The 137,045-nt window shown below is 39.9% G+C and overlaps 1 protein-coding gene across 1 annotated transcript; it reads left to right on the top strand.

Annotated features, from left to right (window-relative positions):
- Positions 1-75,910: 75,910 nt before the first annotated feature.
- Tm9sf2 (transmembrane 9 superfamily member 2) lies at positions 75,911-136,217 on the top strand. The gene is made up of 17 exons (XM_047552870.1): positions 75,911-76,233; positions 88,811-88,878; positions 90,534-90,627; positions 98,045-98,172; positions 103,487-103,616; positions 104,546-104,670; positions 105,723-105,834; positions 106,952-107,031; positions 107,894-108,002; positions 114,660-114,792; positions 117,286-117,405; positions 119,805-119,862; positions 120,844-121,003; positions 123,057-123,208; positions 124,569-124,680; positions 129,784-129,955; positions 134,609-136,217. Exons 1-17 carry the CDS (start codon positions 76,063-76,065, stop codon positions 134,674-134,676), a joined length of 1,992 nt encoding a protein of 663 aa, XP_047408826.1. The 5' UTR covers positions 75,911-76,062; the 3' UTR covers positions 134,677-136,217.
- Positions 136,218-137,045: the final 828 nt, after the last annotated feature.

Below are 137,045 nucleotides of genomic sequence, written 5' to 3'. Positions count from 1 at the left end.
AGACCAAGAATGCAAGGGAATTGCCCGATGAGAGGTCTAGGCCAGGGAGACCGCTGGCGAAAATTCACAAGAAAATGCCCCAGGAAAGACTGAGTCAGCAGAGCGGCTCCTGGGGAGATCCCTGGGCTCTTCTCCATCCCCAGCCCTGAGCATGCCCACCTGCCCCGACCTGCCCTGTGGCTTTGAACCAGAAGCCCACGGCCCCCAAAGTTCAGGTAAGGTCGCTGTCACTGAGTCAGGCTTCTGCTAGGCCCAAGCTCTTGGAAGGGGAGGGCACCCTCCGCAGGGCCCTGCATGCAGCCTGGCCCAGTCACCAGAGACCAACGGTGCATGGGATGGACACCCAGTGTCTTCCTCCTAAAGTGTTCCTATTGCAAGGGTTCAACCCCAAAGAAGAATGACGGGGTTCAGGCCATGCTGCCCCACATAGGGCACGTTGGCACTGGAGGAGACACAGAGGCCAGTAACCATGCTGTACTTCCCTTGCTCTGCTGAAGCAGGCCCCAAACCTTCACCGGCAAGGTTCGTGACCCACGTCCCCATAACCAAAGACCTATTAACCAGAGAAAATAACCCTTGAGGGAAGCTCTGTCTGTGGCCAGAGTAATGGGCCAGGCTTGCCTCTGAAGACACAAGGACCCAGAGAAGAATCTGAGCAAGTAAGCTTGGCCATGTTTCCCCGAATTTGTCCCCTTAGATCATTCCTGTGTCCTCCCCTCGTGTTTCTCCAGGACCTCACCGAAGCTGAGCAGCAACACGCACCATGGCCCCCGTGTCACATGAAACTACATTAAACACATTCAAATGTTCCTTCTCTTGTCTTCTGTTGCAGGGCTTTAACCATGAACCTGGAGGCAGGTGAGGAAAGATGTTCTTTTTCTCCTTAACCCTTAGTTATTCCTGTAGTAAAGTCTTGTTTGTTTGTTTGTTAAATAGAACATACTGTCGGAGGGGAGGGAGGAATCTGTTTTCTCACCCACAAAGTTCAAGACCAATGTCTCTACAACGAAAGACATACTGACAAGAGAAAAAAAGTGGATTCCTATAGGTTTCACACCACACAGGCAGCTTCAGAAAGGAAGACCCCATGAGGCAGGTGAAAGTGTTCACGCTCAGGCGTGAGGCCATGCAGAAGGTGGCACAGAAACACGGCTGGCCAAAGCAGGTGTCTCCTAACCCTCGTGGTGACAACCAGGGGATTCAGCAATCTGTTCGTGCAGATTCCTCTTGGCCTGCATGCATTGGGTAGGACATCTGTCACGCGAGTATCTGATGACCTACTTTTAGGGGCAACTCATCAGAGCCTTGTTGAGGGCCACAATTTGGAGAGAACGGTCAGAGGAGATGAGAGAGTGACTTTCTCGTTTCTGGAATTCTCCCAGTTCCTTCAGCTTAAAATACTCAGTTTTCGGGCTGGGATGTAGCTCAGTGGCAGAGCATCTGCCTTGCGTTCACAAAGCCCTGGGTTCGACCCCCAGTTCCAAAAAAGGCAAAAAAAAAAAAAAAGAATCCCACCAAAAAAAAAAAGAAAGAAAAAAGATAAAAAAAAAAAATACTCAGTTTTGCCAATGTGCAATGTGTCATCTATTTTTTTCTGGATATCAAGTTCTGAGCCCTGACAATACTTACAGAAAGGACACAAATCATCAATCTGATGACTTTCCACAAGCCAAACACACCCATGTAACGAGCGCCCTGATCAATAAGCACCCAGAAACCTCTCCCAGGCCCTGCCCTCCCAGGTTAGCTCTACGTGAGTTTGGCCTGAACTTTATATCAACACAATCTTACAATGCAGGGTTCTTTTTTGTTTGTTTGTTGTTTTGCTGCTGTTGTTGTTTTCTTGACTCTGGCTTCTTTTTGTAGGAGAGAAAGAGTCATATTTTTCTCATCTATCATGGCATCGTGACTGACACCTCTAAAACAAAGGGTTGATTGATGAGAGGAAAGCAGCACAAACTTGCTTCTCAAAAATTCACATGATCCTCAAAGTCAGAGAAAGCTGTGTATTTCCATGCTGGTTTCGAGGAGAAACAGACAGTCGTGATCACAAGTACGATTGGGCACCGGGGCCTGTGGGATGCTGGTGAGCTGGGTGAGCCTGGGACCAGCAAGACCCGTTCAGATTCCCTCGCCTGGGGGAGCAGGCCAGCAGCCCTCTGGAATGAGGGTTTCATGAGCGGTTGGTTTTCAGGCAAGGTAGCAGGAGAATTCCTTCAGGGACAGCTGTCACACGGGGGTGGGGAGGCCTTCTTGCTTCTTTGCTTCTGAGCTGTCAAGGTACCATATTTCGGGGTATCACGTTCTAAGCCTCAACAGATACGACTTGTCCGTATTGCTAGTAACGACAGCTCTTCACTCTCGCTGGTATAAGCTCTTCCCTCCATGGGATGTACTAGCACTTATTTACTCATTCATTCTCTTTTTGACATCTGAAGTGCATCTTACCTGCAGCTGTTACAAATGTCACTTGTGAAAGTTGCTTACCCATCTTTTTATGAATGTACACACTCATTTTCACTGGGCTGTGCTCAGAGCGGGAACCGCCTGGTCATGGGGTATATTTAGGTTCAGCTTTAGTTGTTACTACCCTTACTTGCTTTGTAAAATACTAAAAAAGAGCAAGAGGAAAATTATTTTAAAACTTAATTTTTAAAAAAACTGAAAATAACATTTATAATTAATGTTTTGCCAAACAGACACTTTTCCTCCGTGGTTGCACAAGGAGATTTCTAAGAAAATAATTGGAGGAAAATGTAAATACGTGTAGTCCAGTATTTCTGAAGTCCGGAATAAGTGGATTTGAAATTTTTTATTGTGGTCAAATATACCTAACATACATTTACCATTTTAACTGGTTATTATGGGTTGGCGATCATTTTAGTGGGTTATGCTCAGCAGTGTTAAAAAAATTAAACAGAATGGAAAATGAACAGAACAGAAAAGAAAATGCAGCCTAATGGGCAGAAACGTTGCTTCGTGGAACTTCCGTTCCCGTCGACCAAGCTCTGGCTGAGGCCGCAGAACTGGGTGGAGGGCCACCCTTTAACTGAGGAGCGGGAAGCAGCCCTGGACGTCAGCGATGCTCCCCAACAGGACGAGGCTGGAGTGACGCCCGGCTTCCCGGGGTGTGTTTCCCAGCCGGTTCCACCGCCTTTGCTGTTGACCCTGTCACTCACAGCCAGATGGCCTTAGCGTCCAGGTCCCGCCCAGGCTGGTGATAAAGGGTGTCATGCTCTCTGTCCCCTGAGTGAGACCCCGGCAGAAGGAGCCAGTGTCGCAACGGGCACTTCTGAACCTCCACCGCGCCGAGCTGCGGGTGCCCCTTTTGACCCTGCTTGCCTCGGGGTCACCCAGGAATAGCACAAACCTAGAGACTTAAAAGAAGAGTGGGGGAAGGACCTGCGGTCTGACATTCTTCAGAATTGTTTTCTCTCCTGTGCGAGGAGGCTTTTCATGTGCCGGAGAGGAAGTGCTAAAAATAGAGGCCGCTGGGAGGAGCGGGACTCGGCAGGAGGAGGTGCTCTGCACACCTGCTGGCCTCTGAGTCTAGGTGGGGCTTTTCAGGGGGCAGTTCAAAAAGCAGGTCCCTGCCCCACCCCAGCTCCGCCAGAAACTTCCCCGGCCTTTTTAATTTTGTACCAGGGATTGAACCCAAGGGCGCTTAACCACTGAGCCGCACCCCAGCTCTTTTTATCTTTTATTAGGAGACCGGGCCTCGCTATTTGGAGGCTGGGGCTGGCCAGCCTAAGGGATCACAGGCACGTGCCACCGATCCAGCCCCAGCCTCTTCTTAAACCCATCACAGTCCTAAGTTCTCTGTTCTGGGACCCTGTGCCCCAGCTCCAGCCCAACCCCAAGACCCACCCCCCAAGGTAGGGCTGGGAGGAAGGGGGTCCTTCCAGACTGCGAGTTGGCTTCGGTCGCCTCCCAGAGCCAGCAGCAGGTGTGACGTGGAGGAAGCTCTCACCCTCATGCAAACCAGGGACCCCTCCTCACTGGCTTAGCTGAAGGCCCAAGCCATGCTCCCACCCACAGACCCTGCGGGCGCCTATCTCTCTTTGACCAGGAGTAACCTGGCACAACAGATGGTGGTGGGAGGGCGCTGGTCCCCAGGCCGTGTTTGCATAGCACCCCCCGATTTTACCTACAGCCTAGGTTTCTTGAGGACTGGATTTGGTGGCAAGAGGAGAAAAGGCAACAGAAGATTTTTGGGGAGGACCCAGGCTCCCCCTCTTTCCTCCAGGCCCCATTCACCACCACCTGTCACCCTCCCATCCCCCACAGTGCCACCTGTTGCCCTGTCCCCTCCCCTGCTCTCTCTCTGCTCCTCACCTGGAGGCTCCTCCAGCCCCCCAGTCTCCATTTCTTCCCTTGGCCCAGAGGGCTCGGGACCCCCCTGTCGGTCAGACCCCATGACGACGCAGTGGGCCTCTCTTCAAACACCTCTGGGTGGCGCCAGTCTGGCTTTGGTGTGCATGGTTGTCAGGTTGACCTCTTTCCCCAGTGAGCTGAGACTCTGAAGTCAGGTGGGTTTGCTCACTGCTGCAGTCCCTGGGACTCAGGAATGGTCCCTGGGACTTGGGAATGCACGAACATGACTGAGGTGCGGGTGGGGGAGAGGGAGCAGGGAAGGAAGGAAGAGGGGGAGGGAGCCAGTTAGCAGGAGTGAGCAGCTCTGTCCCCCTGGTCACTCTATGAAAGCTGGAGTCCTTCCCCTCCCCGTTCTAGCCAATCGAATTGTTTTCAGAAAAAGAGCTTTTTAAAAAAAATTCTTAGTACACATCAATTTCATTTGGGAACAGGGAAAATGTGAACATTTCAGAGTAATCTTAGTAAAGTAATATGTGGTATTGAAAAGTTTTTTCATTATCTTTTTTTGACAGTGATAAATATTTTTAAAAAGTTTTTTCATACATGTATGTAGGGTGCTAATATCTTTCTCAATCTATCATCCTTCCCACCCCACCACCCTACCCCTCCCCGTATTCCCCTCTGTACAATCCAAAGTTTCTTCATCTTCCCTACCCAACCCCTACTATGGATCACCATCCACTTATCAGAGAAAACATTCCACTTTTGTTTTTTGGGGATTGGCTTATTTCACTTAGCATGATATTCTCCATCTCCATCCATTTACCTGCAAATGCCAAAATTTCATTCGTCTTTAAGGTTGAGTAATATTTCATTGTGTATATGTAGCACATTTTCTTTATTCATCTGTTGAAGGGCATCTAGGTTGGTTCTATAGTTTTGCTATTGTGAGTTGAGCTGCTATAAACATTGATGTGGGTGTGTCACTGTAGTATGCTGAAGTTAAGTCCTTAGGGTATAAACCGAGGAGTGGGATAGCTGGGCCAAATGGTGGTTCTGTTCCAAGTTTTCTGAGGAATCTCCATACTGCTTTCCAAAGTGGTTGCACCAATCTGCAGTGGTAAAGATTTTTTTTTTCCCATTCTGTAGGCTCTCCAAATTATTGATTGTTCCCTTTGCTAAGAAGAAGCTTTTTAGTTTGAATCCATCCATCCCATTTATTAATTCTTAATTTTACTTCTTGTACTTTAGGAGTATTAGTAAGGAAGTCAGGTCCTAAGCTGACATGATGAAGATTTGAGTCTACTTTTTCTTCTATTAGGTGCAGGGTCTCTGTTTTAGTGCCTAAGTCTTTGATCCATTTTGAGTTGATTTTTGTGCAGGGTGAGAGATAGAGGTTTAATTTCATCTTGTTACATATGGACTTCTAGTTTTCCCAGCACCATTTGTTGAATAGGCTATCTTTTCTCCAATGTACATTTTTGGCACCTTTGTCTAGTATGAGTAACTGTATTTATGTGAGTTTGTCTCTTTGTCTTCTATTTTGTACCATTGGTTTACATGTCTATTTTGGTGCTAATACCATGCCTTTTTTGTTACTATTGCTCTGTAGTATAGTTTAAGTTCTGGTAGTGTGATGCCTCCTACTTCACTCTTCTTGCTAAGGATTGCCTTGGTTATTCTTATTTTTCTAAAGAATTTAATGATTGCTTTTCCCAATGAAGAATGTCATTGGGATTTTGATAGGAATTGCATTAAATCTGTATAACACTTTTGGTAATGTGATCACTTTGACAATATTAATTCTACCTGTCCAAGAGCATGGGAGATTTTTCCATCTTCTAAGGTCTTCTTCAGTTCTGTAGTTTTCATTGTAGAAATCTTTCACCTCTTTTGTTAGATTGATTCTCAAATATTTTAATTTTGTTGAGGCTACTGTGAATGGGGTAGTTTTCCTAATTTCTCTTGCAGTAGATTTGTCACTTATGTATAGAAATGCATTTGATTTATGGGTACTGATTTTTATATCCTGCTACTTTGCTGAATTCATTTATTAGTTCTAGAAGTGTTGTGGTGGAATTATTTGGATCTTCTAAATATAGAATCATGTCATCAGTAAATAGTGACAGTTTGCGTTTTTCTTTTCCTATTCATATCCCTTTAATTTCTTTTGTCTAATTGCTCTGGCTAAGTTTCAAGGACAGTGTTGAATAGAAGTGGTGAAAGAGGGCATCTCTGTCTTGTTCCAGGTCTTAGAAGGAATGCTTTCAATTTTTCTCCATTTAGAATGATGTTGGTCATGGGCTTAGCATAGATAGCTTTTACAATGTTGAGGTATGTTCCTACTATCCCTCGTTTAACTAGTGTTTTGAACATGAAGAGGTGCTGTATTTTGTCAAATGTTTTCTCTGCATCTATTGAGATAATCATATGATTCTTGTCTTTAAGTCTATTGATGTACTGTATTATGTTTATTGATTTCCATATGTGGAAACAACCTTGCATCCCAGGGATGAACCCCACTTGACTGTGGTGCACTATCTTTTTAATATGTTTTTGTATGTGATTTGCCAGAATTTTATTGAGAATTTTTGCAACTATGTTCATGAGGGGATTTTGGTCTGAAGTTTTCTTTCCTTAATGTGTCTTTGTTTGGTTTTGGTATAATGGTGATACTAGCCTTATAGAATGAGTTAGGAATGGTTCCTCCTTTTCTATTTCATGGAATAATTTGCAAAGTATTGGTGTTAATTCTTCTTTGAAGATCTTGTAGAACTCAGCTGAGAATTTGTCTGGTCCTGGGCTTTTCTTGGTTGGTAGGCTTTTGATGGCATCTTCTATTTCATTGCTTGAAATTGATCTGTTTAAATTGTGTGTCCTCCTGCATCAGTTTGGGTCAATCATATGTCTCTAGAAATTTGTGAATGTCTTGAGTTTTTCTATTTTATTTGAGTATAAATTTTCAAATTAGTTTCTAATTATCTTCTGTATTTCAGTACTATCCATCATGATATTTCCTTTTTCATCATGGATTTTAGTAATTTGAGTTTTCTCACTCTTTCTCTTTGTTAGTGTGGCTAAGGGTTTATCAATTTTATTTATTTTTCAAAGAACCAACTTTTTGTTTTGTCAATTTTTTGAATTGTTTCTTTTGTTTCAATTTCATTGATTTTAGTTCTGATTATAAGTATTTCCTATCTTCTGCTGCTTTTGGTATTGAGTTGTTCTTTTTCTAGGGCTTTTTAGATGTAATGTTAGGTCATTTATTTGTTTACTTTTTATTATTTTAATGTATGAGCTCAATGCAATGAACTTTCCTCTTAGCACTGCCTTCATAGTGTCACAGAGATTTTGATATGATGTGTCAGTGTTCTCATTTACCTCTAAGTATTTTTTTATTTCCTCCTTGATTTCTTCTTTTATCCATTCATTATTTAATAACATGCTATTTAGTCTCCAGGTGTCAGAGTAGCTTCCATTTATTATTTTATTGTTGATTTCTAGTTTCATTCTACTACGTTCCAATAGAATGAGTGGCAGAATTTCTATGTTTTTTGTATTTACTAAGGGCTGCTTTGTGGCATAATATAGTCTATTTTAGAGAAGGATACATGTGCTGCTGAGAAGAAAGTGTATTCACTCAATGATGGATGAAATATTATATATATGTCCATTAAGTCCCCCTATATGTCATTGATTGTATTATTTAACTCCATAGTTTTTTTGTTTAGTTTTTGTTTGGAAGATCTATCCAGTGGTGAGAGAGGTGTGTTAAAGTCACCCAGTATTATTGTGTTGTGGTCTATTTGATTCTTGAAATTGAGAAGGGTTTGATGTATGTAGATGTTCCATTGTTTGGAGCATATATATTTGCAATTATTATGTCTTGGTGTATGATACCCTTAAACAGTATGAAATGTCCTTCTTTATCTCTTCTGTCTAACTTTGGTTTGAAGTCCACTTTGTCTGATATGAGGATGGAAACCCCTGCTTGCTTACACAGTTCATATGAATGGTATGTTTTTTCCCAACCTTTCACCCTTAGTCTGTGAATGTCTTTTCCTAGGAGGTAAGTCTCTTGAAGACAGTATATTGTTGGGTCTTTTTCTTTTTTAATCCAGTCTGCCAGTCTATGTCTTTTGATTGCTGAGTTTAGGTCATTAACATTTAGGGATATTATGGAGATATGATTTGCATTCCCAGTCATTTTGGTTTATTTTTGGTTTTTAACTTGACTTATTTTCTCCTTTGATTGAACTTTCCTTTAATGTAGTTCCTTCCTTTGCTGGTTTTCTTTTTGTTTGTTTGTTTGTTTTTGTTTTGTTTTGTTTCCTCCTCATGGAATATTTTGCTGAGAATGTTCTATAGTGCAGGCTTTCTAGTTGTGAATTCTTTTAACTTTTGTTTAACATGGAAGGTTTTTATTTCATCTTCCAATCTGAAGTTTAATTTTGCTGGCTGCAAAATTCTCGGTTGGCATCCATTTTCTTTCAGAGCTTGATCTATGTTATTCCAGGACTTCCTGGCATTGAGGGTCTAGATTGAGAAATCAGCTGAGATCTGAAATGGTTTCCCCCATATGTAATTTTATTTTTTTCTCTTTTAGCCTTTAAAATTCTATCTTTATTCTATATGTTAGTCATTCTCATTATAATGTGCCTTGGTGTGGGTTTGCTGTAATTTTGCACATTTGGGGTCCTGTAAGCCTTCTTGTAGTTGATATTCCATTCCATTCTTTAGATTTGGGAAGTTTTCTGGTATTATTTCATTGAAAAGATTGTGCATTCCTCTGGTTTGTATCTCCACACCTTCATCTATTCCAATAAATCTTAAAATTTCTTTTCATGTTATCCCATATTTTTTGGAAATTCTGTTCATGGTTTCTTACCAACTTCTCTGTGTGATCAACTTTATTTTCAAGAGTATATATTTCGCCTTCATTGTCTGAGGTTTTGTCTTCCAAGTGGTCTAATCTGTTGGTGATACTTTCCATTGAATTTTTATTTTGGTTTATTGTTTCGTTCATTACAAGAATTTCTGCTTGATTCCTTTTTATAATCTCTGCCTCTTTATTGAAGTGGTCTTTCACTTACTATATTTTCTTTCCAATACCATCCTTTATTTTGAAGATCAATCTCTTTTACTTACTATATTTTCTTTCCAATACCATCCTTTATTTTGAAGATCAATCTATGTATTTTTTAGACTCCTCTGATATTTCTTCTACTGTGTTGTCTATGGATTCTATTGTTGGAACATCTTGGTTTGTTTGAGGCACTTTATTCCCTTTTTTTCATATTGTTTGTGTGTCTTTTCATCTAGTGCTATGGAGCTGAGTCAGTACTGATTTTGCCCTGTAGTCTTTTAGTGTCCCTGAAGGCTTCCAGTACCTCACCTTCAAGGGTGAGACCCAATATAACAGCACCCAATGCAAACAATATACTACCTTAAACCAAAGGGCTCCTATTAAGACTAAGTTTACAGTTTTGTCACAATAGACAGAAATGAAGTGTTCAATTATTGTCTAAAATATAAACAGTAAGTTTGCTAGAAAGGTTTCCATTTCAAATGATGGACAATGAGGGAAGAGAAGTAGTGTAAGTTGTGATGTTTATGAGGGAGAGGAAGAGAAGATAGAGGCAAAAATATATAGTAAGAGTGAGGGAGGAATTAATAGAGGTTGGCAATTAGTATGAGAGAAGTGAGAAAGAGAATCCAGGGAGACAGGTAGGTGAGAGAAAAAAAAATATGTACAGTTTTTTTTTAAAAAAAGCAAAAATATAAGAATATACAACAAAACCGTATACACTATTTAGACATCCCATTCCTCAATATGTTGATGTATGAAAAATATTTGGATTCAAAGATGGTAGAGGTGTGAGACAGAGGCAAAAAAAAAGAAAAAAAGAAGAGGAGGAAAGTCTCAAGGGAAAATTGAATGATTACTTCTGTTGGCTTTCAAAAATTTTCTCAGCTTTCCTTTTCCACCAATAGGCGGAGTTGTCTGAAGTTCAATGCTAACTCCAGTCCCGTTGGTGCCAGACCAGTTGGGTGGGTGAGGCAAGATAGCAAGATGCCTTCACGCCCTTTTCCAGTCTTCCCACCCATTGTAGCTGGCCCCTTCCATCCCTGCACACTTCAGGACTCACTGAGCTGGAGAGAGCTCAGATTTCTCTAATTTTTCCAACCTGTGCTCTCCCTAGGGCACTGCCCCTAGTCTCCGACTTTCCAAGACTGATCCATGCAAACCCAGCTGCAATCTGATGGACCTGGACTTCAGCTTCCCCAGGCCCTGTCTTACTGCAGTCCCAAGATCTCAATGCCCTTTCAACTTGCTAGAGAGAGCAACAGGGATGTGCTCACACAAAGGACCCACCCTGCAAAGAGGCAGCCATATGGTGGCCACTGCCCACATGGAGCAGAAAGACCTCAGATGCCACCAGACCAACAGGTACTCCAATACATCTCCAGGCCCTGGCCTGAGTCCCTAGACTGAGGTGGCCATGCCCCAAGATAGCGGCAGCCAAGCAGAAAACCTGCAGGCCCTGGCTGTTGTCCCAAAATGGCAGCAGCCATGTGTAACCAAACCTGTGGGTACTGTGACAATGGACTTCTGGGCAACAGTGGGCAGCAGGCAATCCACTGGCAGTCTGCAGGTGATCTGCAGAGGCAATCGGCCAGTGGATGTTGCGTGGTGGGTGATGGGTAGGTGAAAGGCAGGTGATGGACCAGCAAGAGGCAGGCAAACAGGAAAATGGCAGTCAAAAGGCAGGAGATATGCTGGCAGATGGCGGGTGATCGTAGTGGACAAGTGGGGTAAACATCGGAGGATCAGTGGACAGCAATGACTGCCTCAAAGAGAAACAGTATTTCCTCTGCTTGAATCCTGAGTTATGGAGTGACAAGGAATGCAGCCTACCTCCAGTCCCCCATCTTGCCATTCTCAAATTGCTTTTGAATGGAGGCAGCTTCCTTTCAGTGCCCTGGAGAACAAGTCTTAGGTTTTGCTGAAACCCCATCCAGCAAGGGAGAGAGGCCCCTGGGCAACTGTGAAGACCTGAGAGAGGAGCCACAGTCCCTTCAGGGAGAGTCCTGCCCTGCATGAGGAGCCTCTGGCAGGGTGGTCGTGCAGGGGAGGTCCAGTCCCGTGTTGATGATGGGTAGGGTGCAGAACTGCGTTGAAACCCTAGACTGGGCCCTTCTCTCAAGCAGTGTTCGATCCCACATACGAACATTCTCAAAAGAAGGAAGAAGCCTAATTCTACTTGGCCTGGTATACTAATTGAGGTATAATTTGCATACTGTTGGCATGTACTGAAAGCTCTCAGAAACCACTCGGGATGTGGGAACTCATGCAAGAGATTTTATTAAGTGGACAGGCAGAGTGTCTGCCTGCAAGGTGAGAGAGACAGAGAGAGAGAAAATGAGAGAGAGAGAGAGAGAGAGAAAGAATGGCGGTGGAGCTATTCTTAAGTAGTGGAATTTTGAGGGCTAATAACAATGGCCCAATGACTGACTAGGAAGTTCCTGGGCTAACAATCTGGACCAATGACTAGGAAGTTCCCGGGTTAACAATCTGGGTGTAAAATGGTGTGGGAGGCAGAAGACTGGCAACAGTAAAATGGCAGATCTGAAGCCAATGTTACTTCCCTTTTTGTTTTTATAGATACTGGGGGTGGGACAATGGTTTTCTTTTGTAGCTTCTTCCTGCTGGGGTGAAGAGTCTCATTTCTGTAAAATAAGGGAATTAGGGAGGGCTTTAGGTGGGATCAGAGTTTTTGGAACCGGAGGTGTCAATAGTGAATCACAGGTCTCAGCTTTGGGTACCAGGGGCTGGTAGTCTTGAAGGAGAAGTGGTTGATTGGCCAATTGGTTGGTGAACTTGTGTGTGTCTGCCAGCTCCTGAACTCGTGTATCTGATCTTGTAGGAACTTCTGTAGGCAATTTAGCAGGTATGGTCCTGTTTAGGAAGGTCTGTCTCTTGATAGTTATCAGGCACTCCTGCCTAAGACTCTCTTTTGTAGCCTCCAATCTTACTTATTCTTAAGGCTAACACAAAATGTAGGTATTAAGTTCCAATAAAGGAAATATTGTCTTTCCTTTTAAACCCAGTTATGGCTGTATTTTGGTTATAAATGTTTTTGCTAGGTGTTCAAGATCAAGCTGGTCAAATTGACCTTGTTCCCATCTGCTGTTAAAGGTCAGCTGAGTTCCCATAGGGGTTACTCGTGGACAACATGAGAGCAGCTTCTTAGCTCCTTTAGAGCAGCTTCTTAGCTCCTTTAGTGCCATTTGCTAGGTAGGGTCTCCTTGATGAGGTAGCTTCCTTTAGAAACATCAGGGATGTATCCCTTTTCTAATGACCCTCCTCTGCAGCAGGTGCACTGATTGGCTTCTTATCCTCTAGTGGTCTCATTAATGTGGCCCAGAGTTGCAAAACTCCTTAGAGAAAAGTGCTCCCATTTCCTGGGTTCAGGCTGACTCAGAGGGCAAGAGCCAAATACTGGTTTTCTTGACCCTTTTGCGTTAATCTTGATTTAAACTTGATCTTAAACATCTAGCAAGTCAGTTTCACCAGTCATAAGGTAAGAGTACTGGGCTTTAACTCTAATGTTTATGACTTTACAGTCATTTACTCCCTTTTATTTACTTGGGGGTCTATATTATCTGTCCTATAGGTGATGACTTATTATCTCAAATTAATTTAAGTTGTTTATTTTTGAAGTAGTACCTCTGCAAAACATTAATCAGGCAACAGTTATAGAGTTTACAAGGAAAATACAAAATGGAATTAACAACAGTAAAACATTTAGTTTGTGTAATAGCTATCTTGAATTTTGACTGAGTTAAACATTATATCCCCTGTTTGAGATCACAGTAACTTTACAAGAAAAACAATCTTTTGACTATAACTTTAAATAAGTTGAAGTCTGGCTTATTTTGGAGCCATTTTGACATGTAGCAGGGTGGGAGGCAGAGCCTTATCTCAGGTAAGGTGGAGCTCTTCACAAATCTTAGATAAAGTGTTCTAGTTCTGAAGTTGATCTTTGCCTCTTTCTTAAATGTCATTTTAAGAAGTTTACATATACTGTTTCCTGAGTCTATTTGAACATTCCATTTTAATAAGGTGAAATACTTTATGTTATTTACAGTATTCTAATTGAAACACAGTTGAAACTTTTGGATCCCTTTGTATATAGAAAAAAATAAATACAACTTTTGGATCCCTTTGTATATAGAATTGTTAAGTAGTTAGCATTTTAACTTTGTAAATTAATCAGATGTCTCTTTTACTGTAAAAACCAAGATATCAGACAAGTGTATTGAATAGTATCCTAGAAACAATTGATATTAGACATTCTATAAATATCAATATTTTACTAAATTGACCACCTAGAGACTTGTGAGGTAAGTAATTTTGAAGATTTTACTTTCATTGTTTACTCAATTTTAAAGTTACCCTTTTTAAATCATGCGAAAGAAAGGTATCTAGATCCATTTTTTAATTTTAATTCATGAGCACTATATTTGGATGCACATATATAGACAGACAACACAATATCAAACAACAGGATATACACATAACACAAAAGCAAAGGCCTTGTAGCTTTTTATAGGTGAATCTCCATCGCAATGTTATAGATGTTTTAAAAAAACAAACTTTAGAGTTGAATAAAAAATAGAACCGATCAGAAAAACATTAACCTAGGTATGTAGGATTAAAATTGTGAGCTCAAAAAATATAGCATTTAAGAAACAAGAGTCCTAGAAGAAAAAATGATAATGGCCATTAATTATAGCATGAGAGAGCAAGAAAGAGAAAGGCAGAGAGAGGGAGGGAGGGGGGTGGGGAAAGAGAGAGAGAGAGGGAAAGAAAGTCTTAAAACCATTTTTCTGGGTTGGGGATATAGCTCAGTTGGTAAAGTATTTGCCTCCCATGCACAAGGCCTTGGGTTCAATCCCCCACACCACAAAAAAAAAAAAAAAAAAAAAAAAAAAAAAATCTGTTTTGCAGCTAGGAGAAGTTAACATGGACACTGTTTTTTCTTCAGTCTCAGGCTGGTCCCTCACTGAGCCTGCTGCAGTCTACATTCCAATGTAGGCTTCAGCAAGGTTAGGCAGGGGAAATTGTCTAAGGCTTTTTAACCCTTTGTCCTGGTTGGTAATCAGGTCAGGTTTGGATGCAGAAAATTATAAAAAATTATCTCCCACTACTTTTGAGGAATGGGGCTGCTATATCATAATTCTTACTGTGACATGCCACTGGCTGTTAGGCTGGTTAGGATTACTCCCTACACACTAGCCACCTCCTGGAGGGGGCTAGAATATGTGTATGGGACCTTGTGGAAGGAGGACTGGGTGGGCTGGGTAGGGGAATGGAAGCAGAAACAGAACAGGGCGAAGGAGATGGAGGAGCAGGGACTGGAGGGGCCTCTGCCACAGGGGACCACTACAGGGGTGGTTCATCAGCCAAGTCTAACTTGGAGGAGGAGGAAGATTAGGAGGGGGAGAAGAAACCAAATGAAGGTGTTCAGGTTTGCAGGAAGAGCAAAGATAGTGCACAAGAAAGAAAAAGGCTTGAAGATAAAAAATCTCTTTCCACTGGCCTGCTCACTCACAGAAATTGTATAAGTCCCATAAAATATTGGGGTCCAGGGTGCCATTAATTGACTATTCTGATTGATTATCTAAAGATACTGTGGCCAAATATCATTACATAAGCAAATAAGTTTTGGTAGATCTAGGTCAGGGATCAGGTGAAGGGATTTAAGATTTTCTAGTAAATATCCCAAGGGTGAATCTGCATGAATGGAGGACCCAGATCCCATGGTGGAGACTGATACAGCTGAGTCAGTGTCCAAGGTGTCTCGAGATCACAGACTAGTTGGCTGGAGACGAGAAGGCAGCACAATGATGGGGGTAATCACCTGACCATCAGTGTGTGCTAGGCAAAAGCCAAGAGGGTTAAGGACCTGACATCAGGATTTTCGACAGAGAGAGAGAGAGCGAAGAGGAGTCTTAACCCTGAGAGAGAATCTCCACTATAAAGATCAGGGATCCACCCATCAGATAAGGTCAGCTAAGGGGGCCAGCTGTAACTGACCATGGCTGGGGAACCCCCACTCCTCAACCACCTTGAGGGCGCCAGACAATCAATAATCACGTCTCAGGTCAGCAGAGGAGTGTTTAAGTCAACCTAGTGGAAAACTCACCAATCTGAAGCTGGTGGTGGATGTGGAGGAGAACATCCGAGTGAATGGAAGGTGAGATCAGTAACTCGGGGTCTGGGACAACAGATGGGATTCCACCCACCTAAGAGGCGGTAGAAGAGCCCATCCGAGTCACGGCACCAATGAAAGCACCCAGAAAACCACTCTGGACATGGGAACTCACAAAAGAGATTTTTTAAGTGGATGGGCAGATTGTCTGCCTGCAGGGTGAGAGAGAAAGAGAGGAATTGAGAGAGAGAGTGAGAGAGAGAGAGAGAGAAAGAATGGCGGTGGAGCTATTCTTAAGTAGTGGAATTTCACGGGCTAATAACAATGGACCAATGACTGACTAGGAAGTTGGTGGGCTAACAATCTGGGTTGTAAAATGGTGTGTGGGGGATGGCAGAATACTGGCAGCAGCAAAATGGCAGATCTGATGCCAATATGTACCCTTTTCCAGAGTGAGTTAGTGATTTTTAGTAAATGTAGAGTTGTGCAACTGTCCAATTCTAGAACATTCCCATAACCCTGAATACATTTCTTGTTTCCACTTACAATTACTCCCATTCCATCCCAGTCCAAGCAATCCCTGATCTACTTTCTCTATATGTGGGTTTTCCTTTCCTGGACAGTGAATGGAGTCATATGATGTGTAGTCTTCTGGTTTCTTCTTCTTCTTTTTTTTCTTTCCTCCTCACTGGGGATGGAACCAGGTCCTCACATGCTAGGCAAGTGCTCTACCACTGAGCCACGTCTCCAGCCCTGGTGTCTGACTTCTCTCACTGAACATCTACTTTTGAGGTTTGTGTTGTAGCATGTATATGCAAATAGTTTCTTTTTATCACCAAATAGTACTTCCAAGCCTTGGATTTTTATCAACAGAGAGTGAAGATATTTTTAGTAATGCAGAAACCATTTTTTCCTTCAAGAACACAACCGAAAGGGAGGTTGGCCTGGCTTTTGTGTGTAGAAGACTGAGAGATGGATCTCCATGAAGAGCAGGACACACACCAGAAAGACACAGAAAGCAGGCTTGTCCGAACCCTAATACACTGAGTGACAAAATTCAGAGATCTCAGTGGGATGGAAAGATGGCTACACCATTTTATGTTTCCACCAACGTGCAGAAGGGTCCAGTCTCTCCACATCCACTGCAGCACTTGTTTTATTATGTTTTATTTTATAACAGGCATCCTAATGGGTATGAAAGCCACTGACTTATTTTTCCTTTCTCTTTTTGCACTGCAGAGAATTGAAGTCCTCATGCATTCTAGGCAAATGCTCTACCACTAAGCTACATCCCCTGTAAAGCTATTGACCTTTATTTATAACTCTTATATCTGACCACCTCACAAAACTCATCAGGTTTTCATTTGATGTCTTGAATTTTCCATGTTATCATGACATCATCTGCGATAGTGACAATTTTGTTTTTTCTCACTTTAAGGTTCATGCCACCCCATCATATTTTAATACAATGGCAAGGACCCACATTTCAAAGTTGGAGAAAAGTAGTGGTGGCAGGTATCCCTGGGATGGAACCCAGGGCCTGAAGCCTGCTAAGCAAACCCTCTACCACTGCATCACTATTAGGTGTCAGTATTTGTGCAAGTGTCTATAGGCATACTTGCCAAGTTAGGACCTTGGCTTCTGTACCTGGATTGCTAAGAGTTTTGTCCACAGTATTCAACTCTGTCAGATGCTGTTTGGGGAATCTCCTGAGATCACCGCAAGTCCAGAACCATGAATGACATTGATAGGTTCCCTAGTGATCACCCATTCTGTGTCCATTGGATAAACCTGCTTGTCATGAAGTGCTCATTCATGTTCAGCCCTAAGACCTGATGAGACAAGGACCCCACAGGGACTGTGTGCTGTGCTAGATTACCCCACATAGACAGCAGCCAATGAGACGAGATAGTGACCTATATGGACCATGTCCTTGCCCCCAAAGAGAGCACAGGCATGGAGGAACATCCCAAAGGAGGAAGAGTCTTCAGAGAACCATTGACTGTGTTGGAATACGATGGAGAAAACTGTATCCATCAAGAGAAGAGTCCTGGGTGTGTTTTAAAGAAATCACTTGATAAGCAACTTGAAAGGATTAGCCTTGCCTCCCAGAGGTGACCCTTGTCTTAGGCCGAACACCCTCAGACCCAAGATGAGCAAGACTGGGCAGGAGTCTGGGCTGAGCTGAACTGTCTGGAAGGAAAAGGAGAGGAAGGAGAGGAAGGAGGGGGAGACCAGAGAGGCCCGCCATGCTCAGGAGGAAGGAGAAAGGAAGGAACCCTGCTCTGGGTGGGCCAGGGAAGGTTCCCTGGGTCTGAGGGCTGCTGCCAGGGGGCCATGCCATAACTCCCCCGACCTCCACTTCTGTGGACAGGCCCCACTGGGGGAGCGGTAGGAAAAGCCCAGCTCTGCCTCCAGGTGGAGGATGCGCCACACGCAGAAGGGGAGGAGCTGAGGCTCTCTGGCGCCAGGCTACACCAAGGTGTTGGCCGTGACAGCCTCTTACACCCAAGCCACCTGGAGGTTGAAGATGACAGGCTAACTTGGGGGACAGAGGGGAGTCTGGAGGTTCTTTACTGAGTATACAAGGACCCTCGCGGGATCCATTACCAAAACTCAGGGGTTCAGGAGCCTCAGTGGGAAACTTGATTTCCACTAACCTCTGACTGCATTTGAGTGGAGTCCTATTATGAACACAGACAACAACCACTCAGAACCAGCAGACGTGACAGCAATTTTCCTTCCACACTTTAATTGTCGCCAACATCCAGACAAGCTGTTCATGTTCATTGCTGTGCTTAGAGGCCCATCATCCTGGGTAAGAAAGCGTGGCCACTCGAGGCCCAGAGATCTGACTGTGAGCAGGGTGGTTTTGTCAGTCAACAGGCAAACATTTTTCAGACACATTCTCTGCCCTAGACATTGGTGACCTGGGGCAGGTCCAAATATAAACGAAGCAAAGCCCCCACATTGAGGAACTGGGGGACCGAGGGAGACACAGCCGAGCAAGACGTGTGACTCATGTCAGAGTACAGGGGAAGTGGGAAGGGCCAGACAGCGTTTCTCACGGGAAGTGACATTTGAACTGGTTTTTCAGGATATACTGAGAAGTGGGTACAAGGACATAGGACTTTCCTTTAACCAGAAAAATCCCTTGTCAAGAGTGTGCGTAGTTCAGCTTAGAGTTCAGAGAAGCAAACAAGCAGAAATTTCCCCCAGCTGTGAGGCTGAAACAGGAAACCACCCAGGAGCCCTGTGCAGAAGGCCGGGGATTCCCGGTTCCTCAGGACCCAGTGGACCTTATCACAGGAAGCATCTCTGGGTGCGGTCCCCATCTGTGTCCCCTCCCCTTCGACATGGAAGCTCCAGGAGGGCACTAGGTGCTGTCCATCTTCTTTGCTAATGACCCTGTCCCACTTGTGCCTGCCATGTGTGTTGATAGCATGGAGAAATACTGTTGGAGCCTACAAAACGGATGGGGACAGGCCAGGGCTCCGTCCCCGCCTGGCATGTGTGTCTCCAAATCGCCATGGTGCCTGCACTCTAGGTCACCTGGAAAGTTCACCCTTTCCCCAATCCCAATGGTTACAAACGGCTTCAGGTAATTGAGTTGGCAGAATGTCCCACACCTGGGCTATTCAGGTGTGGACAATTCTGCCCGCTTCCAGGACTGTGAGGCGATGTCACAGGGAGCTAGAGCATCCTAGCAGACGGCTGAGCTGCTGGGGGTCCCTTTCCTCAGGACAGGATCTGAGCTGGAAGCACAAGTGCCAGGTTAGTGGGGGCAGAGGGTTCTCCCCTGGGAACGTCCATCTTGGAGCTCACAGTGGGTGGGGAGGGTTACATTCTCCCAAGGCCTGATCGGTAAAGAATAAAGCAGAATATTTGCTTACCATCACCTCCATGATCTCCAGCAATGTTATGGGTTGGATTGGATCCTCCACCAGATTCATATTGGAAATTCTAACCCCGGAACCTCAGAATGTGAGTGTATTTGAAGACAGGGGCTTTGGAAAGGGGAATGAAGGTCAAATGAGGTCCCATGAGTGTATCTGAACCTAACAGGATGGGTGTCCTTACTAAGGAGAGGAGCCTAGGACAGAATCACAGAGGGAAGACCTTGAGAAGACACAGGGAGAAGATGGCCATCTACAAGCCCAGGAGATGACCCATCCACACCTCCGTCAGGGCTGTCCAGCCTCCAGAACCCACAGGACCAACCTTTCTGTGGTTTATGCCCCCAATTGTTGGACTGGGCAGTGGACTGAAAGAAGCCCTCTCACCCAGCGAGCTCTTCCTTTCGTGTTTGCTTGCAGTGCTGGGGACAGAAGCCAGGGACTCTCCCACAGCAGGCAAGAGCTCTACCATTGAGCCACTCTCCAGCCCTGAATGAACACCTGCTCAATGGCTCCCAGGGGCAACACCCACCCACGTTCTATCACTACAAACAAGAAATAACCAGAGGCAGCCTCCAGGAGTCAGAGGTCAGGCTGGGTTATTTGGTCAATGGGTGACCTTCCTGCCTACTAGGTAAGAAGAGCGGGTTTCAGAGTTCAGGTCTCCCAGCAGCCTGAGTGCTGCCAGCTGACGTTAGCAGGGACCTTACGGTAAGCTGACGTTTGCCCAGGAAGGTTTTACACACAGTCACAGCCCTGTGTCAGGTTAACTGGCTTATATCTGCAGGCAGGCCATGTTTAAAAAAATAGCATGCCTTGGTCTTTCACCAGGTTTATTAGAAATGTGCCTGACTTCATAGAACAAAGAGACTAATAAAGTAAGTCAGCTTTGAAGTTTCATAAGGTACTTGGCAACAGTCTTTAAATTTTAAGTGCATTTCACTTATTGACTGGAAGTGCTGCAGAGGCCCCGGGAAGGGTGGCGGGGGCAGGTGCCCTACTGTCTCGTCCCCGCCCCTCCGTTCTTTACCTTTGGTTACTGTGGGCCAACCCCTGCAGCTGGGCTCCACCGTCACGAGGCTGAACCTCCCTCTGCTGCCTCCCAGTAAGCCCGGGCCATCTGTTGATTTCCAAACTAAGAGTGACTGATGGCCAAAAGTCCTTTAGGAAACTTGGCTGGGTTATCCCTTCTGCCAGGACATCCCACCCCCACCGTCCACACGACCTCGGTGTGAATCAGCCCCTTGCACCAGGGTCTGGCATGGCAGGGGAACCAGAGGTGCTGGCCTCCTGGTGCCTGGCCAAGTGGCTTCACTCCGTGGTCCTCGGTTCCTCCTCTGTATGATGAGAACAATCAGAGCAGTCCCCTCAGAGGACCCTTGTGAGAATCAAACAAGTGACCAACATGGGGCCTGCCTGTCAGTGTCTACTAACCTCCCTTCCTTTCCTCCCCTCAGGGCAGGACCATGGATGGCATCTGCTTCTGTACCCCATGTCACCCGCATGATGCTGCACACCCTGGGCTCTGAATGCAGATGTGCCGACGGATCCATTCCCTGGCCTCCTTCAGATCCCACACGCCCCTCACCTGTATTCAGCTCAGTTGGGTCTGCAGTAGTGTGAGTTTTATTACTTTTTAAATTTCTATTTATTTATTTTCGAGGTACTAGGGACGGAAACCATGGCCTCCCACACACAGGCAAGTACTCTACCACTGAGCTACATCCCCAGCCCTTTTTTATTTTGAGACAGGATCTCACTGATCTGCAATCCTCTTGCCTCAGCCTCTGGAATAGCTGACGTAACAGGCACGTGTCACCAGGCCCAGCTGATAAACGTAAATTTTAAAAGATTTTTGTATTATCATAAAGGTCATTTATGTACCTTGAAGAAGTTCCAGACTATGTCTGCAGGCACAGAGAAGGAAACTGGCACTGTGGCCGGCACTAACATCTATTGATGACCATTGGGGAACACTTCCTCGCGGTTTTTTCTCTGTATGTGTGGACCTGAGTCTGATTCACTCCACTGCTTGGGCATCTCACAGAGGCTGCTCAGCTTCAAAGACTCAAAGAGAAGACCTTCCTTAATGCAGAAGCAAGGTCCAGCCTTTTCTCTCTCCTAGGTGAAGCGCTGTGCTTATGGGTCCAGCTCACACCTCTGCCTCACCTTTTGTTAACCTGCTCCTGTGTCACAGCCACACTCCTGAGGCTGCCCAGGCACTTGAAGCCCCTGGGTGTAACGTAGGCCTCTTTAACTAGGCCAATGGTCCAGAGGAAAGAATGCCTCTGGGCTTCTCCGCATCTCGTTCTGCACTCTTGTTATTTGGGTGAAGAAATATAGTAACTAGGTTTTATTCCTGCTTAAGAAAGGTGAGTAGCGGGATCATGCTGGATCCTTCCCCAGGTCACAGTTTTGGAGGAGATTTGAAGGGCAGGCATTCGCCCCTCTGTCCCGAGGCTGCTCGTGTCAGACGGGGCACCCAACCCAGAGGCTAGCAGGGCTTGCCAGGCTGAGCAAGTGAATTAGACCCAGAGCATATTAAGAAAAATAATGCAAAGATTACTTTCTGTCTTGGGGCAGTGTCCACACCTGTCGCCCAGCAGTCTGAACAGGGGCGTCGCTCTGGGTGGGGTTCTCACATCACCCTAGTTGTGCCCCTCAGGGTGGGGACCCTTCCCATCCTGCAACCTTCCCTTATGCTGGGGCCCCTCTGTGTTGGTGCTAAGGAGCCCAGCTCCTTCAGGTGGGTGTACGGGCGTGTAGGTGTACATGTGTATGTGTGTGATGAGTGCGTGCCTGTGTGGAGGAATGGAAAGAGGCTATACTCTGAGTGTCAGTTTGTACAATTTCCCTTTGGCTGTTGGCGGGCCTAACTTTTAACGATATTTTGGTTCTGAGACTATCTGCTTCTCTCTAAGGTTTTTCTTCATAGTTTTAATACCCCACCCTTTGCCCTGAAATATACTGAATACCCAGAATATATTCATATGTGTGCATATGCAAGTATGTGCTTATATACGTAGGGATTTGTGTGTGTGTGTCTGACCTTTATTTTATTTTTTAATTTATTTTTGCAGGGATTAAACCCAGAGATGCTAAACCACTGAGCCACATCCCTAGCCCTAGCCCTTTTTTTTTCTTTTCTGTTTTGAGACAGGGTCTCACTAGGTTGCTTAGAGCTGCACTAAGTTGCTAAGACTGGCTTTGAATTTGTAGTCCTCCTGCCTCAGCCACTGCATAACAGGTGTGCCCACCAGGCCCAGCTGTGTCTGACCTTTCAAATCCACTGTGAACAAAAACAGGGTTGGGGTACAGAACCAAGGGCACCCAGGAGAGCAGCCCATCTTCACGTTCAGAGGGCAGCATCCTGAGGGCAAGTGCTGACTTGTCCCTTTTAGTGAAGTAGTTGGAGCTCATGCTGCGCCCCCTGGTGGAGAAAAGGGAGCATGGCAGGCTATTATTCTTGATCATCTATTAGCCATACAGTCTGTCAGGGTGCTAAGCGAGCCTCTCACAGACCTTAGCTCATGAAATATTCATAACAACCCCACTGGTGTCTACTGTTCGCATTTCCATTTATAGAGCATCAAGCTACTTCTCAGAGTCCCACAGCTCATGGGAAGTGGGCCAGGACTCAACCCCAACCTAACCCCACTCAACCACTTACCTACTACAAGAAGTTCCACTTGGCACAAATCGAAGGGTATTTCTCGACTGTGAGTTCCATGTGGGCCTCTTTAAAAGAGAGAATTTTTTTGTCAATCAGAGAAAGAGCGAGAAACCTCAGTGTGCGAAACTGCATTAGTAAAACGTGATAAGGGCAGGTGATCCCCAGTTCAGGGTACAGTGGTGCCGCCGGCACACTGCAGGAGGCTCTGCGGGAGGGCAGGGTTTCCCTGGAGGATGCCATCCAGTTGGTCCAAAACAAACCTAGCCATTTTTTTAGACTATCACCAAAATGAAAACAAAACTAAATTTAATTCTCAAGGGACCTGTGACGAGCAGAACTCTGCTTCCCTCAACCCTGCCAAGCATTTTCAGTGGATGTCTGTGTGATGCATATGGGTCTAGGAAACAGGTAAGGAACTCTGACAGCATCATAAGTCACGTGAGCCCGGCTTCTGAGATGCCAGGGACACCTGGGACTCTCACGCCTCAGACAGGAGCAGCTCTCCCAGGAGAGTGCTGGGCTATGCAATAACCACTGGTCTAATGAACAAATGCATCAAAAATTAGTTAATAACACTTGTCACTCAAAAATATTTCCAGAATATAGTCTGCTTAGGTTACGCATCGACAGTTCAAATTCAGCAACGATGGCCGGTACGTGCTTCTCCCACCAGGTCTCTAGTTGCCCGGTGTTTCATTGTATAGATGTGCCACGTGGACATTGCAATTGTTTCCGGTTTTCTACAAGCAATGGCGCAATTAATTGCTTCTCACAAAAGTAATTTGCATGTGTGTAAGCAAGTCTGTAGCATAAACATTTCAAAGGGTATGTGTATTTGCAACTGTGATAAATATTTCCAAAATGACCTTTAAAAAGGTTAGACCAATTCACACTCCTTCCTAAACTATGAGTATCTAAATGCCCACACTGTTGCCAACACAGTAAATTATCAAATGTTAAGGCCTATACCACCAATCCAAACGATGAGAATGACATCTCAACATAAAATTTTTACTAATTTTTTTCAATGCTGGTGACGAAACTCAGGGCCTTATGCATGTCAGGCAAGTGCTCCACCACCAAGCTACACTCCCAGCCCCTATCCTTCTCCCAGGAGAGTAAGATTGAACATATTCGTATGTGTTCAAGAGTCTTTTGGGTTTCCTGTCTGCAAATTGCTAGGTCATTTCCTTTGACTATTTCTTATTCTTTCTTATCTGTGTGATGAAATAGAAACTGCATACAATTGAAGCAGAACCTTTTTCTTTCATTTTTGAATAGCTAATTGTAATTGTTAATGATATAATTGGTTATACAGGGCAAATTTCTAGTTTATTTCTAGGAATTTGATTAATACATTGACTTTGAATGTGGTAAGCTTTCCAAGTTTTAACTTTGAGGTTAATTAGACGTTAAATCTTCTTGTGGTTCTTTCTTCCTCCGAGATTTTATTTCAGATCACGTTGTTGCCACCATCTGATATATGTCCTGTTAGTTCACATCCTCCAACATCCTAAACCCAAACCAAGTCCCATGTCCTCCGTACAACGAGCCCAGCTGTTCCTGCTGATGTGACCTCTCCCTTCTCTCAGTCTCTGGGATGCCAAATACAAAATGGAAACCCACAGAGTTTCCCACTGCCTGCCACTGTTCTCTGGTTCCTCCTCCAGAGGCAGAAAAATCCTAAAGAGCAAGGGTATCTCTCTTTCATACCACTTATGACCCTCCTGGGAACAAATATGAATATGACAAGTACTGTGACCTCCAGAGGTCCTTAACCTATGTTCTATGTGATGCAGGGAGACCTGAGTTGTATTGTATTATAATTTAAGTTCAAATTACACACAGTGGGTCATGTGAGATAGAGGCAGAGAGCAGTCTGGTGCTTCCACAGGGGAGGAACCCCTGGGGCTACCGGCCTCAGGAAGAGGCAAGGAGGGATTCTTCCCTGAGAGCCTTCAAAGGGAATGTGGCTCTGCTGCACCTGACGCTCAGACTGCCAGGCTCCACGTCTGTGAAAGAGTGAATTTATCTTATTTTAAGCCACCCTGTTTGTGGGACTTATAATGGCAACCCTAAGAAACTCACAGACACACCACCTATAATTTTCTCGCCAATAGAAATCACAGATGACTTTCATGCAAGATTATGGTTGCTAGAGATAACTTAGAATATTAAGATCATCCCATGACTTTGACATTACAATTATTAGATCCAAAGTCTGGTCTTCTTAATCAGCTAATAACAAATTTACAAAATATTTCAGTATGATCGTAGATGTATTTAAATATAGTCATTTTCCTTATTATTCTTTATTTTATTTAATGCATTAAAAACAATATTCTGAAAAGAGGTGGTCCTTGGACTTCACCAGAATGCCAAAGAGCAGCAGGGGTCTTACCAATTTCTGCCTGCACTGCAGTACTACAGAGTAACCAGAAGAGGGCATGAGAGCACCTATGCAAAGCTATGGAAATTAATCTGGCACATTTTACTGTAATTCCCCTTTAACTAGAAACAGAAATGTCCTTTAAATTCATATTATTTTTAGAATACTAATAACATATGCACTGTAATCAAAATATGGAAATACATGCAGGTCTGTTCTCCTGTTTATTTATTGCTTTAAAATTTCTATACCATTTTTATACAACTACATGAGCAGTTGGTACTAAAGTTATTATTAAACTGTGTCCTATAGCTGGAACTACTTAGTAATTTCTATGTCCTATAGGAAAAGAGAAAATGAATGTAAAATGGAAATTAATAGAAAGAATAACCTAGGGATGAGATCCAGGATTTAGCTCAGTGGCAAAGCATTCGCCTAGCATGTACAAGGCCCTGGGTTCAGTTCTTGGTCCTAGAAAAAAAGAATAATCATCAAGAGTTGGGACTGTAGCTCAGTGGTAAAGCAAGTGCTTAGCATGTGCAAGCCCTGGAATTCAATCCCCAGCACCTAAGAAAAGAGAATAGCCTGACCAAGTTACAGATGTACACAAAATACCAAATAGCATGCATCCACAGTGATAGGGCATGCGGGTGCCCTGCAGGTGAGAAGGGTCTTCTAAGTCCCTGCCTAGCCCCATATCACCTGCACTAGTCAATACTACATTACTACAATGAAATACCCAAGACAACCAACTTAAGAAGGAGAAATGGTTTATTTAGCTAGTAGTTTTAGAGGTTCAAGTTCAAGGTCAGGCAGCCCCATTGATTTGGACTTCTGAAGAGGACCACAGTTGGTAATGTGTCAGAATAGTCACATCTGGTACCAGGACGCAGGGAGAGAAGCTAAGAGACCCAAATTTTGCTGACCTTTGGGAAGATGGGCCCCCTTAGTGACTCAGGTCCTTCCACTGGGCCCCACTTCTTAAAGGCCTACAGCACCTCCCAATACCACCACCCTGGAGAACAAGCTTCACATTCAGTCCTTTGGAAGGGGCATTCGAATCATACCTAAACCATGGCATTACCCAAAGGCATTCTTTATGTATAGTTCTCTCTTTTTTTTTGGCAAAAGAAACTCTTCAATCCTTCAAATTACTTTTTTGAGGGGAAGTAGGGGGTACTGAGGATTGAAACCAGGGGTGCTTTACCACTTAACTACATCCCAGGCCTGTTTGTTTGTTTGTTTAAATTTTTTATTTAACTTAACTTGTTAAGTTGCTAAGGGTCTTGCTGAATTCCCAGGCTGACCCTGAACCTGAGATCCTCTGCCTTAATCTCTCCAATGACTGGGAATACAGGCACACACCACTGTACTCAGCTTCAGATCACAGTTGAGAGTCAGAGCACTTGGGTTCTTGTGAAGCTATCCAGAGGAACTGGGTTCTAAGCTCTTAGGCTGCTTATCATACACAACCCTTTGAACCTGGAGGCCAGTTTGAAGGTAAGAGACTTCTTGTCCTTCCGGGTCTCTCATTGTTTACCCTCTACCCCGCCCGAGCCCTCACAGACAGCAAATGAGGTGTTACCCAATTCTGAATAGAAAATAAAAGCCAATTCAATTTTTAAGCTAAACTTACTATAATTCTGTCTTTGGACAGTGCTTCTGAGTCCAGTTTCTGGCAGGTAGATGCACATATTCAGAAAGTAAATGTACACTTAAGATATGCATATCACTGAAAGCAGTTCTTATGCTCAACACAAGTAAACATACTGAACTTGGGTTAATAAAACATTAAAGGGCAGCGCCCTGGTGTTTATAGTTCACATCATAAAAGAAGAAAAAAAGGACGGGTTATGTGGGACAAGAGGGAAGGACATGAAGCCAGAATCAAGAACAGGTAGTTAGTGTAGAAATAGGGGATCAGGTCAAATCGAGGAAATGGAGGCCATAAAGCCATCTGCCTCTGGAAGTTGGAGACTGCCCCTGGGAGAATGGAATGTCAAGAATCTCCAGAGCCCATTGATTACCAAATTTACCTACCTTTATCAAGGACTGTAAGCAAGGAGCTAATAATTGGTGCCCCCTGGGCCCTTATTGGCCTGAATCACCCTGGCCCTCCCCCTGCCCATGGTTTCTGATTTAATGAAAAACCAGGCCTAGTCATGTAGGCAGGAAGGAGAGATAAGGGGGGAGAGAACTGGAGAACAAAAAGAGAATTTAACCTATAAAAGATGTAGGGTGTGCTCACTTCTGGGGACTTTAGAACATCAGCCATGGCCCCTTCTTCCTACCAGGGTAGGAGATTTGAGGCCAGCCTGGGCCACCTAGCAAGACCCTGGGTCACGAGCAAACTATGCCATTTATATAGACCAAACACGTTTGTGACTTTCCACAATATTGGGATTTACTGAACAACAATAAATTCACTGACTGCACCACTTTCATCAGTGGGTCACCTGATAGTCATCAGCTGGGTAAACCAGTTCTTTTATTCCAGTCTTAATGCCCAATATCTATAACATGCAAGACACACTTTGCACACATGCATGCCCAGTATAATAATATATGTGTGTGTATATATATATATATATATATATATATAATACATGTGTGTATATATATATATATATACACACACATATAGAATATATACACACACTTTACATTCACACAATATAAATATATACATACATACAGAATATATATACATACACTACACACAACATAAATGTATATATACACTATTATATACAATATAAATATCTATACGTATACATAATATAAATATACTTACAATAACTATACATGTATACACACACACAGAAAGGCTAAGGAAAGGTGAAGGAGGCCACAGAGGTTCCAGAGGCTGAAATGAGAGTGAAGGCGGAGAGCAGAGTCATTGTAGGTGGTCAGGTAAGAACTGTTCAGGGCTCAGAGATGTCAAAGCTCAGGGACTTGTTCTAGGCCACGTCTGGACGGAGGGCAGTTTCACAGTGTGAGTGTCGGGTTGAGATGTCAGCTCAGAGTGGGCCATGTGTGGCTGTCACGGGCAGGAGAAGCTGTGCTCTGCTGAAGCTTGGGGACAGAGATTAGGAAGGCCCTTCCTGTGGCGATTTTCCTGGGCAAGGCTGGTGACAAGTGCCCAGGTGATGGGGTCAGGGTGCTGCCTTGTCCAGTCTCGGGGTGCTCCTCCTTTTGTAGGTCTCCAGTGAGGGGGCTGCTCCATTCAGTGGCCTGGTGCATTCAATAATCTCATGGGCCTGGTTTTTCCGACATGAGTTTGATATGCTTCTGATTCATTTCCTAAGTCCACAGGTGCTAATTAATTATTAGCATAATTCATTTATCTGTTTGTGCCTTATGATTGTGCCAGGCAGATGGTGGTTGTTTACTTGAACAAACAAGTATGGAGTCAATCCTCCTCAGCATTTAAACTCAAGATAGAATAGCTTACGGCACTCTCCTGCTTTACAAGATGGAGAAGCTCAGTCTGAGAACTACTCTTCTATGCATTGTGGAGTAACCCAAAATAAGATTTAAAAAGGACTGGGGATGCAGCTCAGTAGTAAGTACCTCTGGGTTCAATCTCCAGTGTAAAATAAAAAAATGACAGAGAGACTTAAAATTGCCTCAGGCATAGGATTCCAGGTAGCATCCACCTTTGCCCCTAAATCAGAATCCATCCCAGGTGGTGCTGTGTATCCCATCAGGCATTGGTGGCTATGAGCTGGATGGTCACCCAACTGCCTGGGCATTTTCCTCATGTGGACAGTGCTGGCTGTTTTGTAAAGACCATGAGAGCACCTAGCACTTCTAAATAGGATGTATGCGTTAGTTGGTGCTGTTAAAGCTGATTTCTTGTACTTGGAAGTGTAAATCCAGCCATGGGGAAGTCGTCCAAGCAAAAATGGACTAGAAAAGCTTCCTGGACCCAGGACACTCTATAGAATGGATGTGACTTTTAAAATGAATAAATAACAGTGTTGATAGAGCAGAGTACAGCAAGGGACACTGGAAAACTGCATCGGGATAAAGTGGCAGTGAGCAGGTTCCTGGGCATGAGGCTCATAATGACACTTTTTTTTTTCTTCTTTTTGGTACTGGGTATCATACACAAGGGCACTTAACCATTGAGTCACATCTTAGCCCCTTTTAAAATTTATTTAGAGGCAGGGTCTCACTGAGTTGCTTAGGGCCTCACTAAGTTGGTGAGACTGGCTTTGAACTCACCAGCCTCCTGCCTCAGCCTCCTGAGCCACTGGGATAAGAGGTGTGTGCCACCACACCGGGCGAGGCTTGTAATGATTCTTAGGTTGGTAGAAGCTCTGGCTTCAGGAAGCCTCTCAGTCAGCTTCATGAAGAAGGAAAGAGATTTTCGTCACCTTCTCTAGCTCTTATTAGGTCCTTTTAATGACAGAAGAACGCTGGAACCACTTCAGTGTGCTTTCTGTAAGCAAGGTTATTGATTGGATTCTTTGTAGGAGAGATTGGTAGATAAGGGTGTTTGCATTTTTAGTTTCTGTAGATGCTACCATATTGCTGTTCACACAAGCTAAGTCATACATGCTCCACAAATAGTTTATGAGTGATTGGTTCTTCCACAAATCTAAAATAGTTTCTACTTTTAAAGTTTTGCCAGTCCGATGGACCAGAAAAAAAAAAAAATCTAATTTTCTGAAGGGTGATGAGTTGAGGTTAGAAATTTTTTTCTAGTACTGGGATGCTTAACCACCGAGCTACATCCCCAGGGCTTTTTATTTTGAGACAAGGTCTTGTTAAGTTGCCGAGGCTGGCCTCAAACTCGCAAACCTTCCTCAGACTCTCAGGGGGCTAGCATTACAGTCACATGCAGTCGCACCTGGCCTGTTTTCATGTGTTTATTGTAAGTAAATAAGAGTTATGGGTTGAGTCTGGAATGTCCCCCAGGCTCATGCCTGGTCCCCAATGTAGCGATGCTCAGAGGTAGAGATTGGGGATGTGAGTTTATCATGAGAGTTCTGACTGTATGAATGGGTTAATCCATCCAGGGAGTCCTAGCTGGATTACAGGGAGGTGGTGGAAATGACAGGAGGTGGAACCCAGGTGAATTGAGTGGGTCCTTGGGGATGTGCCCTTGGGGACTAGATCTTGTCCCTGGCATCTCCTTTTCTCTCTGCTTCCTGGCTGCCATGAGGGCAGCAGCTCCGTTTCACCACACCCTTCCCACCATGATATTAACGGTCTTTCCTCAGGCCCGAAACTATCTCTGAAACCTTGAGCCAAAATAAATCTTTCATATTCAAACTGATTTTCCCAGGTATTTTGTAAGACCAACAAAAAGCTGACTAGTACAATAAGTGTTCCTCCTCCTATAAATTGCTTCTTCATGTTTCTATTGCATTGTCTTCTTATTGATTTGCAAGGGCTCTTTGTATATCATGAACACATGCCTTTTGTTCATTTTACATGTGGAAACTATATTTTCCTAGTCTCTCTGACTTTCACTTTGGTTTATGATCAATTTAAAAAAAAATTTTAATTGTAAATGAACACAATGCCTTTATTTATTTATTTTTATGTGGTGCTGAGGATTGAACCCAGGGCCTCCCACATGCTAGGCAAGCTCTCTACCACTGAGCCACAACCCCAGCCCCTATGATACAATTTGTCATACAGAATTTTTTTTTTTCATTTTTAAGAGGACAAATCTGCCACTCTTTTCTTTATGACTTTTGAATTTTAATTCATGTTTAGAAAATGTTTTCTCATATAGGATTATAAGTCCATTCTCTTGCATTTACTTCTAGTCTTTTTATAATTTTCTAAAATTAAAACTTTATTTAATTTGAGATTTTTTTGTTTGATATGTGGTGCGAACTATACCTCTAACTTTTTTCCCCAAATAGACAGCCAATTGCCCCAACACTACTTTGAAATGATAAATACTTCCTCTGCTAAACTTAAAATACCACTTTTCATCAAGTCAAGATCTTTTTTTCATTGACTTCTCTAGTTGGCTATTATCGATGAATAGAAACTATATTTAATTTCCATTTTATTTTTTAGGTGGAATAGAAGAAAATTCTTTTCAACCACATTGTGTTGAAATGGTAGAAGCCATTTTCAACAGCATTCACACCAAAGTACCAAGGAAAAGAATGAGCATGAGCTGGTTGAGAGGTATTTTTCTTTTTCTTTCTTTCTTTTTTTTTTTTTTTGGTGGTGCTGGGGATCAAACCCAGGGCCTTGTGCTTGCTCTACTGACTGAGCTATCTCCCCAGCCCAAGAGGTATTTTTCTTAAAAGAAAATGTGGTGGTGTTTTACTTCTAGAGTGTGGTCCGCAGATGGGCAGCACGGGCGTGCTCAGAGAAGTTGTTGAATCTCACTTACTCAGATCCCCTGCCAGACCCACTGAATCAGGACTCGTTGAGCAAGGTTTCCGGGCAATCAGTATGCAGAGAGAACTTGGGGTGCACAGGGCTGTCCAGTCTTGCTGTTTTTGCTTCCTGGTCATCCTGGCCCTTTCCTGCGGCCTTTCATGAGGAGCACCTTGGTTTAGTTTTGCTGAAGCGCTTGCCACTGCAGGGGGCTTGGTAGGACTGACAACTGAACCATCTCATCATCCCCTTGCCAAGAAGATGAGCAAATGAGAACCCGTCTCCTTGGAACCTTGAGGTCAACACCAAAATGACTGTAGCTGCCTAATCCAAAGCCTGGACAAAAACCCACAAAACAAAGTGCTACCCTTTAGACCTCTCTGCAGAGCTGCCTTGGGTTCTTCCTTTTCTGGGCCTGGTCTCTCTTTTGACTCTGAGCCACACGATCTACTTGCAATAAATTCCACTTTGACTTTAACCACCCACGGTGGGTTCCCTGGCTTACCACTAAAGAACCCCAACAAACACCTTGGAGTGGGATGTTCCAGCCTGTGGAACCGGCTGAGTTAAGGTAAGGAAGAGAGCTGCTCACCCTTCCCTGCCAAGTGAGAGCTCCACAGTCTGGGCTTCGAAGGTGTCCTCATAAGCTGCCATCCGGGTGCCTGAGGCCGAGCTTGAGGGGTTTGGTGAAAGCATACCAGGTCTTGGCCACTCCTCGTGGCCCTTCATAGACTCTTACAAAAAGAACACAGGCTTTGAAATAAAAGAGCAAAGAGAATGCTGCTTTCCAAGAGCAGACATTTCCCCAGGGACCAACAAACCTATAGATCAGATAATCATGTGCCTTTAAGATTTAGAAAAGCTGGATCCTCTGCCTTAAGCTAAAACTGGAGTAAGTTTGAGCAGAGGCTAGAATTCTGGAAGCAAAGCTGGAAGTGGACTTGGGGCCAAGTTGGAGCCAGACCCTGGCTTCCAGGGGCCTCCCAAACAGCCCTGGTTGGACTTCCAGCCAAGCCAATGCAATGCTTGAGGGGAGCCCCAACCCACTGTAACCCACAATCCCCAAGGATGCCTTTGGTCAAGGGATGATGACTGTCATTGTGTGAGGGACCAAAATTTCAGAGATTAGGCCAAGGGCTGGAGGCTGGAGCACATGGGTCTGTTTCTCAAAAACCAAATCCATCACACTTAGGTCAAAATTTAAGACCCATGACCAGGAGCAACCACAAGAAAACATAAGGACCCGAGAATCTCCAGAATGAGGGCTGGGGCTGGGGCTCAGTGGTGGAGCGCTTGCCTCGCATGTGTGAGGCACTGGGTTCCATCCTCAGCACCACATAAAAATAAACAAATCAATAAAGATATTGTGTTCATCTACAACTAAAACATATATTAAAAAAAGAATCTCCAGAGCGTGAACTCCTCGGGGCAGGAACTTGGTCCTCTTCGTTGTTGTATCTGTAATCCTCAGTACAGTGGCAGGTTCAGGGTCCATTCAACGAACGACTCATGAAGACCTCTGGACTTGCCTACATGTCCAAGCAGTTGAGAAAATGTAAACTGGATGAGAGACATCCCATTTTTATGGCAGTTATATCCAGAGAAACCCAAAGTGTTTCAAACAGTGTAGTTTAACCCTAGGGCTGGGCAGAGGGCCAGGTTATGGGCAATCAAAGTGCTGAGTCTTCAGACACAGCAACTGGTAGATAAGGAGACGAGGAGTTGTGACTGAGCCGAGCCAGCATCGTCTCTGGATCAGCCGTGGCTGCCTGCGCTTTTCCCCACGCTTGAGATGGTCGATGCCCTTTCCTTGCTTAAGCCGGCTTTCTTTGATTTCCCGCTCAGAACTAAAGAATTGACAGGTGTTTTGTTTTTTTTTCTACCTGAGAATTCAGGACAGGATGCCAAATGAGAATACAACTTTCACGTTACTTTACCTTCTGACTTGGTTGATGTGAAGGAAGATAATCCATTACGGGCAAGATGCTGCCTCTGGTTTCCATGCACTTTCCTCTTAGTTCTCTGGCTGCTTTGTGAATCAGGTGCCCTGCCTGCAGTGCTCAGGAACTGTATTTGAGAAGTGAACTGGCAAGCCGCTCAGAGTGCAGAGAGCAGAGCACCTCGGTGGCCCTGCAGGCTCCTGCTCTGGTGATGGCTAACATTTTCCTTTGCCTCTTTCTCGCTAGATAATCCCCCCAGGTTCTATTCTGAACCTGCATCTCATCCTTTCCATACCCTCTCCCTTATATACCTCCAGCTTTTCATCTTTATCTTCATTGGGGTGACAGCTTTCTGCTGCCCTAAATACTCTTTTCTCCAAAGAAAGGTATATACAAAGCACAGAGGTGGCTCCCCTGATGAGGAGGATGAGTTCACTGGGATGGGCAGACCTTCTGGTGCGGACTTGTCTTTACAAGGTGAGTAGGGAATGTTCCAGAAGAGGAGGAATTGAGTGCAGGGCTGGCACCAAGCAACTATATTCCAAACAGCAGTAACCTGTGACTGCAGGGAGACGTGGACATATAGAAATATAATTATCATATTTAATGTCTCATTATTAATGTGCAACCAGTGAAGTAAAAATAAAGAACCAAAGGGGAAAAAAGCTCTAAATGACAAAGCTAATATGATAAATTTGTCGATCTATACCAGGAACTAAATGTCACAAGGAGATTTATATCTTTTTCTTTTTCAAACCTTTATTTGGAAAAAGTTGAAACTTAGGGAAAAGTGGAAAGAAGTAGTACTTCCCTGCTGGGATCTCAGGCAGGTGCCAGGGAGAATAGAAGATCGGAGTGCAGACACGGCTGAACATGGCGCTTCTTCTTGCCGTGTCAATTTTCTTTGAAGATTTTCAGAGTAAAACATTTTTGTAATAAAACCAACTTGAACATTTCTGAAGCAGAATGCAAATTTCTTATTATTTTTAAGATGGAACTCAAGCCTTCAAAGATGATTTCCAGAATCTCAGAGAAATGTATTAATTCCCCTTGGCCATTGGGAAGACTGATGAGAATGTTTGAAAAGTGTCAAAATCAAGATTTCTTGTTGGCCCCAGTTTTGACACTTGACTCTGTTGTAATCTCCAGCTTTGTTGCTGCCACTTTTCTGTGTCCCATATAACCTGGTCTCTTGGGATTTCTCCTCATTTCTCAAATACTCCTGACTTGGCATCTGTTTCACCTCTGCCTAGAATCCTCCTTGAAAAGCCAACACGAGGCTTACTTCTTTGAAACCTTCTAAGCACAATGAAGAGGAAAGAGCAAAATTTTGGAGACTGATGAATTATATTAATGGGCTTGTTCCCAATGACTCACTACCCTTACCTGCAAGAGTCCCTCACTAGCTGCCCTGAGACTGGCAGTCCCTCTCTGCATGATAAGATGTCTGTGGCACTAAGCTTAGGCACAGCCAGGTGACTTGGAGTATGACGTGTAAGCAGAAGTAACAATATCACATCTAAACGGAAGCTCTCAGAAACACTGTGTAGCTCAGCCATTTCGCTCTTGCTTCTGCCACAACAAAATGGTATGTAACCTCTCCCTGTGTGTGTGTGTGTGTGTGTGTGTGTGTGTGTGTGTGTGGTGCTAGGGATCAACCCAGGGCCTCAGGCAGGCGAGGCGAGTGCTCTACCAGGCTACGCTAACCCCAGCCCAACCTCTCTTTTGAGATCCTCATCACTGACGTGGTGCCTATGCACTTCGCATGCATAAACTTCATTTTCTCCTGTTAATCTGTCTTTGTTAGTTTAATTCACAGACCCTCGGCACAAACCTAAGAGAATGGAGGGAAAATCTTCCCTCCCCTATGACGATCATTTGTTACCATAACAAAACTGATATAGAGAACAGTGAACCTGAATTTCTGAATGTGTCTGTGCTACTTGCTTGCTGAGAGGATTTTATGTTCTGGAAGATCAGTGCTCAAATGCTTCTTTATAGGCTTATAAATTAAATATGATTGCTGATTTTTTCCTTTCTTGTGAAAACAAACAGGATGAACAAACTCTGAGTGTTGTATATCAGCGTTAAGTCAGGCGTCATTGTATCTTTTTCGGATGCCATATACATATTGCAGTAAGAAAAGAGATTGGATATTTGTCAAATTCCCGTGAGAAACTTCTGCTTAAAAATTCTTTTCCTTTCTGTTTTATTGGTACTATTAAAGAACACATAAAGAGGTGCCCATTGCGTGTGCTTGAGGTCCTCATTTAGAATCCTGACCACAAGTTCCAAGGCCCCTCATTACCACCAGAAGTCATCAAAGGGACTTCAGCCCCTCCCTGGTGATGCGGGCACCTGCCTCCCCGGCAGACTTGGCTGTGGGTTGAAGGCGGCACGTCTGTAATGCCCCTCCATCAGGGAGGCAGGGTCCCATTGTTACCAAGCCTGGGTCCAGAAGTTCCTCCCACCAAGAAAGCCAATATTTGGAAGATGATTGTTGGGAGAAAGAAAGACCAAAGAATGCAGAAGAGGGAGCTTTGCTCACAAATCAGCTTCTCAGCTCCAGGGCTTAAGGGGTCACAGGCACAGGACAGGAGTAAGGAGGGAGAGGCATTGGCTAATAAAGGGGAGGGATGCGTGTGTCTTTCCTGGGAACAGGCAAAGGTCTTCCAGGAACGGGGGTGCCACCTCTTTTCTCTCCTTTCATGGTCTGGTGTTTCTGGCCATGTGACCAGTGGGTGTCTTTAGCTTTGAAGCTCAAGGAGGGAGGTTGGCAAGGTCAAGTTGACCCTATATCGTAGTTTGGGATGAATCAGTTCTCAAATGATCAGCATGTCTACCTGCAGTGCTGAGTAGAACCTGACCCAAAGGTCAGGGTGACAAAGGAGACAGATGCAAAATGAAGACAGAGGTGCCGATCTTTTCATCCAGCTCCAGCCACCCTGGACATCACAGGCCCAAGGGAAGAGCTGGTGTTTTCAGCACGAGTGACCTTCAGGTCCCTGAAGAGTAACCTAGGCAATGGTAGGTATCATAATGCACAGGTTAGAAGTGTTTACAGCAAAGGTATAGAGACACTAATAATGTGATACCCAGCTGTGGGACCTCCCAAGTTGGTGATTTTTAAGTTAATCAAGAGCAAGTGAAGCTGGAGGGTCTATTTAGGGTTTTCCTTGGAAGACCAGAAATGCTCAGACACTTGGAAATTTCATTGTAGAATAGGTTTTGTTCTTTTTTATTGAGATAAGATTTCACTGAGTCACTTAGGCTGGCCTCAAACTTGTGATCCTCCTTCCTTAGCCTCCCAAGTCACTGGGATTACAGGCATGGGCCACCACACCAATGGATGGTATTAGGAGCTGGGGCCATTGGGTGATTAGGTCATGAGGGCAGAACCCTCACAAATGGAATCAGTGACCTATAGAGAAGGCCCTTGAGAGCTGCCATGTCCCTTCTACCATGTGAGGACGCAGGGAGAAGGCACTGTTCATGAACCAAGAAATGGATCCTCACCAAACAAGGAATCTGCAAGTGCTTCTATGTTCCCAACCTCCAGAACCCTGAGAAACAGGTTTCTGTGGTTTGTGATCCACCCAGTGTGTGGTTCTTTGTTAAAGCAGACCAAATGGACCACATTGCCCCTTCGACTGGCCACCACCCATGGTTGTGCAAAACCTTCCATCTCACCGAGTGTTGAAAAGAATCATAGTTGAAATAAGAGGGACCAGGAGTTGGTGATTGTTGAAGATGGTTGATGGTCACAGGGAGGTTTCTTGTATTTATGTGTAATTTGAAGTTTTCTATAATGCAATGTTGAGAGAGGGGGAGATAGGGAGTATTGTGGAGGTGGAGAGAGGGGCTATTCCAGGACAGAGTCACCTGGTTTGGCAAGTGTTTAAAATGGAGTAAATCACTTAGCCTACTGAATCTGAGTTTCTTCATTCACAATATGGGATTTATAGTACCTATCTCACAGAACAGTGTCTTAGTAGGGACTGTAGCATTTGTCCACACAACAAATACCTATTTGTAATGTGACTTTTCCCCCTTTGATTATTAAAGTAATCCTCACAGATTTAAAGAGTTAAGGTAGGAAGTTTGTTTTGATTCAATTACAATACAGCTTTTGGATTTGGGCAATAATGTCATTTAAAATATAAATATGCCATTGACTTTTAGCTAAATCAGTTTTAAAGGGCTGGTGGATGTTTTTGCCTGGGTGTATCCAACCCTTGGTTGTCTATTCTCTTTGGATTCATAACTCCTACAGTTGTCTCTGGGATCACTCTTTAGAAGGCTCAGGGGCCCATCCAACTGGTCCCTAAGAGGGAAGACCCAAAGGCCATCTCAGTAAGATGGCCATGAGCATCTCAGAGGTTACAACAAAACACTGAAGTTCACTTTGCAAAGCAGGGTTCCTCCACTGACCAGAGGAGGTTCCTGAGGTCCTCCATCCCTCATGACCACATATAGCACTTCAGACTTTTACTCATGATAGTTATAAATTTTAACTTTCTTCTTTGGCTACAGATGAATTCTCCCCATTCTTTCAGACTACTGAGTTTTGGAAGAATGAAAGAATTAGAAGGAAATGAATCTGCTTCTAATTTCACGTTGGAACTAGAAATGTATTTCTTACTTAGACTAACACAGATAAACTTGGGGAAACCTGAGGCTGTTCTCAAGTGGCATTGTGACGGGCTGACAGATCTGGCTCCGTGAGAATGTTATAGGCCAGGCTCTAAGGGAAATAACTAAACAGACTCCATTTTGCTCTGAGACTCCATGTTATGTAGGAAATAAGCTTCTCCCATGGGAACACCCCGCCTCTGTGCCCATCATCAGTTAGTTGGTGTGACATGTTTAATAATATACAATGGCAACTCCTATGTAGTAAAGAATTGCTCTCTTTTGATTCCTATTGCTCCTAAACAATGTACCATGTGAACAGTGATTGTGTGGATGTTAGCAACCATTCTTTAGTTTGTACCTAGGTAAGGGTCATTTTGACCCACTTCCCCCTTTGTCGATGATCTCATGATGTTAATGTGTAATTTCAAATCATAGCAACAGACACTTATGATTAATGTGATTTTTGGTATAAGAACCCCTACAACCCTGTGCTCGGGGCTGTTCTCCCAATAGCCATTTTTTGGGGCATTGTGTGAGACAGTCAGCTGGCCAGCTTAATAAAGACTCTCAAATTTGGACTTCTCAGTGGTGATTGGTCTGTTCTTAAGTTGCGCCCCATAACATTTGGAGCCCCCAGCGAGATCCTCGCTGCCTGGTGGGTAACCACTGCTCACCACTGACCTGGGAACTCCTGTGGAGGGGAGAGGCCACAGCGTTGCTCCTAGGGGAAGGCCTCTGAGAGACGTTCCTCAGCCCCAGGCTGCACCGTCTGTGGAGCCCCACCCCAGGACTGAACTAAATTCTCCGAGAGAGTCACCTGTTTCTGCACCCCTGGGGGACCGGTAAGTCTGTTTCTGGCGGATCCACATCTGGGGACTCTGAGGAAGGCTGGATGCAGCATTACTTCCCGAGTCTGGGACTGGGAAGACGTTGCTCAGTTCCTCTGATCTGGAATCTGGAGTGGCCACTTGTCTGTGTCTTTGATGTTTTATCTGTTCTGTGTTTGTTTGTCCTTTTCTGTTTTTTTTGTTGTTGTTGTTGCCCTTAAGTGTAAGCCTGGGTCAGTCTCCCTCACATCAGTCATGTACTCCCCTCCAGTGCATGTTAATTAATTTCCAGGAATTCCAGAAGAGAGCCAGTAACTACAGAACCCGCTGCGATGTCTTTTCTCTCTCTAAATTCTGTGAGAGAGAATGGCCAAGTTTTGAGGTCAGACGGCCCCCTCAGGGGTCCACCAAATTGTCTTTGGGCAACCTGAACATCCTGATCAAATGTTTTATAGTCAAATTTGGGTAAAAAAAAAATGGTTAAAAATGTTTTTAGCCATGTTCGCTGAAGCTTACATTACAATGTAAACTGCTGCCAATAGGAACTTCCAACTATTGGAGTTGGTCCACCAAAATGCCAGGCTAAATTTTTGATGGCAGCTATCCAAGAGACCAGAAAAACCAGTTTAGAACAAGACCCCAACCTGAGGGGGCTCTTCCAGGAGTCAAGGGGAGCAGCTCCCTTGCTGTCTCTTCAGGAAACTCCTTCAGGGAGGGATAGGGCATAACCTTTGTCTATATTCTCTTAATCCTTTTCATCTCTGATGAGAGGGACAACATCAGGATGGAGGCCAAAAAGACTTTTAAAATTCTATTTTTTTGAGTTCAAAATTTCTATCTGGTGTGCCTAGGTTAATTTTTGATCAGACCTATTTTATTGAACTATAAAGTTTTCTTAATGCTGTTTCATTCAAAGACCAATTTACAAGGGTTAACTCTCAATCTAATGGGTTTAAAAAATAAGCTATAAGGTCTTTGTCCATCTGTTTATTTTATGTATATGTACACCGATGTATTGTCTTATCTACATATATTTGGTACCAAAATTAACATATGAGCTCATAAATTAAAATTTTAAAAAAATGGATCCAAATGCTTTTGATTTACATAATTTAAAAGGTTTTTAAATTGGGTAAACAAAAGTATGACTTTCAAGTTACTAACACGGTTTTGTTTCCAGGTGGTCAAAAAATAAATAAAATGTTAATTTTATAAAATGTCTAATATCCATGTTTCTAGGTTTTTCTTCAACAGGAAAGAAATGACTGATAATGGCTCAATTCAATTTTCTAATATCTTGGTTTTTAAAAAAAATAACTAAATTTGATTTAACATATATGGGATTGATCATGGATGTGTTTGTTAGAGACATCTGATTGGTTTAAAAAGTTAAAATGCTAACTGTCAAATATAACATCAAGTACTCTTAACTCCTTAAATCCCACAAGGTAACATACTTAAAACATGTTTGGTGTTTTCATAAATTGGTAAATAAAAAAGGGTTTAAATTTACTTTATGTTATCACCAAAAACATGATTACTAAAAGTCTTAACAGTTATTATTCTATATAAAGGATCCAAAAGTTTCAACTGTATTTAAATAGAGTTCTATAAGTAATAAAGTATTTCATCAGATTAAAATGGAGTGACTTATCTGAATTCAGAAATTTATAAGGGTTGTTTCAGAATATAAATTTTAAAAAAGGGGATCAACAGATTAAAACATTACAAGGTTTTAGATATAAAAATATATTTAATAAAAATGTTTCTAGATAAAAAAGTCTTTATGTGATAAAATAAGGCTGTAATACATCTAAGTAAACAACAAGAGTGTCTAAGTGGTTAAAAAATGTTAATTAAGAGTAAATAAAAGGTTTACATGTATATAAAAGTAACACAACAGTTAAAACTATTCAAGGTTTTTCCTAAGGTCAAATATTAATGTACTGATATAAACCAAATTTCAGTCTATATGCTAAAATGGCCAATAATTCTAAAAGCATTAATTTACTCTTAACATTGTATCTGTTATGTTTTATTCTCTAGAGCAACTAGTCTTAAAAATTGGGGGTTTGTACAACTCTGGTTAAACAGCAACTGTTAGAGTGTTGTACTACATTACAAAGTCTAAATTTTCTTTAAAAGTTAAATATGGTTAATATAAAAACATCAATGTAATTATGATTCTATTATTCTTATTCATATATTAAATGTGTTCATATCTTCCAGGTATACAAGTCCTTAAAAGGTTTAAAAGAACATTGTATCAAGCTGGTATTCTCCACCTAAAGTCATAATGGTAATTTTAAACCTATCAGAATAAGAAATTTTATTGGGGATTTATTTATATTATTTAGTGTTCTGTAACTGGACCTGAACCTTATGTTACGTTCTGGGATAAAAATGTAAATGTATTTCTAAAAGATAATGAGAGTCTGATCTGTTTAAAAGTTAATATCATGAAACAGGAAAACATTTTACCACTTTACTACACAAAAGGAAAGCTAAAGCTCTCTCAGCTTTCTTTGAATTCCATTTTGTATTTTCCTTGTTGATTGACTAATGTTTTACAGAGGTACTGGTTCAAGAACAATCTAAATTAATTTGTGATAATAAGCCATCAACTATAGGACAGATAATATAGACCCCAGTTTAATAAAAGTGGGTAAGTGACTATAAAGTCATAGATATTAAAGTTAAAACCCAGTACTCTTACTGTATGACTGGTGAAACTGACTTGCTGGATGTTTAAGATCAAAACCTAAAGATTGAGATTAAAATAAAGGGACCAAAAATATCAATATTTGGCTCTTGCCCTCAGAGTCAGCCTAAACCCAGGGAACAAGAGAACTTCTCTAAGGAGCTTTGCAACTCTGGGCCACACAACCTTCCAATCAGGGAGACTGATGAGACCGCTAGAGGATGAGAAACCAATCAGTGCACCTGCTACAGAGGAGGTCCTTGGGAAAGGGAGACATCCCTAATGCTTCAAAGGAAGCCACCTCATCAAGGAGACCCTACCAGGTGAATGGCACTAAAGGAGCTAAGAAACTGCTCTCAAGTTCCCAAGAGTGAATGAACCCTTGGGAACTCAGCTGACTCTTTTTTTTTTTTTTTTTCTCAGTACTGGGGATTGAACCCAGGGCCTTGTACTTGTGAGGCAAGCACTCTACCAACTGAGCTATATCCCCAGCCCTCAGCTGACTCTTAACAGTAGATAGGAACAAGGTCAATTTGACCAGCTTGATCTTAAACACCTAGCAAAAACAGTTAAAATTAAAACACAGTCATTCCTGGACATTTTAAAAACTAAACAATAGTTATTTTAATGTAACTTGAGATGTGTGCCTGTGGTAGGCCCCCCCCCCCAAAAAATAAGTAAGACTAGAGGTAACAAAAAAGATTCTTAGACAAAAATGCCTGGTAACTATCAAGAGAAACTGTTATAGTTATAAGTTTTTAGTCAGTTTAAGGCCTACAGATCATCCTAACCTCCAGTACAGGCAGACAATCAATGTTTAATAGTATGATTCTCTAGCCCTGAGTAACAAAAATAAAGGGATCTCTACTAAACAAAGAGATCATGCCAATAAAAAGCTATTTTACAAAAATCAGATGACAGTAAGTAACTCAACTAAATGTTATGTTTACATTCCTGATAACTCCAACAGTGTTAAGATTTACAATTAAGGCCTTATCCTCTCCAGCCTTGTTAGACCTTGTTAGGCCTTTTTATGTAAACAATGTCTCAGCTCTTCCACCTCCTGGTAAGAGATTATTAATTTCTATCAGCTTCATAATATTCACTGACATGTTCCAGATGCTATTTATTTTGTACTCATTGATTTTTGTTTCTTTCATAAAATAAGACTTTTACCCCTAGAAAGATCCAATTTCTAGAAGGGAACTTTTTACTGCTTGCCCCACCCCACATCCCCCCCTCTCAGCTCGAAGCAGCAAGAGCAGTCATCGCCCTTTTTCCTTACAGCAGTAAAAATTACCTAAAATTAGAGGGGTGATAATAAAAATTTTTTAAAAAGACAGTCAATATAGATAGGTAAATTGGGTTAAATCACAAAAATAAGGGCCAGTTTGGGTCTGGAAAGTTGGAGGCAATAACTTCTGAGAGATTAAAATGTTAATGCTTCCAGAGCCCTTCCTCCACCCTTACCAAGAACCTGCTCCTGTTCTAACCTGTTAAGTCTCTCCAACAGGTTCAACTTATGAGAGAACCAGCCCCAAGAGACCCCTGATTTCCAACACCCATTTCAGTCAGAAGACTATGTCTACATCAAATTGATCCAGAAAGGACTAACGCCCGACTGAAATGAAAGGGACCTTACTCACAACATGGACTCATCACATCTGAGTTAAGACAACAGAAAAATGAACAGCCCTCAGAGACCCCAACCACTGTCTAAAGATAAGACTGAAAAAATGTTAATCATGTTTTTTCTCTTACACTACTAATGAATCAATGATTTGATTATGTACAAAAAACCAGTGAGGAATGTGATGGACTGACAGATCTGACTCCATGAGAATGTTATAGGCCAGGTTCTAAGGGAAATGACTAAACAGACTCCATTTTGCTCTGAGACTCCATGTTATGTAGGAAATAAGCTTCTCCCATGGGAACACCCCGCCTCTGTGCCCATCATCAGTTAGTTGGTGTGACATGTTTAATAATATACAATGGCAACTCCTATGTAGTAAAGAATTGCTCTCTTTTGATTCCTATTGCTCCTAAACAATGTACCATGTGAACAGTGATTGTGTGGATGTTAGCAACCATTCTTTAGTTTGTACCTAGTGAGGGTCATCTTGACCCACTTCCCCCTCTGTCGATGATCTCATGATGTTAATGTGTAATTTCGAATCATAGCAACAGACACTTATGATTAATGTGATTTTTGGTACAAGAACCCCTACAACACTGTGTTCGGGGCTGTTCTCCCAATAGCCATTTTTTGGGGCATTGTGTGAGACAGTCAGCTGGCCAGCTTAATAAAGACTCTCAAATTTGGACTTCTCAGTGGTGATTGGTCTGTTCTTAAGTTGGGCCCCATAACAGCATGAGTGTTCTTTCTCACTGGGTTCCTACAAGTCTTTGTTTGAGCATGTAGAATGTTATTGTGTTAGTCAGTTTTCTGTTGCTGTGACAAAGTACTTGACAAAATCATTTTTTGTTGTTTATATATATATATATATATATATATATAATGAATTTTGACATATTATGTATACATGGTGTGCAACCCATTACAATTTTGATTCCATTCTTGTGGTTGAACATGGTGAGGAGTTACATTGGTCATGTATTCATATATGAGCATAGGAAAGTTATGTCCGATTCATTATACTGTCTTTGCTATTCCTATTCTCCCTCTTCCCTTCATTCTCCTTTATCTAATCCAATGAACTTCTATATTTTCCCTCCTTACCCTCCCTTGTTATGGGTTAGCATCCACATATCAGAGAGAACACTCAACCTTTGGTTTTCTTGGACTGGCTTATTTCACTTGGCATGACATTCTCTAGTTCCATCCATTTACCAGCAAATGCCATAATTTCATTCTTCTTTATAGATGAGTAATTTCATTGTGTATATATACCTCATTTTCTTTATTCATTCACAAATGAATGGACAACATCATCTTAAGGAGGAAAGGTTTATTTCGGCTCATAGTTTCAGAGGCTTCAGTCCATGGTCAGCTGGCTCCATTGCTTTGAGTTTGAGATGAGGAAGAATATTATGGCAGAAGGGTGTGACAGAGAAAAACTGCTCAGCTCATGCAGACAGGAAGCAGAGGGACCACAAGCAGGGCCAGGAACAAGACATACATTTCTGGGCATGCCCCCAGTGTCTTACTCCTTCTAAGTAGTCCCCACCTTGTATAATTTCCATTACCTCCTAATAATCCATTCAATTATGAACCCATCAATGACAATGAATTAATCCATTGATGAGACTAGAGTCCTCATCATCCAATCGCTTCCCCAAAATCCCACCCCTGAACATTGCTGCATTAAGGACCAAACCTTTAACACATGAGTGTTTGGGGGACATTCCAATTCAAACTATAACAGTCAAGGTATAGCATTTAAAATGTCATGTGTACAAACCCAAAGCCAATATCATTCTAAATGGAGAAAAACTAAAAGCATTTCCTCTAAAATCAGTAGCAAAACAAGGCTGTCCACTCTTACCACTCCTATTTAGTATAGTCCTCAAGACATTAGCCAGAGTGATCAGGCAAAAAAAGGAAGTCAAAGGGATACAAAGAAGAAGTCGAACTATCTCTGTTTCCTGACAATATGATCCTATACCTCCCAAAGCTCCACCATAAGACTTTTAAGGCTTATAAATGAGTCTAGCAAAGTAGTGGGATACAAGAGCAACATGCATAAATCTACAGCTCTCCTATACTCCAACAGCGATTCATTCAAGGAAGAAATCATCAAAACCATCCCACTTATGATAACCTCAAAAATAAATAAATAAATAAATAAATAAAATATTTGGGAATTGATCTAACCAATGAGGTAAAAGAGCTTGACAATGAAAATTATAGAATACTGAAGAAAGAAATTGAAGAAGACCTTAGAAGATGGAAAGATCTCCCATGTTCTTGGATAGGCAGAATCAACATTGTCAAAATGGTCATACTACCAAAAGCATTACACAGATTCAATGCAATCCCCATCAAAATATCAATGATGTTCTTCACAAAATTAGAAAAAAAATCTTAAATTCATTTGGAAGAATAAGAAACCTAGAATAGCCAAAGCAATACTAAGCAAAAAAAAAAAAAAAAAAAGCAGGAGGCATCACAATACCTGATCCAAAATTATACTATAGAGTTTTAGTAACAAAAAAAGCATGATACTGGCAGTCAAAAGGGACATGAGGGTGCTGGGGAGATAGCCCAGTCGGTAGAGTGCTTGCCTTGTAAGTAAAGGCCCTGGGTTCGATCCCCAGCACCCCCCCCCCAAAAAAAAGGGACATGAGGACCAATGGAAGAGAGTAGAAGATACAGAGACAAATCCAAAACTCTCCAGCCCTCTGATACTTGACAAAGGTGCCAAAAAAAAATTTTTTTTTTTTGAGAAAAGAAAACCTTTTTAACAAATGGTGCTGGGAAAACTGGTTAGCTATATGTAGAAAAGTGAAACTAGAACCCTATCTCTCAACCTGCACAAAATTCAAATTGAAATGGATCAAAGACTTAGGAATTGGACTAGAAACTTCATAACTGCTAGAAGAAAACATAGGGTCAACACTTCATCACATATGTGCTAGCACCACTTCCTTAACAAGATCCCCAAAGCACAGGGAACAAAACCAAGAATCAATAAGGGGATGCCATCAAACTGAAAAGCTTCCACACAGCAAAGGAAAGGATTAAGAGCGTGAAGAGAGAACCTTCAGAATAGGAGAAAATCTTGGCTGGTGATCCCTCTGATAGGGGACGGATTAATACCCAGAATATACAAAGAACTCAAAAACCTTAACATCAAAAAAACCAACCTAATCAGTAAATGGGCAGAAGAATGAAACAAGTTTCTCAAAAGAAGAAACACAAATGACTAACAAATATGTGAAAAAATGTTCAACATCTCTGGCAATCAGAGAAATGCAAATCAAAACTAAGATTTCATCTCACTCCAGTCAGAATGGCAATGATCAAGAATATAAACAATAATAAATGCTGGCAAGGTTGTGGGGAAATGGTACACTTTTACACTGTTTGGGACTGCGGACTAGTACAATCACTTTGGAAAGCAGTATGGAGAATCCTCAAAAAACTAGGGATGGAACCACCATATGATCCAGCCATCCCACACCTTGGTATTTTCCCCAAAGATCTAAAATTGGCATACTACAGTGACCTCAATGTTTATAGCAGCACAAATTATGGACTCAAATTATGTGCCCATCAGGAGTTGAATAGATTAAGAAATTATGGTATATATATACAATGGAGTTGTACTCAGCCATAAAAAAGAATGAAATTAAAGCATTTATCAGTAAATGGATGGAAATGGAGAATATCATGCTAGGTAAAATAAGTCAAACTCAGAAAGTCAAAGATCAAATGTTTTCTCTCACCTGCAGAAGCTAGAGTAAAATAAAGGAAAGGGTGAGGGAAGGATAACAAAGAACCAGTCAAATACAAATTAATAGACAGTGAAAGGAAGTCTCTTAAGTAGATTTCCTCCTTAGAGTAGAGGAAGGAGAAGGGGAGAGGGGAGAGAGGGTGGGAGGGAAAAGAAGGGATCATGAACTGAAACAGATTTCCATGCATGTATGAGTTTGTTGGGATGAACTCAACTACTGTGTACAACTATAAAGCTCATAAGCAAAATAAGATCTCCACTACTAGGCAGTGAGTTCCTTTGACATATGATGGATGCTCAGCAAGTGTTTATTAAGGATGGTGGATGAATGGAGCAAGGATGGGGATGTGAGTGAGGAAGTGGCTGGTTTGGTGGCTGGGGGTCTCTCCCTGTCTCTCAGGCCATCCCTCTGTGATTTCTACATAAGATCTGGGTTATGAGCTGGATATTTGTGTTGCCCTCAAAATTCATAAATCAAAACTCTAAGCCCCAATGTGACAGTATTTGGAGGAGGGGCCTTTGGAAGGAAATTGGGCTTAAATGAGGCTGTGAGGACAGAAGTAACCCAACAGGACTGGTGTCTGTTAAGAAGAGGGGGAGCCACTAGGGCTGGTTCTGCATTTGCACACACCAAGGAAAAGCTACAAGAGCCCACAGCAATAAGGCTGCTGTCTGTAAACCTCACCAAGAGCCTGATCTTCAGCACCTTGGCCTTGAGATTCCAGCATTCAGAACTTGGGAAATAGATGTCCGCTGTGGAAGCCGTGGGTCTGTGGTGTTTTGTAACAGCAGCATGGCAAAGATCGTCTGCTCCCACCCCGGCCCGGTTTGTGGCGCTGGGCTGGCACCTGTGTGCTCTTCTCTTCCTGTGCATGAGCCTGAGGGCTTCCCCTTCTTCTGGATGAGGACTCACTGGCAGAACCTTGATGCATTCTGTGATTCTGAGTATGTGTTTGTAGAACCTCTACTGTGCTTTTCAACTGAGCTTCTTAATGGACCTGGAAGCAGGTATCTCTGTGGATAAAGCAAGATGAACTCTGTCCATTGAAGCTGAGCAAGGCTCTTATACTCTGAAGCTCAGGTTTTTGCATTTGTAAGATGAGAAGATCGGGCACCGTGTCAGTTGTCCGGGTTGCACCTGGCACTTCCACTTGGGGGTTCCTAGTTCTTGGATCCTGCTCTTACTGTGGATTCACACAAGTCTACGAATGCTGTTTAGGAGGGAAATGTTGATGTTAAATAATTGGGGACCGTCTCCCAGGTTGAAGCACTGTCACATTCCTTCTCCGTCCCTGTTGACACTCGGAGGACCAAAGGGCTTCAGAGCTAGGCAACAGCTGGTGGGCAGAAGTGGGAAGAAAGGACAGGAAACAGTGATAAGCAGTAGGACCAAATAAAGACCAGAAGCTTCCATCTAAATGGACACAGCCAACCCCAGGGCTGATGACCGTGCCCTACTTCGTCTGCCCCTCAAGGGACCTCTGGGCTGCATACTCCTTGCTTATTAACAAGAACAAAAGTATAAGTAGCAACGTGGCACTATTTCTGCAGCCAGCATCCGCCAAGTCGTTCTGGGCATTGTGAGAAGTCAGAACCTTGCAAGCATTCTCGGGTCTTCTCTTTCGAGGCTCTTCCTAACCTGGGCTCCGGTTCACTCAGTAGCACGGCTACAGCTGAATCAGGTGGTAAGACACAGAAATGCTCTACCGTCCCAGCTGGTAACTAGGGGATATCTGAGCCCCCCCCCCCCGTGCCCCCACCCACAGCTGCTCTGGCTCCAGGCCCCAGGGTGTCCACCCAGCCCTGAAAACTGCTGGGGCTCTAACAGCTCCCAGACCGTTTGTAACCTCCCAAATGACCAGGGCCAGATCCTGAAAAGAGAGGTCTCTCTGGATTCCCCAGGGGGAAGTGCCCAGTGCCCACCTAATTTCTTAGGGTATTATTTACTTGCTTCCATATTATTTACTTGGCGCACTCTGTAATCCTGCAGCTGCTTGTTGGAGCAACCACAGTTGACAAATTTTCTAATATTTTGAGTGACCCCTGCCTTTTTCTTTTCCTTTAAAAAAAATGTTTGTGCCAACTACAAGATTAAGGAAAATCCAATAAGGGACCTTTTAACCAACCTCACCAGAAATCATATGTTTTCATTGTAGCTAATGCCTGCAGACCCTGTTTGTGTACTTCCATAGTTACTGCTCAGTAGTAATCACAGCAAAGGCCGTTTTTTAATCTTGCTTCTTTTGTATAACATTGCATCACAAGTATTTTCTCAAATCATGGGGAGTCATCAAAATTATTGCTAATGACCGATCAGATTCCATTCTGGTGAGATAGGGTGAATGTGGGATCCAGTAGTGTATTTCCCCCGCAGGTCGGACACGGAGAAGACCTTCCCGGACATCTTCAGAGACAGCGGTCATGGCAACCCCGCCAGGACACTTGGTTCTACATTACTGCTTTTACTGTCCTTTGCTTGGGGAAGCTCAATCCCCAGGACACTCGGCAGCTTTTTGTAGAGGCGTGTAGACTGCAATAAAGAAGTAGGGCGGTGAGAACAAAGTGTTAGTTTTGAAAACACAGCCAGTCCATTAAGCGCTGGAAGAAGATCACCAACTTCTCAGAAACAGCACTTGCTGATCTGAAAGTGACAAATGTATTTATTTATGAGAACAGTTCTTAAAATTAGGCCATGCTTTTCTGTGCCTTAAATTAATGTCCCTGCACTTTGCTGTGTCTGTTTTTGTGTTGGAAAAGTAATCAGGAAAAATAAGGAAGGGGCTTGAAAATATTAGGTATTCACTTTCTTGTTGCTAAGGCTTTAAATAAATAAATAAATAAATATATGTATTTCGTAGAACACAGTATTATCCTGCGCTTAGCTTGCTAGGGGCAATTTAGCAACAGGATTTACTTAACAGAGCAGTTTGGACTTGATCTAATTTGAGGTAATTACCTCTCTTTCCAAAGCTTGTTTCTCTAGTGCTTCTGGCTCTGGTTCATCACATAGCAACATCGACCCCCAAGATCCGCTGCTCTTAAGGCAAAATTGGAAAGAACAGCTCAATTTCCTCCACCAAACTGCAAATGTGAACTATAAGTTAATGCGTAAAATATGGAATTTGACACGTTAGTCATAAAAGCCTACCCAGAAACAGATGGAGAATGAGGGGGAATCCCAACCACAGTACCTAAATCAATCAAAGGTTTTACCAGATCAAGCCAACACTGGCTTTCTGACAGCTGGATATCTAATCTGAGTCATTACCCAATTAGGGCGACCTGCTCTCTGTTCACCCGGGCTGGGTGTTTCCATTCCACAGACCAGCTTTCTTGGAACTGGGTTTACGAACACCTTGATAAAGTTAGTCCCCGGAAACCAAGAAGGAAGTCGACCAAGCTGCTCCGCTATCACTCACATTTTGGATAAACGCTTTTACTTTCAGACCTTTAACCTTTTTGTTTGAGCACATTTTAAAATGCTTTACCTCAAATAAAGAAAGTTCATTTTCAAGCATCCATTCCAGGGGGAAAAAAAACAATATCTTTTTCTTTTCTTTTCCAGAACTTCCTTTATGCCAGGTTGTAGATGCAGCTGTGGGGTCTTGTCTTATGGAATCTGACGGAAGCACACCAAGATGGTGTCCAGGGCTCCAAGCACTCTGGCTCTCTTAGCAGGTACCATACTTGAGTCTCTGCTTTATCACAGTTTGGTGCGGCCCACACTGACAAGGGAAAATGGGGGAACTTCAAATCCTAAGAGTGGTTACGGTGTGGGATTGGGGGCCACCTGTCACCGGGGACACTTTTAACAGTAGCATTATGTTTGAAGCAACCCATTTTCAATAAAAGTGGCCTTTAAATATAGTATACTGAAGGCGTCTCAGAGCCTATTAATATACTATTAAATATCACAACAATTATTATTACTCACTTCACGTAGAATGATTTTACTCAAAACTTATGAAAAGTGGAGAAGCGCCATCTGAAATTTTATTTTGAAATAGTCTTATTTTTAGAGTGGTTTCAGGTTTACAAAAAAAAAAAAAAAGACAACAGAATGTAGATTTTCCAGGTACCCCTCTCTTCCCATGACACTTTCCCTCTTACTAACATCTTGCATTAGTGGGGTACCTATGTTACCATTGAGGGGACAATATGGATGCATTCTAATTAGCTGAAGTCCACACAGTACGCATCAGGCACTTCCTGCAATGTGCTTCTGTGAGTTTTGACAAGTGTACAATAATATGTATCCTTAATCATAAAACCTGACAGAATGGCTTCACAGCCTGAAAGTCCTCTGTGTTCTGCGCATTCATTGCTCTTTCCATTGAATGACCTCCCGGCCACCACTGATCTCTTTACTCTCTCCATAATTTTGCCTTTTCTAGAATGTCATACAGTTGGGATCATATAAGATGTAACCTTTTCAGTTTTGCTTCTTTCACTTAGAATATGCATTTAAGTTTCCTCCATATTTCGTGGCTTCAGGATCATTTCCTTTTATCACTGAATAATATTCCATTGTATGGGATTACAGTCTATTTATCCATTCACTTTTTATAGGACATTTTAGTTGTTTCCAAGTTTTGGGAAACTATGAATAGCACTACTATACATATTTTGGGGCAGGATTTTGTGCGAACAAAAGTTTTCTAGAAATGTAGTGTGCAGTTTGCTTTTCCACCTGATACATTAAGTTCTGAAAACTTGACCTGAATACCACCAAAACAAATAAGATAAAGATGGTACCTTTGATGAACCAAAGAATTTAACATGCTCAATGCTCAGTTAAACAGACTATTTCCCTCTGCATCTGACTTTAAGTAGATAGAATAATCATAAAAGGAAACAAGCTATTAGAAACTTATTTTATAAAACTCCACAACCTATAGGTTGAGTCCTGGGGATTTTTACAGTTTGTATTTGCAGTTGTATCCACATCCATTGTTGAGAGCAGGGTGGTATCTGTGCTGCTAACTGTCTCAAGGATAAACAGGACTGCTGGGCCCCTGTGCTTACCAAGGTTGTTAAGAGATATTTGTCCGAGGAATGTGCGGTTGCCTAGAGACCTTATCTGTCAAGGACGGGAGCGGGGCTTAGCCCCGACTCATCTCCTGCATAGTTCACCCCTTCCCTCCTCCCTTCTTCCACTAGGACCGTTCAGTTCTGGCGGGACCCAATGAAAATCAAATAGATTGGCCGGACCCAACCAGAGGAGGACTAATGTTTAGCTGTTCAAATGTTAACCAATTAAAAGAACACTGTAAAACTGCTTGCCTTTCATTATAAAAACCCTGCTAACGAGGACTCGGGGCCTCTCTTAGCGTCACTGGTTAAGGACGCAGAGGACCAGGTTCGAACTTGCTAATAAATGACTCTTTGCTGCTTGCATTGATCGTGGTCTCTGGTGGTCCTTGTGGGGTCTCGAGCCTTTGGGCACAACATATGGGGGCTCGTCCGGGATGCCCCAAGCCCACCCAGACACCTGATCATAGAGTCATAAGTGACACCTTCAGCCGGTGAGTAAGGCATTGCCGTGTGTTTTCTGGTCTGGATTGCCTGCAGGTTCTGGTTCTGGGCTGGCATAGTCCTGGCGGACGCGCTATAGGACCCCAGCAGGGTCTCGGGAGACGTCCCCTCAACCCGTCGGGTGACCTTGTCGCATCTGGTGACTGTCACATCTGAGAAGCTTCTGTGCTGCATTCGGGCGAACTTGTCGCATCTGGTGACTCCGTCACATCTGAGCAGCTTCTGTGCTGCATCTGGGCAGCTTCTGTGCTGCATTTGGGCGACTCTGTCGCATTTGGGTGACTCTCACATCTGGGCAGTTTCTGTGCTGCAATTGGGCGACTTTGTCGCATCTGGATAACTCTTTGTCCCATTTGGGCATTGTGTTGCATTTGGGCAACTCTTTGACACAATCAGAAATTGTTTGTTTTTGTTGACAAAGTACCAGCTAGCCAATTTTTGATTTAGCGCGCTACGTGTCTGTCTGTTTGTGTATTGTACTATATGGTCTTTACTCTTGCCTTCTATTAAATTCTTCATTGTGTTAATTTGATCTTAGGCTTAGGGATACTCATTGCAGGGTACTTTACAGTCCTTCTCCTTGTTCCTGAGAGATTTGTTTACTCCAATCCCCCTAGGCAGAGAGCTCAGCAGCTCCATTCCTCAAAAGTAGTAAGAAATAATGTTTTGTGATTTTCTGCATTCAAACCTAACCTGATTTCTCAACCAGGAAGAAAAAGGGTTAAAAAGTCCTGGGTGATCCTCCCTCCCCCCTGCCTGGCCTTGCTGAAGCCTGCATTGGAATGTAGGCTGCAGCAGTCTCAGTGGGAAAGGGGGGTAACCTGAAGATAAGAAAAAAAAAGGTGTCCGTTTTAAACTTCTGGGCTGCTACACAGAACTAACTCATTCTCTAGGATTCTTGTTTTGTTTTGTTTTTCTCTAATGCTGTATTTTTGAGCTCATAATTTTGATCCTGCATACCTAGGTTAATGATTTTTTTTCTTTTTGATCAGTTCTATTTTTATTCAACTAGAGTTTTTGAACATCTGTTACATTGCAATGGAGATTCACCTATAAAGTTACAAGGCCTTTGATTTTGTATTATTTGTATGTTGTGCTAATGTCATGTTTTGTCTGTATCAAAACTGAGCGCTCCTAAAATTAAAATTTAAAAATGGATCCAAATACTTTTATTCATGTGATTTAAAAGGGTTCAATTTAAATTGGGTAAACTAATAAAAGTAAAATGTCTTTAGAAATAACTCGCAAGTCTCTAGGTGGTCAAACTAATGGAATGTTGATGTTAAACAATGTCTAATATCAATTGTTTCTAGGACTTTTCTTCAACAGGAAAGAGACAGCAAATACTGTTCAGGACACTTGTCTGATATCTTGGTTTTTACAGAATAAGTGAATTAGAGTTAACATGTATGGGATTACTCAAATGTGTTTGTTGGTGACATCTGATTAATTTGCAAAGTTAAAATGCTCATTGTTAAATAACATCAAGTACTTTTAACTCCTTAAATTACATGGGGTAACATACTTAAACATTATTGGTGTTTTCATAGGTTGGTAAATTAAAAAGAGTTTAAAATTGCTTTGTGTCATTACTAAAAACAAGGTTATTAAGAGTTATGTTCTAACAGATAAAACCTCAACTTGGAGGGTGAGTGTTCCATCTGCTCCCTTACCACTTCCCCCTGCTCCCCCTCCAGTTCTGCAAAGCTCCAAGGAGCTCTTAGATTTGGATTTAGAGCTACCATCTCCCCTTTCACTGTGTTTCAGTTAGAGTTGTTTCAGAATGTGGACAAAAAGGGGTCAATGGATAGGAAAGAGAGAATAAAAGTTTCTGGGTTTGGAAATATATTTAATAAAAAGGAAAAGAAAATGTTTCTGGGTAAGAAAGTGCCTGTGTGATGGAATACATGGGGGTCTAAGTAAGTGCTAAGGAAGTCTGTGTGTAAGTAAAGGGCAAGTTTCAACAAGTCTGTGTGTAACTAAGTTGGTTGTGTGTATGTGAGACAGCTAAAGCTATTTAAGGTTTTTTCCTAAGGTGAAATACTAATGTTCTGATATAAGCCAAAGTTTAATCTATATGGTAAAATGACATGGTAAAATAATAAGGATTTCTTAGAAACACTAATTTACTCTTAACTTTGTGTCTATTAAGTTTTATTCTTTAAAACAATTAGTCTTAAAAATTGGGGTTTATACAATTATGGTTAAACAACTGTTAAGAGTATTGTACTATGTTACAGAGTCTAAATTTTTCTTTAAAAACTGAATTTAGTAAGATTAAAGTGTCAAGGTAATTGTGAAATGGTCACTCCTTGTATATTAAATGTATTCATATTTTCCAGGTATACAAGTTTTTAAAGCAGAAAATTTGTCAAGCTGCTATTTTCCAGAATAAACTTGTCTGTACTGGTAATATTAAACTTAAAGAGTATATTTTATTGGGGATTTATTTCTATCATTTAATTTTCTATTATGGGACATATTATCAGTAAGGTATATGTAAAATTGGTTACTTATTTCACTGAGATAAAAATTTAAATGTAAATGTATATTTAAGAGTTAGTGACAACCTGATTTGTTTAAAGGTTCATATTGTAGAAGGTGAAAGCATTTTGCTACACAAAAGAAAAGTTAAAAGCTCTCTCAGCCTTTCTTTGATTGATTCCTGTTCTGGATATAATGTTAGACTGTGTTAACTAATGTTCATATGGACTCAGAAATCAATATATGTAAACTTCTTAAAATGACATTTAAGAAAGAGTATAATGCACAATAGCAAAAATGGGACAACAATGACTGAGATTGGGGTCCCTGACTTCATGACTGTAGCATGCCTGGTGCCTGGGGGTGTTCCTGTGTAGGAGCACAAGATGCCTAACTGCTGTGGCAGTAGCCTCCCTGGGGAGGCTCTGTACAGGAGTCCTATCAGCTCTTACATTGATCTCAGGCACACAGTTCTTGGGCAGAAAGAAATTGTTTTGCTAGATAACCAGTGTTTCATCAGTTCCCTTCTCTAGTTCCTGCCCACCTTACAGTAACTTTGGACAGCGGACTTCTTTGAGAGCTACACAGAGTTCCTAACATTGCACTTTGCAGTTGTGGGAAAAAGTTATGTAGATGGTCTAGTCTCTGTAACTCTCCTGAAAACAAAGAATAATGCTTACATAGTCTTTAACCTAATAATAAGACATGTATAAATGTTGCTAACATAACTCTTTAGATCTGCATTTCCATCAGAGAACAGAGCTCCATCTGATCTCAGCTTAATCTTCAAAATCTGTGTTTATAAACCTTTATTTTCTAATACTCCTTTGACCCTCACTGAACTTGAAAATTTGGTGATGCTGGTCATAGCAAAAGGGGCAAAAATTAGTTTTAGGATTAGAACATTTTACTTAAGACTTGTGAAGAGCCCTGCCTTACCTGAGATAAGGCTCTGCCTCACCCTGCTCCATGTTAGAATGACTCCAAAGTAAGCCAGACTTTAACTCATTTAAAGTCATGCTCAAAAGTTTGATGTTTGTTTTAAAGATTACTGTGATCTCAAACAGGGTATATAATGTAGAACTCAGCCAAAATTCAAGATAACTATTATACAAGCTAAATATGTTTTTACTCTTGCTAATTTCATTTTGTAAAACTGTTGCCTGTTACTATTTTGCAGAAGTAGCTGCTTCCAGAACATACAACCTAGGTAACTTGTGATAATAGGCCATCACCTTCAAAACAGATAGTATGTGGTAGTACTTTAATAAAAGGGTAAATGACTGTAAAGTTATGAACATTAAAGTTAAAGCCCAGTACTCTTAATGTATGACTGGTGAGACTGGCTTGCTGGATGATTAAGATCAAACTTAGAAATTGGAATTAAATACAGAGGCCAAGAAAAAAAAAAAACAGTATCTTGCCCTCAAAGTCAGCCTGAACCCAGGGAATAAGAGGACTTCTCTAAGGAGTGCTGCAACCCTAGGTCACACAACCTCCTGATCAAGGAGATTTTTGAGACTAGAGGATGAGAATCGCTCAGTGCATCTGCTGCAGAGGAGGGTCATGGAAAAAGGGAGACACCCCTAATGCTTTCAAGGAAAGCCACCTCATCGAGAAGACCCTGCCTAACCAATGGCACTAATGGAGCTAAGAAGCTGCTCTTAAGTTCTCTATGAGTGGCCCCTGTGGAAACTCAGCTGACTCTTTAACAAGACAGGAACCAGGTCAATTTGACCAGCTTGATCTTGGACACCCAGCAAAACAGTTAAAACCAAAATATAGCCATTCTTGGGCATTTAAAAGAAATAATAGTTAAAAGTAACTTAAGATGTACACTTGTGTTAACCCACTAAAATTAAGAGTGGAAGGTACAAAAGAAAGATTCTTAGGCAAATGTGCCTGATAACTATCAAGGGAAACTGCCAGAGTCAGAAGATTTTAGTCAGTTTAAGGTCTACAGTCACAGGTAGGCTTTATCTATGTTTGCTCGTATGATTATCTATCCCTAAGTAACAGAAGTATAGAGATCTCTACTAAAAACAGGTTATACCAATAAAGGGATATTTTACAAAAATCAGATGACATTAAGTAGCTTAACTATATTTTCTGGGGACCTCAATGACATTAAGAATTAAATATTGTGTTTACATTCCTGATAACCTGGACAATGTTAAAGTCCCCAAATAAAGGCCTTGTCCTCTCCAGCCTTTGCTAGGCCTAGTTATGGGAACAATTTCTCAGTTCTTCCACCTCCTGGTGAGAGATTGACTTCTGTCATTTTCATGATACTCAGTGGCATGTTTCAGATGCTGCAACATTTACTTTGTACTAATCTCATTTCAGTACTCATGTCTTTTTGTTCTTCTATCATAGAAGCACCCACCCCCAGATGAGTTTACAACCTCCTCTTCCCCAACCAGACTTCTACCTTGGACCCCTCGATTGACCCGATTTTTTAAAAAAAGGAACTCCAAACTGCTTGCCCCTCGCTGCCCCCTTTCAGCTTCGAAGCAGCCAGAAAGATCGACGCCCCCTTTCTTTTCCTTACAGCAGTTAGGAGTTCCTAAAGCTAAAGGGGGGAATAAAGCCAGAATTAAGAACAGGTAGTTAGTGTAGAAATAGGGAATTGGGTCAATTTGAGAAAATGAAGCCATGAAGCCATCTGCCTTTGGAAGTTGGAGACTGTCCCTGGAAGAATGAAATGTCAAGGATCTCCGGAGCTCTTTAATTACCAAATTTACCTGCCTTTAAAGACTGTAAGCAAGGAGGTCTATGTGCAGCTCTGGAAGAAGAATGTTGGTTTTATGCTAATCATTCTGGAGTAGTGAGGGAATCCATGGCAAAAGTCAGAGAAGGACTAACAAACAGAAAGAAAGAACGGGAAGCTAGTCAGAACTGGTTTGAATCCTGGTTCAATTTTTCCCCTTGGTTAACTACTCTGGTGTCCGCTACAGTGGGACCCCTAATATTGTTGTTACTAGCTTTAACTATAGGACCTTGTATAATCAATAAGTTAATTGCTTTTGTTAAAAATAGAATAAATAGGGCTGGGGAGATAGCTCAGTTGGTAGAGTGCTTGCCTCGCAAGCACAAGGCCCTGGGTTCTGATCCCCAGCACCGCAAAAAAAAAAAAAAAAAAAATAGAATAAATACAGTACAGCTAATGGTGCTAAAGGCCCAATATCAGCCCATTAAGCAGCAAGAATTAGAACAATAGAGACCCAAGATTGGCTCTCTAAATGTTCTTGGAAAGGGGGGAATGTTGAGAGCAGGGTGGTATCTGTGCTGCTAACTGTCTCAAGGATAAACAGGACTGCTGGGCCCCTGTGCTTACCAAGGTTGTTAAGAGATATTTGTCCGAGGAATGTGCGGTTGCCTGGAGACCTTATCCGTCAAGGACGGGAGCGGGGCTTAGCCCCGACTCATCTCCTGCATAGTTCACCCCTTCCCTCCTCCCTTCTTCCACTAGGACCGTTCAGTTCTGGCGGGACCCAATGAAAATCAAATAGATTGGCCGGACCCAACCAGAGGAGGACTAATGTTTAGCTGTTCAAATGTTAACCAATTAAAAGAACACTGTAAAACTGCTTGCCTTTCATTATAAAAACCCTGCTAACGAGGACTCGGGGCCTCTCTTAGCGTCACTGGTTAAGGACGCAGAGGACCAGGTTCGAACTTGTTAATAAATGACTCTTTGCTGCTTGCATTGATCGTGGTCTCTGGTGGTCCTTGTGGGGTCTCCAGCCTTTGGGCACAACACCATGTCTCCATTCATCTGATGGGCCTTGTGGCTACTTTGTCCAATTTCAAGAAACTTTAGATTGCCTTGTCCATGGCTCCTGACTAGGGAGTCCCTCATACATAGGATGTCATGCCCAGTACTATTTGATCTCAAAGCACATTGTGACCATGGTCTCTTGATCTGACCATTATCAGGAATCCCATCTCATAGCAAGAAGAAACTTTGAAGTGGCCTTCTGTGAGAACTCTACCCGTTTGTCTACCCTTTCTTCTGAGACGTTCCTTCATGTTTGGAAAGAATCATGACCACACTCTGGGGGTGGGCTCTGAAACCATATCAGACCAACCATAGCCCTCATCCCCGAGGTTTTAATGTGGGACCTGCAATTTACTTCCTGATCAGTTATCAGGGCCCTTGCTCTGTGGAAGGAATTTGAGGAAAGAATGTAAAAGCAACCATTCCATAGAAGTAGAGATAAGAGTCAAAGGGTCATAGGCCTAGTACACATTGTTCCTGAGGCCCTAAGTCTTCCTGCAGATGTGTAGAAATACCCATTTTAACTTAAAGCACAAACACACACAAACAGAACATGGATATCGCCACCTAAAAGCCAAAGAGGGAGACCTGGAACAGTTCCTTTCATAGTAGCCCACACCAGAAACCAACCTTGCTATCACCTTGATCTTGAACTTCCAGCCTCCTGAGCTATGAGAAAATAAATTTCTGTTGTTGAACCACCTACTTTGTGGTACTTTGTTATGGCAACCCTAGGAAACAAATAGTCCATACATGTGACCAAGAATTCTGCCTACCACGGCGCCCTCTACTGGCAAGTAATGGTCAAATCAACACAGTCTTCAAGTTTAAAGGAGGTTCATTGAGTTGGCTGACTGATCAACAGTGTTAGCAGCTCTGGACAACAAGACACTGATGAGTGAGTATCCACAAGGACAGGGTGCTATCCTAGGGGACAATATATTTTCAACTTTGGGTCTTCTGAATTGCTATCAGATGACTTGAGTATTGCTTTGATTTCCTTGGAAGACTACTTTCCTTAAAATTGAGACCATTGCTCCCCACTGCCTGGTTGTTTTCCTTATTACCTGGACTACTTTCAGTATGTCCCTGTTTCTTGCAACCTGGAAGATCTTGAGCCAGCAAAACGAAAGATACTTTTTTAATTGAAATTTTTTGTCAAAATAATAGTAAATGTACATGCAGTTGTAAGAAATAATACAACGAGATCTAGTAAACACTTAGTTTTCCCCGATGGTAACATTTTGCAAAAATATAGTATAATGTCACAAAGATTGTAGATATTGGTTCAATGCACCTATCTTTTTCGAATTTCCTCAGTGTAACTTCATGTATTTGTGTGTGTGCATTCATTTGCATACAACTTTATCACTTATGTGGGTTCACGAACCCATCACCACAGTCAAGATACTCAACAGGAATGGATATTTTTCAGCAATAAGAATATAAACAAACAGTTTCCTGGAACAGCCTCGTTTAATACAGAACCAAACAAAATGGAGCAGCTGTTTCCCAATGGTCTATTTCCCCTCCCATACGTCTCATAATACTTTCACAATACTTTACAATTACTCATTAAATTGTTCATAATCCTCACTAAATTATATTCTCTGTAAAAGCAAAAAATTCTGTCCTACTTGGTGTTTATTATATTTCAAATTCCTAAGGTCACCTTTCAGCTCTTCTGAATATTTTTTCTGGAATTTATGGCCATATTTATAAAGAATATGTCTATAACAAATTAATTTTCTTCTCCTGAGATGATAGCAGTTGATTCCTATTAAAATCAATTAGTATTTGTCTCTCTTACACCATCACAAGAACACATATTTTATAATCCTCTTAAAAAATAGTTTTACATTGCTTAAAATATGGACTTTACATCATGACTAAGTGTTCTTCCATTGAGTCAGATGGTACACTGTAATTAATCACTATCTTATACAACTATGGATTCCTTAGAGTTAATGAGCATGTTATTTATTCATTTACCTAGTTTTTATGTACCTAGTTTCTTCTGAACTCCTCTGATCATACACATCAAATCACATTCTTTCCTCTTTAAAATTCCTTTGTCTTCTCACTCCTGTCTGGACCTCCTGGGAGCCCGCTATGCTGCCTGCAGTGGGCTCACTGGCTGTGTCTTGTTCTGAGTGTTCTTTTCCCTTCTTTTCTGTGTCCACGTGTCCTGTTTCCATAGCTGTCTCTTCCTTGACTCACTCTCTCATTTTAGTAAAGAACATACTTGTTTTAATCAGCCTTTTTGCTGCTGTGACCAAAAGACCTGACAAGAACCATCTTAGAGAAGGAAAAATTTTGGGGGGCTCACAGTTTCTTAGGTTTCAGTCCTTAGACAGCCGACTCCATTGCTCTGGGCCTGAGGTGAGGCAGAACATCAGGGAGGAAAAGTGTGGCTGGTGAAAGCAGCTGAGGACATGGCACTAGGAAGCAGAGAGAGAGCTCTGCTCACCATGGACAAAATATAAGCCTCCCTCACATGCCCTTAGTGACCCTCCTCCTTCAGCCTTGGACTACTTACTTACAGTCACAACCCAGTTAATTCATTCAAGTGAATTAATTCACTGATTAGGTTAAGGTTCTCTTTTTAACTTTTTTAAGTTGTAAATGGACATGATATCTTTATTTACTTTTTTATGTCATGCTGAGAATTGAACCTAGCTCTCACACATGCTAGGCAAGCACTCTACCACTGAGCCACCACCCCAGCCCCTAGGTTAAGGTTCTCTTAACTCCATCACTTCACCTCTAAACTTTCTGGCATTTGTCTCACACATGAGCTTTTGGGGGACACCTTTTATCTAAACATAAAAATGCTCCTGTAGCTTCCAAAGAAAAGATACACAGGAGGTAAAAAAAAATGTTGAGTCTTGTACGTCTTTATTTTATTTTCAGACTTATTGATAGTTTAGCTGGAAATAGAATCCTGAAGAGGTACATAACATCTCTGCCTCCTCATCCTCCATTTGTTTCCCAACTGACAGGAATCCTTCAGACATTGAAATAACTATTTCAAAGGGTATAAATGATCCAAGGCAATGAGCTCTTCTTGACTCCCATTTCTCTCAAACTCTTGAAAGTCTCACTTCCCCTAACTCCCATAATGCTGCTCTTTCCTGGTTTGCTACTGCTCCAGCTGTTCCTGTTCAGTCTCCTTCCACGTTCATCCATGTACCACTTCAATTGCAGCTTTCCTTGAAGTCATGGATTTCTTTATCCTTATACTAAACTCCCTCTAGAAAAAAACTATAAGTAACAGAGGTTGGAAATGAAAGAGGCTTAAAAATATGGAAGGTTTTGTCTCCTTCTTACAAATGAAGTCCTGCCGCAGCAGCTCTGATGCTAAATACGGCAGCTTCACAGTGTGGGCTAGGACCCGAGATTCTGTCTTTCTGCTCCACGTGAGACAGAATGACTCCCTGGTATCAGTTAGCACATCTACTCTTCAGAAAGAAGGTAAGAGAGAGGAGTGAAAGGAAGGATTTGTGTCTACCAGTTGTCTGCCTACCTTTTTAAGGAGATCATGATGAAGTCCCACCCAACTTTTGAACTTAAATCAGATTTAATCACATGGTCACACCTAGCTCTGAAGGAACTTATGGAGCTTAAGGAGTGTTAAAATGTACTCTCTTAGCTAGGCATTGTGTCACCTGAATATGATTAGTGTCTTTTACTAAGGAAGAGAAGTAGGTTGGCTATGTGCTGGGTGAGCAGCCATCTCTGCCATGAATACTGTAGCTCATGTGCTTGGGTTTTGCTGCCTGTCCAGCACCTGCCTCGTCTGACTATAGCACCCACGTCTCCCCTTCTCCCATAGCCTGAAGTCTTGTTGGAACTCTGATTCTGGATGTCCTTATGTTCTCTTGGCCAAAGAATAAGCACACAAACTTAGAAAGTCCAATTATATCCTCTCTCTGTGGAATTTGAATCTGAAATAGTGTCAAAAAGACTGAAAATGATAGACAGTGAAAGGCCTCCATGATAGTACCATGGTAGTGGTGAATGGAGATTCTCCATTCACCAACAAATTTCTCTGATTCCTGTGTTTTCTTTGTGTGACCTTCGTCCTTCTAATTAATTCATTTTTCCTTTTTAAATTAAATTAAAAGAAAAAGGAATAGATTAAATGAATAGATGCATTAAGAGAAGACGTGTTTCTCTAAAAATAAGTGTTTTTCTTCAAATAGAGAATGACCCATCACCATTCTTGGAAGCTTATTTTCTGAGACACAGTGAGTACATATGTAATTTTAGTAATGTCTTTGATAATAATATCTTAAATTTTAATAAAGGTAAAATAAAATTATGGATACAAAAATAGAGCCCATGCATTATTATATTACTTTCTTTTTCTTAAAACATGTCACATTGTACTCAGAATAAAACTAAGAATAGAATTTAAGGGCATCATCAAGGAGTCTAGATTTCCTACTTGGGCATTCTGCACATTGAAAAGTGGGTTATATTTAAGAACAGTGGATTTTATTTTAGTGACTTGTTCCCTCGCTGGGAGAACATTCATCCCTGTTACTTCCATGAACTTCTATTGTTTTTAGCCTAACACGGTGACTCATTTTCTAGCAATGAATCACTGATTGTCATTTCCTCCTGAGAGGTCATTACACTCTCTGTTATATCCCCTTCAAAATGTTTTCATTCTAGACTCTCCAGAAAAATAATTCCTTAATGATAAAAAGAAGGAAGAGGAGGAGGAAAGATGGAAGAAAGGGAGGAAGGAAGGAAGGAAGGAAGAGAGGAAGAGAGGAAGGAAGGGAGGAATAGAGGAAGGAAGATTGGGAGAAAGAACGGGAGGGATGGAGGAAGAAGCTTCTGTTGCCTACGTATTGTTACCCATCACTGAACCAGGGTCAAATGCCAGTTTCTCAGAAGATGTAGACTGGCTCAACCCTTCAGCTTCTGTGTGTGTGTGTGTGTGTGTGTGTGTGTGAGGGTGTTTGTGTGTTTACCGGGGATTGAACCCAGGGCTGCTTCATCTATGAACCACATCCCCACATCCCCAGCCCTTTTTATTTTTATTTCTATTTTGGCATGGGGCCTTGCCAAGTTGCTCAGGGCCTCAGCAAGTTGCTGAGGCTGGCTTTGAACTTGTAGTCCTCCTGCTTCGGCCTCCCAGATCACTGGGATTACAGGCATGCACCACCACATTCGGTTCAACCCTTCGGTTTCCGTGGAGATGGCTCTTTGATTCGTTCTCCTTTCTGTGTGAGTTATAACATCACATACCTTATGCACAACATTTCTTGCAAAGTTCCTCTTGGCACACTTCAGGCTATTCTTCCCCTTAGAGTCCTTTGCCAATTCTGATTGCTTTTATTTTCTGAAATTCTAAATACCTTCTCGCCTACCAGAACTGTTTCTGGCCCCAGGGGTCCTGGTCTGTGCATACTCCCGTACCCCCTGTGCCCCACAGCCACACACCTTTCAAGTAGCCTCCTGATGATCAAATCCTCTAGAAACATCCCAGGCACACCGGATAATTCTTCCACAACTTCCTCCCAGTTCCCTTTTCACTCTGCACTTCCTTGTGGACTTTGTCATATTAAGTTCTCATTATCCTTTTTCTCTGGGCTCCTCACTCAATAGAAGGCTCCTTCAGGACAGGACCACGCCTTCCTCAGTGGGGGCTGAGCACATCCTTTCTTGTCACTTTCTATCCAGGAAGTGCTGCTGCCTGCCTTTGTTTTTTTTCTCAAAAGGTCCCTCCTTGGCTGGGGTTGTGGCTCAGTGGGAGAGCGTTTGCCTAGCACGTGTAAAGTACTGGTTTGATCCTCAGCAACACATAAAAATAAATAAATAATATAAAGGTACTATGTCCAGCTACAACTAAAAAAATACATTAATAAAAGAAGGGCCTCTCACGTGGTGTCTTGTGGTCCTTCATCTGACATCTGGGCACTGGCTAGGGATTATTCTGAACCTGGGTCCCAGGGTGGTCCCCAGCTTGTGTCCTTTCTCCATGGTATTCTCCACCTACTCCTTCTGAATCTCTTCTCTTTTCTTCTCTCATGTGGGATCCTTTATTTCTGGCTGCTCTTCTCCTTCATATTCGCTCAGAAGGAAAAATAAAAACAGTCCCAACCAAGAACTGCAGGGGTATAACTAGACTGTCAAATCCTGTTGAGTCATTTCTGCATGGTCCTTCCCTCAACCAACAAGCTACCACCTCTACTGAGACCTCTCAAAGCCAATGCTGTGGTTTGACCGTCCCCTCAAGGCTCATGTGAAATTTAATTGCCTTTGTACTAGTAGTGAGAGGTGATCAGGTCATGAGGGCCCTGCCCTCTGCATGGATTAATGCTGTTATGGCTGATCTGGGGACATCACAGGAATGGACTCCTGATAAAAATGGTGAGTTCAACCCCACCCTTCCTCTCTCTGGTCTCACGTGTGCTTTCTTGCCATTCTGTCATGTTATGACACGGCACAAAGGCCTTGCCAGATATTGGTGCCTTCTTGGATTTCTCAGTCTCCAGAACCGTCAGCCAAATCACCTCCCATTGTTGACGAGCTATTCAGTCTGTGGTGTAATGAACTGACACCCCATTCCTTTTTGAGGTGCTAGGTACCTCACAAGACTTCCATAAGTGCTGGGCATAGTAGCACACACTGGTAATCCCACCTACTTGGGAGGCTGGAGCAGGAAGGTCAAGGCCAGCCAAGGCAACCTGGGGAGACCCTGCCTCAGAATAAAATAAAAAGGGCTGGAGTTGGAGCTCAATGGTAGATGCCCCTGTTCAATTCCTAATACTGAAAAACAAACAAACAAACAAACAAAACAAACAAACAAAAAAAACTTCCAAGGAAAGAATAGAAGACCCTTATTTCTCTCATATTTATATCTTAACTCCTTCAGAACACCTGCTCTTAAGGAAAAAATGGTGAATTTATTCTCTTTTCTTCTAAAGAAAAAGGACCCTAAGAGTTAGATTTTTGGGGGGAGGTGGGGGGTGCTTGAGATTTAACCCAGGGAAACTTTACCACTGAGCCTTTGTATTTTATTTTATTTTATGTTTTTGGTTGTAGATGGACATAATACCTTTATTTTATTTATTTATTTTTATGTGGTGCTTAGGATCAAACACAGTGCCTCACACGTGCTAGGCAAGTGCTCTACCACTGAGCTACAACCCCAGCCTTTGTATTTGATTTTGATACAGGGTCTTGCTAAGTTGCTGAGGCTGGCCCCAAACTTGTGATCCTTCTGTCTTAGTCTCCCAAGTCACTGGGATTACAGGTGTGCATCACCACGTCCCAGCAGATAATTTAAACTAAATGACAGACACAGATAACATAAGCTCAAAAAGTGTAAGTTACAAATTTAAAGCCCTCCCACTTCCAATTTTTAACTATTTTCACCTAGCTAGTAAATGTGCTTCCAGTCATTTTCTAAGCATTTGCATATACAGTTGTGTAGCTATTGAACTACAGCATATAGAATGACTTGGTTTTGTTTTGAATTCCATTAACTATTAATGGGAAGCAAGGTCAAACCCCTGAGAAATTACGAATGCCCTCCACAAACTTTTCTAATGTCCCTGTCCTGTGGGATATAGTTCTCAACAGAAGACAGTTGCTCACTACCAAACTCCCAAACTGAAGCATCATATGTGATCATTGCCATAGATTTTTTTTGAGAAATAGTATCAGCCCATCTGATGCCCATGGCCTCACTTCTACTGGTGGTTCTAACAAGAATAGGTAAAGGAGGCTAGGATCCCCTGAGGAGTGGGTAGAAGTGTTGGTTACCACTCTGTAGGAGGCTAGCAGAATCTCAAACTTTTGTAATGAGTGCTGCAAATAATGACGAGGCAGGCCAACTGTATTTGATTTAAGTTCTTCTCTCTAGATCTTTGAATAAGACAATTAAAAAATTTCACCTAGCTTAACTTTGATTACTTTCATAAAGCAAGATCAGATAGACCAGTACCCTAGAACACCTGGTGGCTTCCTATTGCACAATACGTGATGAAGATGGGGAAGGGAAGCAGATGTTTAGTCTATGATTACATCATTGGGTCTACTTTTTTTTTTCTTCTTTTCATTTCATAAGGAATTCTGGCTGCAAACCAAGTGAAAGTTGTTGGTTAATGGATGCTAATGGGAAGCCTCACAGCACAGCAGACGGCCAGGACACTGTGCGATGGCCAATGCACAACATTTACAGGGAGATGATGGCCCTGCAGTTCTTACAAACTGTAGAAGAAATATCTTACCTGAAAAAGACTTTTCCAATGACATGGTTAAGCCCCTTTTTCTGCAAGAGGCTGAACCAGTATAAAATAATGCCAGGCAACATTCAAGTTTCCTGATAGCAAGATATATTTACATATGCAAGTAGATGTGTTTATTACCTATTTATATAAGATCTCTTTACAAATGAAGCTTATGTTTATTATTTTCAAATATAAAACTATTTCATAATTAGGAGGGAGGAAAATCACCTTTATCTGGCTTCATAGAAATAAACCACTGCTGGTATTTTCATGTGTAAGCTTCCATTTTTTTTCTGTTTATATATTTTGTTTGACTTTTCAAGATGCCTGTGAGTTTTAATGCATGTACAGATTGGCATTTTGCCTGCCAAAATTGGGATAAATTCCAGTTTTATTACTCCACCTTCACCAAAAAGAAGAAATTCCCTCTTACATCCCTTTGTAGTCACATCTAATCCTTGGCACTCACTGATCTTTTTCTCTGGTCACTACAATTTGGGGTAATTAAATGTCATAAATAGAATCAACCTCCTGACATGGCCTTCTTTCACACAGTGCATAGGAGATTCATCCAAGATCTTATGTGTATCACCAGTTCATTCCTTTTTATTGCTGAATAGTATATCTTTGTATGAATATAATGCAGTTTGCTTATCCATTTATTGGTTAAAAGGCATTTGGATTGTTTCCAGTTTTGGTGATTATGAATAGAGCTACATAAATATTTGTGTACAAATTTTCATGTGAACCTAAGTTTTCATTTCCCTGGGGTGTAAATACCATGGAATGGGATTACTGGGTCATATGGTAAGTGTATGCTTAACTTTGTAAGAAACTATATAGTACCATTTTACATTCCCAAAAGTAATATATGAGAGTTGCAGGTGGTTCACATCTTTGTCAGCACTTGATAGTGTCGGTAATTTTAACTTAGCTCTTCTAATAGGCATGTAGTGGTATCTCATCAAGATCTGACTTTGTGTTTCCCTTGAGATTAGAGATGTTGACCATCTTCTCTCCTATGTATTTGCCATCCATATAACCTCTTTGGTAAAGTATCTGTTTCAATTTTTCACCATTATTTAATTGGGTTATTCGTTCTCTTACTATTGAGTTTGGAGAGTTCTTTGTATACTGAAATCAAGTCAGAACGTGCATGCTGTTGTATACTCTTTTTTATTTAGCAATGTTATCATAAACATCTCTTAACATACTTTTAATGCCTGCAGAGTTTCTATTGCTTGTAGTACCGTAATTATTTAACAAACTCCTCTGTTGGACATTTAGATTGCTTTCTGTTTTTACTGTTAAAAACATATTGGTGAACATTCTTTGAACTAAATCTTTTTACATATTCTAAGTATTTCCTTAGGACAGGTCTTTAGAGGTAGAATTTTCTTTCAGACTATCCACATTTTTAAGGCTTTAAAAAATATATATAATGCCAAATTATCCTCCAGAAGGCTATTTAGTACTCTTCATCGGGGGATGAAGTATTGTCATTGCTTTCTAAATTTCCTTTCTTAGTAGTTCTGCAAAGTACCTTATTTGATTTTTTGAAAGAATACATTATTATTTTTATTACAGTAAGACTGAATATTTATTTAAATGCTTTTTGCCACTTGTATTTCTTTTGTGTGTGTGTGAATTGTCCCCTTAGGTCCCACATGCATTTTTGTTTTGTTTTGTTTTGTTTTGTTTTTTCCTTTGTGGTTCTAGAGACCAAACCCAGCCCTCTTTATCTGAGATTTAAGTGTGACAGATTGCTGGGTTCCATCACTGTATCGAGCAATGGCCCACAACTCCAGGGCAGTGTGGCTGAACTGGGCATGAGATTCTGAAGTCAGCACATTGGGCAAATTTGTGTAAGGCTAAAAGAGTCCTTTACAGTCCTTTAAATAGCTTTAACATTCAGTGTGCCTGGCCTTTTGCCACTGACCTTAGATGGTAATTCTTACATGCACATGGAAGTTAAGAACCTCTTAAGGAGGGGCTGGGGTTGTTGCTCAGTAGTAGAGCACTTGCCTAGCATGTATGAGGTACTGGGTTCAGTTCTCAGCACCATATTAAAATAAATGAATAAAATAAAGGTCTATCAACATTTAAAAAAATATTTTGAAAAAAAAAACAACCTCTTAAGGAATTAAATGTCATTCAAATGAGCTCATTCTTGTGTCAGAGGCAGGGGGAAGGGAAAAAAGGAGATGTCAAAGTGCCTGCTTGCCTGAAGGCTTTATTCCATTTTATATCAGGTGCCCTGAACTGTCCAATAGGGGACGTAGCTCAGTGGGAAAGCATGTGCTGAGCAGGCATGAGGCTCTGCATTCAAGCCCCAACACCCATAAAAAAAGTTTAAACAAGTATTTATTGGTAGCTATGGTGGTTAAAAAGACACAGTGACATTCATCCCACATTGGTATTATGTTTTAAAGTCAGCTCTCAAGAAAAATATGACCACGTTGTGACTCCACAAAATTATTTTTATACTGTTACCCTTCAATTCATGCCCCCCAAATCCCTCAGTTTAGACTTTATTGTCAATAAACATCCTACCCCCAATTACTCTTAAACATTTTTCTTCTGGGGAACTTGTGTATTTTGGATCATTTAGCAGCTCCTTGAGAGCAATCATGGTAAAGGACCTCAGGTCTCTTGTGCAATAGTGTCTTGGCTCAGGCGCCATTTGTTCTTTTTATGGATGATTTTCTGAAATTTTTGCCCAACATTTTATTTAAGTGAAATACACTTAGCAATACTCAGAAGTTTCAAAGCAATCATCAGTCAGGAGTCCAAAGAGAAGGTACAGAATGGTGTATTCATTTCTCTCAAACACAGTATGTGAATGATATTCAAACCCCATTTACTTCTAGCACATTCAAAATATTTCCATGAAATAAATAAGCCAGTCTTAACTGCAGTTCATTTTAATAGGTTTTGGGCCGTGGTTGAGGACTTTGTCATATTGTCTGCATTTTCTTCTATATATTTATAATACATACACAATGTGTTCAATATGTTTACATTAAGACATGCATGGAAATGTTCACTCAGTGGGGATGTGGCTCAGTGGTTGAGTACCCCTGGGTTCAATCCCTGGTACCAAAAACAAACAACAACAACAACAACAACAACAACAAAAAATCTGCTTCCTTGACAGCATCCAATATAGAACAAAACTCTGATTCTTTAAGATACTCCCCAAACCACCAAACACAACTCAAATCCTACAAGTTCATCACTAATACTCTTGCTGAGATGCCCCTTGGTGTGCATTCTCCCTTGCTGCAGTAAGTAGTTAAGTCCAGCCATAGGTGTGTTCACAATGATCTGGCTGGAGGGCACTGACATTGAAGAATTAGGACAATTCAACAACAGTGGCCTGTTGTTAGTGCCACCTGTTGGGACACTAAAAATAGACCTATCTCTTCAGAGTGAGTTTATTTGAGCCACAAACTAGAACTGATAGGTAAATAAAATTATTAATTTATTAATTGATTAAAGGAAATAGAACTCTGGAGGAGTGAGAAAAGACAAATGTATAGCAACAGAGTAGACTATGTTTTCCTAGATCCGAATATGGAAAGGGGACTAGATGTCAAGGGCATGTGGGATCTTATTGCAGTGATGAAAATATTCTAAAACTGGATTAGGGTGATTGTTTCACACCTCTGAAAACTTATTAAAAAGAAATTATTGGGCTAACCAGTTCAAATGAATTAAGTGTATTGTATGAAAATTATACCTCAATAAAGTTGTTAAAATGACAATATTCCAACAGGGCATAGGATGCAGGTCTGTAATCCTAGCATCTCAGAAAGCTGAGGCAGGAAGATCACATATTTGAGGAAAGCTTCAGCAATTTAAGAAACCCTCATCAAGTTAGTGAGACCCTGCCTCAAAATAAAAAATAAAAAAGACTGAGGACATAGCTTAGTGACAAAGCATCCTGGGTTCAATCCCCAGTAACAAGCAAAACAAAAAAATGATCTCAGAGGAGACCTACTTGAATCCATTGGTAAACACATGGCAAACTAAATTTTAAACAAAGTTGGTCAGCGGACATAAATTCAGAACAAGTAGAATCAGTTTTATGATTAGAATATATCCATCTACCTCATAGAACTCCACCATCTTCTTCCTTGAGTGATACTTTGGGTTTGCCTTTGTGGCTTTCATTTTTGCAGGTTCCTCTGGCCAAATAATCCTCTTCTGGTTGCAACTCCTACACTAGCTCATAAATCAAATCTTATTTGGGGACCATTTTTTAAAACAAGAAATTCTCTTACACCTTGACTCTTCTGAGTTGCATTATTGTTCAGGGTCAGTTTGCAGCATACAGAGAAGCATACAAAGAAAAACTTCTGCTCTTCACCTGAAGCCTGTGAATTAAACTGGCAAAAGACAACAGAAGTTGGGGCTGGGGAGATAGCTCAATCAGTAGAGTGCTTGCCTTGTAAGCACATAGGCCCTGGGTTCAATTCCCAGCACCCAAGAAAAAAAAAGACAACAGAAGTCATGCATATTTTATTTATATTTTTATGTGTATGGGGTCTTTGCAGACAGAAATGAAAACCCAAAAAAGCAGTTATACTTGGGAGCTTACATACCATTTTAACAAAAGGCAATACATTGGGGAGAAGTTGAGTAAAGGAAGGAAAGGAGTTTGAACTTGGAGGGGCAGAAAATTGTGGGAAGATTACTAGGAATATATGGTAAGTAAGAGTTGTTCAGCAAGATTCATTAATGCAGTCATCTTGGTGCTGTCTCAGGTTTTTCTGGTACAGGAGAGGTTCTAGTTCTATTGACCAGACAATCCCTCATCTGGTTGCTTCTCTTGTATAAAGGGAAATTCATTCTCTGCTTTAGGCAGAAAAAAGGCAGAGAGCCCTTTCTGTGTTTGCTATTTCTTATTAGGTTTCAGTTGAAAATAACCTTTACGCCAAAAAGCATATTTTAGGTTGTCATATACTGATCCCCCTTAGGGCTTATCAATGACCTTTGTCCCTTGGGTTCACATTTGTTATCAGAATATGAAAAGCAATGGGGTGATATTTTTCCTTCTGGAATATGTTGAAGGCTCATTTACAGGCATACAACTAGTAGAGTATAATGTACACTTCCTACAGATATAAGCAGTTTTCCTAATCATTTCAACTTGACACAAAAGTAGAGTGACCAGATAATATATTTGCATATACCACGGAATACTTGGGACATACTTATAGTGGGGTTATTCACTGATCAACTGAAATTAAACTTTAACTGGGAATCTTGCATTTTTATTTTCTAAAATTGACAATCCCATACAGAAGTGGGAAACACAGAAAAACAGGATGTCCAAATTATCTTGTCAGAGAGAAGTGAATCAATCACCAGAAAAAAAAATTGTCATAAAATATACACAAAATTTGCCATTTTAACCATTTTTAAACTTACAGCTCAGTGGCATTAGTAAATTCACACGGCAAAACCACCACCGCTATCCAAAACTTTTCACCACAGTAACGCCCCTCTTCCTTCCCCAACCTTTGTCCGCAACCACAGTTCAACTTCCGGTCTCCCTCAATGTGATAATGCCCTATTACTCGTTGTATTTATTTATTTGGGAGTGCTTGGTATTGAACCCAGAACTTCATGCGTGCTAGGAAAGCGATCTACTACTGAGCCACACCCCCAGCCCCTCATCATTGGTTTTAAATCTGAGTTGGCAAATGCAAGCTGTAAAAGCAAAAGAGAAAATCGTATTCCTCAAGTTTTGCAGGTCCAGCCCAAAGCATCAGTACTTTGAGGAAATGAGCGTCGCGGTGAAGCGGTTGATTTGACCTGGAATCTCGACTCTCCCGCTGCTCCACAGCGCCCCAATACCTGCGCGCACAAAGTGGACACTCCTCTGGGCAACCTGCAGGAGGGCGGAGCGACGCCTCTCCGCCCCGCCCTGGTAACCAAGGGAACCTCGCGGGAGGCGTGGCCGGGGGGAGGGAGGCCGGATCCGGAAGTAAGGGGTCCGCCCCGCCCCGCGTCCCAGCCAGGCCCCGGCCCCGCCCACCGATCGCTGGCCAAGCGGATGACGTGTCGGAGTAGGAGTTGGCGGGGTGCGACCGGCCGGATCTGCGCATGTGCATTCCGCCACTGGATGAGCCCGTTGTGTGTGTGGAATCCGGAGGTCATATTCATTAAGAAAGACTCCATTTGTCCGGGTTTTTTCAGAAGCTGAGCCCGGGGTATGGGGAAGCCCCGGGGTGGAGGGAAGGTTAGGAACTTCCACAGGTCTTTGCGGACTCAGCCTCCCCAGGCGTCCTCGTCTTTGCGGGAAGCCACTTCCCTTAGGCTCGTCGACGGTAAAAGGCGTTTAACACGAGCTGGAAAGCCTCAGGCTGGAAGTCTGCGATTCTGAATCCGATAGTAAATTCAGACTTAGAGCCTGCGTGGGCAGGCGACTCGGGTCCTGCGGTGCTCCCCAGTTCCTCCTCGTTCCTCCGGGCTGCGGGATGTAGAGGTGTAGGGTGCAGAGACCAGGCCTGGCTCTTGGAGTTTACTTCCCAATGGGGATCTGACAATGAACAAACGAACATGGTCGTTCGAGACTGTGTTAAATACTGTGGGGTGCCCGCGTTTAGGCAGAGGAGCAGAACTGAGGGATGTCAACTTTGTGTACATTCACTCTTGGCGGGAAAGGAAGCTGAGACTGCTGCAGTGGGGAGTCGGGGGAACTAAGATTTTTGGACTAAGGTAATAGCTGCAGTACTTGCTGAAGGACTGGATATGGGGAGTAAGTGAATGAGAATTTTAGGATATCTCAACAGGTTTGAGCCTGAGAAGCAGGTGGGCAGCAGTTCCAGTTCTTGAGGTAGGGAAAACAGGAAAGAAAAGGTTGGGGTAGAGACAGTGAGATAGTGAAGGTCAAGTTTAAGTGACACCATAAAATGAGGGGGCATGTAAATTTTCCTCACCCATCTTTGTTTTTTCTATTTGGAGAGAACAGCAGCTTCCTCTTATTATATTGGGAGTATCCGCGACTTCCAAGTACATAGTATTACACATTCTTTTCTATATTCCAAAGTTCCATATTTTGAATGATTTGAGGGGCAGCTATATGGAAGAGAAGCCACCTAGATAATTTTCTGCTCAGGTCCCAATTACATTGGCTTTTGTTGTAAAAATGGCCACCAATTCTCTGAACTAACCAATGTTTCACTTAATCTTCACGACAACGGTAGAAAGATAAATCACTTAATCTCTACTGCTCAGTTCTCCCTTGATTAATATGATCAAGATCACATAACTTGTGGTGCTCCAAAGCAGGAGCTGTTAGTGCTAACTACACTTATAAATAAGAATTTTATCTTTCATTGTTCTGGCTATCCCATTGTATATGTCAGTTATTCTTAACCGTTTTTGCAGAATGCTGGATCCTTTTGAAAATTTGGTAAAAGTTATAAATTTTTTCCAGGGGAAAACATGCCAACAGCCTCAACAGTTCAGATAAGAGTTCATGGGGCTTCAAACTTTTTTGAACTTGTGTATTTTGAGAACTCGCTCGTTCTTGGATTCTGAGCTGACGGTACCTCCCTTTCCCTTGCTTATGAATCCTTGTTTTGTACTCTAATATGACGCACTTTTCCTAACTATTCCGTTGAATTCCATTGGATTGACTTATGTTCCCCCAAAATAAATTCCTTCTTGAAAAATTCTCAGAAAATGCAACATCCGTGCTTACAAATGTGCACTTACACACATGGACATCATATGACAACATCAAGTTGAAAACTGACAGGAGCTTGCGCAAGTGTAATCATAACATTAATCTATTTTTCCAGAACTGCTTTCCTCACTGAGCTCTTAGGTGGGTTCATGTCTTCCTTTGCAAAGAACTGTCAACAACTACGTTTTATTCACTTATTCCTCTTTTTCTCCACACACCATTTCCAATCTTCCTCTTAAACATTATGTGCACACAATTATGTGCACACAACCCACTGTCCCACACAAGAATGCATCGCCGCATCCGATGTTGGGAAACTGTCCTTGCATGTACTTCTCGGTGGATTTATTGCTAGTTCCTCGCCTTTTGATTCCTTATCCTCCATCCCACCAAGCTTCCCCCGAACTTTTCCTCCATCCACAATCAGCAAGCACTATCGGGAGCACCAGCTCTGTAAATAGGGATTGGCCCGCCGCGGGTAGTGTGGCAAGGAAACCCTACGATATTTATGGGAAATCATTAAGATAGAGCAGCAAACGGGGAGCGCCCGGCCAGCGCAGAGCCCCACTGCGCCCCAAGAGAGTTCTAGACCGGAATTCGGAATCAGAACGAGATGCCGGAACCGCTCTCCCGCAGCCGCCCAGCGGGCGCGCAGAAAACCCGGAAAGCGGATCTCCTCGGCGCGGCCTCCCGGAAACTGCTCGCTGCGCTTGCGGCGCTCTCACTGGGCATGTGCAGACGCCGTCGCGCATGCTCCGTCGCGGTCCGGTTCGGTTTCTGTTGCGGGGCCCGCGGTGTCTCCTAGCGCAACCGGAACTAGCCGTCGCGGGGCTGGCCTCCCTGGTCTTCGGCGGCCTTGTGGTGGTCTCCGCGCCTCCCCGCCCCTCCTCCCGGCTCTGCCCCTAGGCTAGGTTGCTCTTACCCCGAAGCAGCCGTCATGAGCGCGAGGCTGCCGGCGTCGTCTCCACCGCGGTGGCCGCGGCTGTTGCTGCTGTCGCTGCTCCTGCTAGGGGCGGGCCCAGGCCCGCGCCCGGGCAGCGCTTTCTACCTGCCCGGCCTGGCGCCGGTCAACTTCTGCGAAGAGGAAAAGAAGAGCGACGAGTGCAAGGTGGGTGAGGCCTGGCGGTCCCCTCCGTGCTGTCGGAAGGGGAGGTGGCCCCCGTCCCGCGGCGCCGGCATCCGGGGGGAGCTGGGAAGAGGCGTAGCAGTGGGTGGGTCGGGCCTCACCCGCAGCTCCAGGCTCGCCGCTCAGGGTCCACCCCTGCGGGGGCAGGGATGGAAGACCCAGTCCGGAGTCCTCGGGCTCGCCCGGCGTCTGCGTGCCAGGTAGCGCGAACAGCTGTGTTCAGTTTTCCTGGAACAGGACCGTGTGGAGCGCCCTCGGAGTTGGGCTTCACGCTTCGGAGCCTTGAGTTGGATGCATGCAGGTCCGCGCGCGTTCCACGACCCAGGTCGCTCTCAGCCCAGTGTCACGCACGCCAAGAAAGTGGGCGACCTGCCTGGGGCAGCCCCCAGCGCGGTTACGACTTCCAGTCACTGTTAGCTTCCTTGCTTCCCGAATCACTGTACTTTTCTGGAACTCCCGGTTAGTTAAGGAGCCTGTTGTTTCTAGGACTTGGATATCTATCTTCATGATTAGCAGTTGAGTACTCATTTGTGCAGCATAACACTCCGAACCGCACGAACTGCATTAATAAAAAGTTGTTGTAATGGTGGAGATACATATTTTCTGCCTTTTAAATGTTTAAAAAAATTTTAATATACAAGAAAATATTTAGACACTTAAAAGGAGTAGATGAGAGAAACTGATGTTTTTCCTATGGCATCTTGAAAACGTTGACCTCTTAGGACATTCATTAAGTTTTTTGCTTCACTGTTCCTTAAAGAGTGTTAAGTAACCTGCTTTTAGGTTATTTGGTGTAGGGCATAACAGCACACACACAGTTGTTTCATTAAGTTGCTAAAACTTACCACTTGGGGGATGAGGATCTCTTTGAAACCATTAGAAATTTTAACAATTCGAGTAATCCTTCAGCAAACTTTTACAATCTATAAATAGGTTTATTTACTAAGTTTGATATTTTTTAAAGCTGGTGTTTATTTTACTACTGCTGGCTTTACTGTAGTTGTGAATTTTGATGTTATTTTAGGGCATTAGAGAAGCTATTAAACTTTTCATTGCATTTTTCACTTTAGGTTTAGTTTGTCATCTGTCTTGAATGACATGTTGATACATCTGTTAAAAAAAACTTGCATCTGTATTAATGCCTAGGGTCCTTAAGGTTTACTCAGGGCAACAATTAGCACTTCAGTACTTAAGTCTCATACTCTGTTTTGCAAGAAGGTATGACTCGTTTTAAGGAGGGTTCTGACTGAAAAGAATGTAGTGCTTCCAAGTGAAAGGGAGAGCTAACCTTGCAAGCACAGTGTTGTGTGTATGTGTGTGTGCGTTTTACTGAGGATTGAATCCAGGAGCACTTTGCCTCTGAACTACATCCCTAACCCTTTTAAAAAGTTTTTACTTTGAGACAGGCTCTCATCAAATTGTCCAGGCTGGCCTCCAATCTTGGATCCTCTTGCCTCAGCCTCCTGAGTTGCTAGAATTATAGGTGTGTGCCACCACATCCAGCAAGCACACTTTTTTTTTTTTTCCTATTAAATATTTTAGTAGCCATCCTTTACAGCCTAGTATTTGGTCTTTAAATTTAATTTTAACAGCTATTATATATTGTATTCCTAATTCCTCAAAGGTGAAAAATATATTGCTGCCCTCTAGGAACCTCAAAGTTAGTTACATAAGCTCCTGAGCAGATAATGAAATCCTATACATTATAAAAGATGAAGGCCCCAAAGTGCTCTAAAGCACAAATCAGGAAACATTTGTGGATTGAGATATTCAGGGAAAACTGCAGAGAGAAAGTAACATTTGAGGTGGATTTTAGAAGATGAAAAGGAGTGAAATTTAGTCTGCCAATAAGATTTTTGTTTTCTCAAAAGGTTCTTTATTTAAAGTGGATGCTTTTTAGCTTATTTGGAGGAGCCTTTTGGAATTTTAATTTTGATAGGTACGGAGATAAAACAGGCAAGGCAGATCATTTTTCTGAAATGTTTGTGTTTTCATCTTTGTTGCCAGCCACTCTTATATCTTGGTCAATGGAAACAACTCTTTAGAAGAAGAGGATGTACTTCCAGCATCTTTTTCCTGCAATTTCACTAACTGCCGTAGAGAATTTAAAGTAAACTTTAGTATTTCTGTTGATATGAAATACCAGTAATAGTAAACAGTTTAAATGTGTGACTTAAGTCAGACTGGTAGTAGTAGTTTATTCTCATCCATTCCATGTTTCTTAAGGTCAGTCTCATACACATTATTCAGAACAACAAAAGGAGCAACTTTTAAAAATTAGAAGGAGTTGTGAAATAGTAATAATTATTTCCAAAAGTGCTTTTAGGGAGGAAATCAGGAATTGGGCAGTTCTTCATACTGTTTCTGTTGGTTTTTCAATCTGTAAGATAAGGATGATCATATTTGCTTATTATGCATTCCCCTTGGAAGATATCTTGTATTTCTTAAGAAGAAAAGTACACAGTCTTTATTATTATATGGTATTACAAAACATTTGTAAATGTAGAGATAAACAAGTGTATCTTCAGCATAAGTAGCCTTTACATTTATTGTGAAGTCCACATCCTGGATTTAACTCAGTATATATTTTGAGAGACGATCAGAAGAATACTGAGAATTGGGTCATTTTGTCACCTTAGAATTATGTTTTATTTTCCAGCAGAGAAATGGGAATCCAGTTAACATAAAATTCTATTTATATTGCTCTAACTTCTGATTTACGGTCTTAATGTTCATAAATACTGTGGTTGTGTTTTGTAGCTTTTTTGTTTGTTTTACTTACCTATCTTTACATGTACATACATTTTAATATTGACAGTGCATTCTTATCACTTTTTATAGACTGCATAGTATTTTGTTATTATTATGCTCTGGTGTTTTTAACCATTTCTTCCTTGTAGTACACTTAGATTGGTTCCAGTTTTTCTCTATTATAAATAACTTTGCTAGAAGGTATTTATCAGAAATTATTTGCATATTCCCAAATATAAAATAACTAGATTAAAGTCAAGAAGCAGTTTTATAGTTCTGTTCAATATTGCCAGATTTTTCCAAGAAAAATAGGTTTAATTTATAGTGTCCCTAGCTTAAATGATGCCTTGTTTCTTTACAATATTTCATTTTTATTTACAAATTTAATACCTGTATGATGATGCCTAAAATATTTTTAATGTATTACTTTCATTGTTACTGAGGTTTCTGTATCTTTTTTCTCTTATTTGCCTTATTGTGTTAGTTTTTGAAACCATAGAAGGAATTGAACTATAGGATTCCTTTCTAGTAGCATCAAGGGACAATATGTGACAGCAATAAGTAGAATAAAATCAGAAGTGAATAGGTCTTATAGGGTACTTCTCATTTAATATGTAAAAGTTGTGCCTTTTTCAGTTTTTCAGTTGCTGTGTGCCGTTTAGCTTTAGGTCAGGTCTCATGTGCAGAGTAGGGTTTTGGTGGCTGATGGTTGAAGATGGTGAGCAGTTCACTTTTGCCGCTTTTAAGTAATATTGACTCATCAACATCAATTCAGACTTGAGAACTAAAAAGGGCATTAGCTCTCAAAAATATCTGCTACTTTTTTACTGTTTGATATATAGATCTTGTTCTTCGATGAAAGATGTCAAGATATTCCTTCCTGTGCTGTAAGGAAAAATGGCTAAATAAACCCCCTAGTGGTTGACAACAATTGGGAAAAAAAGTGTCTCAGTGAATTAGTTTAACAACTTTTGTGTGTGTGCAGTATTGAGGATGGAACCCAGGGATGCCCACTACTGAGCCACATCCCCAGCCCTATCGATTGATTGATTGATTGATTGATTGACAGGATCTCTAAGTTACAGAGACTGGCCTCAAACTTATGATCCTCCTGCCTCAGCCTCCAGAGTAGCTGGAATTACTGGTATGGGCCACTGGGCCCAGCTGAGTATAACAACTTTGATTAAAAGGAAACTCAGAATCACACTTGTAACCTCCCTTTCTTGGTATTTTAGAAACTTTTTAACAATTGTGTCTTATTTTGGAAACAGTTGCCTTTAAATATGGCATGTGTCAAATTTAAGAAAATCCCAAATGTTGCTCTGAACAGATATAAAACCAAAGTATCTATACTTGTTTTAATTTGACTATGGAAGTAGTTTGAAGATTTTGAAGTATTTAAAGAAAAACCTCATAATTTATATGTGTACTTATTAATATAGGTAATAAATATTTATTGCTATTTAGTTTCATGCTCTCACAGTTTTCTCTGGAATAAAAGCATTGATTCTTAGTTTTTAGAAACTTACCAGTATGTGATTGCTGGTGATGCTGTTTCATATCTGACATTAGGAAGAAGCACTGAGTACCATTCTAATAATTTTTCTTCCTTCCAGAGGTGTATAATGGAACTGCCAAAACAAAATCACAGACAGCTGCTTCACTTGTCATATCCCTAAGACAGGCACACCTAAATTCTGCAGGGGCGGGTCTGTGCTCCCTCAACGGGAGAGCCCAATTTCCCAGACCCGTTTCCCTGCTCTCCTTGCAGTTTTCTGTCATCTTGTGTCCTCAGTAAGTTTTGTAGTTACCTGTAGCCTTCACATTGCTCAACAAGATCATTCTCTGTTGCCATTTAAATTATCGAGTTTATCTGTAAAAGACTTGGAGGAAGTTTGTGAAACATTCTTCCCTTTATTCTTCCTCTTTCAAAACCGTTTATTGCCTTTTGCTAATAATAATGATAAAAACTACAATTTTTGTGTTTCAGATACCTAGTACCTTATAACAACTCAGTGATTTTTCAGTGAGGAAAAGGGAGCTCAGTAGTATTTAGTAAGTCTCAGTATACATAGCTAGGAAGAGTGAAGTCCACATGCAGGCAAGCCTAGGACTGGCTATCTCCAGAGCCTGGCTCCTTACCACTTGGGGATACTGCTGTTTGGTCTCCACTGTGCACGCTGCTGCTGCTGCTTCTCTGCCTGCTCTCTGGAGAACTATGACCTCTTACAGTTCTGAACTTCCAGAATGAATGTGGTGGGCAGTCAGCAGAATGCTGTATGTATATGTGATTAATTTTTAAGGAGTCAGGTTTTATATTCTGTTCTTTGATACAGTCTAAAATTTAAATTTTATTTTTCAGGAATGTGGGGAAAGAACCCTGGTTATATAGATCAACCCCTCGTCATTCTGGTCACGTAGCTCAGAGCTCATGAACATCCCTGTCTTAGTTCCAGTAAAGGATTCCTCTTGGAATTTTTATCATGTCTGCATTAAGACTTCCCTCCTTTAGAATTTTTCCGCTGTGACTTTCTAGGTTAAGCAGTTGAAGTTTCCATAACTTTCCTTTTTTTTTTTTTTTTTTTTTTTTTGGTTTTTTTTTTGTTGTTGTTTTGTTTTTTAATGGTTATACCTTCATATTTCATACCTTTTTGTGACTGACTAGTTATTTTCTTTGATCCTTGTTACAGAGTCATATTTCTTTGCTGAGATTCCTTTCTCTTTTGAAAATCCGGACAGATATGATGGCAGTGGAATAAGGCAAAACAAAAGCAGAGGCAAAGAAATGAGGAAACAAGGAAAACCCACAGTCCTATGGCATGACCCTGTGTTCCTTAAAGCAATAAAATAGATTATAGTTGTGACCACAGTTGGGATCAGATGCAGAATGGGCTGATTCAAACTAGAAATTAAAATATATTTCAGAGAAGAATTTAGAAGGAACACCATAGAACTCTATAAATTAAATAAAAAAACATTTTCATAAAATTTTCTTAATTTTCCCTTTTCTCCCCCCCCCCCCCCCCCCCCGGTTTTTTACTGGGGTTTGAACTCTTCACCACTGAGTTAAATTCCCTACCTTTAAAAAAATTTTTTTAAACAGGGTCTCATTAAGTTGCCCAAGCTGGCCTCGCTTCTTCTGCCTTAGCTTCTTGAAGTAGCTGGAATTACAGGTGTGGCCCTCTGCACTAGACCCATATAAAATATCTCAGTTTTAAATTGTAATCAGTCTTGCTTTGTCTAATGATTTAGGATTTGGTTACTTCCTTAAAATGTTTAATGTTTAAGCTTTACATACTTGTAATAACCTAGGTGGAGATAGTTTGAAAGTTGGAAGTGAGGGAAATAACCTTTAAGGATCTTTTCTAGTTAGATCAGTGATACCTTAGAGTTGGCTGTCTCAGTTTAAGGCAAATTTCCATAAGAAGATGGGGACTTGATTAACTTTTGGATGAGGAATAAAGATGTTTAGAGTGAAAGATGATCTTGAGAGAGATCAAATACAATTCTATTATAGCACTTGTTATTTTAATAAGAAAACTAAATCCCACAGAAGTTCAGTAGTTACACCAAGAACATATAAATAGCCCTGTTACTTTTTTCTTTTACTTTCTTAAAGGTATGCCTTGTCTCTCCATTTGGATTATAAATTCTCTGAAAGCAAATACTCATTATTTTTGTGTCAGGTACGGACTTTGTGAGCTTGAGATACATTTGTTGGCTGAATGAATTTTTCACGGTCTTCAGGATTTGTTATAAGATTTCTCTGAACTTTACATCTAGTGCAAATTCTAATATTCTCCCTTATTTAATAAATTGACTTCTTTTAAAGTCATTGTTCTTACCACTAGAACATCTTTCCACCTGAAATTTTACTTTTTTTTTTTTTTTTTTTTTTGGTGTGGGAGGGAGGGAACAGGGATTGAACTCAGCGGCACTCAACCACTGAGCCACATCCCCAACCCTATTTTGTATCTTATTTAGAGACAAGGTCTCACTGAGTTGCTTAGCTCCTTGCTTTTGCTGAGACTGGCTTTGACTCGCAATTCTCCTGTCTCAGCCTCCCATGTCACTGGGATTACAGGCGTGCACCACTGTACCCAGCCTGAAATTTTACTCTTGTCTTCATTTCTCATTGCTTTCATTTGCTGTTTCATAATAAGGCTAAGATCAACATTCAACTTTAAAGCCCTTTCTTGTTCCAACTTTTAATTGTGACAGTTTTTTAAAATTCAAAGAAACAGAAAAAATAATATAATGATCACCTTTTACTTATCTAGACTGCCTAGAATCAGCTGTTGTTTACATTTTTACCTGTTTATGTGTATTTATGCGTTTGGGGATGAGTGTCATGTCTGTGGCATACTTTGACACAGTTTATCTTGTAGCCTTCTATTAAAGCACATAAACTCTCTAGCAGTTTCATTTCTTTTCTATCAGTAACATTTGCTGTATGCCAAATTAGAAAGATCTCATTCTTGTAGTACTTTTGAAATTTCCTTTTCTTGCTAGGGTCAGTATGTAGAGTAATTGCAAATATGGCATATTTAGAAATATATTGTAAATGGCTGTATTCCCTGTTAAAGGTGTAATTCAATTCCGTAGCATGTCGTGAGAATTTCAGATTCTAATAATTTTTAAAAGAAAGAAAATATAAATGCTACAAAATTAGTCAAGATAAGTTGAATGGATAGTCATGGTGTGTTTGATGGCTTCACAACTGTAATTTAGTCGAGCTTTCTATGATAGACTAACCTTTCCTTAAAACTTAGATGGAAAAGTGTTAGAGCAGACAAGAAGAAAAGTGGATGAATGGAACAGTGGAAGAGAGAAGTGAGTTGAGTTTGCTCACTGTTTTTGTTTCTGTGGTCCAGTTTTTCAACTTGTTTTTCATTTTCAAGTAAAACAATCTCTGGCTCATAAGGTTATTATAATCGTGCTGGATGAGTATGTTCTGATTCCCTCTATCAATAGCCAAAATGAGATGGACATAAGCAGTGGCCCAGAAATGCCAGTGGACTACTCCGAGTGCCTTGATGGAGGGGAGAAGAGCCTCTGTCAGAAACCCTGGGGTTTTCCGCGTACTAGTTTTCTTATCCAGAGTCAGGTTGTCCAACTAAGATAACATAACAACTGCGCTTATTCACTTTATTTACAGTTATTGTGTGCCAGCTGTGTGCCAGCTATGGGCCCGCTTCAGCACTTACTGTTTTTATTTTTTCCTCATTCAGTCTTCTATTCAAAGTTACTGCTTGACCAAAAGCACCTATTTATCGAGAGTAGACCTAGGATTTGAAGTGAACCGGGTCATCTGATGCTGTGCTGTCTCTAAAATGAAGTCATGTTCCCTATTTATGTATGTAAAAATTCTCTTAGTTTTCAGTTGAAAGATTTATGAGAACTATTGACTTTGGGAGTTTCTATTCTAGAAAGTTTTGTGGACAACCCCTGATAATTACAGACATCTTTATAAATCACAAAACAAAGCTAAAACGTATGCCTGGTAAGTGGCACTGTTAATACCTTTATTAGTAGAAGAATTTGTTCTGCTTTGCCAGATTGGGAAAAGTTGACAAATGAGATCAATGTAATGGAGATCTGATATTAGATAAAATACCAAGTGTAAGATGGTTAAAAACTAATCACGTGTACATAAGAAAATCAGGAAGGAAAGGGTTGTGAAACTCCTTTGGGTCATTACACTAAAATGGAATAAACTTGGTAATAAGTAATTTAAATAATACTAAGTTATATAAATAAAAGACTAACATAGTTTTGGGAAGAGAAATTTTCCTTGCTTCTAGAATTATTCAGATTTACCATAGATTTAAGGGGGAACCAGTCAATATTTTTTGGTACTGGGGATTTAACCCAGGGGTGCTTTACCACTGAGTCACATCCCCTACCCGTTTTTAGAGACGGGTTCTCATTAAGTTCCTTAGGACCTCCTTGCTAGGTTGCTGAGATTGGACTCAAATTTGTGATCCTCCTGCCTCAGCTGCCAGGTTGCTAGGATTACAGGCATGTGCCATAGCGCCCTGTTCCTGTGAATTTGATTTCTAAGATTGTTTTTAATAAGGTCGAATAGGAATTTAAAGGAAACGGTGGGTTAGTGTAAGGGAGTGGGGTGAAGGGGTAGATCCATGGGGTAACTGCAGACTTCCAGAATTGGTTTTTGAGGCTAATTTGGATTTTAATTTTAGGGAAGAGAATGCACATGAAATGTTTTAATTTGCCATTAGTATTAAGCTCCATATGCAACTTAATGTAAAACTAATGGGAATATAATTTCAGAAGATCTTTTAAAGTTACGAGAGAGCAAAAAGTGGTAAATTAATTTGGTCATGGAGAAATTCCAAAAGAATATTTTAAAAGAAGCCTGTAGTTGAGGTCTATGCTCTTAACTATTAGTTATAGCACTTAGAAAAGAAAGATGAGGAATGTCATTGAAGAATTTATACTTATGGGCATGAAGGCTAATGAAAAGTAACACCATCCTTCTGTACTTAAATGAAACTTTGGTGTCTAAACCTTGAATTTTGGTGCCATTTTGGATGACATACCTAAGAATGATATAGGAGTAGGGTAAGGTCCCAAGAAAAGTAACTGGCATGATCAAGAAGATCAAAGATAAAAGAATTTTCATTGTTGAGGGATTAAGATTTACAGGAGATATGAGAGAAATCTGAAAATGAGAGTAGAGTTTTTCTCAGTCTTATAATCCTAGAGCCAGAAGATGGTCCGGGAAACCTCAAGGAAGGCCTCATAAGCTAAGCAAAAATTCTTTACTCATTTGTTGGATGGACACTTTTATCCTAAACTTATATGCCCTTGAGCAGTGTCCTAAAATTTTCCATGTGGTCTTCTATCTTTAGACCTTGTACCTTGTTTTGGACCTTCTGAGATGTCAATTTGAAGAAAAGTGAAAAATACTTGGAAATCAGTGCTCAAGAATGGACTAGGACTTCAACTACCTGGTTTTGTAGTTCTCTCAAGCAATGAATGGTTTTCACATTTTTAAATAATTAGAAAAAATACGAATGTTATTTAGCAATGAGTGAAAATTATATGAAAATCAAATTTCAGAGCCCATAAATAAATTTTTATTGGGCTACAGCCACACTCATTTGTTTACGTACTGTTCATGACTTCTTTCACCCTAAGAGGACAGAGACAGCATGTCCTGCAAAGCCTTAAGTGTTTATACTCTCCAGCCCTTTACAGAAAAGGTTTGCCAACCCATGGGATACACTAATAAAGAGTTGTTTTTCTAGAGGCAGCATGATCTTATTGACTGGAGGAAAATGTTAAGTTTGTAAAGAGATAATGTACATAGTAGCATGTACTCTTTTTGTTACTGTGCTATCCAGTTCAGAAGCCATTAAGCTCCTATGACTATTTAAATTTACCTAAAATAAAATTTAAAATTCAGGGTAGGCTCAGTGGCACATGCTTGTAATTCCAGCAGCTCAGGAAGCTGAGGCAGGAGAATTACAAGTTGAAAGCCAACCTTAGCAATTTAGTGAGGCCCTAAGTAAGTTAGTGAGACCCTATCTCAAAATAAAATACAAAGAGGGCTGGGGGTATGGCTCAGTGGTTAAGCACCTCTGGGTTTAATCCCTGCTACAAAAAAAATTTTTTTTTTGGTTCTTCAGCCACACTAACCACATTCCAAGTGTCCAGTACTTCCTAAAGTGCTCAATAGCTGTTGGTGGCCAGAGGCTACCACATTCTACAGAGCAGATAAAGAACGGTTCCACCATTGCTTTAAATTCCCTGACACTCATTGCTGCAAAATACTAAAAATGTACATAGTGCTTTTTGCCAGGTACTACTCTTTAAGCTTCTCAAAACTGCTTTAAGCAGAAATTATTACCACCCTTCTACAGATGAGAAAGCCGAGACACGGGGAAGTGGAGAAACTTGCCCACAGACTCCCAGCTAGAAAGTGTGGGAGTTGAGGTTTAAGCCCAGCAGTCCTGCTTCTGAGAACAAGGCTGACAGGGAGAATTGTGCCTAATCATAGGAAGAGGGACTTGGTTCATGTGACAGCAGTGTGAGTCTACAGATTTTGAAACCGAAAACAGAAAGTTGTGTAGAACATAATAGCTCCATTCCTTTGTTAAAAGAAATCTCAAAATGTGAATTGGATTAGCTTTTTAGGGACCTCTCTATCTTCATTAAGATGTGTTAACTAGATCGTTTGAATTCTGATGTATCTTCATAGCAGTGTTGACCCCTTGTAATTAGTGAAAATTATTTTGGCAGAGTAAGCTGTCAACTGGGAATTTTGCCTTCACAACAGTTACATATATTTGTGCTAATTATTCAGGCATACTATAATGCTGTAATGTCATGTCCCATCATCTTCTTAGCTAAAATGACCAGTGATACAGGAGGTACAATTAAATTACTTTGTTAGACGCAGTGTTGTCATTGAGTTGCTATTTCATTCTAATAGAATTGTAAGGGTTGAATTTTAAAGTCTTTCATCATAAATCGTGAATATTGAATGAGCATTTTAATGGGTGGACATTAAAATGTAGTTTAGGCCTTCCCTGTTCTGAGCGTATTTACTTTTTTGTTTTATTTTAACTGATATATGGCACTTCATGTGTGGAGCACTCTTTAAAGTATATTATAAATGTCAGCCCCTAATCCGCATATCCCTAGGAGACAAACACTGTTGTCCTCATTTTGCAGATTAGGAAAGTGAAGCACCCATGAAGAAGCTGACATGAGCTCTCCTGCTGCTCTGCTGCTCTTCCAGTGCAGTGCATTAACTCTTAGCTTGTTTCAGTTGTGTCAGATACCTCATCTTGCTTTGGGATGTTAGCACGAGTAGAGGAGTGGTGATGTCCTAGTCAGATCAAAATGACAAGCGTGACTTATGTCATTCCAGGGAGCCTTCTGATCAAGGCCAGAGGCAGCCACAGTGGTCTAACTCCATAAAAATACTTGTCCCAGCAAAGTAGCTCCTACTTAATGGATTTTTGGTTAGTATTTTTGGTCAGAGCCCAAATTTCTTTCTGACTTTTTCCACTAGTGTCATGATTGTCAGTGAGCTCCATTTGAGAGGGTGGGTGTTACAGATCCTGTGGAACTTCATCTATACCTGGGAGAAATTTTGAAAGCTTCAGTAGGAAGGTGTAATTAATTTGTCCATATTTCCTAGGAAGTTGATACAGCTGCATCCCACCCCCAACTGGTTAATTTGATCTGATCATTATGTACTTGAACTTATTCAGTATTACTGCTTTGCTGTTTGACCTTCTCAAATTGATCAAAGCTCTCCTTCAAAGTTAGGTCATATGGTCATTGTCTATCTCCTGTCAACTTAAGAGTACATGTGTGTGGGGTTGTATGTAGTTGATTTAGAAATTCCTAACTAATTTGGCAATATTTTTTGGTTGCAGTCAGAATGTTAAGAAATAAAAAAGGTTAAAAATAAAATTGTATTTGTGCTGCATTATGAAATATTGAATTTGGAAACCAGATTTTTAAAAAATAGCATTTATATTAATGTGATGAATGCCTTTAATTAAATTGTTATTTAATATTTTAAAAAATTTACAGCTTAAGCATTTTAAAAATATTGGAGACATTTGCAACTCTTGAGTTATTTTGGTATATTTTAAATGAATATAAATCCACTCAGTGAATGGATTTTATCAGAAAATAGTCTGAAGTAGATTGGATATTATAAAATCTCACATTTTAAGCACATCATATTTTTTCAATGCTAAGCATGACTTAAGGCTTTAGCTCCAGTTGTTTACATTTTAATTCTGTGTTTCCTTATTTTCAGGCCGAAATAGAACTATTTGTGAACAGGCTTGACTCAGTGGAATCTGTTCTTCCTTATGAATATACAGCGTGAGTTTTTCAGTGTGGCTTTATATACCAATTTGTGTGACTTATCAGAATTTTGGGCATTTAAAACTTCATTTTCTCCACAGTTAGGGATAAATTTGTATGCATTTAAATAACATATGGGGCCTGAAAACATTTAAGATGTGTTCTTCCAAGGTAGAACTAAAATGGGATAATCTTTCTGTGTTGTTTTGTGGTACCACAGACGTGCCAATCAAGACAATAGATTCCCTTTACTTGACTGTACCAAAAACTATTTTATAAAATTTTTTTATTATTAAAAACTCCATACATTTTTAAACAGAATTCTTCTATCTCATAATTGGTTCTTAGAACTACTACTTTAATGTCTGTTTCTCTGCATTTTTATCTCAGTATTCTAATATAAGTAACCACATTTATACTTTTTATTTTAAACTGAAGTAGGATCATACTATTTGACTCATACCTTGTCTTTCACACTGAATTATGTTGTAGATCTTTTTTTCCATGACAATCTGCAGCTACCTCAGTTTTTTTTAGTAGCTGTTTATTATTCCATTGTAGAGGTTGTATACGTTTCATATATGATTTGTTTCTCTAATTCCCTGTTTATCAACATTTGAGTCCAAGTTTTCTGATATTATGAAAATCCTGTATTGGTTTAACAGCTGTATTCCTTATTGGTTGTAAAACAGTTCCTGAATTTTAGTTGGTTTCCAATTTCTCTCCCTATTTAAGAGTTTTATGAGAGAATAAATGTTTGCTATAAGAAAAGCATACACAAAAATGAAGACTATCCTGTAAGTATCTTTATGCCTAAATCTGTATAAGAATAGAATTCAAAATTCCTGATTGGATGGACTGTAATTTATATAATTGTCAGAGGCTTAAATACTTTTGTAGTTTTGCTAAACAAACACCATCTCTACTTGAATCTTTGTGGATATTCTCAGGAGAATGCAGTGGATCTATTGCATCCAGGAGACAGAGAACCTTCATTGGGGTCCTTACAGTCTTTATCAATTTGATGACTTTTGAGATTCACTTTGCCCTTGGGAATCTCACTAATGTTTGACGTTGCCGTACTGGTCTTACCTATTCCTCTTATCTGGGGTGAATACAGAACTGCCCTTTAATGTTCTATATAAATTTGAGATTAAGCTGAACATTTAAACAAAACATTATTAAAATCAGTTGGTATGCAGGGGATTACAGCAAAGAATCTCACAGGTGACCAGATATGCTTCTCCACAGCTTTCTGTTCCAACGACCTATTTAGCCACGTTTCTCTCAAGGGACATGGTAGACAGTACATTGGGGTAAAATTCCTGTGCCCACCTCTGCATCCCCAAGCACTGGGAATTGAACCCAGAGGTGGTTTAACCCTGAGCTACATCCCTAGTCCTTTTTGCTTTCTACTTTGAGACAGGGCCTCTCTAAGTTGCTAAGGCTGGTCTGGAACTTGAAATCTATCTCAGCCTCCTGAGTTGCTGGGATTACAGGTATGTGCCACCATGCCTGGCCTCTCTTTTTATTTTAATAAAAGTATTGTTTAGAAATCAAGAGTATTCTAAGGCATAATGTGGAGTATTTCTGTTTTGGGGAGTTGCAGTATTGGGACTTGAGATTTTTTTTTTTTTTTTTAATGTTTAAAAACTTAAATATTCTTTCCTCAGGTTTGATTTCTGCCAAGCATCCGAAGGAAAACGCCCATCTGAAAATCTTGGTCAGGTATTATTCGGGGAAAGAATTGAACCTTCACCATATAAGGTTTGTACTTAGTGTTATATAAAAATTATTTAGTCAGTTTTTTTCCCCATCAAGAAATAACTGAGATAACTTCTGTAGCTAAGGAGCAGTTCATTTCTTTTGCATACAAAATAATTTCTGAGAACCATAAAGGGATCCTCTTCCTTCCTACATTGTATCATGGATAAATCTGTCTTAAAGAACATTCATACAACTGCTGTTGTAAATGATAAAATATTTGCCTAAGGACAGTGCTTAAAGCCCTGCCCACTTTACAGGGGGTCCTGGCAACCAGGCACCAGTCACTAAAAGTTCCCACTGCTCTGTGTCTGTTTGCTCCTCTTTTTGAGCAATAGCCATAGACTGTCTCTGCTTTCAAGTATAATGCTGACCAGTTTTCCCAAGTGGATTTTTTGGAAGTCGATTTTTCTATTTTGAACATTAAAAGTATATTTGGAGCATCAATATAGTTTTAGGGCACCAGTTACACCAAACCAAGTACAATATCAGGTGTTCTTCTCATTATATATACTTCATCATCACCCAGAATTATTTTCCCTTTTAAATCTCTTATCTTTTAAGCCAATTAGCCTTCCACATTTCAGTCTCCTATTCATTTTATAATTTTATGCTCTCCTATTGCACAAAAACTATCATCTTTTTTCCTTTAGAAAAATGGAAGTAGTTTGTGATAATAACATTTCACCACATAAAAAAATGTACAGAAGAATACAAAATGAAAAGTCTCTCCCCACCCCCCAGTTTCATTTCACAGTTTCTTGTTAATTTTTCCTGGAAATATCCATATACTTTTAAACTTATATAAATGAAATTAGATTTTTTGTTTATGTTTTAATGTATTATTCTAAACTTTTCCTTTTTCCTTTAACTCTCTACCTTGAGCATCTGACCACATGAGAAGTTCACTTTAATAGGTATAACTTGACCCCAAGTCTTATTCCACAGCCTGACAGCTGCCTTTCCTGGCTTCATGTTCTTAGCCCCCTTGCCTACTTTCTCACTCAGCATTCCCTTGGCACCTTATTACTTGTACATCTGTACAGCAAACCCCTGCACCTGGATTGCTCCTACTAGCTGTCTTGTTCCTTCCAGCACATGGACTACACTGTGAAACCCTGGGGCATATGATTGTTCAAGCTTAATCCACTATAAGTTTATAGTTTTCAATCATAAATATGTCCTCTTCAAATATTCTAATTTGAAATTTTCTATAAAAATGCCAGTAATTATAATCATTTTTTAAAAACAATGTCATTTGAAGACCTAATGGGGTGACGTCACTGGGGAAGAGGAACTCAGCATGCCTGGACATGGGTAGCATTAGTAGGGCAAGCGTGACAACTGTGGAACAGCTCCCTGTTGTGATATTTTTAAAGGTTACTTTGAAAGTTATTGTATTCTTTTTATAGCAGAGGGTGATTTTCAGGCATATTTATTAATGCAATCAACTTACATACTCCAGTGGTCTCTCAGCCCTATCTTTCTGTTTACTTCTGTGTTGGCCCTCAGAATTGATGGGAGAAGAACATCAGGACATCAGTGAAGGACAACAGGAGTCTCTGGCAGCACACAGGCTGCCCATAACAGATAGCAGTGAACAGAGGGAAAGCCAGCAAAGTATTCAAACCTGTGGAGGTTCTGTTCCTTTGGGATAGGCGGTAAAGGCAGATTACTGCCCCTAGTAGGAGCTTGTTCAGGTACATTTCTGTTTATGTGTGAAGACTGTGCTTATGTAGAAGACCCTTGTTTGGGGCCTGGTGCTTTTCAGTCTTAATCCCCTGTCCAAGGAGTTGAGGTAGAACAGAAGGAGTGCTTTAAAATGGAGAAAGATGTTCACCTCACATTTTCCCTTAGCACCACAGAAATTGTAGAATTGGTGTTAAAACAAATTCTTTAATTCCCAAGCTTAAAGGAACAGAGTGGTCACTTTTCAAGGCCACGGCATAGGAAAACAAAAACATGGGGCTAAGAGATCAGATTTTTCTTTCCAAATGAGCCATAAAAGTATTGGACAATATTTTTCATTTCATTTCACTTTTGATTCTTCCGTCCTGTATTTTCACCTTATTTAATTTAGCTCTGCAGTAAAAACAGTTTTAACAACCAGCAGTAAAATAAAACCCAAGTCTGCCTTGCCACCTTTTATCTGTGACTTGTACTTGGGCTAGGAAAACAGCAGTGTGAGACTTTTTGTGTATTCTGTCAGACAGGAATCGCAGTTTAGAGGACCATAAAACCTCATCTTGGATCTAACCACTCATCTTCATCCATTTACTCAGTTAACACTTTGTTGGATACCTTTCTGGTGCCATGCATCCTTGTAGAGGTGGGATATAGTGGCAAGCAAGATAAAAATCTCTACTCTGTTCTGATGGGGAGAAGGAAACAATATAAATTACTGAAGTACATAGTATTTTATGAAAATAGTACTGAAAATAAATCAGGGAAAGTGGACAAAGGATTTGCAATTTTAAATAGCTTTACTGAGAAGGTGACATTTAAAAATGTAAATTTAAGAAGTCTCACTGAGAAGGTGACATTTGAATAAAAGACCTGAAGCAAGTAAGGAAGTAAACCATGTGAATACCTGGGGGAAGGTGTTCTAGGTGAAGAGAACAGCAAATGCCAAGGACGCGAGGCATGAGCTCAACTGGTATGTTCAAGGTACAAAATGAAGTCAATACAACTGAAGCAGGTGAGCAACATAGAGCTTGATTGGAGATGAGGGAAGAGAAGGGGAATGGGACCCCATATTAGAGTGACTTCAGAGCACTGTGGAGACTTTGGCCTTTATATCTGAGCAAGATGGATAGCATTTGAAGGATTTCACATGGACCATGGGGTGCAAGGAGAGCAGCCAGAGGCCACTTAGGCAATTCCACAACTGCCCATATGGGACCTGATGGGCTTAGATTCTGGGGATGAAGAGGAAGGGACTAAGAAGTAGACAGAATCTTAGAATATGCTGTATTTTGAAGGTGAAGCCAAAAGTATTTGCTGAGGTATAAGGTATAGACTGTGGAGTTTCTGTTTTGTATGATGAGAATGTGTGGGAAGAACAGGTTTGCAAGGAATGAGGAGGAGTTAGTTTTGGACATGGTAAGTGTGAGGTATTAGGCATCCAAACAGAAACATTGAGAAAACAAATGTGCATGACCAGAGTTTAGAGGAGGGCCTGAGGGCATAGGGATGTGTGTGTGATCGAGAGATCAGTGTATAGATAGTATTTAAGGCTATGGAATTGATGAGATCCCCAGAGAATTGGAATATATAAAGAAGACAGAGTTCTAAGACTGGACCTTGGGGCACTTGGTATTATAGGTCACAAGGATGAAGAAAACCTAGTGAAAGACTGAGAAGGAACCACTATGAGAAAGGTGGAAAAAGTGGAGAGTTTGACTCCTGGAACCTAAGGACAGAACCCGTTTCTGGGAGGAGGAATTGGCTGATCTATCACTGACAAATCAGATAAAAGGGAGACAGAGAATTGACCTTGAGCTTAGCCTTCAGTGTGGAAGGCATTAATGAGAAAGTAGCTGTGGAAGAGTAGCCAAGTAGAGAAAGAGTGGAAAGACCAATGGCAGATGGACATATATACAGCTCTCCTGAGGAACTATATTTTAGAGGCAGAGAGAAAAAGTGGTAGCTGGAGGATGGCATGGTGTCAAAGAGGACTTGTTATATAGCTTTTAAAAAGGTGTGTGTGTGGATGAGGATGATCCAGTAAAGATGGGAAGTGTGGTGGTTTGAAAGAGAGGGATTTCTGAGTGTGTCCTTGTATAGGAAGGAAGGGACGGGACCTGGTATACCTGCAGAGACTGACTCAGTGACCTAGTTCATCCAAGGTAACTGGAGGGAAGGATGCAATGTTGGAAGGCGAGTGTGGCAACTGTTTCCGGTTTCTCAGTGAAGAAGGAAGCATGGTCCTTGTCTGTGAGTGAGGAGGAAGGGGAGGTAGTGAAAGTTTGAGGGAGGAGGTGGTCAGTAGGAGAGCAGGAATGGGAGTGGATCAGAGGAACCTGGAGTGACTGCCATGCAGCAGTATCCACCCTCTGTGGTGAGAGGGTCATTTGGACTAAGAGCAGCCAGTGTGCTGATTTGTGCTTCTCATGCGCTTTTTAGCTGTGCTGTTACAGAGTTGGATTTCACCAGATTTATGGTTTTGATGAATGAGTACAACAGAGAAGAGCAAAGTACCTGAGGGACCTACAAAAGGTGGTTATGCCATTGACCTAGAATTCGAGTTTGTAAGAAGGGGAGGGAAGGAGTGAGGAACAGCAAAAGAACCATAGGCTCCATTGACTGTGGCATCTAAGACTTAATGGAGTTGAGGAGTACTTGAGCCAATGAGCTGGAAAAACAGTAGGTAATGCTTTGACACTGGAAAACTTGACATTGAGATGATGAAAGGTCTGCTGTCGGTGATATGGGCAGGGGAGGGAATGCTTTTAATTGTGATGAAGGCTAGCATTCCAGGAGAAGCAGAGAACCAAGAAGACAGTGGGTTGGGAGTGTCATCTATGTAAATGTTATAGTCACCAAGAATCAGGAGCCAGGAGCTTAAATCTTCAAGGAATGAGGGCCATTCACCTCAAGGTGGTAGGTGACACATCGAGGAGTAGGAGGCCATGTCGTCTGGTGACATGAGAGTCAAAGATGAGGGCTTCAGCAGAGGCAAGAGAGTGGTCTGGCCTAGCCTGTGGCCTGTGAGAGAGAACAGCCACCAGTGGTGAGGACTGTGGTGAGGCAGCATCCCTCAGGAGACACGGTTTGTCTAAGGACAGATTTCAGAGAACTTTCTGAGAAGAGTTTTGAGGATGAAGAAGGGTTTCTGCTGATGACCCCTGAGTTCCAAGGGCATCGTGGAAGGTGCAGCGAGTTGGGGTGGGGTGGGAGATGGTATTGGAAAGGGGGTGGTGTCTGTCTTTGGATTTGAATGTGGGAAAGGAAGGATGGCATGGAAATCCTGGACTTCTAGATGACTACCCTTAAAAGGGAGGGGCATCAAGGGATTAGTCTCGGACTCAAGGCAGCGAGGACTGCACAGGTGAGAGGACTACTAGGAGCCCACAGTCTTATGGGTCTCCCTCAGAAAGTGAAGGACTTTGAAATAATTTTTCTACCATTTGCTAAAAGCCAATGGTAGGATATGTAATAACTGTCATTAGTGTTTTGCACATTATTCTGTTTAATTCAACAACCCAGCAAGGTGTTGCTAAATCCATTTTATAGCTCATTCATTGAAGCTAAGGTTAAAATTAATTAGTTTGCCAGGGCCGGAGATGTAGCTCAGTGGTAGAGCACATGGCACATGCTTAGTATACACAAGACGCTGGGTTCAATTCACTGGTACTGCCAAAAGGAAAAAAAAAAAAAAAAAAAGAAATAACTTGCCAAGGTCTTATGATGAGATAGAGCTAGATTTGTACCCAGGACTAATTCTAGGTTGATCAAGTATTTGATTTAATGATTTCCTCAAAATTATTCCACGGAGAATTTTAAGCCAACATGGACTAATTCAATAAAAATATAATAAAACATTTTCCCAAATAGCTTATGTCCTATATTTTTATATTTTAATTGAATATATGAAAGTGGGACAATGATGGACTTGCTTATTTTGAGGAGGATTTGGTTCCCTTGAAAACCCATAATATTTTCAAATCTTTAACATAAAATACTATTAAATACTATTGACCAAAGATGATTTAAAATATTATAAAATTCAACTAAACATTGCAGGGAGAAGAAATAAGGTATCATAATAAGAGCATTTTCTCTGGAGTTCAACTTGCTTGGGTTAAATCCTTGCTCTGCCATTTCTTGGTTGTGTGACTTTTTGTGCTTTGATTTTCTAATCTGCAAGTTATAGATGAATACCTACCATGTAGGGTTGTTGGGAGAATTACATGGAACTTAATATATATAAAGTATATAGAACATATGAAGCACTAAGTAAATGTTAACTATTTTTATTAACACCTCGGGTGTTGCTATTTTCCTTCCTGATTGAACATACAAATTGACACAGCTAAACCCAGTAACTGTTGGATCAATGGGTAAGGTTTGCCATTTTCTTGTAACCAATAATGTCTGTCTCTGCTTAATTTATCTTAAGTTTGGTGCCTACACCTCTGATTCTGTAAGGTGTATGATTTTTTTCGTTTTTCCACTTTAAAAATTTAAACTTCTAAGTTTTATATAAGGTTCAAAATACTAAATAATGGTACAAATATTCCTTTATTGACAAAGGTAGCAGTGCAGTGAAATTAGACTGTTGGCTGACAGGGGGCAGCAGTGAGCTGCATTAAACACTTGCTTGTCAAGGACTGATTAACTGCTAGGGATAGTAATAAATAATGCATAAAACAGTGAACTCCTTTAGAAGTAAAGCGTGCAATTTTTATCACCACCTGTAATAAGGTTTGAATTTATTAAAAGATTTACAATTATGGACTAGTTGTATAGTTGATAAATTATGGCCTTCTGAGAAGTAGGACATATAATTTTAAAATTAAGACATAAATGACTCCTGATGAATAAGTTCTAAACTCCAAAAGTTGAAGAATCTTTAGTTTTTAAAAATATTATCAATTTTTATTTTACCTTTATTAATCAGGTCCTGAAAACTAATAGCCTTTAAGCTTGAGTGAAGAGTCATGTTTACTTTAATTTTTGATATCCATCTGAGACTTTTTCTGATCACATTCTGTCATGTTCACTGCTGACTCTCCTTCTGCTGACACTCAATGGGGCACTTAATATCTATTGATTATTTGAACATAAAGATTTGTCTGCTTGTTACTGGAGAGCCATCAACCCCCGAATTCTAAAACATGAGCATGGGGTATTACTAAGGAGAGAACAATGTTCCATTTTTGTTCTTTTTTTTTTTTTTTTTTTTTATTGTAAACAAATGGGATACATGTTGTTTTTCTATTTGTACATGGAGTCAAGGCATACCATTTGTGTAATCATAAATTTACATAGGGTAATGTTGTTTGATTCATTCTGTTATTTTTTTCTCCCTTCCTCCCTCACCCCTCCCACCCCTCTTTTCCCTCTATACAGTCCTTCCTTCCTCCATTCTTACCACCCTCCTTATCCCTAACCCTAAACCTAACCCTAACCCTAATGCTAACCCCTCCCACCCCCCTCCATTTTTGTTCTATATGTGGGTTTCTTTTCTTGTGGGATAACTTACATTTAAAAGGTGGATAGATTGAAATCATCAAAAAGAAAAAAATTTTGAGAAGAAAAATTGATGACTTGTTTTTAGAGAAACAATATGATTTAAATTTAAATCTAAGCTATAAAGAATTTTATAATGTTTATTACATAATACTCTGCCTATGGTATCTTTATGAGGGACCTGGGTATTTTTTCTTAAAAGACCTTCCACTTTCTTTTCATACAGTTTACATTTAATAAGGAGGAAACCTGTAAGCTTGTTTGTACGAAAACATACCATACAGAGAAAGCCGAAGACAAACAAAAGTTAGATTTCTTGAAAAAAAGCATGTTACTGAATTATCAACATCACTGGTAAGACATGGAGATTTTGGATTTTAAACTTTTTCCTTTTCAAGATGAAGCATCTATTTCAATGACTAAATTACTTTGTAGACTGTGTAAAATATGGCAAATTGATTGATTCATTTTCTTAGTAGTAGTAGTAGCATGAAGTAGAGACTTTTACTTGCCAGAGCATTATTAAAGTTGATAGTACAATTTAAAGAATCTTCTTTTAACTATGCTTAGATTACTGTAATATCTGGTCCTTCTTGACCTGGTATATAGAATCCTCCTTTTACTCATATGTAGAAATGGGAGAGTATTTATGTGTTGGGGAAAAGCCTGGCTCATTTTTCTAGAGAAGTGTTCTTTTATATTATGAGCCATGAAAAGGATCACAGCAAAACAAAATTTAACTTTTATTTGATGTTTTATGATTAGCACCTACTTCAAGTCAAACAGATTTTGCTTAACCTGTCTTTTTTTTTGTAACCATAATGCAACATTAATAAGTTCCTGGACATGGTGGCACATCCCTGTAATCCCAGCAACTCAAGAGGATAAGGCAGGAGGATCCCAAGTTCAAAGCCAGTCTCTGCAATTTAATGAGACCCTGTCTCAAAATAAAAAATAAAAAGGGCTATGGATGTGGCTCAGAGGTAGAGCACCCAGTAGTAAAAATATAAAAAATTATTCAAATTTTATTTCCAAAATTGTATGCCTTTATTATTCAGGATCAAACATAATGATATAAAAGGCTCTCAAAAGCTATCAAGTATGACCATTGTTAATCTTGCAGGTAATTTTGCTTGCAAATGCCTGTATTCTCTATGAATTTATGGTTTACATGTGTTTTGCCTTTTTAGAAAGTGTAAGGTGCTGGAGATGGTGACCAGGAGTGTTGTGGGGTGCAACGTAAGAACAGACCAATCATCACTGAGAAGTCCAAATTTGAGAGTCTGTTAGCCAGCCAACTGACTGTCTCACACAATGCCCAAAATGGCTATTGGAGAACAACCCCGATCATAGGGTTGCAGGGGTTTTTATACCATAAGTCAGTACATCAATCATAAGTGTCTGTTGCTATGATTCAAAACTATAGACTAACATCATGAGATCTAAAATTATAAGCAAAAGGGGAAGTGGGTCAGAACTCCTTAGTTGGGTACAAGTTGAATGGTTACTAACATCTAGACGATCGCTGTTGACATGGTACATTTTCTGAGAAAAATAGGAATCAAAAAGAGAACAACTTTACAGTATATAAGAATTGGCATTTTGTGTTGCCAGACATGCTATGCTAAGCAACTGTTGATGGGTACAGAGGTGGGGTGTTCCCATGGAAGAAGCACTTCCTTCATAACATGGAGTCTCAGGGTATGGAGTCTGTTTAGTCATTGCCCTTGCAGCCTGGTCTATAACGTTTCCATGGAGTCAAATATGTCAACCCGTCACAAGGAGGCCTATCTTTTGTTTTTTCCTTGAACCGTCCAGTCTGTGTCTCAGGTTGAATGTTTGTCCACCCCCAGGGAGGTGGAAACCTTAAACCTCAGTTTTGAGCTGATGAGTCTGAGGGTGCAGATAATGTGGTTGGAGCATCTTGTTCCTTTTTGCCTGCTTAGTTCTTCCTTTTCATTTTCCTTATTCACATGCAAAGAAATCCTGGAGAGGGCAGCCTTGGGGCATGTGCCCATCCGTGAACTAGTCCGGGATTAGGCAGGTTAATTCTGATCAGCAGACCTGGGCAGCATATACTTGAGCCCCTTAGAAATGAGCTCCCCCAAGGCAAGTGGAGCTCTGGTGGCAGGAAGTCAAAGGTGGGTCAGAAGCTTGCCCTCTGCTTTCCCTTCTGACTCTCAGTGTAGACAGGAACTTGAAGGGCTCCTCAGTGTCCTCATATCTGGCTTCTGATAAGCCAAGAGCTCCCCCAACCCCCACAAGTTACTGTCAGAACACACTTAGTTGCCGAAATGGTGTAACTTGGCATACATTTACTTATTCAGAAGTAGCCAAAATTTCCCCTGGTGTTTTTCTTTTCCTTCAAATTGTTCTTTATACCTTTCAAAAGAACATTTAAGGCTCAGTTCTTATATGCGCTTCTCATATTGGCTCCCTCCATCTCTATTTACTCTAACAGCAGCTGATTTATTGACTGAAGAATGACTCTTCAGGCCTGAGGGTGATTTTTAGTATCTCTCCTACCTTTGTGCACTAGGGGCACCGTGTACAGTCTTGCTCCTCTTGGTAATAGAAGCAGCTCTTCTGTAGTAGCCTCCATGCAGAAAAACACTTAGAAATATTTTAAACTAATTTATGATGCAATTAACCTAGGCACTATTATTTTTCATGTGTGTTTCTGAATTTTTATGTGCCTACACAGGTATGTGAAAATGTGCCTTTTTAAAATAGCACCACTGAAATATTGTACACGTTTTTATTTACTTCATTCTTTTTCATAGTTGTAGGACATTCCATTGCATGAATGAACTGTAATTTTACCTCCATAACATTCTAACCATGCATGAATTCATTGTTCTCATTATAGTTAATAATAGCTAATTTTCTTTTTAAGTTAGTGAATATTTTTCTATCTTATTTGGAACATTAAAACATGATTTGAGGGCAAAGGTGGCAGAATCACTTGAGCACAGGAGTTTAAGACCAGTCTGGGTAACATACAGAGACCCTATCTCAAAAAAACATCCTGCAGTTTGGTAGGCTGAGGCAGTCTAGCAGGCTTGAGGCCCACCTGGGCAACTTAGTAAAACCGTGTCTCAAAATAAAAATTCAAAAGGTCTGGGAGTGCAGCTCAGTGGTAGACACCTCTGGGTTCAATCCAAGAACCACAATCACAAAACATAACTTGAGGATCATTTGGGCTTACTCTGTCAGTGGCCTAAGTTATCCTGTGATTCTTAAAACTGACTAGCATTTTGGTACCCAAAACAGCCCCAGACACCTGAATTCCCTTGGACTGTGCTCTCCATGGTTTGTGATCGTGCTCCTTACCTAAGTTTCCAAATCTGTGACTTTCTGTGTCTGTGTGGTTGCACATATTGGGTAAATGCTCTACCACTGAGCTACACCCCTGGTCATTTGTGATATTTTTAAAATAAAAGCATAATTGCTCAACTAGTTACCAGAGTACTTACAATTTTTTTTTTAGTTGTAAAATCCCTGCACTGAAGTTATTGAACAGGAAGGAATCTTGATATTTCAGTGCATTCAATCCCAGATCTCATCAGGAAATTCAAAATCATAATGGATTGTGTAAGTTTACTCATGTTAAAACTCCCCAGAATGACTTAAATGCTCAGTTTCTTTACTTTTGGCTACAATTTTGGTTATTCCATTATGATCAAGAGTTTTGTAGCTAATTCATCTACAAAATTAGGCTTGATTGGTTACCAGTGTTTCAAATGGAGTCCCTGGAGGGTAGAGGGAAAATGGGAAGGAGTCCTTCCTGATGAGAACGGAGACGAGCTATTCACCTTGCCCTTCACACTTTTTCACACTGCCAGGTTGGACATGGTTCATGTTTCTAATGTCACGGATTGAAGTGAATACTACTCCCTGACTTAGGAAGGTAGTGATTTAGAACAGCATTCCTTAAACCTTTTTCCATTTATTTCACAGGGCTGGTTGGTTTGTAATACATCTTGACTACCAGAAACAGGCTACACATCAAGGCATTATATGAATGATGCATAAATAAATGTGCTTTAAAAAAAAAAAAAATTTGTCCCTGAACTCCTTATTATCCTCCCCCACCCCAGTATGGGGAGTGGCCTTAGGGCTTTGCACATGCTAGGGAAGTCCTTTACTACCGAACCACATCCTTACACCTTTTAGAATTTATTTTTACACAGGGTCTCACTAAGTTGCTGAGGCTGGCCTCAAACTTTTTTTAAAATATATTTTTAGTTGTTGATGGATCTTTTATTTTATTTATTTATACGTGGTGTTAAGTATTGAACCCAGGGCTTCACACATGCCAGGCACATGTTCTCTACCACTGAGCCACAACTCCGATCTTTGGCCTCAAACTTTAGAGACTCCTGCTGCAGCCTCCCAGATAACTGGGATTACAGGTATAAAGCACCATGCCTGGTGCATTCCTCATTTTGTAACTAGCACTATAATATTTATGTAGTGCTTTAAATATATTATCAACTCATATGTACTCATTGATTGAACTTCATTCTCTCTCTAAAAAATTAAAGCAATTCATCAGTTTCTTTAGGCCTCCGGAAAATCTAAATTAATTATTTTATATAGCATTGTTTTATGTTTCTAATATTTTATAGTCTTTTCATTGAAACTAGTAGCCTGCTGTTTATAATAATAAGCAACTTAATAGTATAGGTGATTCCAAAAATTGGGACATTGGGTACTATTAAATAGCATTTAAATGTGACAAAATCTGTTTTATTAGGTCATTAAAGTACACCTTGGGTGAATATAGAATCATAATTTTACTTCTTAGTACACATTAATTAACAAATAAACCTGCCCTGCAGTGTCATCTTGTGGCTGTAATATAGCTAGTATATTTTGACTCACTTTTTAAAATTTGTGTTCTGCAGTGTGCACTGGGCACAGGGCGGAGACTTTCTATATAGCTGCTATCTGTGCTACAGAACTTTATTGGGTTTTTTGGGCATTTTTGTATTTTGGGGTTTTTCTTGGCTGTCGAACTTGGCAGATTTGGTTCTTTCGCTTGATAGCAGTTTTGTTTTGTTTTGTTTTGTTTTTAAGAAAGTGCTTGGATTTACAATTTCAACAGATAATTCTGTAATTTTCGCTTTTTCCCCAGTATTCTGGAACCCAGAGCCTTGCACGTGCTAGGCAAGCACTCGGTCACTCAGTCCTAATTTTCATTTTTTCTTTTTATCCTGGCCTTTTAGTTAACTGTTTTCCCATATTTTGTAATTCTCCTTTTTATTTAATTACTTGAGTAATAAATATATTTACTTCTATATTATTCAATAAACTATTCCCATGGAACTAGATACATAACTTTGCACCTGATTAGAATTGAATCTTATGCTATATAATATGATTTAATTAGCAATTGCTCTAAGTTACTTTGTAAAATTCCCCTCTCCTACATATATTATAGTATCAAAGAAGCTATAAAATGTTTCCATATTTTTTTTTATATATTGGCATGTAATGTCATTACTTATGAATTACTGTGTTCCATCAAAATTCTTTAAGATTTTTGGAATCTTAGAGCATTTAGACACTTAAACGTTTTACAAAGTGATAACACTGATTTTGGTGTTAATTCTTATTCGTGTTCTCTGGGTTCTCCTCTAACTTGACTCATTTCTGTGCATAGGATTGTGGATAACATGCCTGTAACATGGTGTTACGATGTTGAAGATGGTCAGAGATTTTGTAATCCTGGATTTCCTATTGGCTGTTACATTACAGATAAAGGCCATGCAAAAGATGCCTGTGTTATTAATGTAAGTTTGTGATAAACTCGATGTTGATTTTTAAAACATGAGTTTTTGGAGAATTTGGTCTTTACTTTGAAAACACTTGTTAACATTCATTAAATAAATACAATTCAGGTATTTTGGAGTAACTACTTAGATCTTAAACTTGAGCCACATTAAAAAATGTAAATTTAACTCCAAAATTAAAATAATTTAGATTCAGTTTAACATTTACCGAATGTGTCTCTTGTATGCTAAGGGCTATGCTAAGGGGTAGGACTTTTGTTCTAACTCTTGAAAGTTATACTCATAAATGTACACCTAAGAAAGCATAGTGGAGTGCCAAAAAGGCCTCATTATATGTTCCTGGACTTTGTATTACAAGTTGGTAGTGTACTTTTTTAAAGTCTGACCTGTCTGTGAGGCCATTCTTTTGTAATAGGAAAGATGGTGAAAAAAGACAGACATCATTACCCTGTGTACATGTATGATTACACTAATGGTGTGAATCTACATTGTGTACAACCATAGAAACGAAAAGTCGTACCCCATTTGTGTACGAGGAAACAAAATGCTGTCTGTAAAAATAAATAAATAAAATTGTTTAAAAAAATGGATTAATAGGTGCTGGGAGAGTAGCTTAGTGATGGAGCACTTGCCTAGCATGTGTGAGCCCCTGAGTTTGATTCCCAGTACCATAAAAACAAAACAAAACCCAAAACTGCATTAATAGAATGGAGACATTAATTTAGATGGTAATTAAAATTGAGAATATATATTAAAATGTTGTATAATCATGACAAACTAATTTAGTCTTATTATGATCTGATAGAAGTTAGAAGATTTAAAATTCTAAGCTTAAAATTTCCTTCTTGTGATAGCCCATTTTGAAAGTTTATATTTTGATTCTTTCTATAGCCAGTTTTCTTCCTTTCATTTTATGTTCTGTTCTACAGTCAGAATTCCATGAAAGAGATACGTTTTACATTTTCAACCATGTTGACATCAAAATATACTATCATGTTGTTGAAACTGGTTCCATGGGAGCAAGATTAGTGGCTGCTAAACTTGAACCAAAAAGGTAACTATACAAACAGACAAAGAGTAAATAAACATAAGTGAAATTCAGGTCCAAAAAAAAGTGTTTGGGGCCCAAATAACTTATTCCATAATCATTATTCTGGCATTTCAGGATTGATAGTGACTAAAACTCCCTTTAGCTTAATTTGTTACTAAATTGTTTGGAGAAACTCTAGTTATTTTTTCCCCTTTGTAGTAATTGGTCAGGCCAAGGTACCTTTCTGTTTTTCAATCTGGGAGTTTTGACAGCGATTGGTTTGTCAGCGTGTAGTGGAGAACATGAGTGGTTGGCACAGTGCCCCTTTTTGAGTGGACAGAGCATTGCCTCCAGGACGTGTGACTTTCCTCGGGTCAGAGACCCTTGGGAACTGAGTGGTGTGCAGGTTCCAAAGCCTTAATGCAGTGTTAGATCCAGTGTGGGAAGAGCTATGGGAAGAGCACTTCTTCAGGTTTCGGGGGTATTAGCGTGAAAGTGCATAGTTTGACTTTTATTTTCATGACTTTTCTAACAAGTGAATTAGCCATCTCTCATCACTAGTGATGAAGAAATATATGCCATAATAAGGTGGTGGTTCATTTAAACTGTGATTTTTTTGTTTGTTTTCTTCTTCAAGTTTATTTAACTGAGTGCAGTGGCACACACCTATAATCCCAGCACTTGGGAGTCAGAAGGATCGTATGAATCCAGGAGTTTTTTGACCAGGTTGGACAAACAATATAGCGAGACCCTGTCTCAACAACAACAATAAAAAGATTATTTAACACTCTTCAAGTATAGTCTTTTCAGAAGTTTGTTTATAATTTGAGTAATGATTTTGTACACATAACTTGAGTAATGATTTTGAACACATAACACATAATGAGCTAAGCTACATGACTTAGCTCATTATTTATATGAAGTTAATACTTATCCTATTAAATATGACATGGATCATTTCATCTTGGACTATTAGCAGCATTGCAAAATATGGTACATAAATTCTAACCTTTATTTTATCCCATTTTTTTAAACTGTACTTTATCAGCATTTCACCAAAATGTTTCTTCCCACAGCTTCAAACATACCCATATAGATAAACCAGACTGCTCTGGACCCCCCATGGATATAAGTAACAAGGCCTCTGGGGAGATCAAAATTGCCTATACTTACTCTGTTAGTTTCCAGGTAAGTTTGTTTTTATCTTTGGTATAACTCAGACATTGATTTTAAATTTGTACTACCTAAACTAATTAAAAATACTAATGATTAAGCTTGCCAAATAGTTAAGCTCTTAATGAGCTGGTTTTTAGAATAGTTTGTCAGTGTACCAACCAATATAATCACTCTTGAAACTAAGTTTTAGTTTAAATGGAAAAGAATAAGAAATTGGAGAATTGAGCCTGATTTGTGTCATGCTTAAGAGATGCAGGTAGGACAGAAAAGGGCTGGGGATGTGGCTCAGTGGTTAAGTGCCCCTGGGTTCAATCCCCAGTACTACCCCGCAAAAAAAGATATAAAATAAGCAGGCATAGAAGGTGGTATGAAAATGTCAAAAACATGCCAAAACCATTTGGAAAACAGTACCATTTTCAAAATCAGAACTTGAGTATGCATTTAGAATTTCCTGTTGCTAGATTTTCTTAGTAAATTGAAGAAAGTATTTTTATCAGTGGAGAAGTTTCTAAACAGGAATGTAACAGTTTGCTGTGAAAAGTTTAGGCAGTATTCCCCTCAATAAAAAAAAATGAGTTTGGCAATCTAATGTAGATGTGACACTTAATGCCCCCATGTAGTGTTTAATTTTGCAAGCCCAGCACAGTAAACAGTACATATTTCTAGGTATTAAGAACTCAGTACAAATGACATTTTCCAGATACTCAGTGTACCTAGGTTATGATTTTGTGGTCTTGTTAGCTGCCCCATAGGCTCCAGGTAAAGAATAAGTTATTCCATTCAATTATTTTCTGCAGAAATTAAATATGGCTCTAAATTTGGGCATAGAAAATAAACCGTTACCAGCTATAGTTTAAAATAAGACTTTTAAGAAAACAAGTTTATAGGTATTGCCAGAAACTCATATATAGGTTTTCGTTTTGTTTTATTTTTATTTTTTCATTTATTGCTTAATCTTATCCAGATTTCCATCAGACTTGAGTAAATCTAAAACTCCCTCAATCCACAACTAACCCTGGTTATGGTCATTAGTAATTGCAGGTGTTGACTGAATGGAAGGGCAGACTCTGGAAGGGTGTTTTGGGATTATTAATGTGCTTTGTCAACAGTTTTTTCCTTCCACCTCCAGGAAGATAAAAACATCAGGTGGGCATCTAGGTGGGACTACATTCTGGAGTCTATGCCTCATACGCACATACAGTGGTTTAGGTAAGAGTACAGTCTGCTTTTGGCTTTCTACTTATTCTGCCCCTTGTCCCTTTGAACATCTCATGTACTCTTTCATCCTTGCATGTGTTTAGAAGTCTGGACTTGGGTTCAAATCCCAGCTTTAAGGAATGAATTGTTTGTCAGGGCAGGCAGTCTGTTTCTCAGAGTTCACCTCTTTGTCTAGAAATACCTAGTTCCTGAGATCATTCAAGGATTGAAGGAGATAATGGCACAGAGCATCTGAGGACATTACTGGGACCCAAGAGTATGCAGTAAATAGAATTTGCTGCTATTGTTACAGCTATTCTTATTCTTTCCAAAACATGACTCAGAACTTACCTAGAAGCCTATTCATAGGTGCCATTGCTCTTCTTTTCCTGATTTGCCAATTAATCTTTTTGACACTAATCTGTTGAGTAAATTTGTTCTTCAGTAAATTTCTTGAGGGTGTAGGCCAGTCCTTTATTGTTTCCTTGTATGTGATGCAGTGATTTAGGCATAGTAGTTATTTAGTAATGTTGATCATGGATAAAAAAGTTCTGGTTCTAAACAGACTATAAAACTACAGGGACCAGGGACATTTCTCAGTAGTAGAGCTCTTGCCTAGCATGTATAAGGCTGTGAGTTCCATCCCCAGCACTTCAAAAACAAAAACAAATGGTATTAGAATAAATATATAAAGCTATGTGTCTACTAGAAGGAAACACAGATGAACACAGTTCATTGAATTTGTTGGATTTTAGGCATTTTAACTTTGATTTTGATTCCTTCTGTTTTGATGTTACTCAAGAACCAGTTAAAAACTGTTTCAACTCTTCTGTAGATAAAGCTACAGATAATCATGATGTGCTTATTTTTACAGCATAATGAATTCCCTGGTCATTGTTCTTTTCTTATCTGGAATGGTAGCTATGATTATGTTACGGACACTGCATAAAGATATTGCCAGATATAATCAGATGGATTCTACGGTGAGTGGGGACATTTTATCTAGTCTTTGGTCTGTCAAAGACAATCTTTATTGTTGCTTTAGAAAAAGTTAAAAAGAATAGCTTTAAAAAGTGTTTCAAAACATTCTTCCCAAAAGTTATCTTGAAATCATATTTTCAAATAAGAAAGTGATGCTTGAGAATAATCCCAGTGACTGGGAAGACTGAGGCAGGAGAATTGCAAGTTTGAGACTGGTCTCAGCATCTTAATAAGACTTTGTTAAGTCTGACTAAAAGTAAAATCTAAAAAAATATTCAAAGGCTGGGGATGTAAACAGTGATCAAACGCCCCTGGATTCAATCCCCAGTACAAAAAAGAAAAAAGAAAAAGGTATCCTGTAGAAGTTTAGTCATCACAGCATTCAGAAATAACTATTCACAGCCTCGCCTGTGTCAGTAGGTCAGCTTCCCTCACTATGTGTCATTAACTCTGTCAGCTTCATCATCCTTACCATACACTGAATAATATTATTCCTGAGCCATTTTTACTTAAATTTTAATTGAATTTTTGTCATTTCAACCTTTTGGTATATTCAACTTAATTTCAGTGTCCCAGGCTCATTTATTCTCAAACACTTTAAGTTGTATATAATGTTACATACACATTTTGTATTTTCATTTCATGGCAGCACAATAACAGAATTTTTGCAAGAATCACAGTAATTTGTAATGAATGCAAAAATATTAAAGTTTTCATTGCTTTCTATTCTCCAGCTTCTCTATCCTTATCCCCCAAACCTTTCTATCCTCTTCTGATTGGAAAAGAACACTAATATTTATAATCTTTTAGTATTTCTACTCCATAGTCTCTTTTCTGTAACTTTTATTGGTCATGTGTCATTAAACTTTTTAAAAATAATTTCAAAATACTCTGTTCATAATCAGCTATTCCAAATTGTCTTAATTTGTAGTCGCTGTGTGGAGTTTGCTTCCTTCCACTCCTGGTCTTGTTCTTGTTGTCCCTCCAGTCTCTTAACTGCAACCATGAGTGAGTGTGCTCAAACACAAGTCAGATTGTTTCACTCCCAAGCTCTACCTTCCAGTGACTTCCCATCTGTAAGGCCTTGTGTCACCTTCCAGTGCTGCAATCACCCATGCTGCCCACCTTGCCATCAGCAACAGCACAGGCACATGCTCATGTCAAGGCATTCACTTGCTACAGTCTCTTCTTTGGGTGCTTGTCCTTCTTGCCTTCTTCAGCTCTTTGCAGAAAAGTGGTCTCCCCAGTGAGAACTTCCTGGCTGTCCCACCTGAGATTACCTCATCTCCCACACACAGCCATACTTCCTGATTTTCCTCTATAGTGCTTATTGCTCTCTTAAGTACTGTTACAGTGCTTGCTTGCTTGCTTTTTTTTTTTTTTTTTTTTTTGTCTGCCTTCCCAATGAGAATATATACTCATGAGAACAGGGATTTTTCTATTACTTATATTCCCCTGTTTAAGCAGTGCTGAGCATACTGCTGTTGCTCAATAAAAAATTTGCTTAACGCATGCATGAACAAGTCATCAAGCCTTGACATACCAGACTTACTGCTGCATTGACCACCTTATGATGAGTAGCATCCAAAGACTTCCCCTGTTCTACCCTATGCCCCAAAAGAGTGGATTGAACCAGAGCAGGAAATAGAATGCAAGTCGGGGAGCAAGGTTCCCTGGATGATGCCTGCCTCCCCCCTCAGCCAGTTGGAAGGCTGACTCATGAGTGTGTGGTGAGGAGCCAAGTCTCAGTCTTCTGAAGTAAAGCTGGATTCTCCAGGGGTGCCAGAATTGAAATGGTTCTAGGTTTGTGAGTGCCTCTGATTGTTGGCAGAATCAAGTGGAAATTCTCTGAAAGAAAGACTCCATGTTAGGTTTGCAGAGTGTCTCATTTAACATCAGTAAAATATGAGCACTTACTTAGAAATCCACAAAATTTTATAATAAACAATTTCGATTCCCCAAGATCTCAGGTACTGGAACTATTAGTTTCAGAGTATAAAATATACAAAAAAGTATTAGCTAAGAATGTTCCAGAACAATTAAGACAAAAATCCATAGATAGAAGATACATTGTATACAGGGCAGAAAAAAATGAAAAGAAATCCACTCTTAGATCAGTTGTGTCAAGAGCATAAGATACTAGGGAAGGGAGAAGATCTTTGAGTCAGCCAGAGGAAAAAAGATAGCATCTACAGTGGACAGAGGGAGAGTGACAGTGGAGGCTCAAGAACAAGTGTGTGAGTGTGGGAAAAATGAGCTCGTCACGCAGACTCACGCATCAGAGCTGCTCTGAGGAACGAGGCTGAAACACCTTTCTCAGATGAACAAAAAACAGTTGAACACGAGCGGACTACACAAAAGGGATTTTTGTACAAATACTCCAGCAGAAAATAAGTAAATGAAACCAATCCAAAAAGGAGATTTAGAAGGAATTCCAAGTAAACACTTTTCTGTATATAATTATAATGTCTAAATTCAGAGTTAAACAAGATGTATAAATAGGGGCAGAACAGATTCTTTGGCAAGTGGTATTGGAATAAAATTTAAAAATTAAAGATAACTATTTCTTAGATTAAAATAACTAATGATTTAATGGAAATGAATTTATAAAATATTAGAAGAAAACATGGAAAGTTATGTTTAAATCTTGAAGATGGGTAGAATTTTATAAAATATGACAGAGAGCCAAAAGCCCATGAAAGAAATGACTCCTCTGTTATTACTTCATTAATACACACACACACAATTGACCCAAAAATGCTATCAAATAAAAAACACAGATGTCAAACAGGGAAAAATATTTCAAATACCTAACGTAGTTAAGTCCTCAATAAATTAAGAAATCCTAAAAATCATTGAGAAAACAGTCAACAACATAGTAAAAAACTGGGCAAGGTACATAAGAAGAGAGTCCATAAAAGAAAATATAAGTGATTGTTAAATATGCAAAAAGATGTGACAATAAGAAAAATGCAAATTAAAAGTACAACACAATATTATTTGTTCACCAAGTACCTTGGCAGAAATTAAAATGTTCATTAAGATCCTATGTTGAGTGATTAAGGACAGGAGTATTTCGGTACACTGTGAGAGAATGTAAAGTGGTATAAGCTAAGAAGGCCGTTTGCAGAAACCTTCCTAGTTATTGATGTAATTTGACCCAACAATTTCACTTTTTCAAATTAATCTGGATGCATAGGATTTTATATTTTTATTTTAAAATAATAAATATATTATTGTTTATGAATAGCAGGTTATAAGCAACCCAAGTACCCATCAACAGGGGACTGGTTGTATGAATTATAAACTATCCATGTAATAGAATACTGCATAATCATTAAAAAGAATAGGATAGGATTAGGGATGTAGCTCAGTGGATGTTGCCAAGCTTCTATGAAGCCCCGGGTTCAGGTCCTAGTACTATAAAAAAAGTGTGTGGGGGAGAAATAGCTATATAAACAAAAAGTAGAAGGAAATCCTTAAGATGTTACTAGACTAGAAAAGCTTAGTATGAAATATGCATATGGTGTGCTCTCTTTTTGGTAAACAGAAAATGTGTTCACGCATTTGCTTACATGCATTAATGTAGACTGTCTCTGCAAGGATAACAAGAATCTAGTCACATAGGTTTGGCCCAGAAAAGGCTTTAGCTTTCTGGAAAAGCCTAGGTTTTTTTCAGTGTCTATTCAACAGAAGGTAATAAGAAATAGGCCCTTGTGGCTGGGTGCAGTGGCACATGCCTATAATCCCAGCAGCTTGGGATGCTAAGGCAGGAGGATCAAGAGTTCAAAGTCAGCCTCAGCAACAGTAAACTGCTCAGCAACTCAGTGAGACCCTGTCTCTAAATAAAGTACAAAATGGGTCTGGGGGTGTGACTCAGTGGTTGAGTGCCCTGAGTTCAATCCCAGGTACCCCCCAAAAAGAAATGGTCCCTTGTCTAACACTACCCCATCTAAAAGAAGACGTGCATATGATTTTTCTCCTACTTTTTAAACATTCACAAAAGCAAAAAGATCAGTGTGCCCATCTTCAATAATTATCAACTCATGTTCAGTCTTGTTTCATTTGTAGAATCCCACCAACAGCCTCCCCCATTTTTTTAAAAACCCTCAAACTTACGATGTTCCTGCCTCTGCCTCCCCTAATAGTTGGGATTTCACTCATGCACCACTGTGTCTTTGCACAAGATAGAAGTTGAAATGGGAATTTGTGGGAGGGATACAGGCATACCCTAGAGGGGATGTTGAGAGAAAAGGGACCAGATTTTGAAGGATTTGTAAGCTGCATAGTATGAAGGTCATTAAGAAGCTGTTGAAGAACTTGAAACAGTAGTGACACATGGCCAGATTTATGTTTTGGGAAAATCACTTTGAATGTTATGTGGAGAATGTTTGGAGCAGGGCAGAGATCAGACAGGAGGTCTGGGAGGAAGTAGACAAGAGTGTTTAGGAGGTTGTTGGAGCTAATTAACTGGTTGAGTACAGAAGTGGAGAGTATAGAAATCAGAGAGAAGTCAATGATTGACCCCAGTTTTCTGGCCCAGTCACCCGGTTGGCTTTAAGGATCCCTCTGGCTGCTGTATTGAGGATCAGCTGAATGGAGACAAGGGCTGAAACAAACCAATTTAGTGTAGCCAGGCCATATCTGGTAAGATTCGATAACCTAAGCCATGAGAGAGAGAAGTGGGGGTCTGTGGATATATTTTGGTGGTAGAACTACAGGATTTGTTAAAGAGTTGTATGGGAGGTATGAAAAAAGGAGAGACTCAGGTCACTCCCAGGTTTTGGAATTTGAGCAGCTGGAAGGATAGAGTTTTCATCTACTGAGAGAGACTGTAGGAAGAAAAACTTAGGAGCGAGAATCAATTCAGGTATGGATAATTCTGTTGTTTTTTTTTTTCCTGGTTTGCTTTAGTATATTGGTCATCTTTCCTAATATAAACTATGAGAAAGCAATTCTGATTCAGTGGAAGAGATGCTGAAAGATTCAAGATTAATGTCTTAATTCTGGCCCCATGGGAAATGACTTTGGTCAAGTCCAGAGTCATCAATGGGAAAGATGAAGAAAGATGAACTCTCAAAACATGGGTTTCCAGCTAGAATCTGTTCCTTACCTACCTGTGTCAATTTTTTTCTCCCGGCCTGCTCAGGATGATTCTGTAGGTTAATATGGTGGAGATCAAGTTCGCTGTAGGTAGAGAAAGGAAGTGACAGACTGAACCCAGTGGAAGTGTTGAAAAGCTCCCAAGTCACACTTGGCCCAGGCTTCTCCAGGGAAGATGGACAGAGGGAAAGGAGGTGCTGTCACCAAGTGAAGACTTGGCACAGGGCTCTGGAAAGTTCAGAGGAACTGGAGGCCCAGGTGGCAGGACATGCCTGGATAACAACAAACTCCTGTGGCCTTGAGAATCTGCAGTGCCAACCCCCATTATGTGTAAGCAGATTGATCCATATGACAAAGACTTGCCCTAACCTGTCTCCCATGTGGGACTGACCCAGCTCCATTAAGCCCATGGTGGGCAGCCTGGGTGAAAGGTGGTCAGGGTAGCGCAATGTTGGACAAGACACCATGGTAGACAGACCCCATCTGGTTTCTGAGGTGAGCTGGTTTATCTCCATCTCTCAAAACTTTTGGACATGCACACAGCTTGAAGGAGGTCTTGCTGGCCGAGAACTTTGGAAAGCTCCCTCTAGTGAGACTAGGTGAGGTGGCAGGGTAGGAGTCAGGGTGGGGACTGCCTTGAGAAAGCAGCTGAGGAATAGATGGATTGGGATTTGCAGAGACTTCAGAGATGATGCCTGGTCTGATAGGAACCGTGATTCGTGGTCAGAGTTGGGGCTAATTTGCCAAATGAGGTAGTTTCATCCTGACTTTTCTAAGCAGGGTTGGTCTGGGAAGACAGATAACAGGCCTTCCCAAGACTCAAGGGAATGAAAAGTGGCCAAGAAAAGCCAGGTTTGGGTTCCCAGAATGCAATGAGGGCTGTAAAGGATTCTAGGTGCAGGCAGAACTGATGGCCCTTCTTCCCATGATTCTAATCCTGACATTGGCTTGGAGGCAGAGATGCCCCTCCCCTGATCTTCCAAAGCCCGGGAGATAAAGGGACCAGCTGGAAGATGGGCCTTGGGGCATCCAAGGATGCAATAAGTGTGTGACAGTCTGTTTGAAGATTTCTATTAAGACAACCAAGTGGACCTTTGATAGGGACTTGTGTATGTGTCTGGAGGTCAGCATGCAGTTGGGGCTGGTAGCACAGGCTTATTGGTAACTTGCTGCTAGTAAAATAGCTGTAGTATGAGAGGGCTAATGCCATTTGCTTATTTTGGAGATAAATATGGGTTGAAAAGGATAGAATACGATCAAAAATCAAGTCAAATTGGATCACAAAATCTTGATTTAAGGTAGTTGGTAAGAATCACATAATTTTTGTAAAGTTTCTCAATAAGATTTATAGACTTTAATACACAGTATTCCTTTAGAAACAGGAAAGCCATATAAAACTCCATGAGTTAAGCTCTGATCTTCAAAACTGAAATGAAATGTTAACATTTGTAAGTTTACAAAGTTTATCTTCTATTAGGGAATATTTAGTAGTGAATAAACCGTGTAGTCTGGGCGATTCCATATGACACATTGAACTGATTTCATTCCCTTTTTAGGAGGATGCCCAGGAAGAATTTGGCTGGAAACTAGTTCATGGTGATATATTTCGTCCTCCAAGAAAAGGAATGCTTCTGTCAGTCTTTCTAGGATCCGGCACACAGATTTTAATTATGACTTTTGTGACTTTGTGTAAGTGTTAAGTGAAAATTAAAAAGTAGAGAATATATTTTCTAAATAGTTATTTGGAAACCAGTTTTCCTAAGTAAAGTTACTAGGCTAGATTGTTTCTAGTTCTTTTTTTAGATATCGGTGGACCTTTATTTTAATATTTATATGTGGTGCTAAGAATAGAACCCAGTGCCTCACACATACTGGGCAAGCGCTCTACCACTGAGCCACAATCCCAGCTCCCTGATTCTAGTTCTTTTGACTTCCAAAATCTATGTGCTTTGGCTCTGAGTGCCTTAGGGGCAGGTTAGCTGTGTTTGAAGGCTGACTTTTGTTAGTCTTTGTCTTGGTGACACTGGGCACAGATAAGTAGGTCCTCAGAGGCCATCTGGATAGCCTGGAAGCAGGGTCACTTGTGGGGGAGGGGGGAGCAATTTGATTATGACTCCAGGATGTTCTTGGTGTCCAGAAGAGAGGAGAGAAGGAACAGGAGGCAAGGTGGTGAGCTTTTAGTAACCTTTCTTGTCTCATGGGGTAGGACTTAGGGAGAAGACTTTTTTCTAGTAGTGTTCAGGAAAGGTCTTCCCACAAAGTGCATCTCTTCTATGTGCCACTGAACATCTGGAGAAATTGTTTTTGTCAATTAGGGTAATTTTTTTTTTTTTTTTAAACTTCTTTTAGAGGTATTAATCAGCCACAAGAGGGATTCTAGGGATACATTAATTCTAGGTTCTTAGCTGGATCTGGAGACACATGCCTGTAATCCCAGAGACTCTAGCAAGAGGATTATAATTTAGCTAGACCCCCAACAACTTAGTGAGACCCTGTCTCAAAATAAAAAATAAAAAGGGCTGGGTATGTAGCTCATTGGTGAAATGCCCCTGGGTTCGAGTAAAAAAATAAGTAAAAAATAATTCCAAGTTCTTCCAGTTTACCTAATGAGTTTAATTTTTGAATTTTACATGTTTCTCCATGTTTTCCTTTATTGATATTTGCTACTGATGAGCAGGTATTGCTGGAAGAATTCAAAACAGCTGACCTTTTCTTTTTAGTGAACATTTGTTCTTATGTTTGATTGCATATTAAATATGGATTACTATAGTCATTTTCTGTTAGTAAAACTCTTCTAATTTTTTATGATGGAATTAACTCTAGAAATGCTTTGCAGAGAGGATTGTTACTTCCAGATGGCACCTAAGTAAGTTTTGGAGCCACTGATTGAGACCTTCTTGTTCAATTTTAAAAAACTAGAACTTATTTCTAAAAAATCTAATCACAACTCAAGGAGATGCAGCTTTGATAGGGCTAGAATTTGTAAAAAAAAAAAATAAATAAATATATATATATATATATATATATATATATATATATATATATATATTAGAGTGAGGAGGGTAGATCTGCATGTGGCCAGAGGATAGCACGAAGGCACTAGATGCCAGAGACCAAGGTAGATAGCCAGAACAGACTCTTGGAGATAAGTTTTTGCTTTAAAATCTTATCAGGAGCTGCCTGTTACCACCTTACCAGCGGGTCCTTGCTGGGGCAGCTAGAAAATGTGAGGAAGGGAAGTTTGAGAGAGCCCAGAACAGGAAGGGACAGGGATCATTTTTCTTAAGTCCCCTAAAACCAACTTTGCTCAAGGACAGTTCATTCTTTAGGCCTTGAGAGCCACGGATGTGTTTCTTAGTTGAAATCCTAGCAGGTCTTTAAAGCTGCCCCGATCTGCTTCCTGCTGGTTTTGACTTTGGTGCCAGTTAGAAGGTGTGTGTACTTTGTCACGTATGTGCTTGGCCATGCATACTTTGGGGAAGCAGGATTAGAAAGCCTCTTGAAGCTTCGTAACATTGTTTTACTGGCCTTGAAATTATGAGTACATCATGACTTCTGAGCTCCAGTTTAAAGGTGGGAATCTATGAATGTAAGGTAAGATCTTCATTCTAATTAGTAGGAAAGGTTATATAGGGAAGAGGAAGCAGAGCTAACAACCAATCAGGGTAGGGGCCAGAGTTTTACTGAGTAATTTCTTTTCCTTTAGTACTTTGTTTTCCAAAAGCTAATGGTACTATGAAACCTTTTCCACTTATTTTGCTCCAATTATATTCTCTTATGTTTCAGTGTTATACATTCTTTAAATATTTTTCATCCCAGAGGACCTAGAATTTTTAAAGGAAACAAAAGTGGGAATATTTTTATTCATTTAATTTTAAAGACCATATTTGAATCTGAGAAGAGGTGAAAACACTCTGGAGCCTCTGGTTAGCTTCCCCTGACCAGGGGAAAGATAGGGTCTTAAGGAACTTCTCAAGTGGAGTTTGCCTTCTGTCTGACCATATTAATGCAGTAATTTAAATATTACTAGGGTTTGGTATAGCTGCATAGTAAGGTAGTATATATTTTTCCTGAAGTTGTATTGGTTTTCTTATTTAAAATATGAGAGGTTTCTTGGCTGTCATTTTGCAGCAAAGGAAACAGAGGAATAACATGTATAACCTTTAATGATTTATTTTTTAGTTTTTGCTTGCCTGGGATTTTTGTCCCCTGCCAACCGAGGAGCACTGATGACGTGCGCTGTGGTCTTATGGGTGTTGCTGGGCACTCCTGCAGGCTATGTTGCTGCCAGATTCTATAAGTGTAAGTAAAGGTCATTGTGTCTGGTTTTTAGATGTGAAATCAAATCTACCACAGTAAGGGGTCTGAGGCTGGGCTTCAGATAGGTGGTGCTCTGTAAACAGTAGGTATTACACGTGTCTCTCCTTAGGTAAAGGAAGCCTGATTGGTGATTTCTTTTATTATGTGAATGACTTTGCCTAGATTTATCTATTCAGAATGCTTATTAAAATATGCAAATTTGGATGCTGTTTATCCACCATCCTCTCCTTCTTTTTTCTTTTAAACTTTGGTCTAGCAGATCGAGCTCATAAACAACTTAGATTTGGAAACTAACAAAGGAAGAAAGTATACAAATGGGCTCATGCATGCTAGGCAAGCACATGATCACTAAATAACAACCCCAGCCCACACAAAATAATGTATCTAGGTAGACTTTTTCTAATGTATAAGAAGTCTTATAAACTTAATACTAATGTATAATAAACTGTATTTAAATTAGACTAAGATCTATTTTAGACAACCCTGAAGTAGGTTACTTTTATAATATCATTAGTTACAGTCTCCTGTATTCTTGCTTTCCAGAAGCAAAGCAAAGTTCAGCATAAAAAAGTCAAGGCTAGAGAGCAAGACTGAATGGCCTAGAAGGCAGCTTGGCAGGGTCAGAGAGTGTGAGTTGGCCCTACTTAGGATTGCCAAAGCCCTTATCAGTAATCTGGGATTTACTGTGATTCTGGGTCTTTTTGATAGGAGAGAGAGTCAAGGTGAAACACAGTAGGTTACATAGGTGACCTTAAGGTAAGATTGGGGAGTCTTAGCCTCAAGTAGAATGGTAAGCCTGGCTGAAGATACGGTTCTCTCTGAGTATGTGAAGTTCTGCTTGGAAGTGCGTGTGTTAATTTCTGTAGATTTTATTAAGTTCCTTTTTTCTTTCACCCTTCACTAAAGGACATGGGACTAGGGTAGTCATGTGAATCTGAATATGGATGAGATATGGTCAGACCCCAGCTGCCTTATTTTTTGCCATCACTCCCTTTCTCATGATTTCGACTGCACTAACTTTCTGCCAGTTCCTCAGCCTGCTGTGCACCTTCACGCCTGCCTTCACCTCCACACCCCTCTTCTTCGAGGTGCCCTCCTGCTGTTGCCTCTCCATCTTTCAGCTCTTCCCACTCAGATGCAGTAGCATGTTAATCAGGCAGAACTTACTGGGAGGTGCTGTCTTGTGGCCTCATCAGGAAAACACTTCATTTGATAGAATCATTTCTAATGTTAAAAAAAAATACTCCTTGAATGTCAGAGTTATATTAAGCCCAGAAATATGAATTCACAGTGTTACTGAGAGATTTGTGAAATTATTATCATATATAGATGATTATATGTGCATGTATTTGAAGGTAGATAATTTTGTCATATTTTTAGGATTAGTGGTATTTAAACTTCCTTATAAACAATGCCCAAACTTTTTTAAAAATAAAAACTAGACCAGGCGCGGTCGTGCACACCTATAATCCCAGCAGCTTGGGAAGCTGAGGCAGGAGGATTGCAAGTTCAAAGCCAGCCTCAGCTAAATCGAGGCACTAAACAACTCAGTGAGACCATGTCTCTAAATAAAATACAAAATAGGGCTGGGGATGTGGCTTAAGGGTTGAGTGCCCCTGAGTTCAATCTGGTAAATCAGCCCCCCAAATCAAAACCATTCTAATTTCAGTCAGTTTTATCTCTGACTTCTAAACTGGGAGCAGAGGGATTTTTTTTTTTTATTGTTGGTTTATTTGTTTTTTATTCTATATATTTCAGTGTTTAATTATTTTTAAAATGGAAAAATAATTGAAGGGGGGGGAGAGTAAAAAGTTTATAAGCAAATCTGTTCTGTCAAAAGACCATAACCCTTTCTTTCTTCTCAGTCACCTGATCTGACACACACCTCCCTAACCCCTACCAGAAATCACAGTGCTAGAGAAACTCTGAAAAGTCAGACCTGGTATGGAGAGTTAAGGGGATTGCATGTCATACCGGAGGGTTCCTGGTTTTAGAGTGAATTCTGTAAACAAGGATTTCTCCATCTCTGTTGTTTCCTTTCTTTCCCCATCTCCATTTATCGATACCGCCTTAGGATTTAAGGGGGTTATTTTGTGTTGAGGTTAAAAAAAAAAAAAAAAAAAAAGTACTGATCTGGATGACTTTCCTTTCATACCAGATTTATTTTATGCTGAAGCAAGTCTCTAGAGCAAAATGTTCTGTGCCTTGCACCTTGGATCTGGATCATTTGTTAAGGGGCATCATGGTGTATTTGCTGGGATCATTTTCTAAGTGTGAGCAGCCAGTGCTGCCTGACAGTTTGGCAATTGCCAGATATGGGAGAATGGTATTTGGCTTTGTTTAAAGAAAAGTCTCTATACCACTTTTGTTTTCTTCTACAGCCTTTGGAGGTGAGAAGTGGAAAACAAATGTTTTATTGACATCATTTCTTTGTCCTGGGTAAGTGAGTTTTTCAATAATTACTTTTTAACATAATCATATCTGCATGGATGCATGCTAGATATGGCATCACAAACCATAGGAACTAAAATAAATGATGTTGGGACAACTCATTATATGAAGGGAGAAAACACCTGCTTTTATATTTCATACACACAATAAATTTGTGGTAGGTTGAAACCTAAACCTAATAGGCAGAACAATTGAACAAAAATATACAAGAGTATCTTCATGATGTCAGGTTAGGGAGTACTGTTCTCTTAAATAAGGGATACAAGGATAAACAGAGAAAACATTTAAAAACTATGTAGTGCTGGGAGATAGTACAGTGATCATGTCATGCTTAGCATATGTGAATCCCTCAGCACTAAAAAAAAAAATTTTTAAATTAAAAAAAAACCTGAGTAGTGTATGTAGAACCAATTATGATTACAACCATATTTTTAACATGTACTCAGAAGACAGCTTGAAAGGAAACTTAACTGTACACATTCAGATGTTTAGGTTCAGAAAAAGCTGCAGACTAAGAGAGCAAGAAGTTTAATGAGGAATTAGTGACTGGAGTATAGAAATAACTCACATATATAACTTTGCAAACATCAGGCAACCCAAGTGAAAAATGAGTGGTGAATGTAACCAGCAGGTCACAGAAGGCAAAACCTAAAAGACCAACCCCAGATGCTTGCTTTAGTTGTCCATAGGAAATCCAAGTTAAAACAGCATTTCTAAATGTGGTGAAAATATGTAAATAACTAATTTTTGTAAGCTGCTAATAGGAGTTTAAATTAGACAGAACCAAGTAGAAGAGTAATTTTGCAGTTTCTAGTAAAGTTTTAAATTCACATAGCCTATTACTCAACAATTCTGCCTTCTTTGTATATGTCCTAGAAATAGAGAAGTTGCAATATTAATTATATACTGTTATTACTACTTCATTTTGCTTCTAACAGGTTTTACCCAGAAGCCTGTTGTGTCTTTTAGGATCGTGTTTGCTGACTTCTTTATAATGAATCTAATCCTTTGGGGAGAAGGATCTTCAGCAGCCATTCCTTTTGGCACACTTGTTGCAATATTGGCCCTTTGGTTCTGCATATCTGTGCCTCTGACATTTATTGGTGCATACTTTGGTTTTAAAAAGAATGTAAGTTTATGGTTGCTATTTTATTCAAGTGATTTTCAGTTGTGGGAATTAGCATATGCCACCTTTAAAGTGATCATAAATGTGTCTAAAAGATATATAAACTTATTTTATAGGCTCTAGATTTCACAGAAAATTCTTAAAATTCTAATACTAAGAATGGACTGGGTGCAGTGGGGCATGCCTGTAATCCCAGCAGCTCAGGAGACTGAGGCAGGAGGATCACGAGTTCAAAGCCAGACTCAGCAAAAGTGAGGTGCTAAGCAACTCAGTGAGATCTTATCTCTAAATAAAATATAAAAAAGGGCTGGGGATGTGACTCAGTGGTTGAGCACCCCTGGGTTCAATCCCCTATACCAAAAAGAAAAGAATGGGCTAGAGAGGTGTTATAGGATTTCAAAGTTTTGATTTTTTTTTTTAAAGTAAATGAAAACTAGTGTAGATTAATTGGGAAAGATGCTCCTATAAACTAATGAAAACTTTGAATTTTTGTTAAATATATTATTACTTTTTTTTAACCTGAAGATATGTGCATTTTTTCCTAAGCAGTAAGTGTTGCTAGTGTGCAATACTTAACTAAGTAAGCAAAGAGTGTGGGTTAGGAAGTGAAGCTATAAGAAAAGTGACTAAAAGTAAGAATAGAACTTTATTTTGATATATGACTTTGAAATTTTATATGCTTACATGCAAATATTTGACTTTAAGCAATATTATAGTCGAGGCTTGATCTTTTCTTCCTTTTCCTTTCTCTCTTCCCTCCATTTGTCTGTCTGTCTTCTGCTCCTCCTCCTACCCCAGGCTAGGAAAAAAATAATTTATTCTGTCCCATCATTATCTTTCCTTTACTTCCTGTTTCACTATCCCTGTTCTTCCCCCAAAATATCAAGTCTACGTGATTAAAAGAAATAACATGTGTTAGGGGATGAGAATGTAGGTTAGTGGAAGAGCATTTGCCTAGCATGCATGAAGCCTTGGGTTCAATCCCCAGCACTGCAAAGCAAAAGAAATAAAGAACATATGATAGTACACTTTATGAAGGGTGTAGCAAAGACCATCATGACTTCATAGTCTCTACTGTACCTATCATTACAGGTTTTAAGAGGTTTTTCAATTCTTTGTGATTTAAAATCTGTATATCATAAATAGTAAACCAACAATTTGAATTTAATTATGTAGATTAAATAAGTACTTAAATTCTAAAACTATGCTGGTTAAAAGTTTAAAATTATACATATTGAAGAATGATTTGATTTTCTGCCAGTCTTTTTTTATTATGTAAAATAATCTAGTCCATGGAGGTATTTCAATGAAAATATCATGTTTTGCTGGGCAGGGTCATGCATGCCTATAATCCCAACTACTTGGGAGGCTGAGGTAGAAAGGTCAAAGGTTGGAGGCTAGACTGGGCAACTTATTGAAACTCTGCCTCAAAACAAAATTTTTAAAAAATTGTCAGGGAATATAGCTCAGTAATAAAGTACCCTTGAATTCAATCTCCAGTACCAAAAAAAAAAAAAAGGTTGGGGGAGGGCACAATTGAGAACATTATCAACACCTTATGGTCATAAAGCTTCATATAGCCATTCATTGTCTTTCTCGTGTTCTTAATGCTTAGTAAAATTGAATAATTTAATAAAAATGTCATTGCCCACCTCTAAATTTAAAACAATTTTGACAGAAATTTCAGAACCTGCTGATTTTTTATAGTTAAGTTTATAATTAAATTGAAAAACCTAATTCTACCTTTTCATTAACTACCATTTTCTAAGTACTATATTCTCTCCTGTGTATTTCTTAACTTTTTCTAAAGCGATTACTCTGGATAACTGCTGGAAACAGTGTTGACCTGTTCCAATCCACCGACTGAGTATCTTACCTGTTAGTGTCCAGTTTATTGCTTTTAAATACAAATTTCAGTTCGGTGGCTTAAGTAGACTTTAATTGCCATTAGTGTCAGCATGGAAGCTGAGAAAAAGTGGGCAGATAATCTTATACAGAAAAGAATTTTAAAAATAGATATGCAATTATGAATCTTTTCTTTCTTCCTTTACTGAAGGCCATTGAACACCCAGTTCGAACCAATCAGATTCCACGTCAGATTCCTGAACAGTCCTTCTACACAAAGCCCTTACCTGGTATTATCATGGGAGGGATTTTGCCGTTTGGCTGTATCTTCATACAGCTTTTCTTCATTCTGAATAGTATTTGGTAAGCTAAAGACAAAGTCTTATTTTCATTACTATTTTGTGTAATGCTTTTCATTTGTTTTTATGAGTTACTGTTTGTATCTTCTGAATGTAAGCAGTTCTCTAATAAGCAAAAATCTTAAGAGCCAACGATTTATTTTATGTTTTCTGTAGGAAAAAGAATTATAATGATAGAAGCTAATATTAGTTGAAAGGTTGTTAATGCTTATTTAACCATGTCTTATGACTTAATTTTCAGAATTCTTTTTTTTTTTTTTTTTTTTTTTGCAGTACTGGGGATCGAACTCAGGGCCTTGTGCTTCTGAGGCAAGCACTCTACCAGCTGAGCTATCTCCCCAGCCCCAGAATTCTTTAAGATAGATATCTTCACTTTAGAGATGAAAATGGCAGTTAGGAGGTTGAGTAATTATGTCACACAACTGGCTGACCTTGATGACCTCCAAATCCTTTCCAGTTCCCAGATACCTTCATTCTCTGATCTGTTATTCCCATAGAAAACTTGTACTAGTGATTTTGAGCCACTCTGATGCAGAAAGTGTGTGTATATGTGTGTGTTAGTATATTGTGATTATTATTTGATCACATGGACATGTTACAGAAAGTACCAAGATTTGAGGTAGCATAAAATTAAAACTAAATTTGAGCTTTTCAATGATTAGAACATTTTTTTCTCCTGATTATTATAGTAATTTTCCAAATTCAACAGGTTTTATCATTTGATTAGAAGCTATTTTAGTTAGTTTTTCATCGCTGTGACCAAAATACCTGACAAGAACAGCTTAAACGAGTTAGGGGTTCATTATTTCAGAGGTCTCAGTCCATAAATAGCTGACTCCATTACTCTGGGCCCAGATGAGACAGCATATCATGGGGAAGGGGCCTCAGGGCAGAGGCACCTTCTAGGGAATGCCCCCAGTGACCCACCTCCTAAAGTTACCACCCTGTCAGTCCATTCAAAGTAGGATGCACTAATCAGATTACAACTTTTACAGTTCAGTCATTTCACCCCCAAACATTCCCGATTAACACAGGAGCTTTTGGGGAGACACCTCATATCCAAACCACATTTTTATCAGTATGAGCTTTTCTTAGTTAACTCTGCCTTTCCATTAAGTTTTCATTAAACATTTCTGACTCCCCAGAAAGCCTGTAGACTAACTGTACTTGAATGAGGAGTTTCAGTTTCTGCCTAAACAAGAAGGTACCCCGCCTTAAACCTGTCACCATCTAAACCTATGAAAATTTCTCTTATTGGGTTAATTGGGACTAAAAGCAAATCTTAAGTTTAAAACAAAAATTTGTCATTTATTATGTCAAAGTGAACATATTTATAGTTTTCATCAGATCTTATTTGATTGTAGGTCACACCAGATGTATTACATGTTTGGCTTCCTGTTTCTGGTGTTTATCATTTTGGTTATTACATGTTCTGAAGCAACTATACTTCTTTGCTATTTCCACCTATGTGCTGAGGTATGTATTAGAAATATTCACTTATTAATTCATAGAATTTGTAACTTGGCCTGTTGCAGTGTAAATAATGTTAATTGATATAATTTTTGTAGTTACGTGTTTTTTATGATGGATTGACCTGTTTTTCTAAATAAGATATAACCCTCTTTATGACTGAATTCAGATTGTATCCCAATTCAGTTCATTTATGTAGAGCTTACTGTTAGAGATTTTAAACTGCTAATTTCCTGAGTAGTGTGTCATACTAGATTTTCATGTTGAGTTTTATAGTTATCTGTCTTAAAGATATTCTTATAGATGTTTCTAGATTCTGAAAATTGAGTAAAAATATTCAGGTGGGAAAATTCATTCCAAAGTTTCAGTGATTGCTGTTAATGAGTTATATTCAAGGCAACACAAACAAAATAGACAAGCCCTTAGCCACGCTAATGAAAGAGAAGGAGAGAGAAAACCCAAATTACTAAAATTCATGATGAAAAAGGAAATATCATGACAGACACCATTGAAATACATAACAATTAGAAGCTACTTTGAAAATCTATACTCCAACAAAATAGAAAACCTCGAAGATATCAACAAATTTCTAGAGACATATGATCCACCCAAACTGAATCAGGAGGACATACACAATTTAAACAGATCAATTTTAAGCAATGAAATAGAAGAAGCCATCAAAAGCCTACCAACCAAGAAAAGCCCACGACCAGACAGATTCTCAGCTGAGTTCTACAAGACCTGCAAAGAAGAACCAATACTCCTCAAAGTATTCCATGAAATAGAAAAGGAGGGAATTCTTCCAAACTCATTCTGTGAAACTAGTATCACTCTGATACCAAAACCAGACAAAAAGATGCATCAAGGAAAGAAAACTTTAGACCAATATCTCTGATGAACATAAAAATGTAAAAATCCTTAACAAAATTCTGGCAAATCACATACAAAATCATATTAAAAAGATAGTGCATCATGATCAAGTGGAGTTCATCCCAGGGATGCAAGGTTGGTTCAACATCCGGAAATCAATAAATGTAATTTATAGCATCAGTAGACTTAAGGTTAAGAATCATATGATTATTTCAATAGATGCAGAGAAAGCGTTTGATAAAATACAACACCCCTTCATGCTCAAAACACTAGAAAAAAATAGGGATTGTAGGAACATACCTCAACATTGTAAAGGCAATCTATGCTAAGCCCCTGGCCAACATCATTCTTAATGGAGAAAAACTGAAAGCATTCCCTCTAAAAACTGGAACAAAACAGGGATGCCCTCTTTCACCACTTCTATTCAACATCGTGCTTAAAATACTAGTCAGACCAATTAGAGAGACCAAAGAAATTAAAGGGATATGAATAGGAAAAGAACAACTCAAGCTGTCACTATTGGCTGATAACATGATTCTGTATTTAGAGGATCCAAAACATTCCACCAGAAAACTTTTAAAACTATTAAGTGAATTCAGCAAAATAGCAGCATATAAAATCAACACACATAAATCTAATGCATTTCTATTCATAAGTGATGAATCCTCTGAAAAAGAAATTAGGAAAACTACTCCATTCACAGTAACCTCAAAAAAATAAAATAAAATACTTAAGAATCAGTCTAACAAAAGAGGTGAAAGACCTCTACAAAGAAAACTGCAGGACACTAACGAAAGAAATTAAAGAAAACCTTAAAGATGGAAAGATCTCCCATGTTCTTGGATAGGCAGGATTAATATTGTCATAATGGCCATACTTCCAAAGGCACTATACAGATTTAACACAATTCCAATTAAAATCCCCATGATGGCATTCCTTTACTAGGTGGATTTTTTTTTTTGATCAGTGCTGGCGATTGAGCCCAGGAATATACTACTCCTGAACTACATCCTCAGCCCTTTCTTTATTTATTATTTGAGAAAGGATCTCACCAAGTTGCCAAGGCTGTCCTTAAACTTGTGACCCTCCTGCCTCAACCCCTTGAGTAGCAGTGTGTAGAATTGTTTTTTAAAGATTTAAATTTTTTAATTGAGGTTCATTTCAAATAACATAAAATGAGCCATTGTAAAGTGAACGATTCCATGGCACGTAACTACGTTTACAGTGTTGTGCAACCACCACCTTTATCTCTTTATCTTATCCAAAATATTTCATCCCGTCCCCAAACACAGAGTATCAAACTGTTACTCTCCATTTTCCCCTTCCCCATGTCCTGGCAACTACATTGCTTTCTGCGTTTATAGACAGAAAGATAAACCTATTTTGGATACTTCTTATGAAGGGATTATACAATACTGTAGCCTTTTGTGCCTGGTTTCTCTCACTTAGAATGTTTTCATGGTTTCATCCATATTATAACATATTTTAATACTTTACTTCTTTTTATAATTGAATAATATTCCATTGAATGAGTATAACATCTGTATAGACCTTCATCCATTGATGGACATAGGGTTGTGTCCACCTTTGGCTATTTTAAGTAATGCCACTGTGAACATTCATGATAGGTATTGGAGTACATGTTTTCAGTTCTTTTGGGTATATACCTAAGAGTGGAATTGCTTTATCATATAGTAATTCTTTAACTTTTTGAAGAATGACCATTTCTACCAATGATGTCCAAAGGTTCTGATTTCTCTTAATTCCTTGTCAACACTTTTTTTTTTATTATAGCTGTCCTAATGGGTTTGAAATGGTATCTCATTTTTATATGCATTTCCCAGTGACTAATGATATTAGGCATCTTTTCTTGTGATTGTAGGCCATTTGTTCATCTTCTTTGGAAAAATACCTATTAAGTCCTTTGCTCATTTTTAAATTAGGCCAGTTCTTGTTGTATGCTGAATGCTGGATCTTTGTCAGACATATGATTTGCAGATATTGCCTTTCATTCTATAGGTTACGTTTTTCACTTTCTTGATGTTATTTGCACAAGATTTTAAAATTTTGTTGACATCTAATTTATCTAATTTTTTCTTTGTTGCTCATGTTTTTGGTGTCAGATAAATATCTAAGAATTCATGGCCATATTTAATGTTGTAAAGATTTATTCCTTTATTTTCTTCTAGTTTTATAGTTTTAGTTTATATATTCAGGTCAATGATTCTTTTTGAGTTGTTATGTATATGGCTTGAGGTCAGAGTAACAGCTTCATTTGTTTGCATGTGGATACCCAGTTATCCCAGAACCATTTGTCGAACAAACTGTTTTTTCCTCATTAAACAGTCTTAGCTACCTTGTTGAAAATCAATTGACTATAGATGTGTGGGTTTACTTCTGGATTCTCAATTCTATTCCATTCATCCATCTGTTGTCCTTATGCTAGTCCCACACTATTTTCATTGCCATAGCTTTTTATACTAAGCTTTGAGTTAGAGAAGGGTGAGTCCTTCATATTTGTTCTCTTGCAAGATTGCTTTCACCGTTCAGACCCTCTTGCAATTTCATATGGAATTTGAGGATCAGCTTTTCCATTTCTGCAAAAAATTTCTTTGGAATGTTGAGAAGGGGCTACACTGACTCTCTAGACCACTTTGGAGAATATTGCCATTTTAACAATATCAAGTCTTCTAATTCATGAACATGGGATATCTTTCCATTTGTTTAGGAATTTTAGCAATGTTTTATAATTTTCAGCATGTACTCTTTCACCTCTGTGGTTAAATTTATTCCTAGGTATTTTTAAGTCTTTGGATTGTTCATTGCTGATATGTTAAAAAAAAAAAAAAAAAAAAAAAGAAACTGGGATAAGGGTGTGGCTCAGTAGTAGAGGGCTTGTATAGCATGTGTGAGGCCCTGGGTTCAGTACCCAGCATCACATATAGATGCATGTGTACGTGCACACTCACACACACATGCTGCTAAGTTGGTTGTGTAGATCTTGTACCCTGTAACTTCACTGAATTCTTTCATTAGCTATAGTGATTTTTGTGTATGTGGGATTTTCTAATCATGGTTTGCTTTTTTTTTTTTTTTTTTTTTGCATCTGTATTTTATTTATTTTTTGATTTTATTTTTCAGACTGCATTCTGATTCATTGTATTCAAATGGGGTATAAGTTTTCAATTCTATGGAGTACACAATGTAGATTCACACCATTCATGTAATCATACATATACATGTACATAGGGTAACACTGTCTGTTTCATTCTACTCTTTCCTTCCCCCAACCCCGTCCTGCCCCATTTTCCTCTACACCTTCCAGAGTTCCTTCATTCTTCTCTTCCCTGCCCCCTGCATGGTTTACTTTTTAAAATATATTCTTAATATCTTTATAATTTTAGTATATTAATAATATATTGCTATTTAAAATACATTATTTTACTGGGCATAGTGGTGCACACATATAATCCCAGCAATTTGGAAGGCTGAGGCAGAAAAATCTCAAGTTTGAAGCCAGTGTCAGCAACTTAGAAACTTAGCAACTTAGCATGACACTGTCTCAAAAATAAATAAAGAAAGAAAGAAGGTTAGTATGTAGCTCAATGGTAGAGCTCCCTTGGGTTCAGTCCCTAGTAGCATAAAATATATGGACGGACAGGTGGATGGATGGATAGGTAGATAGATTTATTTTTCATATATTCCAGATGGTAGGAGAGGTCTTGAATTATTTTCTTTTAAAGATCTGCTAAGCTGTAAGAAGCTACTTTATGTAAAAGTAAAAATAAGTGTTTTAATCCCCTACCTTGTTTAAATTGTTAGCAATAAGTGGAACCAGACCTTAATAGACTAATCTTCCTGATGTGGAGTTGATTGTACTTTAATATAATTAATATTAATTTTGAACCATTTAAGTAATTGAGATTTTATAGATTGCTCTTCCTTGGGAGTCATAAATTTTTAAATATAGCCTAATGCTTTATTATTCATAAATCACACATTTTCCCACACACATTAAACCAGTGTTTAGGTTGCTCCAGAACAGATAGGGAGCCTTTCTGAACACCTTAGTGAGGTGGAAAGTGTGCCATGTTGAGCAGGAGCCAGACTGGAACTGAGGGCAGACTGAAACACGGGGGCTTTCACTGAACTACTCACTTTGTAACTTTATTCAGCTGTATGTTATCTAATAATTGGAAAACAGTTATTTATCTTCAATTTTTTTTCTTCTCTACCTAGGATTATCATTGGCAATGGCGTTCATTCCTTACCAGCGGCTTTACTGCAGTTTATTTCTTAATATATGCAATACACTACTTCTTTTCAAAACTGCAAATCACAGGAACAGCTAGTACAATTCTGTACTTTGGTTATACCATGATAATGGTTTTGATCTTCTTTCTTTTTACAGGTAAGACATAAAATTAATATTTTTGTAAGTGTTTTAGAGTAATAATTTGTAGATTTATAAATAATTCCCCTTTACAAAGCCCAAAGGTTTCTGCTATTCAGTGCTCCTGTTTTTAGCCCTCAGGACAACTCAGCATCATTTGTCGTACCCACCTGTGAGTGGCAGCACAGTAAATTGAGGGTGACAAAACAGAAGCCCAGGGAAGAAGGCAGAGCAGGGTTCAGTGTGCTAGCAGTGCAGGGCACCTGGACTAGTGCGTCCCAGGCTCCCCTGGTCACCTTGAGCGGCACACAGTCTTTCTTTTGCCCTCTTCAGAACTAGCAAAAAGCTATCACTACCTGTTTAGGAGTGAACATTGGGGAGATGATGTCAGGTGAGCCAATAGTAGGTGATATCAGGAAAAGATAGTAACAGGACATTCCTGATTCTGGAAGTTCTAAACTCGAAGTTTTTAACTCTATTTTAAATTTCAAGTACCTGATGGAACATAATGTGCATTATATTGGCATTTATTTTATATATGTTTATTAAAATTTTGTAATCTGAGTTTTGGAGCCAAATCAAGTTGCATTTGATAAAAGTTTTTCACATCTCTAGGGCTGGGGTTGTGGCTTAGTGGTAGAGCACTTGCCTGGTATGTGTGGGGCACTGAGTTCCATTCTCAGCACCAAATATAAATAAGCAAATTAAATAAAGGTCCATCAAAAACTGAAAAAAAAAGAAAGTTTTCCGCGTCTCATAGCCTCATGTGTGCTTGGTAAACAGATGGGGAGTGGGTGACTAAACCAAAGAAAGAAAATTGTGGGACCTTTCTTTGCCACAAAAAAGTTAATGTACACAACTTACATCTAAAACTTTAAAATTGTCTTACATGTTATCTAAGGAAATGTAGGAGCCAGAAAGAAGAAAACAAGCCTTTTTTTAAATTAAAACTATTTTACTTTTTACTCCTCTGAAATTTCTTTTATCATAGTTCAAAATATTTTATTTCTTCAAGCATAGAAATTATCATTAAGAAGACATGATGGGGGCAAGGGAAAAAAATAACAGAATGAATCAAACAACATTACCCTATGTAAATTTATGATTACACAAATAGTATGCCTTTACGCCATGTACAAACAGAGAAACAACATGTATCCCATTTGTTTACAATAAAAAAAAAAAAAAAAAAGAAGATATGATGCTAGTCTAGAGCTATAGCTCAGTGGTAGAGCACTTGCCTAGCATGTATGAGGCACTGGGTTCAATTTTCAGCACCATATATAAATAAACTAAAGGTCCATCAACAACTTTAAAAAAAAAAGGATGGGGGCAGGATGCTAATGGTAAATAAAAACTCGATTCTTGCCTGGTGTAGTGGCGCACGCCTGTAATCCCAGCAACTTGGGAGGCAGGAAGATCACAAATTCAAAGCCAGCCTCAATAATTAGCGATGCCCTAAGAAACTTAGCAAAGACCCTGTCTCAAAATAAACATAAAAAGGGCTGACATTGCTCAGTGGTTAAGTGCCACTGGGTTGAATCCCCTCTACCAAAAAACAAACAAACCCACCCCACCTCAATGCTCTTGGAAATCTGTGCACAAAAAAAGGAAATATAGCTTATAAGTTACTGGATTCGAGACTATAAAAGTTAAAATTTGAAAAAAGGTTCAAATGTTATAGTGCATAATTAAAGAAAATCAGTGTTTTCTCAGCTTTTTTTGAATTGGTATATTAGAGTTGTACGTAATGGTTGGGGTCATTTTGACATAATCATACATGCATGGAACTTAGTTTACTTCATTTTAGTCCCCAGCACCTCCCCTTCCTCCCCTTCTTTTACTCTTCTGGTTTTCTTCCACTTATGTTTTTAATTGGTGCTTCTTAGATCCACACAAAGGTGAAATTCCCCGTGGTCTATTTATATATATGCACATAGCATGATTTTTTTTCAGATTCATTCTGTATTTCCTCCCCATTCTCATCCCGCCTCCTTTGCCCTCAACCTCCTACTCTGCTGATTTTCCCTGTGTCTTTATGATACCCTATACCCATCTCCTTTTTTCCCCTTAATTTGCTCTAGCTTCTGCTATGAGAGAGAACCTTCCACCCTGATTTTCTGAGTCTAGCTTATTTCACTTAGCATAGTGTTCTCTAGTTCCATCCATTTAGTGGCAAATGCCATGATTTCATTCTTCTTTATGACTGAATAATCCTCTGCGATATTGAAAGCATTGGGTGGGTTGAAGTGCCTGCTGCTTAGTGTATAACAAACTTCAGGCACTGGGTCAATTCTGTATTCCAAGGCATCTGTCAGACAGGACAGGCTGCACACTGGGTGCTGTTATGTAATAGATTGGGTCCACAGCTGTAAGTATTATTAGTAAACAGTCTGTAAAACATCAGTGGCCAATGAAACAAGGGATTGCTGCTTTTGTGCTATTTATTTGTGTGTCCATAAATGCATATATATAAATGATAGCTCAACAGTCACCTAAACTTTATTGTTCTTGGCTTTTGAAGTATCATACCATCACTCATTCATTAGACCAATTTTGTAATCTGAACTCTGGAGCCACATCAACTCGAATCAAGCAGTGAAACCAGTCACTTTTCATGTGCTTCCCTTTGTGGAAGGGGTTCTGTTCTAGGAAGTGTGGAGCACTCCAAAAGCTCTGTGGCCTATGTTGGTATTTGCTTCAGAACTCCAAACTGACACTATTTTAAGTCAATCCATTTAATGACACAAAAATAATTGTTCTGTAAAGAAAGATGCCACTTTTTGTATGGACGTTATGTCCCATAGGATTGCCAAAGTAGTGATACAAAGTTTTTTCTCAGTAAGGAAGAACTAAAGGAGAGAGACAGGGTTATAGATGATGTCATTTTGCCACTGTGGCCCACTGTAATGGTTCCTCTTTATTGTATGTAAAGAAAATAAATTCCTCTGTCTTTAAAAAAATGTTCTTCTCATCTTAAAATATCTTCTCCTGTCATCTTAATTTCTGCCAAGTGCAAGATTATTTAAATATATTTGTTTTCACCATCAGTTTTGTGAAATTAACCCCAGCCTCTTGCCAAGCCTCACTAATGATCCTTCTGAAAATCCAAAAGGTGTATCTGTATACCCACCAAAACACACAGTACCAAGCTGGAGTTGTGGCTCAGTGGCAGAGCGCTTGCCTGGCTTGTGTGAGGCCCTGGGTTCGATACTCAGCACCACATATAAATAAATAAAATAAAAGATCCATTGACAACTAAAAAAAAAAAACCAGACAGATAGTACCTTGCACATAGTGAGTCCTCAGCCATGTCTGATATAAGAATGATATAATAACCTTTACAGCTTCCCAAAGAACTATCCCACATATGGTCTCTTAATCTTATTACTTTGCATATTGCATTTTAAATAATGTTGACAAGTAGTTGGGACTTTATAAACCTTCCACTGGGGCATATCTGTCCCCTTCTGTTTAGCATCCACATGCCTACCTAATTGCCTACCTATTGAATATTTCTGAGGAGATAGTCCTGGAAAAACTGATATGCCTCCATATTATTTTTCCCCCCAGTGCTGGAGATTGAACCCAGGGCTTTGTTCATGGCACATAGTCTTCTACTGCCTCGTTTTATTTTTAAAATATATTAGTCAGCTTGACAGTTGAGTGTATATTATTTTGTAAAACAGAGTCTCTAAATTTGTTTAAGAAATCTAAGTGTGGTTTAAATGAATACATTTGAAGTTAAACAAAAACCCTGAATTTGAATTCTGCCACATAGCCATGAGATGATCACTTAACCCTTTCAAGTCTCATTTTTGTCACATTGAAAGACTGTTCCCATTTAGAATTCAGATTCTTTGATTCTAGACTGATGAGGATACCTGAAAATAAAGGAAAGTAGATTTTTTTAATGTATTATCTCATTTACTCTGTGTAATAGTGTATGGAAGCTGCTACGACAGATAAAATTTCTCTCTGTTGAAAAAGAAATAGGCGTGGAGCCAGGTTTGGTGGCATACATCTGTATGAAGTGTGAAGATGTCGTATAATTTATCCAGGGACAGTCTGTATGGTTATGATGGAACTGCTCTGTTCTCTGGTACCATGCCCACCTGTCATTTCGGCCAGTATCACCATTGTTATTATCCTAATTACATCATTTTTGCCGTTTTGTAATAGTATTTGTGTTACTCTCTCTTACTATAATTCTGTGAAAGCTGAAAACTCCTAATAACTGTACTTGGAAAATAGCCCCATTTAATTATTCTATTCATCTGACATTCTATTTGAAGTATTCTTATCATACCTGGAAGGAGTTTTAGTAGCAGTTCCATTTTGTGATAATACATTCTTAAATAGAAAAGAAAATTTGGCATCCTTTTCAAGTTCAATCTTACATGTAGTAAGGAAAATGATGTGTATTATGGAAAGCTTAGTAGTCTTACAGTGTGAAAAATTCTATCTTTTATAAGAAATTTTGATATGAAGTGGTTTTATATTTTTAAGAAAACTCTTGGATCTCTGGCATATTCCCATCCAGTAATAATTTATAGATGTGTGACTTTTTAAAGGAACTAGTCATTTTAAGTCTGCATTTTGGTATAAATTATGAACTTCCTTTGAAATGGGGTTTATTTTTGTTGTTGTTTTTTTTCTTTTCTTTCCTAGGAACAATTGGCTTCTTTGCATGCTTTTGGTTTGTTACCAAAATATACAGTGTGGTGAAGGTTGACTGAAGAAGCCCAGTGTGTCCACTTAAACCAGAAATAAATTAAATTCTTCATCAACAAAGACCTGTTTTGTGACTACCTTGAGTTTTATCAGACTTATTGGCCTAGTAATCCTTCAGAAACAACATACTTCTAAGTACACCTCTTCCCATACACCTGTCCCCACAAAATGTGTTTTCAACACTAAAGCATTTGTATTGTGATTTGATTAAGTATATATTCAGTTGTTCTCCATGAAGAGCAAGTTTAAATATAATGTGCATTTGTAAATACAATAGCTATAAAGTTTTCAATACTTCTAATGGCAGAATAGAGGAGGCCATAATACTGATGAAATGCAGGACAGTTAATTGTAAATAGGATTTTCTAGGCTCGGTAGGTGGAAAGAATTATTTTTCTTTGAAGGAAATAACTTTTTATCATGGTAATTTTGAAGGATGATTCCTATGATGTGTTCATTGGGGGGAATGTGGCTTTTAAGAATCTTGTATTGGTTGTAACTGTTCATATCTTCTTACTTTTCTGTGTTGACTTCATTATTCCCATGGTATTGGCCTTTTAAACTATGTGCCTCTGAGTCTTTCAATTTATAAATTTGTTACCTTAATAAATATTGTAAAAACGTCTTCATTGCATCATTACCTATTGTATATTCAAGGAGATTCTGTAAATGCAAATGTATTAACCAAGGGTGTTTTAAATGATTTATACTATTTTAGCAGATTTTATTGAATTTTGTTAATGTAACACTTTCTGAGTTTTAAGCTAAGTGAAAGTTCAGTCTTTTGGGCTTTGTGTCAAGTCTAAAATATTTCACTGTGAGGCAATAACAAATTTCAGTCATCAGTATCTAGTCAGATAAATTATGTAAGTCTAGAACTTAAGTGGGTCTTATGTTGTCATTAAGGATTTTATATTGTTTTTTAAAATACAATATTTTTGATTTTTTTAAAGTCAGGTTTTAGGATCTATTCATTAGCAGTGACTAGAAAATCTTCGTCTTTATGATTACATTGTTTTAATTTGCATTTGACAAATAATTTTTTAAGAGTTAAAATCACTTTTTCACATTCATCAGACTAACCAAGATCTTTTTATGTGGAACATAGAAATTTGAAATTATTTCAGAGATACAAGTCTGCTTATATCTGTGAGAATATTCCTTTGTATTAAGGGGCTCACTGCTTGCTGCTTATGAGAACAAATCAGACATTGTCATTAAACCTATAACTAAAATTATTAGCTGTTGTTTATATGTTTCTGGGTTCTTATTAAATTGTTTTACATTACTATCTTTTAAAGAAAAAAAAAAAAAAACCTGAAGAGAGAAGGAACTCTAGTTAATTTTAAACTCTCACATGTAGGATATAAAATATTTTTAATTTATTTTTTGTATCTTTTGCAGTGCAACTACTGAGATAGTCTGGTTTTGACCAAACAAAGGACAAGTTTTATTTAGACCCTTGATTCAGACTTCAGGTTAGTTTTATTGGATCAAAGTTAAGCTTCCTCTCTGTATAATTAGCAATTAAAAATAGTCAACTTTACTATTTTGTTCTGACTTTTATTTTGCTTCCAAAGTAACCATATTTCACGCTTAGAAATGGAGAGGCAACTGCGAGAGTGAAGTATGGGTTGAATATCCCTTATCTGAAATGCTTGGGATAGGAATGTTTCCTATTTAGACATTTTTTAGATATTTGCATAGGCTTTACCAGTTGAACATCCTTACTGAAAATCCAAAATCTGAAATTTTTTGATGATCATATGGATGTGTTCAAAAGGTTTTGGCCAAGCATGATGGTGTACGCCTGTAGTTCCAGCCACTCGGGAGGCTGCATTAGGAGGATCACAAGTTCAAAGCCAGCCTAAGCAACTTAGTGAGACCCTAAGAAACTTAGTGATACCCTCTCTCAAAAATAAAAAATGTTTTGGATTTCTGGGCTGGGGGTATATGTAGCCAGGGGATAGAGCACATGGCCACCATGTGCTAAGGCCCTGGGTTCAATTCCCAGTACCACACACATTCAGAAAATCAAGTTTTGAATTTCAGAGCTTTTCAGATTAGGAATACCAATGTGTAAAAGTATTAAATAAAAATTAGGAAGGAATGACAAGGACAGTGAGACAAGTGATTAGGGGACAGGGGAGCCTCCTTGCCACACTTTGATCAGCTTTGTGTTGAGGATCAGCTGCCATGATTTGTTTAGAAAGTTCTCCAGGAAAGCACCCCCTACCACAACTTGTGCAGGTGAACCCTTAGGAGCCATAGACCCTTTGTGTGTGTGTGTGTGTGTGTGTGTGTGTGTGTGCATGTGCATGTGCATGCATGTATCCTAAGACAAACCTGATTGTGTTTTAAGATGTGAGCACCC

The sequence above is a fragment of the Sciurus carolinensis genome, chromosome 5 (assembly GCF_902686445.1).
Source record: "Sciurus carolinensis chromosome 5, mSciCar1.2, whole genome shotgun sequence".
Lineage (NCBI taxonomy): Eukaryota > Metazoa > Chordata > Mammalia > Rodentia > Sciuridae > Sciurus > Sciurus carolinensis.
Note: the sequence above shows the minus strand (reverse complement) of the source record. Positions and strands in the feature narration are given on the sequence as shown.

Coding starts and splice junctions, on each gene's coding strand:
- Tm9sf2 (XM_047552870.1), top strand. CDS start 76,063: ATGAGCGCGAGGCTGCCGGCGTCGTCTCCACCGCGGTGGCCGCGGCTG. Junction 104,671..105,722: donor GCTAAACTTGAACCAAAAAG/GTAACTATACAA, acceptor TTCTTCCCACAG/CTTCAAACATACCCATATAG. Junction 124,681..129,783: donor ATTTCCACCTATGTGCTGAG/GTATGTATTAGA, acceptor TTCTCTACCTAG/GATTATCATTGGCAATGGCG.